This window comes from Oncorhynchus mykiss, chromosome 4 (genome assembly GCF_057628025.1).
Source record: "Oncorhynchus mykiss isolate SJ-2025 chromosome 4, ASM5762802v1, whole genome shotgun sequence".
Taxonomy (NCBI): domain Eukaryota; kingdom Metazoa; phylum Chordata; class Actinopteri; order Salmoniformes; family Salmonidae; genus Oncorhynchus; species Oncorhynchus mykiss.
The window spans coordinates 44,416,796-44,560,974 of NC_143025.1; the positions used below are offsets into that span (position 1 = coordinate 44,416,796).

The window sequence follows — 144,179 nt, forward strand, 5'->3', positions numbered from 1 at the left end:
AAATTCACTAAAAGGACGTTGGTGGCGACTTATGGTAGACAAATTAACATTCAATTCTCTGAAAACAGCTCTGGTGGACAGTCCTGCAGTCAGCATTCCAATTGCATGCTCACTCTAAACTTCATATCTGTGGCATTATGTTGTGTGACAAAATTGCACATTTTAGAGTTGCCTTTTATTGTCCGCAGCACAAGGTGCACTGGTGTAATGGTCATGCTGTTTAATCAGCTTCTTGATATGCCACACCTGTCAGGTGGATGGATTATCTTGACAAATGAGAAATACTTACTAACAGGAATGAAAACAAATTTGTGCACATCATTTGAGAGAAATAAGCTTTTTGTGCATATAGAACATTTCTGGGATCTTTTATTTCAGCTCATAAAACATGGAACCAACACTTTACATTTTTGTTTACATTTTTGTTCAGTAGTTACATGACGGAGAGCTTGCTATGTGGTATTGAAGAATTCTCCGATTTTACAAACATTTTTGGTGTACCATATTTTGGTGTACCAATAAACATTTTCATAGCTTATATCACTTTTACCTGAAAAAAAGGTAAACAATCATTGTTCAGCATAGTTTTGTAGAGGAATATGAATAAACAGCAAGAAAAATAATCCTTCTAAAAAGGGCCCAAAACACACATTGATATCTACCAGTTTGTACTTCCCAGTTAACCAGCAGCCAAAGGAAACATTTTTGTTTTTCCCATAAAATACACAAGAAGACTTTGTAAAACAGTCACACATTGGTATTTCCCCTGTCCCTCAAGTTGTTTCTCAGTAGACAAAGCAAAACATTGTCAATGTCAAGAAATGGCTTGTCATTTGCAATGATTCTGACAGGGAAGTGCGTTTGAATAATGCATTTAAATACATTGGAGTTGGCTCGTTCTCAAAAAGCAGCATTGATGGTCGAACATCATTTCAAATGTCTCATTCAACTTGAGTCACAATGTTGTGAAGTTTCAAATATTCAAATGTGACGAAGTGGTCAGAAAAAAAAGAAAGTTGGTTCTGGTGTTGCTTGTCACAAACATTGGCTAACCTTTGGCTTGAGTAGTATAACAAGCGTTCTTCTTGGCTAGTTATTGTCTTGTGTGACTTGACCACTTCCAATACATTCTCTTCCCTCTCTGATCCACCCTTGTTTTGACATTTCCACCCATTGTGCAACTAGAGGTGTACCACACGCAACACACAAAACCAATAACATTATCAGGTCCACCTCTACAACTCAGCACCTCTTCAGCCCCACGCCACCCCAAGGCACAGTCAGGGATCAGTCACTCAATCAGAACAGGTCAGAACAATACAATAGACCTCCACGGTCAACGTCATTGACGTCCATCTATCCGTCCCTCCTCACCCTCCCTCGCATCCCTCTTGTCCTTCCTCTGATGTAGTGCAGTGGCTCAGACTTAGACCAAATATAGACCCATCTGTCCCTGTGTACTGTGTTCCACCTCCTCAAATCTCAATCTTAAACCAGCCCAGACCAGTTCAAACCGACTCAAACCAGCTCCCTGCACCCGAGGAGACACGCCTAGCACTACCAGCCATGGTAGACAGTACACATCACTGGCTGTGCAAGCTTTGATTGGAGTCAATAACACACATCCATCCTTCTATGGGCTACTTATTCTTGGCTTGGCTTTCTGAAGTTGCTCCCCCGTTGGATGCATTGGCGGTTTCAGATCGTGGTTTAGATTTAGGAGCGGAGTCTGGCTCCCAGAGGAAGAACTCGTGCAGGAGGGTGTTGACGCTCTCGGGACACTCCATCATCACCATGTGACTGCCCTCATTGATTATCTTCAGGAAGGCCAGCAGCAAGATCTGAGAGGAGGTAGAGAGGTTAGATTAGGTTTAAAGAAAGGGTTAAAGTTGGCGTTTAAAAGGTTTCTCTCTCACCTCTGCCATGCGTTGATCCTCCTCCACGGGCACAAACTTGTCGTACATGCCGTGCACCAGTAGGATGGGCACAGTGATCTCTGCATGGTACACCTCGTCGCCCTCTGGCCAGTACTGGCCACTCATCATGGCACGCAGCACGAAGGAGGACACGTTGAAAGCATTGTTGTCTTTCAACAGCTGCTTCTCCTTTGCACCCTGATGGGCAAATCCAGCCCTGAGGGAGGCAGAGGAGAGAGTGAGTAGGATATAGGATATCATACTTGAACGTCATAGACGGAAAGATATTTGTACTGAAGTTTGTCTGTATGGGAGGGAAGACGCACACACTCTCCCGCTCTTACTTGAGAAAGCTCCAGGAGAGGCAGGGGGAGAGGCAGTGCAGGACGCAGGTGGGCAGGTTGAAAATGGAACAAAGGCTGGGCTCCAGGGCTGTGGGGCCTCCTCCGTTTATCATCACCACCTTGTGGACCTGGTCCGGGTACTCATGGGCCAGGAATGTACAGAATGACACACTGTACAAAGAGAGAGATGGAGAGAGTCTGGGAGAGCAAAAGGCAGAAAATACAATATGTAGTGTCTATAACTAACACACTTCTGTCTAACTCACCCATAAGAATGTCCGATGAGAATGTTCCTTTTCCGTGCATATCTCTTAAAGATGGCCCTCATGTCCTCGGCCAGGGCATAGAACGTGTATGCCGCCGCGATCTGGGGCGCCGAGCTCGCCCCGTGACCTACCAGATCTGGCACGATGACCTCATAGCCCAGACGGAAGAAGAAGTCCAGCTGACTGCCCCAGATGTCCAGCGAGCCGCCCACACCGTGCACAAAGAACAGTGCCACGTCCGCGTGTGTCCCCTTACACGATGTGATCTTCCTCTCGCTGTCGATCACCACTGTGCGCTTGGGCTTCCGCCGTCGCTTCCGGGGCTGCTGGGTCAGATCTGGAGCTGTTGCTGCTCCCCCTGCCCCAATCACTGACCCTGTCTTGTCCACTTTAGTGTCAGAATTGGGAGTTGGATTGGAAGGTGGGTCTGCGAGCTCTACCTCTACTGTACAGTTGGGTTCTGCTTCTCCGTTCGGAGCATGTAACCGCTCCTGTTTAACCGCATCCCCCAGGTTTTCTATCAGTAGCTGTCCGTTACGATACACTGTGATCTTCCTCTTGCAGTGGACGCTTCCCCCTGGCCCGCTGGGCTCTTCCTCCACCTCCCGTTCCGGAATGACATGTCGGACCCTCAGGACGCGACCTGGTTTGACCTCCACAAACTCGTAGCCGTCAGCGGGTTCTGAGGTTTCTATGGGAACCACAACGTTGGCCGACTTCCCCGTCAGGCAGCAGAGGAGGCCGTCCATTAAGGTGGTCAGCATGGCTGCCCCTGGATGTTCACACACATAGACATAAACATGAGTCAATTGTATATGAATAATGAAGGCAATAACAGTGTCTGACAATACATAGTACATAGCCGGCTGTTTCACTATACATATACAAATATAAAGAAACACGCACCCACTCACAGCATCCACACACAAACACATGCTGCCAGGATAATCCCTATTCTAAAGCCGTTAGGGGTAAGGTTAGACTATGTGAACAGAGTCCACTCTTAGAATCCCAGCACAACAGAATAATGAGCGCATAATATATCAGGAATGGGAGAGGAACTCCTTTGACACGTTGGTGACTCGTTGAAACCACCGAAACGTGACCATTTTCCTTCAGACGTGGCTGATAAATAGGCTCTTCTATCAAGCCTCTTTCCCTAGTGAGGCCTTAGAAGTATTAATAGAAAGGGGGGACCGTAATAGCCCATGGCTGAGATAAAGCCGGCTACAGTGTGCCCATGTGTGCCCCCTGTGTCTTCCAGTATTATTACACTTCATAGGACCCAAGGCCTGGGGTGAATATTGTTGAGGCTACAAAGCAAGAACATGTGTGTTTGTTTTGATAAGCAAAGTAAATGACAAACTTTGGATTTCATTGCTGATGCTGTTTTCCCAACTACTGTTTTTTAAAATTTAGAATACTTAAACAATGATTCTGTGATTTTCAGGCTGTTCCAATCTGATTATGAAAAATTGGGTATTTGGGAGTGGGACTGCTCTGAATGAAGCGAAGATGACATGCGTTCACAGATGTTGCCCACACAAACATAAATCGGGCTCAGGACAGCCCTTGTAAAGGGATTGGGGTGTGGCTCTTCTTTAAGATCCCATTTAATTCAAATAAACTATTCTGAGTGGGCAGCATCTTGGCTTTTAACATAGACTTGTTACACTGTTTTCACATATTGACAAACAGCTGACAAAATGTTCCCGACAAAAGAACAAAACAAAATCAGACAAAACCAGATTGTTACAACTACTGACATTTATTCACACTATGTCCTCTCGCTGTGTTCCTAATGTATTATTTCCTGAGCAGCAACTCTTAAGATAAATAACACTTATCAGACTGGCAATAGCAGAGAGAGTCAAGCTGGGTCTGTCTCCTGTGCTATTAGTCTTTGTGCTGCTCTCCTCTCCTTTCTTTCCTGGGAAAAGAGGGATGTACACCCCTTTCTTTCTCTCCCTCCAGACACACTGCAATACGCAATATGTTTGTCTATCTATCCTTTCTAAAAAATATATTTTAAAAATATGTGGTTCTCCATAAACAATTCTTTCAACTTTTGTGTTTGCAATAGAATAGAATAGAAAAGGCCGGATATGTCTTTTCTTTTGTGGTTTGATGTTGGAACCAGACGTTCTTTTTGTACAACTGCAGACTTTTCTACCTCAGCCCCCACTGCTCACTGTGGTTGGATGAGGATTATAGGAACAATGTAGCATATAACTCCACTCCTCTTGTTCTCTCCTTTTCCCCCTCTCTTTTGCTTACTTGCACTTCCTCATCCCACACAGTGTTCTGTGGTGCTGTGTGTTGTGTGATAAGCTGTAGGCCTTGATGTCTGACACATCAGGTTTGATCTATTGAAAAAACGTGTCCCTCGACTACTGTGGCGTGGCCCTCCATTTTCTCTCAGCGTCGATTCTGACAGGGGCATGGCCAGCATGTAAAGACCCTGTCCTGTGTTTTAAAGGTAAACCTCTTATAGGCTACCTAACTTACCATACACTTTACTGTTAATAACTAGTCCATTTCAGGTGTAATTTTAGGTAGAAAACTGATACACATTGCGTCCCCCTCCATAAACGACTGCCTTTAAACCACACCTACCCCTCCTTTTCATAGCAGTCTCCCTCAGTGCTCATATATATTATTCAATAACCAGGAGTATAGATGCTATATGTTTAAATTATTCATAATTCCAGTGATTCTTAAAAACAGACTCAGTGTCTCGTCACTACACACTGAATGACAAATCACTGAGTGGGACCTCTTCCCATAAACGCCACAAACTGCAACCGCGGGCTTATTTGTGGTGTAGCACACAACGGTTTTACATCTCTCATATGTGGTCTTATCTGAAATAATAATAAAGGATTCGAAGGTACTGCCACCCACTTTCTTGGCCAATAACGCTGTTATGATGTTATCGGCATAACACGGCACTGGCTACAAATAGCAGAAGTCCCACACACATTCTTCGCGTGCACACTCATTAAAATCCCCCCGCTGTCTACCCACTGAGGAACAAGAGTGTAACTTTTTGGCAACTACAAACAATTTCAGCAATTGGGTCAAAATCTCTGGTCCATGTGCAAATGTAGTCAATCCTTCAAAATTGGCCAGTAATATCTGCAAGGCTAGCAGTAGCAACACACCGCCTTCCTGCCAATGGCGTAGCTAAAACAGTGTTACATAAGCACAGATCAAAGGGTAGTCAACTCTGCGTAGGGATTGGCGCTTAGAAAAGAGCAGATAGCATCAGATGGATTAAAACACATTATGGCCTGTGCTGACGGTCTCGGGCCTGCTAAGGGTCAACAAACACTAACAATAATCCTCCTTCTTCTAGGTGTGACTACGGGCGTGCTTCTGTTCTGCACGATGCAAAGTGGCATCCTTAATATATCAAGGTCACAGTATTGTGTGATTGTATGCCGTTCTGTCCTTCAGCGGTCATTGCCTGTTCATGTTATGTATTATGTCATATTTTATGTTTTGTGTGGACCCCATACTAACAATGGCTCCAACTTCTGTGGATGAGTGTCAGGACAATTGATTTGTTGGCTCATGGTGAGAGTCATAACCATGAGATGTGCATAGGCTACATGAGATCAATAGATACTTTAAAAATGGTGTTGAAATCTGATGCTAAGCGGACTCTAAATTCATGTATACATACATGTTGTATATTCTGTACTAAATCAGAGGCGAGACCAGCCATGAGAAAAGTTTGAGGAGTTGATCAAAATCAGAGCCTATTTGGTACTAAAAACACAATAATTTCTAAATGCTGCTGAGAATGTGTTCAATATCCTCCAATGGACTGGTGTCAGCTGGAGGATCCAATCAATATCAGCTACTTTACAAGGCAACACATCACATGACCTATCACTGGGTGACATCTTCAAATCAATACACAGGATAGGTGCTTTGTCTTGAATACAAATAATCAAAACAATTGGTCACAAAACCAATCAAATAGGATATTGGTGTGACATTAAATACAAAAGACATCCTGAGGTAGTCGGGAACATTATTTTCATGACGATGTATTAATAATATATCATCCAAGCTTATTTTGAAACCCTCAACCACTACAATATAATCTCAGGAATATCATGCAATAAGAGGGCTGTCCAAAGGACAAATCCTATCTGGGCTCTCATGAATCACATGTCAATAATTAGGTCATATCACAACTGAAATGAATCTAATATCATTTATTGTTATTAGTTGGATACAACAATATATATATACATTGTTGGCTATCTAATAAATGAGGTAGTTTATTTGCTACTGTTCCGTTTACTATAGGTCCCCTTCCATAGAATGGAAAACCACAAAGCGTGCGCACTGCCTTTTACTTCTGAATGGATCACTGACGGAACATCTGAGGCAGCAAATATACAGCAAACACCAGAATGTTTTTCACCTTTTGTTCACCAATTTTCAAGATGCATTAGATCAGCCATACCACTTTCCACAGAAGTAATACCACATCCCCATTTTGGTATTTGATTTAGGCTAATTACATTCTGAGAATTTGTTATGCAATTGGTTTAGTGTATCTCCCTACTTTCCCGGTGCGTTCTCTTTTTGCCTTCTGTTGACACGAAATACAATTATAATCATACATCAGGCTTCATTCATATACATTCTCAACAACGAAGAATCATACCTTATTATTGTCGAAGTCCACAGGGGTAAAATTGTTAGATCATACGCGTCTTCCTCGGTATACTGCGTCTTGGAAGCAGGCGCGCTATAATCTGTTGCAGCCAATCCAATAATCTAATCTAATTGGAGTCAGCAGCACTGTTCTCAACCTCAACATTCTTACCCGTTAGTTTACCTGATAAGCTACTAAAAATGAAAACCAAGGTGCATTATCAATTCCATTGCATATTGGACGTGCCCGTGGGCGCATAGTGGATGCGCACGCCAGGTGTCTATCTACATGTGCAGGTTTTTAATCCATTGTAAAGCGCACCGTTCACTCTTTTTCCAACTGTTCCCTGGTCCTGTGACTGCCTCTCTGGAACCTGGTCTCAGAGCAAAACGTATTATATTTGACTAAAATCCGGGTCACTCCGTTTAGTATGAAATGTTACTTTACATTAGGTTACATTACATTGGCCCTAGCAATGTAATAGCAGTCGTAAAATATAAAATGAATTGTAGGATGTATAGTATCCTATATCTTGATCACATTTGACCTGTTTAGTATGATACATTACATTTGACTACTTCAATGTGATATGCTAAGTTTGACTGCTTTAGTATGATATGCTATGTTAGGTTAGGGTTAAGGTTAGGAGTTAGGTTAAAGGGTTAAATTTAAGAGTTAAGGTTAGGGAAAGGGTTAGCTAACATGCTAAGTAGTTGCATTGTAGCAAAACAGTAGTAAGTAGGCAAAAAGTCCATATGGCAAGAACAGCTCAAATAAGCAAAGAGAAACGACAGTCCATCATAACTTTAAGACATGAAGGTCAGTCAATCTGGAAAATTTCAAGTGCAGTAGCATAAACCATCAAACGCTCTGATGGAACAGGCTCTCATGAGGACTGCCACAGGAAAGGAAGACCCAGAGTTACCTCTGCTGCAGAGGACAAGTTCATTAGAGTTACCAGTTTCAGAAATGGCAGCCCAAATAAATGCTCCACAGAGTTCAAGTAACAGTCACATTTCAACATCAACTGTTCAGAGGAGACTGCGAGAATCAGGCCTTCATGGTAGAATTGCTGCAAAGAAACCACTACTAAAGGACACCAATAATAAGAAGACTTGCTTGGGCCAAGAAACACAAGCAATGGACATTAGGCCGGTGGAAATCTGCCCTGTGGTCTGATGAGTCCAAATTTGAGGTCTTTGGTTCCAACCGCCATGTCCTTGTGAGACGCAGAGTAGGTGAACGGATGATCTCTGCATGTGTGGTTCCCACCATGCAGCATAGAGGAGGTGTGATAGTGTGGGGGTGGGTGCTTTGCTGGTGACACCGTCTGGGATTTATTTAGAATTCAAGGCACACTTAACCAGCATGGCTACCACAGCATTCTGCAGCAATACATCATCATCCCATCTGGTTTGCGCTTAGTGAAACTATCATTTGTTTTTCAACAGCACAATGGCCCAACACACCTCCAGGCTGTGTAAGGGCTATTTGACCAAGAAGGAGAGTGATGGAGTGCTGCATCAGATGACCTGGCCTCCACAATCACCCGAATTCAACCCAATTGAGATGGATGGGGATGAGTTAGATCGCAGAGTGAAGGAAAAGCAGCCAACAAGTGCTCAGCATATGTGGGAACTCATTCAAGATAGTTGGAAAAGCATTCAAGGTGAAGCTGGTTGAGAGCATGCCAAGAGTGTGCAAAGCTGTCATCAAGGCAAAGGGTGGCTACTCTGAAGAATCTCAAATATAAAATATATTTTGATTTGTTTAAAACTTTTTTGGTTACTACATTATTCCATTTGTGCTATTTCATAGTGTTGATGTCTTCACTATTATTCTACAATATATAAAATAGTAAAAATAAAGAAAAATCATTGAATGAGTAGGTGTGTCTAAACTTTTTACTGGTACTGTACGTGTCAAGGTAAGTTCTGATACAAATTTCCTCTGACACAACATCAATGTACATCCAATTCAATGGAAGGAAACATTTAGCACACATACACGCAAGTGAGATCAACTTATTTTGTTTTATCTCTCCTTGGACATTTCCAAGGTGATTCAATAAACATTTCACTTGGTCCAAAAGGGACTGATATTCCGGTAATGGCTAAAACTGGTTTCAATACCATGGATCAATATCAGATTAGGCCATTTCCAGATCTATGTATAAATTGTCCAATCTCATATTGTTGTCAGAGGGGCTTGGGGTGATTATATTCCAACAAAGCCCATAGTTTTATGTAAATTGAAAGCTATCTTATGATAGGATTCTTTATCCCTTACCAGTATTTCAGATTGTCTCTTCAAGGCTGAGTGGTACAAAGAACATTTGTTCATGTCTAAGACTTCTTGTTCTATGATCTCCCAAGGAGTGGGAGTGAAATCGTTGTGAAAAGCCCATTTAAGAGGGTACCTTGCATTAAATGCCAAATAGTATTTACGAATATCAGGAAGGCCCAGGCCACCTCTATTTCTGTCCATTGATCATTTTGAGCAGCTGACTCAAGGGGGTTTCTCTCTACAGAAGAACTTCCTGAATAAAGTATTGAACCTCCAGATACCTCGTCTAAATATTCGGAAATAACTTTTACTTTTTTTTTTAGAAAGATAAGCTTGAACTGTGCTTGGTGTAGGCTAATTGTCTGAACAACAAAATACACATATCTAAGTTTAGCTTTCTTAATTATCCAGAAAATCTACTGTTATTTCTGGGTTGTTTATTGAAGTTAGCTGGCTAACTAGTATACCCCTCTGCTCTGTGAATTAATTAACCCAGCTGTCTCCATGGAGATGGCAGCCTACACATGATACATTGGAAACAGTGTTCACCTCCTAGCAGACACACTACTGATACAGGGGGAATGAAATCTATTCACGGGTAAACAGTTTCTGAAAAGTACAATTTCAGTAAAAGCTAAGTTGTTTCCATTTACACTTGAAAACAGTTGCAATTGTAACTGATAAAGCCAATGAATCCCATTGGTTTCCAAACAAGTCTAACAGGAAAATGCAAACTCCCCAAATCTTCCTCTTTATCCCTATCCTCCTCTAGCTGACAACCACTGCTGATATGGTTTCTATTAGTTTTGTTGCTAAGGAACAGTTACCAAGGGTCCAGGTGCCAGAGAGGTGAGACAAGGCAGACTTCCATACATCAGCGGTGATGGCCTATATTCACAGCTGTGTTTCACATAGGCTTACCACAAAAATAATCATACAGAGCAGCAACATAGGTCTCAAATAAAGTTGAGAAATTCGCTGAAATTATCTTGCGAAGATATTCTGTGATTGGCCTATATCAATTTAGTCATACAGCATCAATGCACTAGCGAGAAATAACTGGTAGGTAAAAGCAAAGTCTGCATTTATGTTATAGATCAATGAGAGGAGACTATCGAGATGCATCATTTCCATCCCTACCTGCCCATTTGTCAACCTATCCCTGGTTTTGGAGTGGGGTTAAAAATTATAGCCAGGAATGGAGAGCCCTCCTCTATGTGACCGGAGGTCACCCTCACAGGTTGTCACTCTCCTCTTCTCCCTCCTCCCCCAGACTGTAATCTCAGCCAACCACCCACAGTTAATATCATCCAAATTATAATCCTACCTGACTTCAAAAGGAATATGAAGAAATGTAGGATGGGACCTGCGGGACTTTTTGAAACATTCCAAATAAAAAAACTAAATTAGGCTTTTGAAAGATCTAAGGGCAGGACTGTTTGTAACAGCCCTTTCACAGACTCATTCACAACCAGACAACCAACCATTCCACTACAGGAGTATCCCCAGCATCCTTCAGGTTGGGAAAAGCTTCCAGGGTAACCCTTCATTTTACAGCCTGTTAGTAGGTAAATACATGGTAGCAAAAAAAAATATGTACCAACAATTTAGTCTTAGACATAGTTACTAGGAACCAAGCAAGTAAGTACTACATATTTAGTATAGGTAAGTAAGTACCAGTGAGCCTACCAGATTAGCTAAATGCCTTCTATGCTCGCTTCTAGGCAAGCAACACTGAACCATGCATGAGAGCGCCAGTGGTTCCAGATAACTGTGTGATGATGAGGCAGCCTATAAGGAGGAGGTCAGAGACCTGGCAGTGTGGTGGCTGGACAACAAACTATCCCTCAATGTCAGCAAGACAAAGGAGCTGATCGCGGACTACAGGAAACGGAAGGATGAGCACGCACCCATCCACATCGCGTTCCTCAAAAAGTTATACAGCTGCACCATTGAGAGCACTGGTTACATCACCGCTTGGTACGGCAACTGCAAGGCACCCGACAGCAAGGCGCTACAGAGGGTGGTGAATACGGCCCAGTCCATCACTGTGTTTGAAAGTAACTCCTATAATTTTTCTTACACAAGCTGTATGTGAAAGTAAATTCGGAGTGAGGTTGGGTTCATGCGCTTTTTTTTTTTTTTTTACCAATCTACCAATAGGTTCCCTTCTTAGTAAGGCATTGCAAAACCTCCCAGGTCTTTGTGGTTGAATCTGTGTTTTAAATTCACTGCTCGACTGAGGGACCTTACAGATAATTGTATGTGTGGGGTACAGCGATGAGATAGTCATTCAAAAATCATGATAAACACTATTATTGCACAAAGAGTGAGTCCTTGTAACTTATTATGTGTGACTTGTTAAGCAAATTTTACTCCTGCTTTTATTTAGGCTTGCCATAACAAAGGGGTTAAATACTTATTGACTCAAGACATTTCAGCTTTTCATTAATAATAATAATAATTTAAAAAAAGCTTTGACATTATGGGGTATTGTGTGTAGGCCAGTGACACAAAATCTTAATGTAATTCATTTTAAATTCAGGCTCTAGCACCAAAAAAATTGGATAAAGTCTAGAGGTGTGAAAACTTTCTGAATGCACTGTATGTACATACAGTTCCTTGCAAAAGTGTTTTTCCTATTTTGTTGCATTACAACCTGTAATTTAAATTGATATTTATTTGGATTCCATGTAATGGACATGCATAAAATATTCCAAATTGGTGAAGTGAAATGAAAAAAAAAAAGTTGTAAAACATTATATATATAAAAAAAAACATGCATATGTAGTATGATGGCCTCCTCTCTTCTGTCTCTTCCTGCCGTGCATATGTATGCACCCTCTTTGCTATGAAGCCCCTAAATAAGATCTGGTGCAACCAATTACCTTCAGAAGTCACATAATTAGCTAGATTGCACATAGGTGGACTTTATTTAAGTGTCACATGATCTCAGTATATATATATATATATATATATATTATAACTCATATATATCAGAAACTTTGAACATCCCATGGAGCAACATTAAATCCATTATTAAAAAATGGAAAGAATATGGCACCACAACAAACCTGCCAGGAGAGGTTTGCCCACGAAAACTTACGGACCAGGCAAGGAGGGCATTAATCAGAGAGGCAACAAAGAGACCAAAAATAACCTTGAAGGAGCTGCAAAGCTCCACAGCGGAGATTGGAGTATCTGTCCATAGGACCACTTTAAGCCGCACACTCCACAGAGCTGGGCTTTACAGAAGAGTGGCCAGAAAAAAAAGCCATTGCTTATAGAAAAAAATAAGCAAACACGTTTGATGTTCGCGGGAGAGTCCCCAAGCATATGTGGGAGAGTTTTGGTATAAAAATGTGGAAAAAGTCAAGGAGTGTGAATACTTTCTAAAGGCACTGTCAATCCGAACTGTCAGCCCCGTTTCGCTTAAAGATAACAAAAGATTAGATAATGTGTCCCACCCTTAGCCTTCTAAAGATGGCCTCCTCTCTTCTGTCTCTTCCTGCCGTTCTCCCCGACTTTCCTCTGTACTTGGAATACATGTCTATCATTTGTGTCTACCATTTGTGTCTCTGTTCCACTGCTCCTGCCATCTCTACCACTACTTCCCATATCAGTAGCTTAGACTCAGCCTTGCTCATTGGCACCTCCACATCCATCTCTCCGAATAGGCTAGTGGCAAGAACCCCAACATTTTGAGATAAGCCTACCGAAGTATAACAAAACAAAAACATGTTTTCCATATTTCTAATGTCTCCCATATATGAAATGGATGGTTGTATAAAAATATTTTACTGCAAAGTGGTTAAATTGATAAATATTGTGTTAAACCCCCTTAACTCCTGAGTGGCACAGCGGTCTAAGGCACTACATCTCAGTCCTAGAGGTGTCATTACAGACACCCTGATTCGAATCCAGGCTGTATCACATCCGGCCGTGATTGGGAGCCCCATAGGGCGGCGCACAATTGGTCCGGGTTTGGCCGGTGTAGGCCGTCATTGTAAATAAGAATTTGTTCTTAACTGACTTGCCTAGTTAAATAAAGGTTAAATCAAATAAATAACAAACAAACTGCAGAAAAATGACTGGCTGGATTGGGGAAGGGCCACAAACTCATGTAACCCAATATTTCAAGCTTTTTTGAATACAAGTAGTCAGGCGTCTACCCCACAAACACAAACAGAATTAGGATATATTATTATATTATGAGTTCCCCAAGATGGCGTAGCAGTAGGACGTGTGTATTTGTCTTTGTCTTATCCTGTGTAAATAGCCAGTCTTTTTTGTATATATCTTAATCTCACTTTCTATCTACAAACTAAATATACTTTCCTGCAACCCGCCTCACCCAATGCGGTACGGATCTGCTATTTTTATTCCTTATAACTGGAACTTCCATCATGAGCTCGCCAGCTAACTAGCTACTAGTCTTTGTTAGCCAAGGTCTTCACCTTTTTCTCTGTCAACAAGCCAGCCTTAACTCGGACAACACCTGCCAGTCTGCACAGCGCAAAATCAACCCAGAGCATATCGGACTGCTTCTCTCTACCATATCACCGGATTCCTGCCGATCTGGATCAATACACCAGATCATTGCAGCTAGCTAGCTGCAATGATTGACTACTGTTAGCTAACGCCTCTGTCCCAAAGCAAGCACCAGCTAGCCTTGATCTAGCCTCAAACTATATACCAGCTAATTCTAGGTACAATACCTAATTTGCCAATTGCCCTGGACCCTTTATTGTCAACACGGAACCCCACCGATCCATCACGACTGGACTGCCAACGTGATCGCCCGATGTGGTCTCAACAGGCTATTCTGTTACGATGTCGCCGAAGAACCCGCTACTAGCCCCAGACCGCTAGCTTTTCTGAACGCTGTGTCCCCTGCTCGCCTAGCGTAGTAGTGACTACCGAATGGCACCCTGACTCACCTATTGCTGCTCTTTTGACCCTATGATCACTCGGCTACACAACTGATGCCCCCTGGACTGTTTCAATAACACAGTACCTCATTTTGTTTACCTGTCAGCCCCAGTCTCGAACTCCGGTCCTGTTTGTACCTAACTGACTCGCTCTGCCCATTCATCGCCATTTACCCGATGTTGTCTTAGCTCTCCTGATCAACACCTGTGATTGCTTTTTGCCTCTCTCTAATGTCAATATGCCTTGTCTACTGCTGTCTTCAGCCCCTCAGTCCCGCTCAGTCCTCAGTCCCGCTCAAAATACCTTAGATAGCTCTTTTGTCCCACCCCACACACATGCGGAGACCTCACCTGGCTTAACTTGTCCCTACAGAGATGAAACCTCTCTCATCGTCACTCAACACCTAGGTTTACCTCCACTGTACTCCCATCCTACCATACCATTGTCTGTACATTATTGCCTGAATCTATTCTACCACGCCCAGAAATCTGCTCCTTTTATTCTCTGTCCCCAACACACTAGACGACCAGTTCTTATAGCCTTTAGCCGTACCCTTATCCTACTCCTCCTCTGTTCCTCTGGTGATGTAGAGGTTAACCCAGGCCCTGTAGCCCCCAACATTACACCTATTCCCCAGGCGCTATCATTTGTTGACTTCTGTAACCGTAAAAGCCTTAGTTTCATGCATGTTAACATCAGAACCCTCCTCCCTAAGTTGATTTTATTCACTGCTTTAGCACACTCCGCCAACTCTGATGTCCTAGCTGTGTCTGAATCCTGGATTAGGAAAAAATTCTGAAATTTACATCCCCAACTACAACATTTTCTGGCAAGATAGAACTGCCAAAGGGGGTGGAGTTGTAATCTGTTGCAGAGATAGCCTGCAGAGTTCTGTCATGCTATCCAGGTCTGTGCCCAAACAGTTTGAGCTTCTACTTTAAAAAAATAGAATAAGTCAAGAGGTATGAATACTCTGAAGGCACTGTAGTTCCTCACTGTCTCTGGCCCACACTCACATACAATGGCAAATCCCATCGAAGGAGAATGCTAAAGAGGTCTGTGACGCTCGCCGCTTTGTGCGATGCAGATCCGCAGGAGAGAGTGGGAAATGGAAAAGACGTTGTCTGTTCTTTTGAGTTTTGATGTAGAGTCTTTACCATAAGATTAAGGTAAGAAGTGTAAGTTATCCCGTGAGAGCGTTTGTTCCTAAAATACTAAAGTGTTTTAGGTGTCAAGTTTATGGGCATGTTGCAGCAGTATGTAGGAGGGAGAGTCCTAGATGCGTGAAGTGTGCAGGAGGGCATGAGACAAAAGAATGTGTAGTTTCAGTGGAGAAAGTTGTGTGTGTTAGTTGTGGGGTTGCCCATGGGGCTGGAGCTCAGAGGTGTCCGGTGAGAGAAAGGCAGGTTGAGGTTGCTAGGGTCAGATTAGTACAGAAAGTGTTGTATGCTGAAGCAGTGAAGAGAGTGGTAGAGGAAGATGGGTACAGGGTGAAGGACCCTGAGATAATTCCTGTGAGTAGGCAAAGACTAACAGAGTGATGGGAAAAATATTTGCATCAGTAATGTAGGTTTCTTGGCATTCATAGCTATGGTTGTCAATTGCACTGCAGAAATGGATCAAAAGTTACAGAAATAAAGGTTGTGGTGGCAGCAGCAGAAATACACTTGGGATTGCGAGGTTTTACTGCAGAACAGCTCAGGGGGTGTTGAGTGGTAGTGTTTTGTCCTCCCAGACTGTTGGGCTGGAGTAGGATTAGATAGGGTAAATAATGGAGTGGTGTTTTTTGTTTTTAGAGAGAGATGGCTAATAGTTGGCATGGTAATTTGTCTTTTTCCCAATTTTATAGTACTGTACCACAATTGAATGTCAGTAGGCCGTGAATGGCGTCACACCCCAGTACATTAGGGTGCGGTGTCTGCACCTTAAATTGAATGCGATCCGCAAACACAATCTCAAGATTTTCTCCAACTGCTAACATCAGTGGAATCTGAGGATGATTGCTGGGACGAGGGTTGATCGGAGCTCCGGTATCAATCGTTGATAAACAAACAATCAAACCTTTCTCTGCGTGGCGGCGGTTCAGCACGGCTGTGCTGTGACTGGGGCAGAGATGGTATGAGATAGTGATAGAGAAGAAAGTCAAACAAGTATGGAGCAAAGCGGTATAAGGGGGATTAGGAAAGAGAAAAGGAAAGCGGGAGAGTAAGGGAGTAGGGTTTTTAAGGGGAGCGAGAGGTTTAAGGAGGCAGAAAAAAATGTTTTAGGAAAGCAACAGTTTCCAACGCTAGAGGCAGAAAGCGCAGAGGAAGTGCGAGATAAGTTGCGAGGGGAGCATAAAGTGATTCTGAAGTTCAGGGAGGAAGGGAGAGTTGGGGCGATGAGTCTGATAAGGTTGACGGCTGTGATAAAATAGTTGATTGGGGAAGTTATCAATGCTAAAGAGATGGGAGCTTGTTGGTTCTGTAAGGACATGGCGCAGAGGGAAAAATCTCTCAGGGTGAAGCAAATAGGGAAGTGTAAGGTGGTGTCGAGCTGCTGGAATGTTCAAGCAGGGAAGCAGTGGATTAAAGGAGTGATAACAGGAGTGTCTGTCAGTTAGCATTAAAGAGGTTAGCAACAACTTGAGAGGTGTTCTAGTGAATGTTCAAAGATTGCAAGCACTAAAGGGGTGGAATTAGGGTCGACAGCCTGTCTATTCTGTTACACATCAAGGACAGGGTACTGCCAAATAAAGTAAATATAGGATATATGAGTTATTATGAGAGGGCGTATGTACCGAAGCCTTTAAGATGTTTTACTGCCAGAGATTTGTGCATGTGGCAGCAGTTTGTAAAGAGAAAAAGAGGTGCCAGGTGAGGAGTGGAGCATAAGTATGGGAAGTGTGGGGATGGTGTATAACCATAGTGTTGCAGCTGTGGGGGTGCTCCTAGTGTGGCATGTGGTGGGTGTGGGGCAATGAAGCAGGCAGTGGAGGTGCAACAAGTGAGAGTGGAGAGAAGGGTGTCCTATGCTGAGGCAGTGAGGGTGGTCCAGGAGAGATGGGTAGGAGCAGCTAGACAGAGTATTACAGGGCAGGTGGGCGGCGATATGGCATACATAGATAAAAGAAAGCTGGTGACGTTCATAGCAGGAGCTATCAATTGCACTGCTAAAGTAGAGTAGCTAAAGTAGAGTCTAAAACAGAGAGGATTCAGCTAATAGTGAACGCGGCTGGGAGGCGTCTGAGAATGACAGGGTTGACATGGGATTGCTTTGATCACGTGGACTGGGATATGTCCCGGATAGCCTCAGACAACAACATTGACGTAGACGCTGACTAGGTGAGCGTATTTATTAGAAAGCGGGTCAGTGATGTTGTACCCAATGTGACAATTAAAACCTTCCCTAACCAGAAACCGTGGTTTGTTGGCAGCATTCCCGCAAAACTGAAAGTGCGAACCACCGCTTTTAATTATGGCAAGGCGACTGGAATCATGACTGAATATAACCAGTGTAGCTATTCCCTCTGCAAGGCAATCAAACAAGCGAAGTGTCAATAGAGAGATAAAGTAGTCGCAATTCAACGGATCAAACACAAGACGTATATGTGGCAGGGTCTACAGTCAATCACAGATTTAAAAAAGAAAACCAGCCCCGTCGCGGACATCAACGTCTTGCTCCCAGACAAATTAAACAACTACTTTGCTTGCTTTGAGGAAAATACAGTGCCACTGACACGGCCCACTACTAAAGCCTGTGGGCTCTCCTTCACTGTGGCCAACGTGAGTAAAACATTTAAACGTATTAACCCTCCCAAGGCTGCCGGCCCAGACCGCATCCGAGCCGCGTCCTCAGCGCATGCGCAGACCAGCTAGCTGGTGTCTTTACAGACATATTCAATAAATCCCTATCCCAGTGTGCTATGCCCACATGCTTCAAGATGGCCACCATTGTTCCTGTTCCCAAGAAAGCTAAGGTAACTGAACTAAATGACTATCGCCCCGTAGCACTCACTTCTATCATCATGAAGTGATTTGAAAGACTAGTCAAGGATCATATCATCTCCACCCTACCTGTCGCCCTAGACCCACTGCAATTTGCTTACCGACCCAATCACCATCACACTGCACACTGTCCTAACCCATCTGGACAAGAGGAATACATACGTAAGAATGCTGTTCATGGACTACAGCATTTAACACCATACTACCCTCCAAACTCGTCACTAAGCTCAAGACACTGGGTCTCAATCCCGCCCTGTTCTACTTGGTCCTGGACTTTGACGGGCCCCAGGTGGTGAGGGTAGGAAACAACATCTCCACCCCGCTGATCCTCAACACTGGGGCCCCACAAGGATGCGTTCTCAGCCCTCTCCTATACTCCCTGTTCACCCATGACTGTGTGGCCATGCACATCTCCAACTCAATCATCAGGTTTGCAGACGTTTGATTACAAACAACGACGAGACGGCCTACAGGGAGGAGGTGAGAGCCCTCGGTGTGGTGTAAGGAAAATAACCTCTCACTCAACATCAACAAAACAAAGGAGATGATCGTGGACTTCAGGAAACAGCAGAGGGAGCATCCCCCCATCCACATCGACTGGACAGTAGTGGAGAAGGTGGAAAGTTTTAAGTTCCTAGGCGTACACATCACGGACAAACTGAAATGGTCCACCCACACAGAAAGCGTGGTGGTCAACGTCAGGAGGCTGAAGAAATGTGGCTTGTCACCTAAAACTCTCTTTTACAGATGCACAATCGAGAGCATCCTGTCAGGCTGTATCATCACCTGGTACGGAAACTGCACCGCACACAACTGCAATGCTCTCCAGAGGGTTATGCGGTCTGCATAACGCATCACCGGGGGCAAACTACCTGCACTCCAGGACACCTACAGCACCCGATGTCACAGGAAGGCCAAAAAGATAATCAAGGACAACAACCACCCGAGCCACTGCCTGTTCACCCCGCAATCATCCAGAAGGCAAGGTCAGTACAGGTGCATCAAAGCTGGGACGGAGAGACTGTCTCAAGGCCATCAGACTGTTAAATAGGCATCACTAGGAGAGTAGCTGCTGACAACATACAGACTCAAATCTCTGGCCACCTTAATAAATGTTATAAATATATTTAATAAAAGGTATCATTGTCACTTTAAATAACGTCAACATATCTTACATTACTCATCTCATATGTATATACTGTATTCTATACCATCTACTGCATCTTACCTATGCCGCACGGCCATCGCTCATCCATATATTTATATGTACATATTCTTATCTTTTCCTTTACATTTGTGTGTATAAGGTAGTCTTTGTGAATTTATTAGATTACTTGTTAGATATTAATGCACTATCTGAATTATAAGCAGAAGCATTTCGCTACACTCGCATCAACATCTGCTAACCATGTGTATGTCAAATCAAATCAAATGTATTTATATAGCCCTTCGTACATCAGCTGATATCTCAAAGTGCTGTACAGAAACCCAGCCTAAAACCCCAAACAGCAGTATGTGACAGGAAACATGTCTCAATCGGACTGTGGAGGGATATGTAGTAATTTCTAGGGACAGATATAGGGGGGGGGGGGGGCAAAGGTGGCAAAGTTATTGAACAGGAATGTGTGGTGGTGAAGGTGTGGTTGAGTCTTCAAGGAGGGTGCTAGTGGTAGTGAACTACTATAATCCTTGTCAGATATTGGACTGGGAAGTGCTGGAGACGGTGGAGGGCCAGAATTGAAATAAGGTGATGTGGTATGGGGATTTTAATGGATGGAAATGGCCAAGTGATGGAAAATCTGATAGTTATTAAAGATATGGTGTGCCTGAATGATGGCCGAGGGACCAGTATCTATGTAGCCAGAGGGAAAGAGTCTGCCTTGGACCTCACTCTGGTATCTAGTGCGATGGCAGGAATCTGTGAGTGGGAGGTATGGGAGGAGTCGACAGTAGGGAGTGATCATTACCTGTATACACAGTTGGCCAGAGGGAGGCGGAGGTGTCAGTGGATGGGGTAGGCAGGTGGGTGTTTGGAAGGACAAAGTGGGATCCGTTTCAGGAGCTGAGTGAGCAGGTGATTACTCAGGTGGATAAGAGAGGGGATGTGGACAGAATGAATAACTTGGTGAGAACAGCATTAGTGGGGGCAGCTACTGAAGCTATACCTAATAGTTCAGGGAGGAGGAGGAAAGCAGTCCCATAGTGGACAGAGAAGTGTGGGGCAATGATGAGGAGTAGGAACACGGCATTTAGAGCACAGAAAGGGACGCATAACTTCCAACATCTGATTCAGTATAAGCAAGCCCAGGCCCTGGTGAGGAGAACTATCAGTCAGGCAAAGGGGTCATGCTGGCGTCGGTTCTGTGGCACCATTGGAAGGGGATGATTAAGAGGATGAGTGGGGTCAGAAGGGAGTGGGGTTATCCAGTGTTGACACGTGGGAAGGATGTGGCAGTAACAGGTGAGGAAAAGGCAGAGATGATGGCCAAATCGTTTGTCCAAGTGCATAGCTCGGCAAATTTGTCAGGAGGGGCTGATTACTGGGGTAGTGATTACTGGGAGTGATTACTGGGGTAGCAGTAAATGTAAAGGTTGACCAACTGAAGGGGAAGATTCCCGGTGTTTGCGGGTGGCGTGAGTGGTGAAACAGAAGAATTATTGTCTGTTCTTTTGAATTTTGATGTTGAGTCTGGCCGACAAAGTGATGTTAGGATTTATACATTTATCATGTTCGAGCTATTATGCCGAATACATTTTATTGTTACAGGTGTCAAGCTTATCGGCATGTGGCAGCAGTGTGTAGGAGGGAGGTTGCTAGGTGTGAGAAGTGTGCAGAAGGGCATGAGACAAAGGAATGTGTGGCATTGGGGGAAGTAGTGGTATGTGTTCGTTGTAGGGGTGCCCATGGACCTGAGGATCAGAAATGTCCTGTAAGAGAGAGGCAGGTTTAGGTTTACAGGGTTAAAGTAGTGCAGCATATGCTGAGGCAGTGAAGAAAGTAGAGGAAGATGGGTCAAGAGGGAGGGATCCTGAGAGGAGTGGTGTTTGTAGTATATACTGTATGTACCAGCACAGAAGGATAGGCCAACAAGTGATATATGTTTCAGTAAGATTGGATTTATTGGTTATCAACTGTACTGCAGGGATGGAAGGTAAGTCACAGAAAATTGGGTTGTGGTGGCAGCTGCAGAGAAGTATTTGGGTGTGCGAGACTTGATATCAGAAGAGTTACAGGGTGTGTTAAGTGTTGGTATAGTTTTTTTAAAGCAAAGTATAAGGGAGTTATACTCCAATCTAGTAGGTGGCGGTAATGCAAACATTTATTGGATGCCAACCGCAGTTAAACCTAGTCGAAGAAGTGCCTCACTGTACTTGCGGTTTTTCATGATTACAGAAGATAAAGTTGGACGCAAGAATGTATACAACAGCGTGCTTCAAATAACAAGTGACTGTGGAGGATTTCATAAACATTGGCTAGTAGACTGGAGAGCAGGTAGCTATCTAACTAGCTAAAACAGCAGTCTAACGTTCGCTGGCTTGATAAAACAGTCCATTAACTTTACCTAGCTACCTGCCACATTATCTATCCAGCTGCAAGATATTGTGCAAAGCTCAGTCTGCGTTTCGTCTTGCGACACAAAAAGGGAACATCATGGACAAGGTAACTTACCGGCAAAACGTTTTGCGAAGAGAAAGCAGCTACCTAGCTGGCAGCTTAGCAAGATAACGTTAGCTAATGTCAGTTCAGTGATCTCATCATATGGCTGTTCATTTTTCAGTTATTTAATTGTATGATCTGAAGTAGCTTGCTCGCTTTCTGTCTTATTGGTAACGTTCATGTATTGCTATTAAATACTTAGTTAGCTAGCTTGTATCACATAACAATGAGACAGATATTTCACCAGATGTATAAATGTGAAGCATCCGGTTGGCGTTTCCACTCACTATCAAAAATGGTAGTGAGAGGAAGCCCAGTGTCCGGCAGTGGGAGAAGATGGAACGAGATGGATTTTGGCCGACATTCTGTTAATATACTAATCGATGAAACATTTGATCTCAATAGTTTTCTGTAACCAAAACAAAAGTATGTTGCAAACAGAGTGGGATTTTTTGTAGACTTTACCCTTTTACAAAGTTTTGTTTATTTATTTTAAATTTGCGTTAAGACGCAGAGGCGTTTCGAGTTATTGTACACGCGCATTTGAGTAGGCGTTCCCCAACGGAAATATGCAAATGTTGCAAGAACACGCCAATTGGATCTCGCTATCTCGTGCGTTTGGGTCTTCCCCCCCTTGCTTGTTCTGCCCACTATGGCTCATTTGTTCCCATTTGAAATGACAGACCACAGCCTATCTTGTTTTAGTTATACAAATCTTTGCTTGTATCTCACCTGCCAGCCAGCAAGCCAGATAGAATCCTCCACTTGTTTCGACCATATGACAGGGAACGCCCAGGGTGTCAGCCACATGGCACCAGCCCCGGTTTCGAGCAGAGGTGTACCCCACCCTCCCCATGGTGTCTTGGAGGTCACTTATTCCAGAACATACAGTCCTTTGCTTCTCTGTAGTTTGAACCAAATGCTGTCAAAGGGGCAGTAAAGCATCCTTCATATTGAACTAACTAGATGTCAACCTAAACTAGCCATGTACCCCAACTCCTCCACTGAGTTGAGCGCAGACTAGAGTTTTTTTTAAATTAACCTCTGATTCCTTCGAGTCACTCTGTGTCGATACTTAAATGTACCCATGTTTGTCCTCTGTTGCGTGCCTTTCGCTGTTTCTTTTTAATAAAACTTTAATTAAATACAACCACCTCAGCGCTAATGTTCATGTGCCAATTGAATTTCAATGTGGAGGAGGTACTTAGCTAACCTAAAACCAGACATGATCGATAAGGCAAGGGATGGTACAGAATCTTGCAGGGCAAGAGGCTTAGTCACCCATGAACTGCAGGACTAGGATGACGCTCTGCAAAATTGGCAACTTTTAGATGTAGTCTACACCTTTGCTTAGCTACACAACACAGACTGAATAATATTTTTCTACAGGCAGATTTCTTAAAGGGTCTCCCTGTTTACAACAAGAGGAATTTCAGCCTGTTCCATGCAGACCCTGTGTGCAAAGCATCGGTGAGCACTTACTCATCTATCAAAACATTTGTAATATGACAGATGAACATCATCAGTCTTGCTCCACCTGAAACGATTTTAAATCACTTTTTACAGAACCGAAGACCGTCCGTGTACCTCCCGACATGTGAGTACCCCTCAGAACAGAGTAAGTTCCTTCATCCTTACAGGAGAGCACATACTTCATCGATAGTCTTTATTTTCTTTGTCTTGGGAAACATGTACTGCTAGAAATGTAAAAATGTATTTTAAACTCAAGCCATTTCCCCTTCCAAAACAACTAAATTATTCCTCATAAATGGATTTATTTTACTTCCTAGTCATTGTCACGGAGAAAACAAATATCCTCCTTCGCTACCTTCACCAACAGTGGGACAAAAAGGTGAGTTGGCGGGGGCTTCCCATTCCTGAATGAATAGATACATTTATGAATAGCAAGGTGTCATGTAAGAGTAACAGATGTGACCTGTAACAGACCAGGAACTGCTTAAAGCATTGTCAGCAATGCTCACTCTGAAACTGGAACATCAACTTTGTAGAGGTTGTCAATCAGGTGAGTGAAAGCACTGATTGTCCTCCTCTGTTGAACAGAATGCAGCGAAGAAGAGGGAACAGGATCAAGGAGAGGGAGGGAGTCCAGCACCTCCACACAAAATTGCAAGGACAGATAGCCAAGAGATGAACGAGGACTCTTAGGAGTGTGTTTGTGCATCTGGAGGAAGCACATGTACAGGCACACAACAGACATGACTATAAAGACATACGAGACACTCACACTTTGACAAACAACCTGAGAAAATGTTCACCCTGGTTTGGGAAAATGAAAAAAAGTGGCTTTTTTTTTGTTGTTACCTTCAAAGAGTTTCCTGCCTTGTCTAGTGCCCTGTTTTCAGCTTCACTCCCTAGCCCTGACCACATGGGGCGCTGCAACATCTTTACACACAGTTTGCAGACCCAATACACTGAACTTCTGCCTGCCACAGCAGGGGAGGACCCAAGGATGTATATAAACTCTGGTTTGATGATGCAATGTATTGGCCGTTGATGCAATGTATTGGCCGTTGAGAGGCTTTGAAGCCACTGGTCGGCCATATTGGCACTCTCCAGTAGGAGCAGTCCGCCATAGGAATTAATGGAATTCAACAGTATTTCAATTAAATGTTTGAAGAACAAAATGACATGCATTTCATTTCACAGTAACCCTAGTACTCAAAAAATATAAACATTTAATGTTTAGCTCACATAATAATTTAAAAGTATGTATTAAAGTGTCTAATAGACTAAGTGTCAAAAACGAATGTGGCTTCCACAATCTTTTTTTTTTTACAATGGAGGATTACCAAGATGGCTGTGCTGAGGCTTCAATACAGTGCCCCCTGTCAGTCATCCAGGGTTTATACACATCATTGGGAAGAACCCTCCCCCTGGACTTAATGTTCAACGTGCATTATCTTCCATTCTGCTCTGGATTTGTTTGTGTTTGAAGTTTGCTGCTTTGTTTTACTGTCAATTTTAGTTCTGAGATGTTAACTAGGACAAGTCAGTTAAGAACAAATTCTAAATGTACAATGATGGCCAAACCCGGACGATGCTGGGACAATTGTGCGCCGCCCTATGGGACTCCCAATCACGACTGGATGGGATTCAGCCTGGATGACAAGTGACTCAACAGTATACTCGCTTAGTTTGAATTTTTGCTGCTTTCTGGCAAAGTATCCCTGTTAAACAAAAAGGATAATATGTCAAGCCAAATTGTTTTAGTCACAGGTGTTGACTACTCAGTTTGCTAGAATTGCTTTTCAATTTGTTTACAATGCAATCGATGGACCCATTAGGTATTTTAAACTCAAAAGTTATAGCACCGGTAGAACAAAGAATAGTAGCCTACATCAATGAGGGGAAGAGAGAAAGTTGTATTCAGTATGAAGACCTACAGTGCCTCCTGAAAGTACACACCCCTTGCACATTCTTCACATTTTTGCTGCCTTAGAATTAAATCTAAAAAGGAATGAAATGGGATTTTTTTTCTCCACCTTGTAGATTATTTTTCAACCAATCAAATGTAGTCCTGTGTTGTCTTTTTATATAGCAAAATTTGAAGACTGCAACTTGTATGTAAATATAATAGCCAGTGCCAGCTGTTAGATATTAAGGTCTTGGCTTGATATTTATCAAAATAAATGACTTTGAATCTGCCTTTTTGTAAAAATTAATACACGTAGCTACATGGATATTATACTAGATGCTGTTATGAAATGTTAAGAGAAGCACTGCTACCCAATGTTTGAAGAAGAAAAAACGTCAAACTTCCCGAGCTGGGGGGGGGGGGGGGGGGGGGTTGTGTGGAGAAGAGGATAAGGGACTTGCCATGGAATGCTAAAATAGGTGCAGTCGCCATCCTGCCTTGTTCCAGAGATTTAGTTGGTACTAGTACTGGTGTACATTCACAACATTGAAGATAAAATAGTCACGAAAAGAGATTACATGATTAATATCTGCTCTGGAGATCGACCGATTTATAGGCATGGCCGATTTCAAGTTTTCAGAACATTCGGTAATTGGCCTTTTTGGATGCCGATTATGGCCAATTACATTGCAATCCATGAGGAAACTGCGTGGCAGGCTGACCACCTGTTACGCGAGTGCAGCGCGTCAAAGGGACCTAGTTGTTAGCTAGCATTAAACTTATCTAATAAAAAACAATCTTCACATAATCACTAGTTAACTACACATGGTTGATGATATTACTAGTTTAACTAGCTTGTCCTGCGTTGCATATAATCAATATGGTGCCTGTTAATTTATCATTGAATCACAGCCTACTTCAACTTCGCCAAACGGGTAATGATTTAACAAAAGCACATTCATGAAAAAAAGCATCATTGCACTATCATTGCACAAATGTACCTAACCATGAACAGCAATGCCTTTCTTAAAATCAATACACAGCAGTATATATTTTTAAACCTGCATATTTAGTTAAGAAATTCATGTTAGCAGGCAATATTAACTAGGGAAATCCCTAGTTAATATTGTGTCACTTCTCTTGCGTTCAGTGCAAGCTGAGTCCGGGTATATGCAACAGTTTGGGCCGCAGCTCCATGCGAACTGTGAGCTAATTTGCCAGAACCTTGCATAGACATTGAAGGTTGTGCAATGTAACAGAAATATTTAGACTCAGGGTTGCCACCCATTCAATAAAATACAGACGGTTCCTTATTTCACTGAAAGAATAAACTTTTTTTCCCCTCAAAATTATAGTTTCCGGATTTGACCATATTAATGACCAAAGGCTCGTATTTCTGTGTTTATTATATTATAAGTCTATGATTTGATATTTGATAGAGCAGTCTGACTGAGTGGTGGAAGGCAGCAGCAGACTCATAAGTGTTCATTCAAACAGCACTTTACTGCGTTTGCCAGATGCTCTTAGCAATGCTTGATGCACAGCTCTGTTTATGACTTCAAGCCTATCAACTCCCGAGATTAGGCTGGCAATACTAAAGTGCCTATAAGAACATCCAATAGTCAAAGATATATGAAATACAAATGGTATAGAGAAATAGTCGACGCATCATAATTCCTATAACTACAACCTAAAATTGGTCGATTAATCGCTATCTGCTTTTTTTGGTCCTCCAATAATCAGTATAGGTGTTGAAAAATCATAATTGGTCAACCTCTAATCTGCTCTATATAATACATTTCTATACATTTTCTGTAACGTTGCACCCTTCAGAACAGGCCCCAGACCTATGTTAATATTTACACTGCTCAACAAAATTACTGCAAATGTATTTTCCAGATGCTGCAATCGAAGTGAGTTGACTTGTAAGTGATGTTCCTTCTGTAGGTCTATTTGCCATCCTCTGACTTTGAAGCATAAAGACATGTTATGCTTTTACTAGACTGTTCTCATTACACATGCTACGCCTTGCCCTGTTTTATTGTGTATAGATGGGTTGGCTGACAACATCATGAAAATTATGGGCGCACATCGATGTGGTCGGAAGGTGCACGTTATGCACGCAAAAATGAAAAGAAGCTGCCTTGTGGGGGATCGTAGGTGGCTTGTTTCAGTTCATATCTTGTTATTGAAGCCATGTCTTGTTTTGACTGATGTCATGTCTATGCCTATATGGCAAAAAAGTAGCTAGCTAGCGAACCAACAACTGTAAAGATGTATTTGAGAGACAAGTGCTCATTGTGCAAATGTATTTGTTTTCAATAAACATTTGGAGATTAAATATAGTTTACTTGTCAACAGTCTAAGCCAACCCCGTCTGTTTTGCCCCATAGATGCGTATGTGCCGAAACAACTAACCTATGTAGGTCAAGCGTGCACGCTGACTTCGGTCGCAAGCTGTAGATGTTTCCTCTGACACGTTGGTGCGGCTGGCTTCCGGGTTAAAAGCGAGCAAAAGTAGCAGTGCGGCTTGACAGGGTCATGCTTCGAGAATGCATGGCCCTCGACCTTCGCCTCTCTCTCGGCGTTGGGACAAAACTACCAATTGGATATCTTAAAAATTGTGGAGAAAAAGGAGTAAAATTACCCAAAAATTATAATACAAAAGTTGTTTCCGTTATGTAATTGAAACAATGTACATTTGTTTCATACTTTCATGTTTCAGGGAAGAAAGAAACAAACATTTCAGTTTACATTTGTTTTATTATCTATTTTCAAATCTTACAAAAAATATGACAAAATAAAATAAATAATCCCATTTCCCAGTATTATATTTTTCTTGAAAATAAAGATTTTTTTTGTACAGTGGTACATTGGAAGAGAACATGATGTCTTGTCAGTGAGGCTGTTGTGAATGTTTTTTAAAATTTAGTTAAGAGGTTTAAGGGAACGATTCTATATACTGGTAGCTGTACAGTACACCTGTACACCTCCACTCCACGGCATCAACAGCACTCCTCCCACAAGTCTCCAGAAAACGTACGTTTTGGTACTGAGAGGGACCTTTTCATTATAAAGTTGGAGGAAATACATTCCTAGCGTGCAAGGAATGTGTTTGCTGGCCTCCTAAATGCTCGCCAGCTAGCTAACCTGTTTGCAATTCCTTTAGCGTTGCTTGCTGGCTAGCTACAGAGGTTAGCTGGCTAGTTAGCTACTGCCATCAGTTGTTGTGTTGGTATCATATTTGGCCTATTCCACCATTTGTAGAATGCATACTGGCATTTGAATGTAGCGTGGGATAAGGGAATCCGGACACGGTAGACACATTTAAATATAGGTGTAGACACGACGCATTCGTAAATCCATGATACAGAACTCTGATCGGATATTAAACTGAACTGTCAAGTCAACTGTCAAGTCTAAACACGGCCTCAGTTCTCTTCTCGTAACCCTTGTAATATTTGTAACTAAGCAGTGCAACGATAGAACATCAAAAGGTCAACTCTTTCAGAGTACTTCCTTACAGTTTTAAAATACGTATAGTTGCATTGATACTGACATGAACCATTTCACTACTTCTAAAGTAGCTCTGTCTGATAAAAGGGTCAACGTGTTTAGTGAGGCCAAAGGACATGGACGGCCACTGACCCAAGGCAGGCTGCATCTCGATGGTCTTACTAACATGGACCGAGCTCCTTGTCTCCTTTCCCATCATCGGCACTTATCTGAAAATACCAGACAGGTAAAAGCAACATGTTAGTTGCCTGCTGGGAATTTGCTTTAGCTTGTCCATTTCTTTCAGATCAGGGAAATAGAGGAAGCCATTCAGAACTATGAAGATACAACCTGTATCAAAGGTGAAACAAACAAAGAAACCAACCTAGTCTGGTTCCAGAGCTGCGGCAGGCAGGTGTACCATGGATGACTGTTACTAACAATAGTCTATGACAGAAAACCTGATCAAACACTTCCAAATGTGTCCGACTAAGCAGCTGCAGTAAAAGAGAACAAAATTGAAATCATGTCTCATCCGTGGCCTAGTTATTTGGCATTATTCACAAATGTATGGTGACGGTGATAGTAACCAAATGGTTTCCTTGTTATTTGTACATAATTACTTAATGGCTGTAGAGTGAGGGGGAAATGTAATAAGGTCACAAACAACTGCTCTTTCTGTTTCCTTATTGCCTCGAAGTGCCTTTTCAGTTCAAATACATTCTCATGTAACTACTACTACCAGTACAAGTTCAGTCAGTCAGAGCTCAATACTCATTGTTTCCATCATATGCATGAAAATACTCAACCTGGTCTCAGAGCATTTCTTATCATTCTGTACGTAAATCAGAGAAACTCCACTTAGTATGATATCGTATGGTATGTATTAATTTGTGATGTCCATCACCAACTTATGTTACAAATTACAATTCATATTATATGTTACAAATTTGCAAAACGTCCAATATGTTACGAATTTGCTAAATGTATATGTTACAAATTCTAGCTAGGTGTCTAACATTAGTTAGGCTAGGGGTTAAGGTTAGGAGTTAGGTTAAAGGGTTAGGGTTTGCTAAAAGGATTAAGATTAGGGGAAGGGTTAGCCTAAAGGGTTAGGGGAAGGGTTAGCTAACATGCTAAGTAGTTGCAAAGTAGCTAAATAGTTGCTAATTAACTATAAATTGTCCATGATGAGATAAGTAACCATACTAAACAATATATCATACTAACTTGAGTGTCCCGAATGTACATGTACTATGTTATGTCTAGTCTATGAGATCAGGTTGAAATACCATATTGAGTTTCATTGCAGAAGCATGACACTATTTTGTAGCTTGTATAATTACAGCAAGGCAATCCATGCAAAATGAAAGTTGATGCATGTTTTTGCCAAAATTCATATTTGATAGGCATTTTAGGTAACCTCGTCTCATATTTAAAGCAGAGAGAGATGAAAAGGACAGTGTACCAGGGAAGCTTCCTTAGATTAGGTTTCCTATTTCAGAAGGGAGACAGGTGTGTCTGGTTCAGCCCAGATGGAGAGAGGAGAGATGAGATGTTAATACCCACACTGAGAAGCCAGGTCAGGTGGAGGAGATCGAAAAATGTGGGTGGTGGAACAAGAGATGCAGTTGGCTAAGGCATGGACCAGTAGAAGACTAGTGTATATGGCTGTGCCTCTATGTCCCTCCAATACGATATTATTGCAAAGATCCTAGCCAAAGAGGATGACGTGGAGGTGCAAAGATAGTTTACTGCATGTCTCTCTGCTTAATCTCTGCTGTGAAGTGCAGTGGTTCTTCTTTTCAATGAAGACTGGATGTACTATGAGTTTATAGGCACAGATCTAATGTCAGATTACCTTCCCCAAATCCAAAATTTAACAGTAGGGGTGGAGGACACACAACTGACTGCTGATCAGTATCCAAGGACAATGCCATTGTACTCTAAATTAGAGACGTATAAACCACCTTCTTGTTCTCTGGCACCATCCTCTGGCCACATTAGAGAAAATAAAGATGGTTGAATAATCCCTTTGGATTTGCTTATAAAAGGAATTTAGAAATCTGGGATCTCCAGAAATGTAACTATGTTCTCACATGCCAGTGTACTCAGAAAGGTACTGCTTTGGCAACATCCCAAATGACATATATCCCAAAAGACACAAGGTGAAATAAAATATGTCAGCTCTCGAATGATTGGGATCAGCAGCCATCCAGATGAAATAACAACAGCATCAGTATAAAATACTAGCGCTAAAAAAAGCAAGTGTTTGCATGTGTTAGGTTGTGTTATGAGCCAGGCTGGTATGGTCCTTCCTTACACCTGCAGAACAAGCTCTGCTGTCTCAGTGCAGTACTTTGGGGTTTAGTGCAAATGTTCTCTCTTTCTATCTCACTAGTCTAGTCAGATCTTTGTGTTGAAATGGAGTGCCATGATTAGTATACTGTCTATAATGTCTCTCTCTACCGGCTTGAATGGGGAGATATTAGAATGGCACACAGTAGACTACAGTAACCCAAACTCTTCATAGCACATACTGTATACTGTCTAGTCTACACACACATCCATGTCAACATCCTGTGGCATCTTCCTTCATCGGACTCTCAGTTTCCTGGGCAGGCATCAGTCAAAACAACTGTCATTCTCTCCCTCTCTTTCTTTTCCTCTCTCCCTAGAACACATATTGATACGAGACAGTATGTGTTGGTTGTCTCTTATCAAACGACTTTCATCTCGGCCTTTCACAACATCCACTCTCACTGTCAGACATACACTTCAGATATTCCTGTTGTTTTCTTGGGAGGTATATACTAAGCTCGGGTGGTTCTTTTTGCTTTGTAAATAAAGCTCATGGCACTTCATGTATGTCTTTAAATGGGAGATGAGGCTGATGAGAATGAACTTCACGTGTTTTGCAGTACTGCTCAAATTTTAAACACTGATTGATATTGCACGGCTAGCAAAGCCGATTCGTTTAAGTAGAAAAGCTGATAGGCCTTCATAGTTCAACATTTGTATGAGATCAGGCGACCATTTTGTGGATGCTACGAAAGGTCTCATTATGCCTTTGATAAATGTTTTTCCTTCTCTCCCCAAAACCAGGCTATTATGTTTCAGTGGCAAGATGGCCACCAAGATTTACATTTTCAGATGAGAATAAATCAAGATAAACTGCTCTCCCTTTTTCCCCCCCAAAAAGTTTTAGAAACACAGCTCATGCATGTCTATATGTATTGCAGACAAAAGTGAGGTATGTGTGTGTCTCTAAGTGCGCACGGGTTATGTTTTCATCACCATCACCATCAGCCCATTCCCCTCACAGCCTCTAGGCAGTGTCTACATACACAACCTCAGACAGCATGGAGAGGCTTGGCCTTTTCACCCCACTTATTTTTTCCTTGTAGTAGATATATCAAGTTAAGTTCTCACAGCAGTTTATTATCTCTTTCCAAAGAGAGACTAGACTTTACGGTCCGGGGAGTCTGTGTGGTGTTCGTTCTCCCCTACGTCCCCTCCAGGTGAACGGCTCTCGCCCGTCACCCCATTCAGGTCAGACTTGGTGGGCTGTTTGTCAGACACCTGGGACCCCTCTCCTGGTCGGGGTAACTGGGTCCCATTCACACAGGAGCCCCCCTCCGACTTGCCAAAGTTAAACAGTTTCCCCGGGTTGAATGACTTGCTTGGCGACTGAGACCACTCCTGGTTACCACTTGGGACGGTCGCAGACATTGTGGCATTCGTTGCCGTGGCTGCCGCTACTGCAGCAGCAGTCGCCGCCGCTTCCTTCTTATTCTCGGGCGACTTGAGGAACTTGAAGCTAAGGAACCCGGGGAGCTTGGGTTCGTTTCCAGTGGGAGACTGAGGGGAGCGCGCGCTGCTTGAGGAGAACTTGTTCTGTAAGGGGATGATTTGTTTGAGCTTCATCACGTTGTTGTTGGCCAAGAGGGAGCTGGGCCTCTTGGGCTTGTCCCCCCCTCCACCCCCCCCAGTGCGGGACTTCCCCCTATGGCTCTTGTCGTGGTGGTGGTCTCCCCCGGAAGAGTCCTTCCCCTCATCTCTCTCCCTTTCCCTGCGAGCCTGATACTCCGCCTGCCTCTGCCTCTCCTCCTCCTCTCTCTTCCTCCTCTGTAGCTGTTGATAGTGTTGCTGTGCTTGCCGCTCGTGCCTCTGTAGGGAGAGAATCAACCATTACAGCAACTCATACAATCAAAGTCTGACAATACTGTGCACACTCTGAACCGAGAAACTATCTATTCACTCTTCACCTCTACCAGGTACAGCCAGAAGAGGATGGTTTCTTTTCTGGGGAGTGTTCCTACCCAATGTGCCTCTGCTTGCTCTTTGAGCTCTAGGCCGGGTTACTGTATCACTTTGAGTTACTGGGTCACTTTGTGACGACTGGTGATATAAAAAATGGCTTTCTAAATCAATTTGATTGATTATTGATTGATTGACACAATGAACTCCTCATAACACCAATGTGATTCAGGCATGGACAATTTACCTTAAAGGCCTCCCTGCGTTGGTACTCCAGTTTTGCTATCTTCTCTCCTACCCAGCTGGGGATATCTGGGATCGCTACGTGAATGATGTACTTCAGCAGGATGGCAAAGTGCTGAGAGAGAGCGAGCAAGAGAGAACGTTATAACATTTAAAAAAAACAGGCTGGTCAGGCATTTTCAGTTAGCAGGCCCAAGCCAGAGAGCTCTTTACCTGTGAGCTGTTTACTGGCTGCAGTGCTGTGTTGTGTTTATTTAGCATGTTGAGACTGTCCTATCCTGTCCACCCCACTCCCTCCCCTTTATACCTCACCACCGGGAGTGTGACAGAGTGGTGGAGATGTCCAGAGATCATGTAACACTTGAGCTTTCTTACAGGTACGTACAGTCTCTGGCTAGGAGTAGGGTTCACATCACTCACCACCCACCTGCCCTGTCCACAACCACAGAAGTAGCCAGGAATGATCTGCCTCATTTCACACTTACACATTTTTACTGCTATGGGCACTTAGTTGAATAGCTGAAAGCTGCCTCAGAGAAGGATACATTTCATTGAGGTAGCTGTGGCTAGCTTCAAAATAGTATTGCCTGTTTCTAAGCTTTCATAGGGGCTTAAGACACACCTGCTGCTGACTAGTGAGCAAGACTAGCTCAACATGGTAGATACCGTTCTAACGAAAATCCCTTCTCTGGGATGTAAAACAACGTTGACATCTTTACTTACGAAATATTTAAATAAAGGAGGAAGCTCATATGAAATTGCAAATGACATGCCCAGCAGTCTCCAAACTATTTGTCATATTTATTATATTGACTTAATTTTAATCTCATCTGAAAGCCTGCTAGTATACTGCACACTGAGGACGGCTTGATGACAAAACGCATTGGTGCAGCTGCAGGTCATAATAAACGTTTGAAATGTGTCTTGGAAGATGCTACTATGACCACAGCTCACCGAGGTGACTTTTAAAGAGACAAGTCTATAAGGCCTGCTGGGCTGCTGTCAAATTGAGAGGTTGAGCTGCTCTGAGATCAGTTGACCAGCCATATATCCTCCCCTCAACTATTAGAAGACGTCAATCAAATCTGACTCTGGATCAGTGCTGAGTGTTAGTCTACCTCCTACAAAATCCCTATTTAAACCCTGCCAACACTGAAACAGAGTGAGACTCAAAAACCCAATCAGCCAACTGAGCTAAAGCCTAGGCATTAGCTGATGTCAGGTGTGTTACTGTAGTAGAGTCTGTACTTCGAGGATGACAATGGAGATGATGGCCATCTCAGGGCTGAGCCAGGGGAAGAGTCGCTGCAGCTGACCACACTGACCAATCAGGTAACAGTTGACTATGATGGCGATTAGACCCATGGCTTCCATTGCTGTCTGCAGAGAGAGAGAGAGAGAGACACACACACACACACAACAGACAGGCTTACTGTATTTACATGCAGTATAACACATGCTTTCAAAGCTTACACAGGGTAAATTCATGATTAGGTTTATACTAAAGGACAGGGCTCTGTTTATGAAATATTAGTGCTGGGCTGCAGCAAAAGCCCGTGAACACTGTGGCTTTCCATAACCAGTCCCCCGTTCCCACTGCCGGTCTTAGGACTGTCCTTTATTCCTACCTGTCACTGTCCCTTAGTCCAACCAGTCCTTGTCCTACTTGTCATTGTCCCTCAGTCTTACATGTGCCGTCCCTCAGTCCTACCTGTCGCTCAGTCCTACGTTCCACTGTCCGTCCCTCAGTCCTACCTGCCACTGTCCCTCAGTCATATATGTCACTGTCCCTTAGTCCTACTTGTCATTGTCCCTCAGTCCTACCATCCTGTCCCTCAGTCCTACCTGTCCCTCAGTCCTACCTGCCAGTGTCCCTCTGTCCTACCAATCCTGTCCCTCAATCCTACCTGTCACTCAGTCCTACCTGCCAGTGTCCCTCAGTCCTATCTGCCAGTGTCCCTCAGTCCTATCCGTCCTGTCCCTCAGTCCTACCTGCCAGTGTCCCTCAGTCCTACCTGCCAGTGTCCCTCAGTCCTACCTGCCAGTGTCCCTCAGTCCTACCTGCCAGTGTCCCTCAGTCCTACCTGCCAGTGTCCCTCAGTCCTACCTGCCAGTGTCCCTCAGTCCTACCTGCCAGTGTCCCTCAGTCCTACCTGTCCCTCAGTCCTACCTACCAGTGTCCCTCAGTCCGACCTGTACTTCAGTCCTACCTGCCACTGTCCCTTAGTATCATTTCTACTTTTGTTTGTAAGTTCTTTCAATTTGACATTATATTAAGTACTGAGCTTGAACAAACTGTTCTACCTGCCACTGTCCGATGCTCTCCACCCTCTGACCAAAGGGCCTCTGCAGGCCAGTACAGAGCTTTAAGGCGTCGCTGCGGATCTCTATGATGTTGTTAATGAGAGCACACATGGCCGCCAAGGGGAAGGCTGAGGAGAAGAGAACCACATAGCCAAACTGGACAAACATCTCCTGGTAGTCCTGGAAGGTGTCCTGGAAGGGACAAAATACACAACAGACACTGTCAGCACTGTGACATGGATAGATGATTATCACAGTGTTTAATATCTTTATTGTTTCAGTAAGGGCCAGAAGTTACAGAAATGTAGTTGTACGTGTATGGGAAGTTAACTAGTCATGGCTAACTTTGCCTCGCACAGTGACGTCAAAAGACCTAAAGTAATATCTTACTGATTCTCAGTTCAAGACACAGACACCATGTATTTACATTTCTTGGTGGTAATACATACTGTATCTGCACTGTAGGGTTGTTCCACGAAAAGAGTGCCTTTTGCGTCCCTTTGATATTTTAATACGAAATTGTGCACCAATATATTGAATTTTAAAAGCCAGTTATATTAGGGGCCTCCCAAGTAGCGCAGTGATTTAAGGCACTGCATTGCAGTGCTAGCTGTGCCACTAGAGATCCTGGTTCGAGTCCAGGCTCTGTCGCAGCCGGCCGCAACCGCGAGACCCATGGGGCGGTGCACAATTGGCCCAGGGTCATCCAGGTTAGGGGAGGGTTTGGCCGACAGGGATGTCCTTGTCCCATCGTGCTCTAGCGAGTCCTGTGGTGGGCCAAGGATGGCACGCTGACACGGTCGCCAGGTGTACAGTGATTCCTCCGACACATCGGTGTGGCTGGCTTCCAGGTTAAGCGGGCATTGTGTCAAGAAGCAGTGCGGCTTGGTTGGGTTGTGTTTTGTTTTCGGGGGGACTTAAATCACTGTTCTCGACTTTCGCCTCTCCCGAGTCCGTACGGGAGTTGCAGCGATGAGACAAGACTAACTACCAATTGGAAACCATGAAATTGGGGAGAAAAAAAGGGGTAAAATATGAAAAAAATATCAGCCAGTTATATTAAATTAAGTGCCTTTTAATATAGACCACATGGAGAATTCAATAAATCTTATTTTTATATGAATAAAGACTTGCTCAAGTGCTGACATACAGCATTTTGACACGCCCCCCTGTGCACCCTCTGACTTGTAGGAAGATTTTAACCCACTTAACCAACATTTCTCCAAGTTTTCACCAGTAGTAGCTAGGTTTCCATCCAATTGGTGATAGATTATAATGTGCATATTCTAAAATTTGCATTAAATAATATCCATTTTCCCACCAGATATGATTCAATCAAATATGTGTTTCTATCAAAAAAAGGCTTTGCGTGATGATGTAGTGCACTTAAAATACCCTTTGAAGTCAAATGGGTTTCCATTGCATTTTCAACTCTACTGATGGTTTTCTCATAAAAATGTTGCACTATATAGCATGTGCCCACTCTGGTATTGGCACTTGTGCTCTAGCCAACAGCTCTTAGATACAGTGCGGGTAGGAAAGCCTACATGATGAGATTATTATGGAGAGCATCATGTTGTGGGGGTGCTTTGCTGCAGGAGGGACTGGTGCACTTCACAAAATAGATGGCATCACGAGGGAGGAGAAATTATGTGGATATATTGAAGCAACATCTCAAGACATCAGTTACCAAGTTAAAGCTTGGTCGTAAATGGGTCTTCCAAATGCACAATGACCTCAAGCATACTTCCAAAGTTGTGGCAAAATGGCTTAAGGACAACAAAGTCAAGGTATTGGAGTGGCCATCACAAACTGACCTCAATTCTATAGAACATTTGTGGGCAGAACTGAAAAAGCGTGTGCGAGCAAGGAGGCCTACAATCCTGACTCACGTTACACCAGCTCTGTCAGAAGGCGTGGGCCATAATTCACCAGCAGGGAATTTTTACTAGGATTAAATGTCAGGAATTGTGAAGAACTTAGTTTAAATGTATTTGGCTAAGGTGTATGTAAACCTCCAACTTCAACTGTATCTATGTATGTGTGTTTGTGTGTGTGTTGTCCTACCTCATAAGTCTGCATGCAGCTCTCAATCTCAGCCTGTGCCAGAATCGTACTCTCTTGCTCCTCTGGGGGGTCGATCCACGACTCCCTCTTGGTCTCAGAGTCTAGTCTCTCCAAACTCCTCTGCATTCTGTGATGACGCACCCTCACCGTGCTCTCTGGCCCAGAAGGCAGTGGGGCAGCTGCCACATTTTCATTGGCCAAACCACCCGTGTCCTTCATCTCATTGACATCGGCATCATCATACGTCTCGAACACCAAGGCCGGGTCCATCCCCTTCTCCACCATGGTGGGGCTGCCATCCTCCAGGAAACTATCCTCTATTGTAGGGACGCAGCCCCCTCCAGACGACTTCCTGTCCACCTTTTCTATGAAGCTAACCTTCCTCAGCTTCAGGCCACAGTCTATCAACTCCTCGTTCTCTCCCTCACTGAACCTCCCGCTGTCTCCCTCCTCCCTCTCCCTTTCCTCCTCATCAGGCACCCCACATCCCCCGTTCAGACACTTCTTCTCCCTATAGAACAGCAGAAAGATTAGGCTTCCACTTACAATAGTGTTGATTAGACTAAAGTATGTAAATGTGAATAGGTCACACATCCTCAAACAATTCAAAACATAGGCTTGTCTATAGTCAAAGAAACATGCCCTAAAAAAAGCTCTAATTTAACTTATTCATGAATTAATATAAAAGCCGTTGTATCAGCATTACCTGCGGCCAGGCTGTCCCACCCCGGATCTGGTTCCCCTCAGGCCGTGGCTCGGTACGGCCTGGTCGGTGGGTGAAGCCTGGGCCTTTCCTGCGGCCAGCCGGCAGTACTTGAGCAGGGCTGAGAGGAGCAGGTCCCAGACGCCGTGCAGTGTGAGCTCGCCCAGCTTATGGCGCTCGTACAGGTAAGGCTGCAGCACCTCTTTCACGTTCTGGACAAACTGCCGGGTGATCAGAAGGGTGGCCAGCATCTGACAGGATCAAGGCTTAAAGGTCAGAGTTGTCATGATCGGTCACTGGGTTTGAATACCATGGGTGGAGTTTCCCATAAGTAGGCACCACACTAAACAAATAAGATGGTAAAAAATAGAATTCCTTTGCAGAAATACACTGCGTATACAAAACATTAAGAACACCAGTCCATGACATAGACTGACCAGGTGAATCCAGGTGAAAGCTATGATCTCTTATTGATGTCACTTGTAAATCCACTTCAATAAGTGTAGATGAAGGGGAGGAAACAATTTAGACATGGATTGTGTGTGTGCCATTCAGAGGGGGAATGGGCAAAATATTTAAGTGCCTTTCAATGGTAGTAGGTGCGAAGCGCACCGGTTTGTGTCAAGAACTGCACCGCTGCTGGGTTTTTCATGCTCAACAGTTTCCTGTGTGTATCAAGAATGGTCCACCACCCAAAGGACATCAAACCAACTTGAAACAACTGTGGGAAGCATGGGAGTTAACAAGGGCCAGCATCCCTGTGGAACGCTTTCAACACCTTGTGGAGTCCATGCCCTGACGAATTGAGACTGTCCTGAGGGCAAAACTCAATATTAGGAAGGTGTTCCTAATGTTTGGTATACTCAGTGTATAATATTCACTCGGTACTATATATGATGGACTGAAAACAATCCTCTATATAAACCGCAAGCAGTTCATGCCCATTCAAATACAGTAGATACACACACTACTCTGTATGCAGCCTAGTCAAATGTGCGACAGCAAAACCATGACATGTAAAACTACTACTGCAGGAATAACTACAGGGCATTGTGCTCAGGCCCAGAGGTAATACCCAGGACACAGACACAGTGTCCTTTCACTGCAAACCATGACCAAGTCAACGCACAAACCACAGATAGCACATTTACAGACAGCCCATAGTCAGTCCATCAGTTTACACAAAGGCCCATTCAGTGCTTATAATGTTCCTTAACACGAACAGAAAGTGCAGTATGAAAAGATATCCCAGACATTTTTGGCTTACAGAAATAAAACACAGGGAATATACAGGAAACACCCAAAGACAGTAATAACAGAGTGGCTGAAAGAAAGACAGACGGAAAAGAGTACAGAGTGATGTGCCAGGCACATGACTTTCACGACACAAACCTTATAGGTCAAATGTCCAAATCCACAGGTAGTCAGACGCTATAAAACCCATAACATAACACTGCTTAACAGACATGTCAAATGCCTCAAAATTTACATCATATACACAATTAACAGGTAGAACAAAAAACAACTGTGGGAAGCATTGGTTTTGTGTGTTATGTGTTTTGTAAATCAACATAGCATTAAGTTCTGGGTCCATACAGGTTAAGAGATCAAGAAATGCTAGAACGATGAGCTCCACCCTCTCTCTTCGCAAGTTACGGGCCAAATGTCCCTCCTCTTCTGAATTTCGAAAGATACTAACAACTGCGAAATCTTGATTTATCGAAAAACCCAAAACACTGGGACTACTGCTACTCTTATATTACGCATCCCATTCAGTCCCGACAGATTCTCTCGATTTAGACGCATAATCTTTCCACGAGAGATTCACCTAAACATATAAACGCTTTCTATGCAATGCCAACGATGCATAAAGATGCTCCAAACGACAAGCACAACAAACGTACAGACTACAACTCTAAACAAATAAGCGCGGGTGAAAGTAAAGTGCTTCGGAACGGCGTCCTGGCAAAACACGAGCCGATCACAGTAGTGGCCACATATAATCTGGCCTAATGTCAATCGCTATTACACTTTTTGGTGTTTTGTGTAACAGGTGTCTCTTTTCATTCACCACTGTTTGGAGGCTGGAAATACAGTGCCTTGCGAAAGTATTCGGCCCCCTTGAACTTTGTGACCTTTTGCCACATTTCAGGCTTCAAACATAAAGATATAAAACTGTATTTTTTTGTGAAGAATCAACAACAAGTGGGACACAATCATGAAGTGGAACGACATTTATTGGATATTTCAAACTTTTTTAACAAATCAAAAACTGAAAAATTGGGCGTGCAAAATGATTCAGCCCCCTTAAGTTAATACTTTGTAGCGCCACCTTTTGCTGCGATTACAGCTGTAACTCACTTGGGGTATGTCTCTATCAGTTTTGCACATCGAGAGACTGACATTTTTTCCCATTCCTCCTTGCAAATCAGCTCGAGCTCAGTGAGGTTGGATGAAGAGCATTTGTGAACAGCAGTTTTCAGTTCTTTCCACAGATTCTCGATTGGATTCAGGTCTGGACTTTGACTTGGCCATTCTAACACCTGGATATGTTTATTTTTGAACCATTCCATTGTAGATTTTGCTTTATGTTTTGGATCATTGTCTTGTTGGAAGACAAATCTCCGTCCCAGTCTCAGGTCTTTTGCAGACTCCATCAGGTTTTCTTCCAGAATCGTCCTGTATTTGGCTCCATCCATCTTCCCATCAATTTTAACCATCTTCCCTGTCCCTGCTGAAGAAAATCAGGCCCAAACCATGATGCTGCCACCACCATGTTTGACAGTGGGGATGGTGTGTTCAGCTGTGCTGCTTTTACGCCAAACATAACGTTTTGCATTGTTGCCAAAAAGTTCAATTTTGGTTTCATCTGACCAGAGCACCTTCTTCCACGTTTGGTGTGTCTCCCAGGTGGCTTGTGGCAAACTTTAAACGACACTTTTTATGGATATCTTTAAGAAATGGCTTTCTCCTTGCCACTCTTCCATAAAGGCCAGATTTGTGCAATATACGACTGATTGTTGTCCTATGGACAGAGTCTCCCACCTCAGCTGTAGATCTCTGCAGTTCATCCAGAGTGATCATGGGTCTCTTGGCTGCATCTCTGATCAGTCTTCTCCCTGTATGAGCTGAAAGTTTAGAGGGACGGCCAGGTCTTGGTAGATTTGCAGTGGTCTGATACTCCTTACATTTCAATATTATCGCTTGCACAGTGCTCCTTGGGATGTTTAAAGCTTGGGAAATCTTTTTGTATCCAAATCCGGCTTTAAACTTCTTCACAACAGTATCTCGGACCTACCTGGTGTGTTCCTTGTTCTTCATGATGCTCTCTGCGCTTTTAACGGACCTCTGAGACTATCACAGTGCAGGTGCATTTATACGGAGACTTGATTACACACAGGTGGATTGTATTTATCATCATTAGTCATTTAGGTCAACATTGGATCATTCAGAGATCCTCACTGAACTTCTGGAGAGAGTTTGCTGCACTGAAAGTAAAGGGGCTGAATGATTTTGCACGCCCAATTTTTCAGTTTTTGATTTGTTTGAAATATCCACTAAATGTCATTCCACTTCAGGATTGTGTCCCACTTGTTGTTGATTCTTCACAAAAAAATACAGTTTTATATCTTTATGTTTGAAGCCTGAAATGTGGCAAAAGGTCAAAGTTCAAGGGGGCCGAATACTTTCGCAAGGCACTGTATGTTGCGAGTGGATGAACAGCCTAGTAAAGGAGCCCTTTGAAGTGAGTGATTGACAATCATATGAAAACATCATAATGGGTTGCATTTATGCCACAATAAATACATTTTAAAAGTTAAAAGACAAATCTTCACAACTAGGCCCACAGAGATCATATTGAATTAAATAGGGATTCTATATGTAATTATATGATAAGGCCCATAAAAAATTTGGGGTGCTGGGCAGGTAATGTCGAGATGACTAACCCCTGACCCCATCTAAAAGAGGTCCTGATGACCCAGATGGTGAAGACCAGTAGCTGGATCTTGGGAAAGAGATATGGCAGCACATTGTCCTTCAGCTGCTTGAGAGGACTCTTGCCCAGTGAGAACACCAGTAACATCTAGGACCACACCACAAGACCAGCACCAAAGACCCACACCACACAGAGACAGATGGAGAAATAGGCAGAATGGAGAGAGAGCAACATGTGAAGAAGGTAGAGGGATTAAAGAAGGAAGACCAGGGAGGTGAAAATGGTTTGGGTAACTTTTGGAAGGAGAGGAAACATGGTGGGATTTCAGTGGCTTTTACCTCTTTCAGACGCTCCATGTCTCTGAGGTAGAATCCAATGTAGAAAAGACTGAGATAAGAATTTACAAACTGAAACTGCAAATAAAGAAACAAAACATGCGAGTTGAAAAACTTTAGAGAGAAAGTATAAGTGTGGATTCTGTATTTCAATCATTTGTCATGTGAAAAGTGAGTCCAATTTCCATGTAATAAGGAAGAAGATGACACCACTCACAAGAACCATTTTGATGATGAGATTTTTCTCATAGGCACTCTGGAGTCTGTAGTTTTCTGTGGGGGAAGAAATATAATGTCAGCATTCACAGAAATAATCATCATCACCTGGAACACTTAAACAACAATGTAACTCCAAGTCAATCACACTTCTATGAAATCAAACTGTCCACTTTGGAAGCAACACTGATTGACAAATTTCACATGCTGTTGTGCAAATGGAATAGACAACAGGTGGAAATTATAGGCAATTAGCAAGACACCCCCAATAAAGGAGTGGTTCTGCAGGTGGTGACCACAGACCACTTATCAGTTCCTATGCTTCCTGGCTGATGTTGTGGTCACTTTTGAATGCTGGCGGTGCTTTCACTCTAGTGGTAGCATGAGACAGAGTCTACAACCCACACAAGTGGCTCAGGTAATGCAGCTCATCCAGGATGGCAAATCAATGCGAGCTGGGGCAAGAAGGTTTGCTGTGTCTGTCAGCGTAGTGTCCAGAGCATGGAGGCGCTACCAGGAGACAGGCCAGTACATCAGGAGACGTGGAGGAGGCTGTAGGAGGGCAACAACCCAGCAGCAGGACCGCTACCTCCGCCTTTGTGCAAGGAGGAGCAGGAGGAGCACTGCCAGAGCCCTGCAAAATGACCTCCAGCAGGCCACAAATGTGCATGTGTCTGCTCAAACGGTCAGAAACAGACTCCACGAGGGTGGTATGAGGGCCCGACGTCTACATGTGGGGGTTGTGCTTACAGCCCAACACCGTGCAGGACGTTTGGCAAATTCGCCACTGGCGCCCTGTGCTCTTCACAGATGAAAGCAGGTTCACACTGAGCACATGTGACAGACGTGACAGAGTCTGGAGACGCCGTGGAGAACGTTCTGCTGCCTGCAACATCCTCCAGCATGACCGGTTTGGCGGTGGATCAGTCATGGTGTGGGGTGGCATTTCTTTGGGGGGCCGCACAGCCCTCTATGTGTTCGCCAGAGGTAGCATGACTGCTATTAGGTACCGAGATGAGATCCTCAGACCCCTTGTGAGACCATATGCTGGTGTGGTTGGCCCTGGGTTCCTCCTAATGCAAGACAATGCTAGACCTCATGTGGCTGGAGTGTTTCAGCAGTTCCTGCAAGAGGAAAGCATTGATGCTATGGACTGGCCCGCCCGTTCCCCAGACCTGAATCCAATTGAGCACATCTGGGACATCGTGTCTCGCTCCATCCACCAAGGCCACGTTGCACCACAGACTGTCCAGGAGTTGGCGGATGCTTTAGTCCAGGTCTGGGAGGAGATCCCTCAGGAGACCATCCGCCACCTCATCAGGAGTATGCCCAGGCGTTGTAGGGAGGTCATACAGGCACATGGAGGCCACACACACACTACTGAGCCTCATTTTGACTTGTTTTCAGGACATTACATCAGTTGGATCAGCCTGTAGTGTGGTTTTCCACTTTAATTTTGAGTGTGATTCCAAATCCAGACCTCTATGGGTTGATAAATTAGATTTCCATTGATAATTTTTGTGTGATTTTGTTGTCAGCACATTCAACTATGTAAAGAAAAAAGTATTTGATTAGAATATTTCATTCATTCAGATCTAGGATATGTTATTTTAGTGTTCCCTTTATTTTTTTGAGCAGTGTATATATCAACTCAGCAAAAAAATAATCATCCTCTCACTGTCAACTGCGTTTATTTTCAGCAAACTTAAAATGTGTAAATATTTGTATGAACATAAGATTCAACAACTGAGACAAACTGAACAAGTTCCACAGACATGTTACTAACAGAAGTGGAATAATGTGTCCATGATCAAAGGGGGGGGATTCAAAATCAAAAGTAACAGTCAGTATCTGGTGTAGCCACCAAATCAAATCAAATTTTATTTGTCACATACACATGGTTAGCAGATGTTAATGTGAGTGTAGCGAAATGCTTGTGCTTCTAGTTCCGACAATGCAGTAATAACCAACAAGTAATTTAACTAACAATTCCAAAACTACTGTCTTGTACACAGTGTGAGGGGATAAAGAATATGTACATAAGGATATATGAATGAGTGATGGTACAGAGCAGCATAGGCAGATACAGTAGATGGTATCGAGTACAGTATATACATATGAGATGAGTATGTAAACAAAGTGGCATAGTTAAAGTGGCTAGTGATACATGTATTACATAAGGATACAGTCGATGATATAGAGTACAGTATATACGTATGCATATGAGATGAATAATGTAGGGTAGGTAACATTATATAAGGTAGCATTGTTTAAAGTGGCTAGTGATATATTTACATCATTTCCCATCAATTCCCATTATTAAAGTGGCTGGAGTTGAGTCAGTGTCAGTGTGTTGGCAGCAGCCACTCAATGTTAGTGGTGGCTGTTTAACAGTCTGATAGCCTTGAGATAGAAGTTGTTTTTCAGTCTCTCGGTCCCAGCTTTGATGCACCTGTACTGACCTCGCCTTCGGGATGATAGCGGGGTGAACAGGCAGTGGCTCGGGGGGTTGATGTCCTTGATGATCTTTATGGCCTTCCTGTAACATCGGGTGGTGTAGGTGTCCTGGAGGGCAGGTAGTTTGCCCCCGGTGATGCGTTGTGCAGACCTCACTACCCTCTGGAGAGCCTTACGGTTGAGGGCGGAGCAGTTGCCGTACCAGGCGGTGATACAGCCCGCCAGGATGCTCTCGATTGTGCATCTGTAGAAGTTTGTGAGTGCTTTTGGTGACAAGCCGAATTTCTTCAGCCTCCTGAGGTTGAAGAGGCGCTGCTGCACCTTCTTCACAATGCTGTCTGTGTGAGTGGACCAATTCAGTTTGTCTGTGATGTGTATGCCGAGGAACTTAAAACTTGCTACCCTCTCCACTACTGTTCCATCGATGTGGATAGGGGGGTGTTCCCTCTGCTGTTTCCTGAAGTCCACAATCATCTCCTTAGTTTTGTTGACGTTGAGTGTGAGGTTATTTTCCTGACACCACACTCCGAGGGCCCTCACCTCCTCCCTGTAGGCCGTCTCGTCGTTGTTGGTAATCAAGCCTACCACTGTTGTGTCGTCCGCAAACTTGATGATTGAGTTGGAGGCGTGCGTGGCCACGCAGTCGTGGGTGAACAGGGAGTACAGGAGAGGGCTCAGAACGCACCCTTGTGGGGCCCCAGTGTTGAGGATCAGCGGGGAGGAGATGTTGTTGCCTACCCTCACCACCTGGGGGCGGCCCGTCAGGAAGTCCAGTACCCAGTTGCACAGGGCGGGGTCGAGACCCAGGGTCTCGAGCTTGATGACGAGCTTGGAGGGTACTATGGTGTTGAATGCCGAGCTGTAGTCAATGAACAGCATTCTCACATAGGTATTCCTCTTGTCCAGATGGGTTAGGGCAGTGTGCAGTGTGGTTGAGATTGCATCGTCTGTGGACCTATTTGGGCGGTAAGCAAATTGGAGTGGGTCTAGGGTGTCAGGTAGGGTGGTGGTGATATGGTCCTTGACTAGTCTCTCAAAGCACTTCATGATGACGGAAGTGAGTGCTACGGGGCGGTAGTCGTTTAGCTCAGTTACCTTAGCTTTCTTGGGAACAGGAACAATGGTGGCCCTCTTGAAGCATGTGGGAACAGCAGACTGGTATAGGGATTGATTGAATATGTGCGTAAACACACCGGCCAGCTGGTCTGCGCATGCTCTGAGGGCGTGGCTGGGGATGCCGTCTGGGCCTGCAGCCTTGCGAGGGTTAACACGTTTAAATGTCTTACTCACCTCGGCTGCAGTGAAGGAGAGACCGCAAGTTTTCATTGCAGGCCGTGCCAGTGGCACTGTATTGTCCTCAAAGCGGGCAAAAAAGTTATTTAGTCTGCCTGGGAGCAGGACATCCTGGCCAGCTGCGTTAAGTACTGGCAGAACACTGTCTTGCAGGAAATCCCGCACAGAACGAGCCGTATGGCTGGTGGCATTGTCATGCTGGAGGGTCATGTCAGGATGAGCTTGCAGGAAGGGTACCACATGAGGGAGGAGGTTGTCTTCCATGTAACGCACAGCGTTGAGATTCCCTGCAATGACAACAAGCTCAGTCCAATGATACTGTGACACACAGTGGAGGGTCCATCATGGTGATGGACCCTCCACCTCCAAATTGATCCCGCTCCAGAGTACAGACCTCGGTGTAATGCTCATTCCTTCGACGATAAACGTGAATCTGACGATTACCCCCGAAGAGACAAAACCGCGAATCGTCATTAAAGTGCACTTTTTGCCATTCCAGTCTGGTGCAGCGAAAGTTTGTGCCAATAGGCGATGTGGTTGCCGGTGATGTCTGGTGAGTACCCGCCTTACAACAGGCCTACAAGCCCTCAGTCCAGCCTCTCTCAGCCTATTGCGGACAGTCTGAGCACTGATGGAGGGATTGTGCATTCCTGGTGTAACTCGGGCAGTTGTTGTTGCCATCCTGTACATGTCCCGCAGGTGTGATGTTCGGATGTACCAATCCTGTGCAGGTGTTGTTACACGTGGTCTGCCACTGCGAGGACGATCAGCTGTCCGTCCTGTCTCCCTGTAGCGCTGTCTTAGGCGTCTCACAGTACGGACATTGCAATTTATTGCCCTGGCCACATCTGCAGTCCTCATGCCTCCTTGCAGCATACCTAACTAAGGCACTTTGACGCAGATGAGCAGGGACCCTGGGCTTCTTTCTTTTGGTGAGTCAGTAGAAAGGCCTCTAGTGTCCGAAGTTTTCATAACTGTGACCTTAATTGCCTACCGTATTAGTTGTTAGTGTCTTAACGACCATTCCACAGGTGCACGTTCATTCATTGTTTATGTTTCATTGAACAAGCATGGGAAACAGTGTTTAAACCCTTTACAATGAGGATCTGTGAAGTTATATCTATTTTTACGAATTATCTTTGAAAGACAGGGTCCTGAAAAACGCACTACCGGTCAAAAGTTTTAGAACTCCTACTCATTCACGGGTTTGTCTTTATTTTCACAATTTTCTACATTCTAGAATAATAGTGAAGACATCAAAACTAGGAAATAACACATATGGAATCATGTAGTAACCCAAAAAAGTGTCAAAATAAAAATATATTTGATATATTTCAGATTATTCAAAGTAGCCACCCTTTGCCTTGATGACAGCTTTGCACAGTCTTGGTGGCCTTCTCTCAACCAGCTTCACCTGTTATGCTTTTCCAACAGTCTTTAAGGAATTCCCAGGACTCCATCACTCTCCTTCTTGGTAAAATAACACAGCCATATGTGTTCATGTGTGTGTGTGTGTATTTGCCTACGTGTTCTCACCCATGTCGTTGAGCCAGCAGGCTATCTTCCGGTACACCTCGTCACAGGCGGTCACAGTGATGGCCAGCATGATCTTAGGGATGAACCTGGCCAAGCGAGGTACCTCCTTGATCCCCATCACAAACTCCTGTGAGACAACAACAGCTGCCTAATATTGTTGCAATCCTCGCTAATATGAGCCACGTTACAATTCCCACCAAGTGGGCTAACTCTATTGGCACAACGCAAGGGTGTTGACATTTCACGGCAGCGACCCGTCACAATCAATTCCACAGGTATATTTCCCTTCAAATCCTTTCTACGGTTGAAGGAATTTTTTTTGTAGGGTTGTTAAATTCCGTTAACTTTCTCAAAATTCCCAGGTTTTCCAGAAATCCCAGTTGGAAACTTTCCAGGAATGACGAAGGAATAAGCACAAAATCCACAATTCTCCAACCAGGTTTTCTGGAAAACCTGTGAATTTTGGGGAAGCTCCCTAGACACTAGGAAGGCTGTTATGTAGGTAGAGCAGCAGCAGCCAGAATGAGCAGTACTGACATACCTGCAGCTCGAAGCAGATGAGCATGGCCAGGAAGACAAAGCAGAGACAAAGGATACAGATGGGCAGGCTGACCAGCCACCTGAACATCCTCCTCCTCCACGGAGAGTAGTATAACTCCTCACAGCCTGTTATGGGACTGCACCGCTTTACGCCCTGCAGGGGGGAGGGGGCGAGAGAGGAGATGGAGGGAGAGAGGGGAGATGGAGGGGATGGGGCAAGAGGGAAAGGGTGAGAGAGAGGATAAAGGGTAGGAGGAGAAAGGTGGAGGGAAATTGAGATGGAAGAGAAAAGCAAGAAAGGGTAGAGCTGCCGCTTTCAAGTAGTGGGACTATTTAAAAAAATATATATATATATTTAACCTTTATTTAACTATGCAAGTCAGTTAAGAACAAATTCTCATTTATAATGACTGCCCACACCGGCCAAACCCGGACGACGCTGTGCGCCGCTCTATGGGATTCCCAACCACGGCCAGATGTGATGCAGCCTGGATTTGAATCCGACTGCTGAGCCAATCGGAAGCCCCTAAAGCTTATAACCCGGAAGCTTATAAGAAATCCTGCCCTACGACGAACCATCAAACAGGCAAAGCATCAATACAAGACTAAGATCAAATCGTACTACACCGGCTTCAACGCTCGTCGGATGGGGCAGGGCTTGCAAACTATTAAAAACTACAAATAGAAGCACAGCAGAGAGCTGCCCAGTGACACGAGCCTACCAGGCGAGCTAAATTACTTCTATGCTCGCTTCGAGTCAAGTAGCACTGAAACATGCATAAGAGCATCAGCTGTTCCGGACGACTGTGAGATCAGGCTCTTTGCAGCCGATGTGAGTAAGACCTTTAAACAGGTCAACATTTACAAGGATAACCAGAACGTGTACTCCACGCATGCGCTGACCAACTGGCAAGTGTCTTCACTGACATTTTCATCCTCTCCCTGTCTGAGTATGTAATACCAAGATGTTTCAAACAGACCACCATAGTCCCTGTGCCCAAGAACACTAAGGTAACCTGCCTAAATGACTACCAACACGTAGCACTCACGTCTGTAGCCATGAAGTGCTTTAAAAGGCTGGTCCTGGCTCACATCAACAACATTATCCCAAAAACCCTACACCCACTCCAATTTGCATACTGCCCTAACATATCCACAGATGATGCAATTTCTATCGCACTCCACACTGCCCTTTCCCACCTGGAGAAGAGGAACACCTATGCGAGAATGCTATTCATTGACTATAGCTCAGCGTTCAACAACATAGTGCCCTCAAAGCTCATCACTATGCTAAGGACCCTGGGACTAAACACCCCCCCTCTGCAACTGGATCCTGGACTTCCTGACGGGCCGGCACCAGGTTGCAAGGGTAGGTAACAACCCATCCGCCACGCTGATCCTCAATACGGAGGCCCCACAGGGGTGCATGCTCAGTACCCTCCTGTACTCCCTGTTCACTCATGACTGCACGGCCAGGCACGACTCCAACACCATCATTAAGTTTGCCGATGACACAACAGTGGTAGGCCTGATCACTGGCAACGACGAGACAGCCTATAGGGAGGGGGTCAGAGACCTCGCCGTGTGGTGCCAGGACAACAACCCCTCCCTCAACATGATCAAGACAAAGAAGATCATTGTTGACTTCAGGAAAAGGAGGACCAAGCACGCCTCCATCCTTATTGACGGGGCTGTAGTAGAGCAGGTTAAGAGCTTCAAGTTCCTTGGTGTCCACATCACCAGCAAACTAACATGGTCCAAACACACCAAGACAGTCATGAAGAGGGCACGACAAAACCTATTCCCCTTCAGGAGACTGAAAAGATTTGGCATGGGTCCTCAGATCCTCAAAAGGTTCTACTGCTGCACCATCGAGAGCATCCTGACTGGTTGCATCACTGCCTGGTATGGCAACTGCTCGGCCTCCAAACGCAAGGCACTACAAAGGGTAGTGCATACGGCCCAGTACATCACTGGGGCCAAGCTTCCTGCCATCCAGGACCTCTATACCAGGTGGTGTCAAAGGAAGGCCCAAAGGAAGACTGTTCTCTCTGCTACCGCACGGCAAGCGGTACCGGAGAGCCAAATCTAGGTCCAAAAGGCTTCTCAACAGCTTCTACCCCCAAGCCATAAGACTCCTGAACAACTAATCAAAGGCCTACCCAGACCCGTCTTTTACGCTGCTACCACTCTCTGTTATTGTCTATGATTCGTCACTTTAACTCTACCTACATGTACATATTACCTCAATTACCTTGACTAACCGGTGCCCCCGCACATTGACTCTATCCCGGTACCCCCTGTATATAGCCTCGCTATTGTTATTTGACTGCTGCCATTTAATTATTTGTTACTTTTATTTTCTATTTCTTACTTAACACTTAGTTTTCTTAAATCTTCTTAAAGCATTGTTGGTTAAGGGCTTATAAGTAAGCATTTCACTGTACGGTCTACACCTGTTGTATTCGGCACATGTGAAAAATAAAATGTTATTTGATTTGAAATGTTCTCATGTCCTCCTCACCATAAACTGTGTCCGTGGTTCCTCTAGGGACTCGTTAGGGGTATCCAGCGTACCCCACTTATAGGCTAGCTCCGCCCCCCTCCTCTTCCACCTCTCCAGGAACAGCGTGGCCCACACCACGTTGAACAGAGCAAACACTACACAGCAGATATCACGACTTGTCTGAGAGAACACACAGAGAATACACAGGTGAATCTTTAAATAGGAAACATGTAACCTCTATAACACCTGTGTAAAAACTAAAGGAGGACTGGAGGAAAATGAAAACGTCTTAGAAAGAAATGGGATCATCATATCTGAGGTTTCTTCGAAATACTTCCTACATTTTCAAGTGTCAACAGTTCGATATCTCACTCTGTGATTCCATTGAAAAGGCATCGTTAGAGAACGGCATAAGTCTGTTAGACAGCAGATGAGTGTATCACAATTAACATCTGTGTCCAGACAGTACACTTGAAAAGTAAGTGGTAAGTAAGCCTTGGACAAGTAAGGCTTGTCTGAGCCAGAACTGCCCATAGGGGCAGAATCTTATAGTGCCTTCAGAAGTTATTTATACCCCTAGACTACCATATTTTGTTGTGTTACAGCCTGAATTGAAAATGGATTATACACGCAATACCCCATAATGACAAAGTGAAAACCAGGGGTTGGAACCGGTTCAGGAAACAGAACAGAAAAACGTAAAATAACGCAATTTTCCAGTAACAGAAACGTAACCTGAAACTAAAGTAATCCATACTGTTCCGGGAACAGAACCGTTACTTTTAAAGCACGGGAACTGGTTAATAACATTGTTTTACGTTTCAGACATTTTTTTCTAGTCCCACAACAAAATACAACAAAGCACCTATACAAAGCCCTCACTCTGTCACTCAGAAACATATACCAGTGCGTCACGCCCTGATCTGTTTCACCTGTCCTTGTGATTGTCTCCACCCCCTCCAGGTGTCGCTGATTTTCCCCAGTGCATATATCCCTGTGTTTCTGGTCTCTCTGTGCCAGTTTGTCTTGTATGTTTCTAAGTCAACCAGCAGTTTTCCCGTTCTCCTGCTTTTTGCATTCTCCTTTTTCTAGTCCTCCCGGGTTTTGACCCTTGACTGTTTCTGGACTTTGTAACCGCCTGCCTGACCATTCTGCCTGCCTTGACCACTAGCCTATCTGCCACTCTGTACCTCCTGGACTCTGATCTGGTTTTGACCTTTTGCCTGTCCATGACCATTATCTTGCCTACTCCTTTGGATTAATAAACATGTTAAGACTCCAACCGTCTGCATCTGGGTCTTGCCTTGTGCCTTGATAAGTGTCTGCCTGCAAGCTGAAAATCTTTGCGTGTTTCTCTCTTTTTAAGGAGAGAGATGTTTAATTAGTAGAGAAGAATGGATAAACTTTTTCCATGCTAGGATACTATAGGTCTATTTATCACATTGGATTAATTAAGGCCTGTCTAACTAAAAGGTAAGACGTGTTTTTAATTATTGTGCTGCTCTGCACACACAAGCTAGCTAGCTCAAGCTTGTAAGCTAGCTAGCTCAAAGGACAATTTAAGGTTCCTCCATAGAAGCCACTCCTTCTAGGTATAATTCATATAATGCATGTCATAACAACATGCCCAGCGATTCAAGCCTCCTACTCAATCCTCTTTCACTCTCTCCCCACCCACAAAATTTAAGTTGCATATTGCAGCATAGGCTACACTTGTCTGTCCACCACGAATGTAAACAACTAGCTTGCCTGCGCTCTCCGCACGGATTGAAGTAATTTAATGAGCTAAATGTAAAAACCTGTTTGATTTCACAGGTTAAAAAAGGAACAGAAAGGAACAATATAAAATTGTACTTTTTTGGGGTCGAACCGGTTCAGGACTTTATTTTGCCTGTCGGAACAGTGGAACAAAACCCCCCAAAATAATGGTTCTGTTCAGATCGAAACAATTGAAAAATTATTTTTGTTCCAACCCCTGCTGAAAACGTATTATTTTTTGTGTGCACATTTATTGAAAAATAAATACAGCAATATCTAATTTACATACGGTATGTAGTCACACCTCAATACTTTGTAGAAGCACCTTTGGCAGTGATTACAGCTGTGAGTCTTTCTGGGTGAGTCTTGAAGAGTTTTCCACACCTGGATTGTACAACATTTGCCAATTATTATTTTCAAAATTATTGAAGCTCTGTCAAATTGTTTGTTGATCATTGCTAGACCACCATTTTCAGATTTTGTCGTAGATTTTCAAGTAGGTTTAAGTCAAAACTGTAACTTGGCCAATCCAGAACATTTACTGTCTTGTTGGTAAGCAATTTCAGTGTCGATTTGGCCTTTTTTTTTAGGTTATTTTCCTGCTGAAATGTGAATTATTCTCCCAGAGCCTGGTGGAAAGCAGAATGAACCAGGTTTTCCTCTAGGATTTTGCCTTAGCTTCATTCCATTTATTTTTTATACTAAAAACTCCCCCGTCCTTAATGATTACAACAATATCCATAACATGATACAACCACCACTATGCTTGAAAATATAGAGAATGGTATTCAGTAATGTGTTGTATCTGCCCCAAACATAACACTTTGTATTAAGGACAAAAATGTAATTGCTTTACAATTTTTTTTTGCATTATTACGTGAGTGCCTTGTTGCAAACAGGATGCATGTTTTGGATTATTTTTATTCTGTACAGGCTTCCTTCTTTTATTTCTGTCAATTAGGTTGGTATTGTGGAGTAACTACAATGTTGTTGATTCATCCTCAGTTTTCTCCCGTCACAGCCATTAAACTCTGTAACTATTTTAAAGTCACCATTGGCCTCGAGGTGAACGCCACTGGCCTCCTCTCCGGCAACTGAGTTAGGAAGGATGCCTGTATCCTTGTTGTCTCTGTATTGATACACCTTCCTAATTGCAATTAATAACTTTACCATGCTGAAAGGGATATTCAATGTCTTCTGTTTTTTGTATACCCATCTATTAATAAGTCCCCTTCTTTACAAGGCAATGGAAAATCGTATTGTGTAATTTTAAATCAGGCTGTAACACAACAAAATGTGGAAAAAAGTCAAGGGGTGTGGATACTTTCTGAAGGCAATGTATCTCCTGTTTCTGTAGTGAGGCAGCTTGATATACAAGTACACCCCGTGTACAGGATGCTAGAGGCACTTAAAGGCACTTGATAAGGCCCAGTGTGAACGTCACCTGATCAGACTCCGTCAGAATCCAGAGCACAAAGCCTATGACAGCTGGATACAGCATAGATGTGGTGTAGAACCCCAGCCAGGCAAAGTACATGGCTATCTTCACCCCAAAGTAATCATGAATATCATCTAGATACACCACAGAGGGACCGAGGGAGAGAGACAGTTAGCAATGAAACATTTATAATTCAATTCAACATACAATTCTGTGAGTGAAGAAACTTTTTCTGGTGAGTTTTCGCCTCGGTTGACCTTAGGTTTAAGGTCACATGAACCACATATACAGTTGAAGTCAGAAGTTTACATACACCTTAGCCAAATACATTTAAACTCAGTTTTTCACAATTCCTGACATTTAATCAAAGCAAAAAATCCCTGTCTTGGGTCAGTTAGGATCACCACTTTATTTTAAAATGAAATGTCAGAATAATAGTTGAACTAATTATTTATCAGCTTTTATTTCTTTCATCACATTCCCAGTGGGTCAGAAGTTTACATACACTCAATTAGTATTTGGTAGCACTGCCTTAAAATGGTAGCACTGCCTTAACTTGGGTCAAACATTTCAGGTAGCCTTCCACAAGCTTCCCACAATAAGTTGGGTGAATTTTACACCAGCTATGTCAGGAATGGGCTAACTGAGTAAAGTTTATAGGCCTCCTTGCTCGCACATGCTTTTTCAGTTCTGCCCACAAATTTTCTATAGGGTTGAGGTCAGGGCTTTGTGATGGCCACTCCAATACCTTGACTTTGTTGTCCTTAAGCCATTTTGCCACAACTTTGGAAGTATGCTTGGGGTCATTGCCCATTTGGAAGACCCATTTGTGACCAAGCTTTAACTTCCTGACTGATGTCTTGAATGTTGCTTCAATATATCCACATATTTGGTCCCTTCATGTGCATCCAATTTTCCTTTTCCCCCACAACATGATGCTGCTACCCCCGTGCTTCACGGTTGGGATGGTGTTCTTCGGCTTGCAAGCCTCACCCTTTAACCTCCAAACATAACGATGGTCATTATGGCCAAACAGTTCTATTTTTGTTTCATCAGACCAGAGGACGTTTCTCCAAAAAGTACAATCTTTGTCCCCATGTGCAGTTGCAAACTGTAGTCTGGCTTTTTTATGGCGGTTTTGGAGCAGTGGCTTCTTCCTTGCTGAGCGGCCTTTCAGGTTATGTTGATATATGACTCATTTTACTGTGGATATAGATACTTTAGTACCTGTTTCCTCCAGCATCTTCACAAGGTCCTTTGCTGTTGTTCTGGGATTGATTTGCACTTTTCGCACCAAAGTACGTTCATCTCTAGGGAACAGAACGCGTCTCGTTCCTGAGCAGTATGGCGGCTGCGTGGTCCCATGGTGTTAATAGTTGCATACTATTGTTTGTACAAATAAACGTGGTACCTTCAGGCGTTTGGAAATTGCTCCCAAGGATGAACCAGACCTGTGGAGGTCTACAATTATTTTTCTGAGGTCTTGGCTGATTTCTTTAGATTTTCCCATGATGTCAACCAAAGAGGCACTGAGATTGAAGGTAGGCCTTGAAATACATCCACAGGTACACCTCCAATTGACTAAAGCCATGACATAATTTTCTGGAATTTTCCAAGCTGTTTAAAGACACAGTCAACTTAGTGTATGTAAACTTCTGACCCACTGGAATTGTGATACAGTGAATTATAAGTGAAATAATCCGTCTGTAAACAATTGTTGGAAAAAATTACTTGTGTCATGCACAAAGTAGGTGTCCTAACCGACTTGCTGAGCTATAGTTTGTTAACAAAAAAATTGCGGAGTGGTTGAAAAACGAGTTTTAATGACTCCAACCTAAGTGTATGTAAACTTCCGACTTCAACTGTACATCATGAAAGATTCACCCAGCACAGCCTGACTGCACTAACAATTCACTTCCAGCAAACACTCGTCTACCAAGACGGAGGAAAAGTACACAAACAGTTCTGTGTGTGTGTGAGAGTGTTAACTGGGGAGAACGGGCTTGTGGTAATGGCTGGAGCAGAAAAAGTGGAATGGTACCAAATACATCAAACACATGGTTTCCATGTGTTTAATGCCATTCTATTCACTCCATTCCAGCCTTTTTTATGAGCCGTTCTCCCCTCAGCATCCTCCACTGGTACTGACCTAGTGGCTGTTTTTCACACACGGCCTGCACCCAGGACTTCATCAGCTGACTGAGGATCCTCTGCTCATGGAGCGGAAACACCTTCTGGATCACGCCCCGCACACTTAGCTCTGGGACTGGTGGAACACGCATACAAACATTAATTCTTATTTTCCACCACAGAGTACAAAGTGGTACACATAGAAGCATTCAGGAGCACGCACACACATGCACGCACACACACCTGTTTACAGTATACAGTATGGTATTGGGATTAACACAGTGCTGGGTATAAACAAGTTACACAACATTATTTACTTCACAGTGACTAACAAAGGCAAAACAAACAACAAATGCTGCTCACTGATTGGCTGTCCCTCCAGGAACTGTATGTTGTGAAGCACCTCTCCATTCTTGGCACGTAGATTGTCGAGCCAGTACTTGATGATGCTTTGCCTCTCCTGAGGAGAGATAGGGACCGACTGGTCAGACAGAATCAAATCTTCAGGTTCTCAGACAAGGTTATTTATCACGTGTGTGTGTGTGTGTGTGTGTGTGTGTGTGTGTGTGTGTGTGTGTGTTGACCTGTGATGTGAAGAAGCATAATTCACTCTCAATGTTCTCATAGATGTAGTCTTCTTCACAGGAGAAGCTGCGTGTTCCTCCCCCAAACTCTGGCTTCACTGTTTTTCTCAGACCCATCTCCTCTGCCCCACGCAACAGACTGAGAGACAGGGAGAGAGTTAGGGAAACACACACAGGCTTCCACGGGCCCACAAGGCTGGAGCAGAGTTGGGATGGAGAAACGCACACTCACAAACCAACAGAGTGGCACAGAGTGACAGACAAGCAAACAGACAGGTGTTAGGACACGCACACACACACACGCACATGCAATTAAAAACAAGAATATACACACAAAGATTGGAATACATGGTCTAATGTGAATAAGACCTGTCCTGACATGCCACACATCTGATAAGAATTCCATATGACACATCCCATGATAGATGCACATGGAGGGACCAAATAACACTGAACAGAGCAGCAAAGGAAAGCCGGAGTAAACTCTGAATGACAGCATTCTCGAATGACAACAGTATGTATTCTAGGTTCTACTTCGCCTCTCCTCCTCCATTCCTATCCTCCTCTCTCTAGAGGCTGACTCTATGCAGTTGTGCTCTGTTCTCTCTGCAGAATGATAAGCCCAACTCACACAGCTACACACACACACACACCTGAGTGAGGCCACACTCCTATTAGCTGCCATTTACCAGCACACATCTATCACACTGTTATGGCCCTCTCGGGTCATGAATGAAACTGCTTTACAATATAGTCCATAGTACTGAACTCAACAATGACTGAAACCGATCAACGATCTAAGAAGGATTATATCTATTTATAGGGTAACACAGACTGCATTTACTCAAATCCACAATTTCTTATCCAGATGAAGCCAGTATGTTTTAGAGAGGTATCCTGCTACTGCCAACACTCTTTACGAGGGGTCGTGACTGAACACGTCCAAGCAACCAAGCTTCTATTGGATTAAAAGTTTATAGCCTTATTTTCCTTTCAATTCAAGAAGTCATTACCTGCGTGTAGTGTCCCGTTGTCATTGGCGACTGCTAACCTGGGATAAATAACCCAGTCTAATACGGCTGAGAGGGCTAGCCTAGCCAGTTGTACTCTATGCAGCTTGCTCTGTGCTAATTTAGAAAATAATATTTCACCAGTAATGAAAAATTCTGCCATGCTTGCGGGAAAAAACAGCGAACTCAGACCTAGAGAAGAGTGAATGAATTGATGAATGTTGCCATCTGCTAGAAGATAAGTACGATAAGCAAGAATTTCAATAAGCATTTTTCTATGGCTGGCCATGCTTTCCACCTGGCTACCCCTAACCCGGCCAACAGCTCTGCACCCCCCGCAGCAACTTGCCCAAGCCCCCTCCCCGCTTCTTCTTCACCCAAATCCAGATAGCTGATGTTCTGAAAGAGCTGCAAAATCTGCATCCCTACAAATCAGCTGGGCTAGACAATTTGGACCCTCTCTTTCTAAAATTATCCACCGAAATTGTAGCAACCCCTATTACCAGCTTGTTCAACCTCTCTTTTGCATCGTCTGAGATCCCTAAAGATTGGAAAGTTGCCGCGGTCAGACACTCTACACCGAAACTGTTACAGGCCTATATCCATCCTGCCCTGCCTTTCTAAAGTCTTCGAAAGCCAAGTTGACAGATCACTGACCATTTCGAATCCCACCATACCTTCTCCACTATGCAATCTGGTTTCAGAACTGGTCATGGGTGCTCCTCAGCCACGCTCAAGGTCCTAAACGATATTATAATCGCCATAGATAAAAGACAGTACTGTGCAGCAGTCTTCATCGACCTGGCCAAGTCTTTCGACTCTGTCAATTGCCGCATTCTTATTGGCAGACTCAATAGACTTGGTTTCTCAAATGACTGACTCGCCTGGTTCACCAACTACTTCTCAGATAGAGTTCAGTGTGTCAAACCGGAGGGCCTGTTGTCTGCACCTCTGACAGTCTCTATGGGGTGCCACAGGGTTCTCGGGCCGACTCTTTTCTCTGTATTTATCAATGATATCGCTCTTGCTGCTGGTGATTCTCTGATCCACCTTTACTCAGAAGACGCCATTCTGTATACATCTGGCCCTTCCTTGGACACTGTTAACAAACCTCCAAACGAGCTTCAATGACATACAACAGTCCTTCCGTGGCCTCCAACTGCTCTTAAATGCTAGTAAAACTAAATGCATGCTCTTCAACCGATTGCTGCTCACACCTGCCCGCCCGCCTAGCATCACTACTCTGGACGGTTCTGACTTAGAATATGTGGACAACTACAAATACCTAGGTGTCTGGTTAGACTGTAAACTCTCCTTCCAGACTCACATTAAGCATCTCCAATCCAAAATTAAATCTAGAATCGGCTTCCTATTTCGCAAACAAAGCCTCCTTCACTCAGGTTGCCAAACATACCCTCGTAAAACTGACTATCCTACCGATCCTGGACTTCGGCGATGTCATACAAAATAGCCCCCAACACTCTACTCAGCAAATTGGATGTAGTCTATCACAGTGCCATCCGTTTTGTCACCGAAGATATACTACCCACCACTGCGACCTGTATGCTCTCGTTGGCTGGCCCTCGCAACATATTCGTCGCCAAACCCACTGGCTCCAGGTCATCTATAAGTCTTTGCTGGGTAAAGCCCTGCCTTATCTCAGCTCACTGGTCTCCATAACAACACCCACCCATAGCACGTGCTCCAGCAGGAATATTTCACTGGTCATCCCCAAAGCCAACACCTCCTTTGTCTGCCTTTCCTTCTAGTTCTCTGCTGCCAATGACTGGAACGAATTGCAAAAATCACTGAAGCTGGAGACTTATATCTCCCTCACTAACTTTAAGCCAGCTGTCAGAGCAGCTTACCGATCACTGTACCTGTACACAGCCCATAGGTAAATAGCACACCTAACTACCTCATCCCCATATCGTTATTTTTTTGTTGCTTTTTTGCACCCCAGTATCTCTACTTGCACATCAGCATCTGCACTCCAGTGTTAATGCTAAATTGTAATTATTTCACCACTATGGCCTATTTATGGCCTTACCTCCCTAACCTTACGACATTTGCACACACTGTACATAGATTTTTCTATTGTGTTTTTGACTGTACGTTGGTTTATCCCATGTGTAACTCTGTGTTGTTGGTTATGTCGCACTGCTTTGCTTCATCTTGGCCAGGTCGCAGTTGTAAATGAGAACTTGTTCTCAACTGGCCAACCTGGTTAAATAAAGGTGAAATAAATAAATAAGTGAACGTGTATAATTTTCTTTTAACCTTCTATCTCACGACTTTTAGCATTTCCATATCACTTTCATGGTTCAACACAAGTTTGAATCGTTTCAGCAGCAGTAAATGAGATTACATACATTAGCTTTTCTATCGCGTTAATTTAGGTCATCCAATACACCTGAGAATGAGCGTGCAAGTATGTGTGACTGTGTGTATGTGAGATTGTGTGCGCACACATGCTGGTACAGCCATCTGCCTTGAGTAACGCACACTGACACACTTACAGAAAGCTCTCTCTCTTTCTCTCTACTCCGTTCACTTGTTAAGAGGTGAAAGCCACCCTTAAAACTCTCGGGATAGGATAGTCAAGAGCCCTTGAAAACAGATCAGTCAGCACAGCAGTCAGTCAGCACAGCAGACATCCTCTAACACAGAGTGAACTGCATTGTGGGGTAGTGTGGCTAATGCTCGCTGTGCTCTTACTTTGGTTGTTGAGTATTTACCCAGAGTCATCTCTAAATCCCCTGGTATTTACCCAGAGAGGTAAGATACAGCATAATAGTATGATGTACAGTACAGTGTTTAGAAAGAGTTGAAGCTATTGTAGAATGTAAGTCCTTCCAACATTCTACAATGAAATTCCTGTAACTTTCCCCAAATTCCCTGGTTTTCCAGAAATCCTGGTTGGAACATTCCTGGAATAATGAGAAATGAAGGAGGTAATCTGGGAATCCTCCAACCAGGATTTCTGGAAACCCAGGGAATTTGGGGATAGTTACCAAAATTGTGCAATCCTAGGTCCAGATCTCTTAGCAGTGGTTTTAATACAGCAACGGGAGGCCACACTAGTATTGCTAATACACTAACTAACCTTCTGCTGTTGATGTAGGAAATGTTCTATTTGTGATCAGTCAAGACACTAATTCAAACAGGTTTACTAAAGCCTCGGTAACTACCCTCTATCCCCGGATCCATTTAGATGCTAACAATAATAATGACAATTAATTCATACTGCAGCACGCAATGTCATTGTCTATACTGTACATTAGCTGGCCATGCCCCCCACTCTTACTTCTCATAGGTTGCCGTGACGAAGAAGGCATGGACGCGGGTGCGTTTGTGATGTCGGATCTGGATGTTGAGTTCCGGAATGCCCAGACGCAGGTGGTTCAGTAGCCATAGCAACGTGTGGTCATCTGTCTGGTCTGTCACAGGAAAGAAATAGAATGGAGATGAAACACATACAGTACATCCATGTTTAAAAAAAATACAATTATTTGGTTACATCATCATCATAATAACGGTTTAAATGAAAATTCCAACCTTCAAGATATTTTTTACTATCAGTTTTACTGTGAAATTGTTCCACATAAACCAACACAGAAACACTGTTTTTAATTAAACTCAGAAGAGTAAATAACCCATATTAGTATCATTACTTTCACACTGGCCTGGAGCGATGAGTGCGTGTTGTCTAATGAGCATTATGTTCCAGTAATGACTGAGAAGAGTAGCACAGCATATCTATGTACTGGGATGGCTAATGTTTCTATTACATTATCACCATTCATAAAGTCAGGCCACAGAGACCAACATGAAAAATGACTTCTGCGTACTTCTGCTTTTCAAAGTCCTGGATGGCCATGCAAACATGTAAGTAAACAAAAAACAAAGAGACACCTGAGAAAGTCATGAGGATGTCACAGTTCTCAGTGGGCACGGTCTTCATCCAGGATTTATGAGACATTATGTACCGCCCAGCCTGCAGCAGCCGCTTCCCAAATAACTTATCTAGAGAGGAGAGAGAAAGAGACATAGAGAGAAAGAGAATCACAACGACAGTCACCTTCCAATACTGAAGCAGAATGACAGATTAGGACACTTCTTTTCAAACTGTCAGTCAGTGCTCCTCTCCTCCCACCCCCTCCCCTTTCCACACACATCCTTTTCCTCTACCACACACACACATCCTTTTGCTCTACCACACACACAATCTGCCAAACACACACACACAGTGCATTTGGAAAGGATTCAGACCCCTCAACTTTTTCAACTTTTGTTATATTAATGCCTTATTCTAAAATTGATTAAATATTTTTTCCCCTCATCACTCTACACACAATACCCCATATTGACAAAGTGAATACAGTTTTTTATGTTTTATGTTTTCAGAAAAACATTATTTACATAAGTATTCAGACCATTTCCCATGAGACTCGAAATTGAGCTCAGGTGCATTCTGTTTCCATTGATCATCCTTGAGATGTTTCTACAACTTGATTTTTAGTCCACCTGTGGTAAATTCAATTGTTTGGACATGATTTGGAAAGGCACACACCTGTCTATATAAGGTCCCACAGTTGACAGTGCATGTCAGAGCAAAAACCAAGCCATGAGGTCAAAGAAATTGTCTGTAGAACTCTGCAACATTGAATGACCAAGAACACAGTTGTCTCCATCATTCTTAAATGAAAGAAGTTTGGAACCACCAAGACTTTTCCTAGAGCTGGCCACACGGCCATACTGAGTAATTGGGGGAGAAGGGCCTTGGTCAGGGAAGTGAACAAGAACCAGATCTTCACTCTGACAGAGCAAAATAGTTTCTCTGTGGTGATGGAAGAACCTTGCAGAAGGACAACCATCTCTGCAGCACTCCACCAATCAGGCCTTTATGGTAGAGTGATCAAACGGAAGCCACTCCTCAGTAAAAGGCACATGACAGCCCACTTGGAGTTTGTCAAAATTCTCTGGTCTGATGAAACCAAGATAGGACTCTTTGGCCTGAATGCCAAGTGTCACGTATGGAGGAAACCTGGCACCATCCCTACGGTGAAGCATGGCGGTGGCAGCATCATGCTGTGGGGAAGTTTCCTACAGGACAACTACCCTAAGCACACAGCCAAGACAACACAGGAGTGGCTTCGGGACAAGTCTCTGAATGTCCTTGAGTGGCCCAGCCAGAGCCCGGACTTGAACCCGATCTAACATCTCTGGAGAGACCTGAAAATATTTGTGCAGCGACGTTCCCCATCCAACCTGACAGAGCTTGAGAGGATCTGCAGAGAAGAAGGGGAGAAACTCCCCAAATACAGGTGTGCCAAGCTTGTAGCGTCATACCAAAGAAGACTCAAGGCTGTAATCGCTGCCAAAGGTGCTTCAACAAAGTACTGAGTAAAGGGTCTGAATACGTATGCAAATGTGATATTCCGAGCTGACAAGGTAAAACTCTGTCATTCTGCCCCTGAGCTAGGCAGTTAACCCACTGTTCCCAGGGCACCGATGACATGGATGAAACTCAAGGCAGACCCCGCACCTCTCTGATTCAGAGGAGTTGGGTTAAAATGCGGAAGACACATTTCAGTTGAATGCATTCAGTTGTACAACTGAAAGTCAAGGGGTCTGAATACTTTCCGAACGCATTGTACACCCGTCCCCTCTCCATCTGCCAGAATTAAATGTCACCCTCCTTCCCTCTGCAACATAAGAGCGAGGGAGTCGGACTTAACCCCTACCTTTCTGGGAGACATTGTCAACACTCTTTCTCCTTCTACATTGTCAACACTGACTATCTCTCTCTATTACTGTGTATGTGTGTGCGTGTTCAAGCGTGCATGCATTTATTCCTACAAGTGTGTCTGCATGTGTGCGTGAGACCACACACACACACACACACACACACACACACATCTCCAGGCTGTGTAAGGGCTATTTGGTCAATAAGGAGAGTGATGGAGTGCTGCATCAGATGGCCTCCACAATCACCCGACCTCAACCCAATTGAGATGGTTTGGGATGAGTTGGAAGGCAGAGTGAAAGGAAAAGCAGCCAAAAAGTGCTCAGCATATGTGGGAACTCCTTCAAAACTGTTGGAAAAGCATTGCAGGTGAAGCCTATTCATAGAATTTTATTTTATTCAACCTTTATTTAACTAGGCAAGTCAGTTAAAAACAAATTATTATTTACAATGACGGCAACTGAACAGTACAGGCGTGAACAAAAGTTGAGAATGACACAAATATTAATATTCACAAAGTCTGCTGCCTCAGTTTGTATGATGGCAATTTGCATATACTCCAGAATGTTATGAAGAGTGATCAGATGAATTGCAAAGTCCCTCTTCGCCATGCAAATGAACTGAATCCCAACATTTCAGCCCTGCCACAAAAGGACCAGCTGACATAATGTCAGTGATTCTCTCATTAAACACAGGTGTGAGTGTTGACGAGGACAAGGCTGGAGATCACTCTGTCATGCTGATTGAGTTCAAATAACAGACTGGAAGCTTCAAAAGGAGGGTGGTGCTTAGAATCATTGTTCTTCCTCTGTCAACCATGGATACCTGCAAGGAAACACGTGCCGTCATCATTGCTTTGCACAAAAAGGGCTTCACAGGCAAGGATATTGCTGCCAGTAAGATTGCACCTAAATCAACCATTTATCGGATCATCAAGAACTTCAAGGAGAGCGGTTCAATTGTTGTGAAGAAGGCTTCAGGGAGCCCAAGAAAGTCCAGTAAGCGCCATGCCCGTCTCCTAAAGTTGATTCAGCGGCGGGATCGGGGCACCACCAGTACAGAGCTTGCTCAGGAATGGCAGCAGGCAGGTGTGAGTGCATCTGCACACACAGTGAGGCGAAGACTTTTGGAGGATGGCCTGGTGTCAAGAAGGGCAACAAAGAAGCCACTTCTCTCCAGGAAAAACATCAGGGACAGACTGATATTCTGCTAAAGGTACAGGGATTGGACTGCTAAGGACTGGGCTTAAGTCATTTTCTCTGATGAATCCCCTTTCCGATTGTTTGGGGCATCCGGAAATAAGCTTGTCCGGAGAAGACAAGGTGAGTGCTACCATCAGTCCTGTGTCATGGCAGTAAAGCATCCTGAGACCATTCATGTGTGGGGTTGCTTCTCAGCCAAGGGAGTGGGCTCACTCACAATTTTGCCTAAGAACACAGCCATGAATAAAGAATGGTACCAACACATCCTCTGACAGCAACTTCTCCCAACCATCCAGGAACAGTTTGGTGATGAACAATGCCTTTTCCAGCATGATGGAGCACCTTGCCATAAGGCAAAAGTGATAAATAAGTGGCTCGGGGAACAAAACATCGATATTTTAGGAAACTCCCCAGACCTTAATCCCATTGTGAATCTGTGGTCAATCCTCAAGAGGCGGGTGTACAAACAAAAACCAACTAATTCTGACAAACTCCAAGCATTGATTATGCAAGAATGGGCTGCCATCAGTCAGGATGTGGTCCAGAAGGTAATTGACAGCATGCCAGGGCGGGTTACAGAGGTCTTGAAAAAGAAGGGTCAACACTTCAAATATTGTCTCTTTGCATCAACTTAATTTAATTGCCAATAAAAGCCTTTGACACTTAACTTCTTAAAATCATATCATGAGTTGAACTATATACCACAGCCCTATAATCACCTGCCACATTAAAACACTGTTCTCTGACCAGTCCATGGTGACCTCTAGCCACATATCTGATTTATACCAGCACTAGTCAAACAGTCAACTAAGCTAATCACCAAGCCCTTGACCAGTTGAATTAGGTGGTCTAGAGTGTATATTTGGAATATGTATAAAATATGTTGAATAGCTAGGGGTCCCCAAGGACTGGTTTGAGAAATACACTGTTCAGCTCTGTGTGGTTCTGCTTCCTGGAACAGACTGAGGATGATAGAAGGGCAGAGTAGGACTACTTCCTGGAAAGAATGCCCAGGGGTTGTTCCAGAGAAATAAAAATAGCCCCCATACTGTCAAGATGTACATCGCAAGGTAAAATACGGTTTGGATTGTTATTCTGTAACACTAGATAACCTTCATGCCTGCATCACTTTGTTACATAGGCAGTCTGAACATGTAGAGTTGAATTTGGAGTTCTTACAGAGAGAGTTAAGGAATTTCATCCCACTGGGCACACTGGTTGAATCAACACTGTGCCCAGTGGGATTTTGTTTCAGGATGTTATTCTATTCCAAATAGTGATTTAACAAATGAAAACAATAGAAACAAAATGTAAAAATATTTTTATTTCAGTTTCATCTTAAGAGTTATTATTCACAGTCCCTAAATCCATCCTGTTCCCCATGCAGCTGCAGTTTGGCAGAAAAAGAACAGCCTGACAAGCATTCTAATGAGGCCTGTATTCACTGCTCTAGACAGACACACACACACACACACCGTCTGAAAGCCAACACCTCCACAATACCTCGATTTATGAACCAAATTGACAGGCAGACTGCTGTGCAGCTTACGTGTGTGTGGGTTTTAGTGTGTGTGTTCGTCTCTGTGTTTGAGTAATGCTCATAGAAAAACCCATTCACACTGGTGGTGTCTCCATTTTTATTTAACTAGACAAATCAGTTAAGAACAAATTCCTACCCCGGATGACGCTGGGCCAATTGTGCGCCGCCCTATGGGACCCCCAATCACAGTCGGTTGTGATACAGCCTAGAATCAAACCAGGGTCTGTAGTGACACCTCTAGCACTGAGATGCAGTGCCTTAGACCGCTGCGCCACTCGAGAGCCCCCATTTTCCCAGACATTGCCCATCAGGGCTTAAGTGGGGACATTTTGCCGGTCCCTACAAGGAAAATGGTTAGGCTTAGGGGATAGGTTTAGGGTTACAAGTAGAGTTAGGGTTAGGAGTAAGGGTTAAGGTTAGCTTTAGGGAAAATAGGATTTTGAATTGGAATCAATTGCTTGTTCCCGAACAAGGATAGCAAAACAAATGTGTGTGTGCTCTGCTCACTTGGCTCACCTGCAAGAGGAGGTCGTAATTTCCACCAAAATACCATGGAGAGACAAGCGCACCTGACACCATGCTGCTGAAGTGACGGGGGAAAATAGAGCCCCTATCAACAGACCCAAGGTCAGCAGTCACAGACAAACTCAAGCATTTTACTGGGAAATCACTGTTTTAAGAACAGGGCTTATCTAGCGACAGCGAGGCCAAGGCACCTGCTCTGTTATGTGTACTCAAGTATGGGCTCCAATGATCGATCACCATTCCGGTATTGTTGAATAATATTCCATACAGTACCAGTCAAAAGTTTGGACACACCTACTCATTCAAGGGTTATTTCTTTAGTTTTACTATTTTCTACATTGTATAATATTAACAGTGACGACATCAAAACTATGAAGTAACACATATGGAATCATGTAGAATCATGTAGTAACCAAAAAAGTGTTAAACAAATCAAAATATAATTTTAGATTTTAGATTCTTCAAAGTAGCCACCCTTTGCCTTGACAGCATTGCACACGCTTGGCATTCTCTCAACCAGCTTCACCTGGAATGCTTTTCCAACAGTCTTGAAGGAGTTCCCACATATGCTGAGCACTTGCTGGTTGTTTTTCCTTCACTCTGCAGTACAACTCATCCCAACCTATCTCAATTGGGTTGAGGGATTGTGGGGGCCAGGTCATATGACGCAGTACTCCATCACAAACTGGAGGTGTGTTTTGAGTCATTGTCCTTTTGAAAAACAAATGATAGTCCCACTAAGCGCAAACCAGATGGGATGGCGTATCGCTGCAGAGTGCAGTGGTAGCCATGCTGGTTAAGTGTGCCTTGAATTCTAAATAAATCACCGACAGTGTCACCCGAAATGCACACCCACATCATCACAACTCCATCCTCTGCAGTGCGAACCACACATGCGGAGACCATCCGTTCACTTACTCTGCATCTCAAAGACACGGCGGTTGGAACCCAAAATATACAATTTGGACTCCAGACCAAAGGACACATTTCCACCGTTCTAATGTCCATTGCTCGTGTTTCTTGGCCCAAGCAAGTCTCTTCTTATTGGTGTCCTTTACTAGTGGTTTCTTTGCAGCAATTCGACCATGAAGGCCTGATTCACCCAGTCTCCTCTGAACAGTTGATGTTGAAATGTGTCTGTTACTTGAAGCATTTATTTGGGCTGCAATCTGAGGTGCAGGTAACTCTGGGTCTTCCTTTCCTGTGGCGGTCCGCATGAGAGCCAGTTTCATCATAGCGATTGATGATTTTTGCGAATGCACTTGAAGAAACTTTAAAAGTTATTGACATTTTCCAGATTGACTGACTTTCATGTCTTAAAGTAATGATGGACTGTTATTTCTCTTTGCTTATTTGAGCTGTTCTTGCCATAATAAGGACTTGGTCTTTTACCAAATAGGGCTATCTTCTGTATACCACCCCTACCTTGTCACAACACAACTGTATGACTCAAAAGCATTAAGGAAATAAATTCAATAAATTCACTTTTAACAAGGCTCGTGAAGCTTGTTGAGAGAATGCTAAGAGTGTGCAAAGCTGGCCAAGAGTGTGCAAAGCTGGATAAGAGTGTGCAAAGCTGACATCAAGGCAAAGGGTGGCTACTTTGAATAAATCACACAAATAAAATACATCTTGATATGTTTAACACTTTTTTGTTTTCTATATGATTCCATATATGTTATTTCTTAGTTTTGATGTCCTCACTGTTACTCTACAATGTAGAAAAGAGTAACAATAATGAAAAACCCTGGAATGAGTAGGGGTGTCCAAACTTTTGACTGGTGCTGTATATATAATAATAATAATAATAATAATAATAATAATAATAATAATAATAAATTAGTTAGAAACAATATAATTATAGAAAAGCAAGGCATAGGACTAAATGGAATATAATGTATTATTGTAAGTCCTCTCGAGGAAAGAGCTTGATGTAGAATTCTTTTTGGGGGGGTGGTAATGCTGAAGGAAATGCAAACCAACATGTAAATTCACTAACCTCAACCTCCCCCCCACTGCTACAGTAAGTTCACTTCAAATAATGGTTACATAGACTACAGTAGTTTAAAAAGTCAAATGTTGAGGCCTCGGCCTACATGTAAACAAGTAGGATCGTTTACATGTTAGCTAAGCATCAGCCAAAGTAATTCAATTTCACTGAGGCTTTAAATACTATCACTCTCTGAGCACTACAGCTCAGGTTTCTGTAGTTTAGCTGTATTCACAGACACTTCAGAGTATATTAAGTGGTTGAGAGCATCATATTGAATCCTGGGTGTCGACTCAGGGGGTGGGTCAGCACATGTGAACAAGCTTTAGGGGTGCTTTCATGGGGTCTACATCCAGAGCGTGATGCGATGTGCCACGCCAACATGTCACATACTAAATTACTGCATACACAGGACAACACAGATGGGATGTCAACTTTGACTAAACAGACCTGGAACTTATCTCATATTCATACTGCAAAACAGACCTGAAACTGCTTAATACACATTTATAACAAAATTCTGACTACATACATGTGCGTTCATGAACCAGGAACAGTTCATAACATGTTTATTACACATTCATAACAGCATTCATAAACTACAAATAGGTTCTGCTGGGACCTTTTCCAAGTATATGTTATGTAGTGACCCCCCAAAAAATGTATTCTCTGTCAATCCATGGAATTTTAGACTACATATTAACAATAGAGTCTAAATATAGGATTCAGAACTCTCACACAGAAACACCTCTAGGGTGAGTTACATGCTGACCACAACACTCGCGTTACGTGTGTGAGTGTTGCAAAATACATTTACACATGCATGTTATTCAATTATTTAATCCAAACTGCTCACACATGTTTGCGTCGTTAGGCGCTAAAATAGGACTTTGTGCTATTTTTTACGTTTTAAGCGCTTCAAGTCCCACCTCTCCCATCTCCTCATTGGTTTTTAGGAGCATATATCCACGTGGGAGATTGAAAGCTGAACTGAGGTCCACACTCCAGTCCAGTTGGTGGTGGTAATGCACCTTAAAAAGTCCACAGAAGAAGAGATCATTAGAAACAAACTAAGTTTCCCCTTTTATTTGTGGATTAATTGTTGGAGTAGAGAACACACCTTTTTTTGTGTGACTCAAAGTGGGTCAAAATTCTACAAAGATCAAGGGAAAAAAGGACCTTGTGCATTTCAGGTAAAATAACAACCCAATGTTTATATCCCAGGCAAACTAGCTAGCTAAATGTCCATGAATGTTTCATGTTTTTCGAACTGTTCCCAAACTAAATAGTTCATTTTGATATTTAAACCTGCGTGTCCTGATCGTGTCTGGTGTGGATGGATAAAATCAACAAGCCTTTGATGACACGCGTGCCCAGTGTAGTCCGCATGTTAGAGTTCTTTCTTATCCCATATTCCCCCTAGCAACAGTGACTATTACCTCACAGGCAGACCAGGGGGAAGGGAGTGTGTGGAACTGCTTTGAGCGGCACCTGTTTCTCAAGGGGTGGTTTTAGAGGAATGACATATACCGAACCCCATTCTAAAACCCAAAACCTGCCCTAGCCCTTTAGGGACTACGCTGAAGATCTGAAAGAACTGGACAGCTGCCCATTGATTTGGGATTCAGCACTACCCTATGTACTAACATGATTCTGTATGACTAACAACCATGTCCACAGCCACAATAACAGTACAGTGTAATAGCAATGATCCCATTAAGAACATCTGCTCTGTTTCTGGGCCAAATTATCTAATCATGCTCATTTCTTCAATTAGAAGGTCTTCTGTTCCTATAATTCCTCTCTCGCCCTCTCTCCCCCCCTCTCCTTCTCGCTCGCCCGCCCCCTCTTTCTCTCGCCCCTCTCTTGCCCCCTCGCCCGCCCCCTCTCGCTACCCCTCCTCTTGCTACCCCTCTTGCCTGCCTCCTCTCTCCCGCCCCTCTCTCTCCCTCTCTCTCTCAAAATGTGGGGCTCTTAAGGTTTTAAAGCCTTTCACTAATTTGTGCTAGTTGAACATATTTTGTCAATAGAAAATGGGGATTCAAGAACATAACTGAGTGTGACTTTCAACACAGTATATTACACTGTATAAAGAAGAGTGGGCTAGATCAGACAGTGAAGTATAAGCAGTATAAGGCGGAGTCTGAACAGTAAAGTGCCAGAGCCACAATGCCTGCTATTCATCCAGGTAACAATCATCAAAGAGTGCCAGTGTGGAGCAGAGCCCCTTTCGCACAACTCCATACAGACTTCTTCCCAGATCCACAGCTTGCTGGTTATCTAACTGGCTGAATTGGCCATTGTGATGAAGGGGGATTAATAAGAGAGTGGCTCTGAATATAGTTAATGAATAGCAGCTTGTGTGTGTCCAACTCCAACGGACAGCCGTGTTCCATAGCTGTCACAGCAAAAGCCCCCAAACACAAGAGGAAGATCCTCTAATGACCACAGCAACAAAGGGATACAGGATTTAACAGATCAACAGTACAACCATGACGATGCAAGGCCGTTTGGGCATTGCAAGATGTAGCACAATTTTTTGTAACATGAAGTTGTGCACCTATAGACAAATCACTAGGGGGGATAATTGGTTGGGTGGGGTCTGAACTATTAAGTCTGATGTGATAACCCTAATTCAAGAGAGGGAATTTACAGAAGGAAAAAGTCATGAGATATAACCTACAGTTGAAAACATTTCCATGAAAAGGAGGTATAGGTTTTTGATGTGTTTCTCAAACAACAACAAAAACGTAAGGAAACCAAAGGGTACCAAAGGAGGTGAGCAGAACTAAACCAAGCACAAGCTGTCTTTCAGTAAGATGCTTAAAGAGAGAGGGCATTAGCGTTGGAGGCACTGACCCACTTCCGACTGACACCCCACTGGGCAAAAACTGGTTGAATCAACATTGTTTCCACATCATTTCAACCCCCAAAAATCTATGACGTTGAATCAACGTAGAAAACTGAATGGATTTGCAAAAAGTCGTCAACACAAGGGCATTTCATTTTATTTCACCCACCTTTTAATCTAAATCCAATGACATGGTGACATTTGTTGTTGATTTCAAATGTAAATTAAAACTAGATGTTGAACTGAGGTCTGTGTCCAGTGGGACTGTTAGCAATGACCAACTATTTCAGGAAATAAGGGATTTAAATCTATTTCCATTTTGAGGCAAAGACCTCAAAGACCTGTATTATCTGTATAAAGAATTGAAAAACTCAAGTCCATTTATATTTCTCTCTCTCCCGCTCTCTCTATTATTAGGTTACAGTGAGTAAAAAAAAACACAATTACAATGCACCCAGCTAGCACATTTAGTTCCTTGGAAGTTGTGTGAACGTACGTTTTTGGTTTCCCATTGGTTCTGGGAACGAAGCCATACGTTTCCTGACTGGTAAAACAGAACGTTATTTAAATGTTCTGAGAACGTTCATTTTTAGGTTGCAGGGAGGTTCTGAGAATGTTTTACTATGGTTCCCTGAAAGTTTTCCAGGGAGATTTTATTAACATTCTGTGAATGGAATTGATAGGTTTTTTAAAAAGTAATTAAAATAACATTCTGAAAATAAGATTTTTAATAACACTGCTAGCTTAGTTTGAATGAACTGCTTTGAACGCTAAGCACAGATGGGACACATGGAAATTAATTTGCATGAGCATTAATGATGCAAACATTGTTTTTATTATTGTGGCATCAGGGAGATTTGAACCTATCAACGAAATTAGTCCACTGAGCTGTTTTTTTTTTATTTCACACAAAGCTGATCATTTGTCTATTCAATCAGCCCCCCTTTCAAAAGGAAACAAGTACTGATTAAGATCAGCTGAGGCCAATTAGTAAGTGCGGCCACCACACCTGAACACACTTACCAAGATAGAAGACAGAGAGAGTTTGGTTGATGCTGCAAACGGAATGTATATGTTTTAAATTAATTCTTATAATGTTCTTTGGACGTCAATGTTTTGTTGTGTTTTTATAGTCCCGGTAGGTATTCACACAATAATAAGGAATTCTCCTCGAACACACCCACAAATTGGGCAAAAACCAACATTCTTTCCTATTGACCCCTACTGTAAAAGAGGCAACTTTGTTGTTTTTGGTTATACAAAGATAACAAAACATGTTGAGAAGCTGCTGTGTTGTTCAATGTACAGAAACTAATTTATATATTTTTTTTTAAACTGAAATATCACATTTACATAAGTATTCAGACCCTTTACTCTGTACTTTGTTGAAGCACTTTTGGCAGCTATTACAGCCTTGAGTCTTCTTGGGTATGACACTACAAGCTTGGCATACCTGTATTTGGGGAGTTTCTCCCATTCTTCTCTGCAGATCCTCTCAAGCTCAGTCAGGTTGGATGGGGAGAGTTTCTGCACAGCTGTTTTCACGTCTCTCCAGAGATGTTCATTTGAGTTCATGTCCGGGCTCTGGCTATGCCACTCAGAGACTTGTCCCGAAGCCACTCCTGCATTTTCTTGTCTGTGTGCTTAGGGTCATTGTCCTGTTGGAAGGTAAACTGTTGCCCCAGTCTGAGGTCCTGAGCACTCTGGAGCAGGTTTTCATTAAGGAACTGTACTTTGCACCGTTCATCTTTGTCTCGACTAGTTTCCCATTCCCTGCTGCTGAAAACCATCCCCACAGGATGATGCTGCCACCACCATGCTTCACTTTAGGGATGGTGCCAGGTTTCCTCCACATGTGACGCTTGGCATTCAGGCCAAAGAGTTGAATCTTGGTTTGATTAGACCAGAGAGAGCCTGCGAAAAGAGTTAGGCTATTCGTTTGAGAGAGTGGGAAACGTGGGGACGCTGTGTCCAAGTAGGCTACACGTAGCTATGTGTAAAGAAAACATTTAATCACAGGTAAGACATTTAACTTGTTTAGTACAGTCTGTTTGTAACTCAACTCACTACTTGTAGCTCTATAGTCCGTTTGTGTTGTTGATCTTGGCTAGCTGTTCAGGTCGGTAGCTATCTAGCACTCACTCACTCAAGTGGCTGCTAGAATCGTCATGAAAAGGGGTATGAGGGAAGCCCAGTGGTCACCAACCTTTTCTAAAAAGTCGAAATCAAATTAAGCCCGATCAAATTGATGTGGCTTAAGCATTGTTGTGGACTTAAAACATCACATTTTTGTATTTTCTCTATTACAAAAAAGTTTGATTTTGAAAGTGAAAATCCCCCAAAATCTATGTGAAAAAAACAGGAAAACATGATTTTCACACAGGGTGCCTTTCCTTCGCTGGGTGGGCCGTTTGGGAACTTTTTGGCAAAATTAGAGTATTCCCACCTCTCCAGGCACCAGTACACCACTGCATAGGGCCGATGGAAAGACAGCAATCACACAGCGCATGATGTTATAGGATATACATACAGTAATAAGCCAGTAGGTCCCAATCATAAGAATACAAAAACACAACAATTAAGCATTTCCCAATAAGAAGTTACATAATTACTTCATTGCAAAAACATGTCGCCAAAAACATGTAATTGGTGACCTAAAGTTTGAATGCAACAATGTTTCACACACATACGTTATTTTCAAAGAGATGGTTAACAGTTAGCGAGCTGCAATTAAAAAATAAATAAAAAACACAGTTCCACTCACCAGATGATGATCATTTGAAACTTAACTTTTTGTTGAAAGTTATTCTTGAAAAGGGAGAAGCTAACAAGTTAGCAACAACATCTTCTTTGATAACACCTGCTGGAGCCACTGAAAACTAGCCGACAACAAAAACGAGTTAACTAGACCATGGGAAAACTACTGCTAGCTTATTGCGCAGAGACCGGTTGGCCTTTGAGAAGGCAGACGTATCCATACGTTTTTGTAAAAACGGTCCCACCCATTAAGTCAAAATGTGATTGGTTGATGCTACAGTCACTACAAATTGTTGCCCTATTACAGTTGAATGGCAAATTACTTCTATCTTGCTTCTGATCCATCTAGCCAAAGGCTGACTAGGTTTATCTCCCCAGAGACTAGCAAAGAAAAATCCTGATTGGATCTTTTTTTCCTCTTCAGTGTCAACCCTTTCCTTTCCAACAAAACTGAAGAGATTAAATCAGAACATTGAAAATATTATTGTTATTATTTTATAAATACTTATCCCTTCTCTGAAGGCATAGAAGGCCCATTCTCCCACACTGTTATGAATGTCTTAAGAATTCATATGTTGTTCTGAAATACTGGACAATTTGACAAAAATTACAATCATGGACCCCTTGTCCCCCCTCCCGGTCTCGGTCTTGACTCCAAATCTATTTGTTCCTGTTTTGAAATCGGTCTTGCTTTAAGTGGTCTCGAACACAACACTGCTTCAGACACATGAAATGGTTCAAAATGGGAACACTTCGCCCGGCGTGCAGGGCAGCTGATCGACCGGTTGGTGACAAATGTCCTACAATATTATGTTTTTCTAAGTAGTGAGAATGCTCGTGAGTAGGCAATGTTGAAAAGTAATCTTTAGACATGTACTTTTTTTAAATGTAGTTTTGTAATTACTAAAACAAGCAGACAAGAAAATAGCATTTGAAAAATGTAAAGTTCTTGCTGTGAGCCAGGCAGGGTCGCGACGTTCTGTGTAATACCGACTGAGTCTATGGAAGGTTTTCTTTTTGTTCTGAAAACATTACTTTAAATACAACCATGAGGAAACGTGATGCTAATGTATTGACATTCCCACAGAAGAACATTGTTTCTTAACATTCTCTGAAAAATGTGAGAACATTACTTTAAATAGAACCATGAGGAAACCTGTAGGAAACGTTAAGCTGAAGTACTGAAATTCACACCTAAGAAAGATATGGTTCTCAGAACAATATGTGCTAGCTGGGCATTATTTGTGTCCCTTATTTCACCTCTCTCATTTCACATCTCATCAGTTTACTTATCATAAGGTCAATAAGGAATGACATAACTCTTATTACTACAATATTACATATTTACACCCTTTACTGCAATTTCATGTGTATAGCCCATGGCTCTAACAGTCAAATAACATGGTACATTTTACTTAATATGATGTAATGTAATACTATAGTAGACCAGCGATGAGATGACAGTCACTGCTAGACAGTCTTAATCCAGATTCGTAATAATTGTATTTCTGTCTAAAAGAGAGAACATTTCACTTTCCTGATGAATTAGTTAAAATTGCCAAACTGCTGCTGTGCTCTGCCTCTGAGCAACGCTCATCTCCATACTCTACAACCACACTGATAACAGAATATCTATTTATAGAAAGTCATTCTATATCTAATTTCCGCTTTTAACTCGCACACACTATCACACTTACTATAGTGACGCATAGTATCATAATACTGTATATCCAGCAACCCTAACCCTCATATCCGTGCTGAGACTGATGCCCTATACCGTAGTAATGATATCTATGTGACGTCTTTGAGGATGTGGATGTCAATAATAATGGCAGTGGGACACTACAGTCAGTAATTGGGCTGCTGATCTCGAGCTCTTATCACTGCTATTATAGGCCTAGGTTTTATCTGTAGAAAGGTCCTATTGTAGTGGTAGATACAGTACATGTTCATGGACGGTTCCCAGGCAGATCGATACCCCGAGGATGTAGAAATTACAGCCCTTAGATCCACTCGCAATCGGCGTTCCAATTCACCACAAAGTTGTTTGATGGGCTTGAGGTCAGGGCCCTGTGCAGGCCAGTCAAGTTCTTCCACACCAATCTCAACAAACAATTTTTGTACGGACCTCGCTTTGTGCACAGGGCATTGTCATGCTGAAACAGGAAAGGGCCTTCCCCAAACTGTTTCCACAAGTTGGAAGCACAGATGTGTACCATGACCAGTCTTTCAAAGCATTTCCTGGCTACAGATGTGAGTGCTATGGGCTATAGTTATTTAGTCAGGTTACCTTGGCGTTCTTGGGCACGGGGACTAGGGTGGTCTGCTTGAAATATGTGGGTATTACAGACTGGGTCAGGGAAAGGTTGAAAATGTCAGTGAAGACACTTGCTAGCTGATTAGCGCATGCTCTGAGTACGGGTCCTGATAATCCGTCTGGCCCTGCAGCCTTGTGAATGTTACCTGTTAAAAGGTCTTACTCACATCGGATACGGAGAGCGCAATCACACAGTCGTGCTCTCATGCATGGTTCAGTGTTGCTTGCCTTGAAGCGAGCATAGAAGGCATTTGGCTCATCTGGTAGGCTTGCGTTATCAGCAGCACGCGTCTGGATTTCCCTTTGTAATCCATGATATTTTGCAAGCCCTGCCACATCTGACGAGTGACAGGATTCAATCTAATAGTATGATTCGATTTTAGTCCTGTATTGACGCAATTCTGAGGACATCAACATAAGACAAAAACACTTAGATTTCTAAAGTGGAAATGTCGGGTGCAGAATCAGGGTATAGAGAAGGTTTTGCACTGCATTTTCCTGACAGCCTATTTGTGAGAGGTTCTCATGCAACACTGCACAAAAGCAGGCGACCCTCTTGTTTTAGTTTTGCTGAGGGGTCAAAAGTGGCACAAGAACCACAGCGAGGAGTTTGGTTAGCAACTGTGTTTTAATCACGTTGCCGATGCACCGAAAGATAACTAATATAAAACGTATTCAGAACTGAATCTGTCATCTATTTTTGGAATAACCAATTAGGAAAAGAGGAGAGACAGTGATGAACTGGTGCTGAAATACTAATGCCTGAAAATGGACCAGAAAGTGTTCCTCTCCCCTGTAGGCTAACTAAAAAGCTCTTCGGTAGAGGGTAGAGTAGAGGGTAGAGAGGAGCTGATCTGGTGATATTTCCCATGTCATGACTGAGGCTAAAAACAGCCTTCCTCTGCATGGCTCCATCGCCATTGTACTTCTACTGGCCTTGCTTAGCAACAACTACAAAAATCCCCCCCTGCTCAGGGAGGATAAAGGAGAGGGATTCTCAGTTTCCATGAGAATTGCAATATCTATTTACACACACCAAAGTACAGCAGTATTGACTCTGCAGGCAGCGATCATAGGGTGACATGTTCAAGAAAGACATTCAAAAGCCTCTCTGTATTGGCAAGGTGGATGTTTATAGATGAAATGCAAACATTTCTCATGTCTAGAATAGACCTAACTTTTAGGAACAGAGTCCACATGCATCCACAAGCCAGTCAAAACCATAACCACAGGCTCTTGAGTAAGAGGCAGGCTGACTAGATTTCACCCTCAGACAGACAAGATAAATGTATGACCAGTTCCACTCTTGCATTTTTCATCTCTGGAAGAACGATAGAAACACAAGACAGCAACTTGAGACAGAGAACGGACTGGAGGGCCCCACCAGGTTGCTCACAACTACTCTCATCATCCCTAAATATGTCCCGTAGAATGCACAGCAACTGCTATCTTAAATCTACCCGGTCTTTGGGTCGTTCCATGAAATTAATGCCCTTTGCTTCCCTTTGATACTTGTAAGTAGAAATTGTAAACCAATATTGAATTTTAAAAGCCTGTTATATTCAATGAAGTGCCCTTTAATGTAGACCTAAATGTTAACCTAAGTATACCTCATAATATCTATAGCTACTTCATCATGGATTTAACCCAAGTACAAGCTATACACACTATGCAGGCTAGTTTGTAGGCTCTTTTTACCCTGACAACATTGGATCACTTCTCATAAGACATTGTAACCAGGTTGTGCAATGGACTGGCTGTTAAAATATCAAAAACATCACTGTGCTTTTCCTATAAAGCAGAAGTCTATGGTGCTATGAGAGGAGAAGTCTGTAAATAGGTAGTTATCAATAAAACGTCACAATAAGGCACAGAGTGTGGGATTTGCCTGCTGGGGGGCTAGGAGACCCTCAACTGGCAACTGCACATCGGTTTCAAGGGATTGTTAAATAAATATGAACTATTGGGTTGTAATATCACCTCGAAGAGCGTAGTCGGAACAACAAAATGTCAGATTATTCCAAATGTAGCTCTATCAGAGTTATACAGCAAGTACAGTGGGGCAAAGTATTTAGTCAGCCACATATTTTGCAAGTTCTCCCACTTAAAAAGATGAGAGAGCCTATAATTTTCATCATAGGTACACTTCAACTATGACAGACAAAATGAGAAAAGAAATCCAGAAAATCACATTGTAGGATTTTAATGAATTTATTTGCAAATTATGGTGGAAAATAAGTATTTGGTCAATAACAAAAGTTGATCTCAATACTTTGTTATATACCCTTTGTTGGCAATGACAGAGGTGAAGACTTACAGAAAATGTTTGACAAGGTTTTCACACACTGCTGGTATTTTGGCCCATTCTTCCATGCAGAGCTCCTCTAGAGCAGTGATGTTTTGGGGCTGTTGCTGGGCAACACAGACTTTCAACTCCCTCCAAAGATTTTCTATGGGGTTGAGATCTGGACACTGGCTAGGCCACTCCAGGACCTTGAAATTCTTCTAACGAAGCCACTCCTTCGTTGCCCAGGCGGTATGTTTGGGATCATTGTCATGCTGAAAGACCCAGCCACGTTTCATCTTCAATGCCCTTGCTGATGGAAGGAGGTTTTCACTCAAAATCTCACGATACATGGCCCCATTCATTCTTTCCTTTACACGGATCAGTCGTCCTGGTCCCTTTGCAGAAAAACAGCCCCAAAGCATGATGTTACCACCCCCATGCTTCACAGTGGGTATGGGGTTCTTTGGATGCAACTCAGCATTCTTTGTCCTCCAAACACAACGAGTTGAGTTTTTACCAAAAAGTTATATTTTGGTTTCATCTGACCATATGACATTCTCCCAATCTTCTTCTGCATCATCCAAATGCTCTCTAGCAAACTTCAGACGGGCCTGGACATGTACTGGCTTAAGCAGGGGGACACGTCTGGCACTGCAGGATTTGAGTCCCTGGCGGCGTAGTGTGTTACTGATGGTAGGCTTTGTTACTTTGGTCCCTAACCCGGGCGACGCTAGGCCAATTGTGCGTCGCCCCACGGACCTCCCGGTCGCGGCCGGTTACGACAGAGCCTGAGCGCGAACCCAGGAACTCTGATGGCACAGCCCTTAACCACTGCGCCACCCGGGAGGCCCTTGGTGTCTTTTATACTGATAACAAGTTCAAACAGGTTCCATTAATACAGGTAACGAGTGGAGGACAGAGGAGCCTCTTAAAGAAGAAGTTACAGGTCTGTGAGAGCATAAAAAAAAAATATTTAAAAAAAAACTGATGATGGTGTAGTTCTCGCCATGCTCTTCAAGCGGTGATATTAAAACCAAATAGTTAGCTATAACATTTATTTAACAATCCCTTGAAAACAGCACATAGTTGTCAATGGTTTTCTGAGAAGCTGGGGGGGGTCTTCTTGCTCCCCAGTAGCCAAATTGAATACTCTACACCGTATTGTGACGTTAGAATAAAATAGGATCAGATAGAATGTCTACTGCAATGTCTACAGTAAAAAGTATAGGTTCTTGCTTCTACAAATGTGGTGGTGAGTTTGATGCTTTTGCATAAATTGTCTTGCCTTTCAGTGCTGTCACAGAGGGTTGGTGTGCACTATTAGAAAAAAAGTGTTCTTCGGCTGTCCCCAATAGGAGACATTTTTGATTCCAGGCAGAAACCGTTTTTAGTTCCAGATAGAACCCTCTGTGGAAAGGGTTCTACCTGGAACCAAAAAGGGTTCTTCAAAGGGTTCTCCTATAGTCCTAAATTCAGGAAATAAGTTAGCTCTGGTTCGTTCAGCCATCCCTATGGTAAAAACAAAGGGGGAAAGAATAGGGTTTTGGAATAAATGAAATTAAGGTCTGAGGTTAACACAGGCTTAGGAGATCTTATACGTTTGGTTCTATGAGATAATAGCAGTCAGTTAACATGACTATGACTTATGAAGCCTGTATGTCATTTGTTTTTTATTATTATATAATATTCACAAAAAGGGACGTAAGCAGATGAAGATTAATCCTACAAAAACATTTTCCTCATAGGCTTTGTCCAACGAACCACGGCGGTGTTGGTGCCTACAAAAAGAAGCTATTGCTATTTCTCTCTAAGGAGGCAGCCAAAGAACCCTTTTGGGTTCTAGATAGCACCTTTCTTTCTAAGAGTGTATTTAAACCAACTTGTGTGACATTGGACCTGTCTAAATCTGCTTAAAGCAGAGCGGAGGACTCCTTGCTGAGGGGTAAAAAGAGAGAAACAGAGAAAGTGGAATCCCTGTCAGTGCCAAGGGTGTGTGGATGATGTGTGCTGAGACAGTGTGCATATCCCTGCTTAGAGGGATAGTTCGGGATTTCGGCAATCTACTTCCCCAGAGTCAGATAAACTTGTTGATACCATTGTTTTGTATCTGCATGCAGTTTGAACGAAGTTCCAAACTATCGTTAGTGCAACGACTGGAAGTCTATGAGTCTATAACACGAGTTAGCACTGACTTGTGAAACTACCTCTAGCTTCCTTTATACTGGACACAGACATAAAAACGTTATCCACGATTGACAAAATACCGATCTATTCCTTTTACAACATTTTACTTGTGCCTTATTGCACAAGGAGAATCGCCTTTATTAATGCTGAGTTCTGAATAAAGAAACTTAAATAAGTTTACACAAACGAAAATGGACCCCCCATCCTATCTCACCAAAATCACAGAATAGATCGAGTGCCACTTTCTGAGGTTGTTTGAGTCGGCAGAGTGAAAACGCTTCTCGTGATCTGATCGTTTTAGACAGGAGGGGAGTTTCTCAATATGCAAACTCCCGTGCTCCACACTCTCATGCTCAGAGTTTGTTCTCCAAGAGTGTTCGAGTTTAGTCTTAACTTGGGGACTCGTATCGCTCAAATCAGTGCTTCACTTGATCTATAGAGAGAAATGCAGTAAAACCAATGGGAATTAGAAAATATACTTGTTATAAATACAGTTCAAGTACATGTTTAGAGGAGTAACCCTCTTCACAACCAATACCTATTAAATCAGGTTAGGGAAACTCCACAGAAAATTTTGCTTGTCTTTGACTTTAAGAATGGATGTCCCTTCCAAACAACAAAAACAAAAACACTGATGTTCTGGTTGAATGAATATCCACCATAAAACCCATGCCCTGATTTCACTACTGTAACCATCTGTATCTTATCAGCACCACCACTCTGCACTGGAGTGGTCAATACTTTCTGAAACTACGGAGACGCCCCAAATGGCAGCCTATTCCCCTGGTCAAAAGTAGTGGACCACATAGGGAACAGGGTACCATTTGGGACTCATCCTAAGATGACTATGTTATATGATGGACATGTAATTAATGTGGAGGACGAGGGAGGGGACTGAGAGGGTGAGGTCACAAAGGACGGTGTCTTAATGGATCAAAGCTACTTTAGGCTAACTGAAAAAGGATTAGGAAGACTTGCTTAAAACATGGAGAAGAAACATCCAATCCTCCCGCCCGGCTAAAACAGAGAGCAGGGCTGAGAGGGAATCAGGCATCAGGACTCAACATGCTGTGTGGCGGCGTGGCGCTGACAGACACTGACACGTGTGAAAGCAGTTATGTGATATGTTAATCATGATGAAAGTCTGCACTGACTCCCCAGCTCTTCTCCCCCATGAACCAACTGGGAAATACAGCCCATAATATATACTACACAAAGTGTACAAAACATTAGGAACACCTTCCTAATATTGACTGGCACCATCATTTGCCCTCAGAACACTCAATTCGTCGGGGAATGGACTCTACAAGGTATCAAGCATTCCATAGGGACGCTGTCCCATGTTGACTCCAATGATTCCCAGAGTTGTGTCAAGTTGGCTGGATGTCCTTTGGGTGGTGGACAATTCTTGATACACACGGGAAACTGTTGTGTGTACTGCCATGACCTGTTCAAAGAACTTACATGTTGTCTTGCCCATTTACCCTATGAATGGCACACATACACAACCCATGTCTCTGTCTCAATTGTCTCAAGGCTTAACAATATTTCTTTAACTTGTCTCCCACTCTTCATCTACACTGATTGAAGTGGATTTAAAATGGCCGGGCGGCCAGCTCTAGGAAGAGTTGGTGCTTCCAAACTTCTTCCATTTAAGAATGATGGAGGCCAATGTGTTCTTGGGGACCTTCAATGCTGCAGAAATATTTTGTTACCCTTCCCCATAGTCCTGTCTCAGAGCTCTACGGACAATTCCTTCGAGCTTGGTTTTTGCTTTGACATGCACTGTCAACTGTGGGACCTGAATTTACCACAGGTGGACTCCGATCAAGTTCTAAAAACATCAAGTATGATCCATGGAAACAGGATGCAAGTGAGCTCAATTTCGAGTCTCATAGCAAAGGGTGTGAATACTTATGTAAATAAGGTATTTCTGTTTTTATATTTTATTTCTAAAAACCTGTTTTCGCTTGGTCATTATGGGGTATTGTGTGTAGATTGATGAGGAAAATAAATAATTTCATAAATTCTAGAATAAGGCTATAACGTATCAAAATCTGGAAAAAGGGAAGGGGTCTGAACACTTTCCGAATGCACTGTACAAAGTAAAAGTGCTATACATCAAATTCCTTGTATTAAGCAAACCAGACGGCACGATTTTCTTTATTTTTTTGTATTCCTATTTTCCACCATAATTTGCAAATAAATTGAATAAAAATCCTACAATGTGGTTTTCTGGATTTTTTTTTCTCATTTTGAAGAAGCTGCTAGCGCTGCCTGTTGCCTCCCGTCAGTTCAGCTTGTGCTGCTCTCAGCTGATCCCAACGATCGCAGAGAAACACGCTGATCTACGGACGGATTTCTGACAACAGTCACTCTTAACCTCTATGCGATCGGTATTCACCTCTGAAGGTAAATAATGTCCTTACATTCAGTAATCTAGCTGATTTGTCATCATGAGGGTCCCAGAGATAAAATGTAGCATCATCTTGTTTGATAAAATCCAATTTTATATTAAAATGTAGTAACTGGGTTCTACAGTTTGAACCCCTGCTGTGTAATAATTTAGCTAGCTATTCTGCATATTTCATAGAGTCATAGAGTGCAGTGATATCAAAAATTAGGAACTAAGTTTAAAAAAAATTTAATAGCGGATGATCGGGAATCCTAACATTTTAGGATGAGTCCCACGTCCTACAAGACAGATCGGATGAGGGAAGTGCATCACGTTGGAGTGATGCCATCTGACGTAAGACAATGGGCCTATATAGCGTTTGTAAAATCATCAACATCTGTTTCAATTCAACCCAGAATTTAACTAAAAATAGACAATAAAATAAGCCTAGGGTTTCAAGCTCTGGTTGATTTCAAATGTAATGATATATACTGATATTGAATTGTGTTCGGATGTCAACGCATCCAAATATCAATACTGCTTGGATAGTTCCATCTGTGACACTGACTTAGTCTGGCTTTAATTCCAGTTTGTCTACAGATGAATAATTGATATGTTGGATTCAATTCTCCATCTCAACCCAAAATCAAGGTAAAGAATAGGAATAATTCAAACTTCATTTAAAGTGCATTTAAAAGTTTGATTTAGACCCTATTCTTTAACTTTTTGGGGGGTTGAGAAGGAGACATGAATCCAACATATCAATTATCAATTTGTAGACAAACAAAGTCAGTGGCACAGATGGAACCAACTATCCAAACAGAAGACAAATCTCCTTCAAATGTTGATATTTGGTTGCGTTGACAACCAAACACAATTCAATATAATTTTGAAATACAATAAATAGCCTATTAACTTAGACATATTAAACAAACTATATGTTGGATTCATGTCTCCAACTCAACCACAAATACAAGTTAAAGAAGGGGATTAAGACAGTGGCTCAGATGGAACAATCAACAAGCAGTAGATACATCGCCTTTAAATGTTGATATTTGGTTGCGTTGTCAACCAAACACAATTCAATATTACTTTTTTAATACTAAAGTTAAGGCTAACATTCCACATTAAAATGGCCACATTGAGGTTACTGTAACTATAAATGTCTTCTTATGTAATTACATAAAGTGTGCATGTTCAAGATTGCATGCATAGGTTATAGCAGGTCTGTGGAGATCTTCACCATTGCTGCAATAATCTGCGCAAAATCTTGAACGGCATTGATGACTTGCACTTATATTTTTATGTATTTTCAACTGCAATCCAGGCCACTTGGTTCTGCTATTAACACACTGATAACACAATAAAATGTTGTATAAATAAACAATCAGGGACAGCTGTCTATCGTTGTCTCTGATTGGAAACCATACTTAGGTAGCTTTTGCCCACATGGGTTTTGTGGGTTGTTGTTTTCTGTATGGTTTAGTTTCCTTACAGAACTGTTCGTTTTCCTCTTTGTTCGAGTGTTCTGAGTTAATAAAATATCATGAACATGTGCCACGCTGAGCTTTGGTCCAGTCATTTACAGGAAGAGGATCATTACACTAACTAAACCAAAAATCAGATATTGTTTTTCCATTGGAATTTGTTGATGCTTTTAGATGGTTGCAAGCATAGTGATAACACATTGGAAATTCAACAAATTATTTTTGCATGGGTAAATAAATATTGTAATCTCATTGCTCAACATCAACCAAATATTACCCAATTATCCACATTGAAATTTAGTTTTAGTTTTAGTTTGAACAGGCTATATAGCCTAAGTTTTCGTGGTAAACGGTTAAAACCAGACCATTTGAAAACTCAAAATACAGCAGCCCTAATCCATAAAATGCTGCCCATTGGGCACAGAAATCAGTTCAACGTCTAGTTTTTAATTTAATTTTGGTTGAGTTGTCAACAAAACATCCCACCATGCCATTGGATGGATTTAGGTTAAAAGTTGGGTGAAAAAAATAAATGCCATTATGTTGATGACTTTTTACAAATCCAATCAGTTTTCCACATTGATTCAAAGTCCCCACGTTTATATTTTGGGGGTTGAATTCACGTGGAAATAACGTTGATTCAACCAGTTTTTGCACAGTGGATGGTAATTCCAGGTTGTTGCTGGATATTACAGGCTAAACCTCCCACATGTCAAACCTACAACACACACATATGGAGTGAGTGTTAGCAGGCTAGCCTAGAGACAGCGACGATGATACTGTAAATGTAAGGACAAATACACCCTTCTACAAACAATATATGATGTGGGCTGTTTCTATGGTGGCCATGTGCCTGAAAAGACGAAAGGACGGTGCGGCGCCGGTCCTATAATGCTCGTCTCGTTTCCCGTCGCATCTACCCGTCCCGTCGCCGCAATTCTAACTACATTATATTTCCGCCCACAAGCCAAACTGACCCTTTGAAATACGGGCTCACCCAGTACACCGGAGGACGTTTGCTGCGAGGAGGCAGAACTTGGATCTGTCTTTTCTCCCTCGCGTTGCGATCGGTGTCTGTGCCAAAAGCCCTCGGTGCGGTCTCTGCTGTCGGAGGAGCTGATACTGACAGCTGCAGCTGCTGCTCCCGTCGCCCCGGTCTCAGGCATGCTCTTTCAGTGGGGTGTAACGGACGATACTCTCCGGGAAAAGGGAGAATGAAATCGCATCTCAGGCAGGCAAAGCATGGACCGCGACAGACCGGTGGGTCAGAGAGACAGAGGTTAAATTAACGTGAAGTGATGGTTGTTGTGCTCTTGCCTCATCCTGGTTTGCAGCAGATGGATAGCGCTCGGTTGATTCTTAAGTATCGAGGAGGGACAAAGAGAAAAGGGGAGACGTCGGCTACAGCCAGCCACCACACACAGACACATGCACTGGAAATAAAATATCGTTATTTTCCTCCTTGCCCTCCAAGAGAGCATTTCAATAAATACACCTTTCTCTGACCTCTGCAAACAGCCAGAGAGCAAATTGTTTTTTATAGAACGACTACCCGATGCAGAAGCGCCACCCCCCATCTGATATCAGTCAAAATACTAAACGATTTACTTTCCAATCCCACTGGTCACGCTGTCATTTCAACGTAGATAATTGGGTACTATTTGGTTGAGACGTTGATCAATGATATTACAACCTATAGTCACCCACTCAAAAATACAAAAGTTAGTAAAATGTCCAATGTATTATCATGATGCTTTCAACCATCTACTAGTAAAACCACAACCAAATTCCAAGGGAAAAACAATGTCAGATTGTTGGTTAAATTGGCACCCAAATGTCTGTCACTGTTCTTTCAACCATTTAAAGGGACATCAAAGTTAAAATGGGAATACAATGATCTATATTGTGTTTATGTATACAGCAGATTAGTGTGATATCACTGCTTCATCTAATAGCACAACCAAATGATGCTGGATTGCAGTTGAGATGCATTACCAGTAGTACTACTGTTCAATACTTTGTGCAGATTATTACAGCAATTGTGAAGATCACCACTGACCTGTGATGACCTATGGGTTCTATCTTGAACATGTATGCTTTACATGATTGCGTAAGAAGAAATGTATTGTTACAGTAACCTCAAAATGTGGCTGTGGATGTGTTACTCCATTTTCAGGTTGAATGTTACTTTAGTTTATAGCCTTAACATTAGGATATTTACTATATTACAAAAGTAAGGCTTAAAAAACAAGATATATATTTTATCAATAATGTCTGTTAATACCGAAAAGGCTTTGACCATCTTGAATGGCCTTTTCTATTTCAAATTTGGAAGCTTTCAACTTTCCAGCTGGAATAATAAATGTAATAAAACATATTATATAAATGTTTCTTAAATAAAAAATATACACAAATAATACATTATCTGATGAAATTGCTTTAGAAAGTGGCACATGACATGGTTGTCCTCTCTCCCTCCAGTTTTCACTGGCAATTGAACCGCTTGCAGAAAGAATTTGACAATAACCAAATGTAACAGGTGCCAGTATTGGTATGCATGAATATAAACTAATCTTATTTGCAGATGATCTCCTGATATACCTGACCAATATTGAAAACTCAATGCCCCACTTGTTAAAAATATTTTCAAAATACTCTAAAATCTCAGGATATACAATGAACGTGAAAAAAAACCATGAAATAATGGCAATCGGAAAAATAAAAAGAATAGCTCATGATCTACAGCAATCCTTTAAGTGGAACACAAAAAATATCAAATACTTAGGGCGCTAAATGATAAACAAATGTATAAAGATACATTTATCCCATTAACCAACAATATGAAAACAGATTTATTTCTTCCATTTTATCTTCCCATAAATCTTACAGGTAGGTAGAATAAGCCTCTTCAGAATGGTAATACCAATTACCCCACCGAAGACATCCTTTAAAAAAGTATACAGTGGGGCAAAAAAGTATTTAGTCAACCACCAATTGCGCAAGTTCTCCCACTTAAAAAGATGAGAGGCCTGTAATTTTCATTATTAGGTACACTTCAACTATGACAGACAAAATGAGAAAAGAATAATCCAGAAAATCACATTGTAGGATTTTTAATGAATTTAATTGAGCTCACGTGCATCCTGTTTCCATTGCAACTTGATTGGAGTCCACCTGTGGTAAATTTAATTGATTGTACATGATTTGGAAATGCAAACATCTGTCTATATAAGGTCCCACAGTTGACAGTGCATGTCAGAGCCAAAACCCAGCCATGAGGTAAAAGGAATTGGCCGTAAAGCGCCAAGACAGGATTGTGTTGAGGCACACATCTGGGGAAGGGTACCAAAAAAGCTCCTCTCCTCAGCTGTGAAATGGCATAATAAAGCTCACAGCTTGTCCTGTCTGGGAGGATTACCTACATTATGATTGATTTATGTCTTCATGGATATGGGGTAGCAGGTAGCCTAGTGGTTAGAGCGTTGGGCCAGTAACTGAGTGGTTACAAGATCGAATCCCCAAGCTGACAAGGTACAAATCTGTCGTTCTGCTCCTGAACAAGGCCGTTAACCCAATGTTCCTAGGCTGTCATTTAATGCCTTAAAGCATATTTCTTGGTCTTCATACATTTTCCATGTAAACACTGTAATAAATGCCATTCTCTTTCGCAAAGCCAAATGTTCTCTAGTTTCTAAAAGCATAAAGGTGAATTGAGACCTAATTTATTTACTTTGTCAAACCATGTCAACATGTGGAGCACACTGTGCAACTCAGTTTCAATATACTCATCCTGTACTTGTCAATAGACTATATTGGTATAGTCGTAATATTGATGTTAGCCGAATCTTTGACATATTTTTAAGCTAACAATTATTTCAGGTACCATCCCTAAGATCTGGAAGGTGGCCGGCCCATATACTCACCCTTCACAAAGGTGGTAACCCGTGTGACCTAAATCATTTTCGCCCCATTTCCAAACTCTCTTGCCTAGCAAAAATTGTAGAATTCTATAATCCCTCAATTCCTACCAAACAAAAATATAAACGCAACATGTAAAGTGTTGGTACCATGTTTCATGTGCTGAAATAAAATATCCCAGAAATGTTCCAAATGCACAAAACCCCTATTTCTCTCAAATGTTGTGTACAACTTTATTACCATCATTGTTAGTGAGCATTTCCAGTCGGCAAGATAATCCATCAAACTAACAGGTGTGGGATACCAAGAAGCAGATTAAACAGCATGATCACAGCCCGGGCAGGGTCGAAGATTAGTTTTGGCCAGTATTCGTTGATGTTTCACATATGCTTTATAGTGCAGCTCAGGGTACCAATCGCTCCAGGATCCGGATCATACAGAGATACACTATATATACAAAAGTATGTGGACACCCCTTCAAATTAATGGATTTGGTATTTCAGCCACACCAGTTGCTGGCAAGTGAATAAAATCGAGCACACAGCCATGCAATTTTCTTAGACAAACATTGGCAGTAGAATGGCCTTACTGAAGAGCTCAGTGACTTTCAACGTGGCACCGTCATAGGATGCTACCTTTCCAACAAGTCAGTTTGTCAAATTTCTGCCCTTCTAGAGCTGCCCCAGTCAACTCTAAGTGCTGTTATTGTGAAGTGGAAATGTCTAGGAGCAACAACGGCTCAGCCATGAAGTGGTAGACAACACAAGCTCACAGAATGGGACCACCGATTGCTGAAGCGCGTAGCATGTAAAAAATGTTTGTCCTCGGTTACAACACTCACTACTGAGTTGCAAACTGCCTTTAGAAGCAATATCAGCACAACAACTGTTCATCGTGAGCTTCATGAAATGGGTTTCCATGGCGAGCAGCGGCACACAGGCCTAAGATCACCATGCGCAATGCCAAGCGTCGGCTGGAGTGGTGTAAAAATCACTGCCATTGGACTCTAAAGCAGTGGAAACGTGTTCTCTGGAGTGATGAATCACGCTTCACCATCTGCCAGTTGACGGATGAATCTGGGTTTGGCAGATGCCAGGAGAACACTACATGCCCAAATGCATAGTGCCAACTGTAAAGTTTGGTGGATGAGGAATAATGGCCTGAGGCTGTTCTTTGTCTGGGCTAGGCCCCTTAGTTCCAGTGAAGGACAATTTTAACGCTACAGCATACAATGAAATTGTAGACGATTCTGTGCTTCTAACTTTGTGGCAACAGTTTGGGGAAGGCCCTTACCTGTTTCGGCATGACAATTCCCCCATGAACAAAGTGAGGTCCATACAGAAATGTTTATCAAGTTTGGTGTGGAAGAATTTGACTGGCCTGCACAGAGCCCTGACCTCAACCCAATCAAACACCGTTGGGATGAATTGGAATGCTGACTGCGAGCCAGACCTAATCACCCAACATCAGTGCCTGCCCTCACAAATGCTCTTGTGGCTGTATAGAAGCAAGTCCCCGCAGGCTTCTAGTGGAAACCTTCCCAGAAGAGTGGAGGCTGTTAATGCAGCAAAGGGAGGACCAACACCATATTAATGCGCATGATTTTGGAATGAGATGTTCAACAAATAGGTGTCTACATACCTTTGGTCATGTAGTGTATGTGAAACTGCCCAGAATACATTTCATAGTTAAAAATAATCTACTTAATGTTAACTGGCTAACAAAAGTTTAATGACCAAAAGGAAATAACGAATATTGATTGTGTTGCAACTATGTGTTAACTAGCTTAATTCGCTAAATTAACTAAAATACAAAATAATGTGTTCAAACAAGGGCAAAGGGGCGACATGGACTGTCTGTGAAACTAAGACCTTCTGGAGATCTGGGGAGATGAGAGTATCAAGGTAGAACTGGCAAACACCCACAAAAATATGGTGGTGCATGGGTACATTTGCGAACATATGGGGGAAAAAGGCTACTCAAGGAATGCAGAGCAGTGTTGGACATAAAAAAAAATTAAACAACTAATTTCAGTTAGGGATGCACTCAGGAAGCTTTTGGCGGATGAAAAAGACAAGTGTCAATATTGTGACATGATTGACGCCATCATTGGCTCACGCCCAACAAGAAAGACAATCGGAACTGTGCATACATTGTCATAGATGAGTCCTATGCCTACTGCTGCAAATCAAAGTCCAAACCAGACACTGAACAGTTCATCATCTGAAATTAACGATTCCTTCCCTAGTGGTAAGTTGACAGTAGGGTATGCATAGCAATTGTACACTGTAGGTTAACGTGAGCTAGCTAGCAAAATAATTCTAACAACATTAGACCAAGTAACATTAATCTACGATTAGTCCACTGGTGATGTACACGTCCATTGCTTACAATAGGTAGACTATGTGAAGCAATGATACATTGTAGCAATTATACACTGTAACAATGGCAATGGTACACTACTGTAAGTTACCGGTAGCTAGCTAGTAAAATAATAACAGTAGGCCATGTAATGTATGGTTTGCCTGTGAGTAGTCCCATTGATGATGCAAGTACGTTGCTTACAATACATAGACCTTTTATCTAACCTACTAGCCAGCTCAGTCACATTTCAACTTATTTTGGTTACAGTAATCAATACTGCAAATGTATTCAAGCCTTGAATATTTGTTTTTCAGGTGAACCTGCTTGTGCTTCAAGGGACATTATCCAGCAAGTGGGGACCTGTACCACCAGTGACAAAGAGGAAAAGGAAGACACCTGACACACACAGCACCACGGCAGCAATTGCGGACACAGAATAAACAATTTGAGGAGTGTGTGAAGTTGGAGATTGATCGCCTCTTGAGAGAGAATGAGCAGGTAGATAAAATGGTGGCATGGACAGCAAATGAGGAGAAGAACAGCGAAAGGCAGGTTCAGCAAATGGATGAACTCCTCAACGAGAATAAGAGCTTTGTTACTGTGTTTCAGCAGCTGTTGTAAAGGACGTCACGCTGCTTGCTTACCGAGTGCCACTTCCTCTGCCTTGCTAGCACAATTGACTGCTCTCCGGAAGCTTCTTAACAGTCAGCGCCACGCGAAAAGCTAGCTATTCGTTGGTGCAAGTGGAGAGACTTCAGGCTGAGGAGTAAGTTTCACACATCCGCATGTGCTACAGTACATTCATCCCTGAAAATGACTCAATAGCGACCCCAGCATTGTAGATCCGACTTACTCGGCACCCCTGTAAAGGATGTCATACTGCTTGCTTAGCGAGTAGCACTTCCTCCCGATTCGACCCATACCTGGCGCAAATGCGGAACCTCTGCCTTGCTAGCATACGTGACCGCCCTCCTGAAGCGTCTTACCAGTCGGCACGATGCGAAAAGCTAGCGATTCGCTTGCGCAAGTGGGGACACTTCAGGCTGAGGAGTAAGTATCACACATCCCCATGTGCTACATTGGCAAACACATTTGAATGTGTGGCAGAAGCCCTTGTCCCACCTCATGAAAGCTGTCCCCCAACAACACAAAGCAGGCCCAAAACACAACGTGGTATCCCCCCACTCCATTTGGAACTTCAGTGTACACAGCCTCAGATGTGACTCACCTACAATGCCTTCAAAAAGTATTCATAACCCTTGACTTATTCCACATTTCATTGTGTTACAGCACAAATTCAAAATTGATCAAATATAGATTTTTTCCCCCCCATCTATACACAATACCCCATAATGACATGAAAACATGTTTTCAGACATTTTGCAAATGTATTGAAAATAAAATACAGAAATAACTCATTTACATAAGTATTCACACCCCTGAGTCAAAACTTTGTAGAAGAACCTTTGGCAGTGATTACAGCTGAGAGTCTTTCTGGGTAAGTCTCGAAGAACATTCCGCACTTGGATTGTGTAACATTTGTCCGTTATTCTTTATAAAATTCTTCAAGATTTTGTCAAATTGGTTGTTGATCATTTGCTAGACAACCATTTTCAGTTCAAGTAGATTTAAGTCAAAAGTGTAACTCAGACACCCAGGAACTTTCACTGTATTCTTGGTAAGCAACTCCAATGTATATTTAATGATTTCAAGCATACCCATAACATGATGCAGCCACCACTATGCTTGAAAATACGGAGAGTGTTACTCACTAATGTGTTGTATTAGATTTGCGCCAAACATAACAATTTGTTTTCAGGATAAAAATACATTTATTTGCCACAAAAAAAAGAACATGCGGTATTGTGTTTTTAAATTCAGGTTGTAACACAACAAAATGTGGAAAAATTCAAAGGGTGTAAATACTTTCTCAAGGCACCGTATTCATAATTGAGAACGAGCCATCAACATCCACCACAACCACATATCGTCATCTGTAGCCATCCGTTGCAAAAATGTTGTCTGATTTAATCAAATACATATCATTGTCACGGCCGTTGTCGGGGTGGAAATGACAGGACCAAGGTGCAGCGTGGTGAGCGTACCTTTTCCCTTATTTATATAAATGTCACCAACAAAACAAGAAACAAAGAAGCGACCGTGAAGCTTACTAGGGCTATAGTGCCATTAACAAAGTCAACTACCCACAAAATACAAAGGGAAAAAGGCTGCCTAAGTATGATTCCCGATCAGAGTCAATGATATACAGCTGTCCCTGATTGAGAACCATACCCGGCCAAAACATAGAAACAGAAAACATAGAAATAAGGAAACTAGAATGCCCACCCTAGTCACACCCTGGCCTACCCAAAATAGAGAATAAAAGCCTCTCTATGGCCAGGGCGTGACAGTACCCCCCCCCCCCTTACGGCAGCGGCTCTGGTGCATGACGTAGACCCCCCTCTGCCTCTGGCTCCCCCCACTTTGGTGGCGCCTCTGGTACGGGGACCCTCATCACCGACCCCGGACTGGGGACCCTCGCTGCCGGCCCCGGACTGGGGACCCTCGCTGCCGGCCCCGGACTGGGGACCCTCGCTGCCGGCCCCGGACTGGGGACCCTCGCTGCCGGCCCCGGACTGGGGACCCTCGCTGCTGGCTCCGGACTGGGGACCGTCCCTGGTGGCCCCGGACTGAACCATGGAGCAGGCACAGGACTCACCAGGCTGGGGAGACCTACTGGAGGCCTGGTCCTTGGAGGAGGCACAGGATGAACCGGGCTGTGGGGGAGCACTGGAGATCTGGTGCGTATCCTTGGCACCACTCTTCCGGGCTGAATGCCCACTCTAACCCGGCACCTCCAGAGCGCAGGCACAGGTCGAACCGGGCTGTGGGGGAGCACTGGGGAGCACTTAAACCTTGCACCGCTCCTCTTGGCTGAATGCCCACTTTAGCCCGGCACATGCGGAGCGCAGGCATAGGACAAACCGGGATGTCACAGCGCACCGGAGACACAGTGCGCAGAGCCGGCGCAGGACTCACCGGGCTGTGGAGGCGCACTGGAGGTCTGGAGCATAGAGCTGGCACAAGACGTGCAGGGCTGGGGAGGCGCACAGGAGGCCTGGTGCGTGGGGCTGGCCCAGTCTTCCCCAGACGCACCTCAGGACTAGTATGGAGAGCTGACTCAGGTGACATCAAACTGAGGACACGCTCCTTAGGGCGAATGTCGTAACTTATGCACCAACACAACAGCTCTCTAACTCTCTCCTCCAATCTGCCCATCAACTCCTTAACTGCCTCTGCTTCATTCCCTTCCCTCAAAGTTCACCTTCTTCTCCCCGACTGGCTCTGGTTCCAACCTTGGCTCCGCCAACCGTCCCGTGTGCCCCCCCAGATTTTTTGGGGGGGCGCTGCCTCTTCTGGCCACGCTGCTTGGTCCTTTGGTGGTGGGTAGTTCTGTCATGTTTGTCGTAAGGATCGGACCAAGGCGCAGCGTGGTATGCGTACATTCTCTTTTAATGAATGAACACCGAACAAACCATAAATAAATAAATAAATAAATAAATAAAGGGGGGAGGGGGGGGGGAGAGATTGGCGGAGTCAGGGGTTAGACCTGAGCCAACCTCCCGTGCTTACCGTGGGGAGCGTGTGACTGGTCAGGCACCGTGTTATGCAGCAAACACCTCCATCTTCCCTTCAGTTGACCAAAAGCCCTCTACAGTAATGTGAGAAGGACTGAGCCTCATTAAAGTTGGTCTGCACAGGTGTGATTCCTCCTCTCTCTGAGTAGGGCTTCATCATCCACCAAAGAAGTTGGTAGGCAGAGTCTTCTAATACATTTGGCGCATTCACTCCATGAAAGGTCTCAGTCCATCTTTGGAGTAGTCTGCCCTCGTGACTCTTGGTAAATAGTACTGAATTGACCAGCACATGGGCATCATGAAATTAAATTTGTGATCTATAACCCCTTGTAGGATCACAGAGTATAACCTCTTTCTATTATAATAGTCCCGCTTGTCTTGTGGTGCTAAGTGGGGTATATGAGTGCCATCGATTACTCCACAGCATTGAGGGAATCTTGGTTGACGGTCATGGAATCCGTTTACTATGTCTCTGAACTCAGCCTCCGTTGGTTCTCTTGATGTAAACGTTTAACATTTTCTCCCGGATGAGACCGGCAGTTTGATTAGTGACTGTACATGCAGTTGACAAACCTACACCAAACAATTACGAGATGGTTTCAATCAATCAAATGTGTTTATGAAGCCCTTTTTACATCAGCCGATGTCACAAAGTGCTATACAGAAACCCAGCCTAAAACTATCAGGCAATGCAGATGTAGAAGCACGGTGACTAGGAGAATCTCCCTAGAAAGGCAGGAACCTAGGAAGAAACATAGAGAGGAACCAGGCTCTGAGGGGTGGCCAGTCCTCTTCTGGCTGTGCTGGGTGGAGATTATAACAGTACATGGCCAAGATGTTCATAGATGACCAGCATGGTCAAATAATAATAATCACAGTGGTTGTAGAGGGTGCAAAAGGTCAGCACCTCAGGAGTAAATGTCAGTTGGCTTTTCATAGCCGATCATTCAGAGTTAAAGACAGCAGGTGCGGTAGAGAGAGAGAGTCGACACTCTATATTAGTGGCAAGTCTCCACAGATAAATGGCAACCTGCTGCTCCACAGACAGTGCTTTCCTGCAATGACACTGTTGCTGGACAAGAGAAGGACGAAGAATATCACATAGATTGAGGAATGTTGTCTTCCTCATCCTAAAGTTTGCCTTCCGCTCTCTCTCTCTGTCAGTCCAGCCTTCAAATGCAGTCAGCCACCACTGTGCCTCCCTTGGAACAGCCCATATACTCACGGTAAAAGAGAAATACATGGCTTAGGCCTATTACTTCAAATTGTAAACATGAATGGTAAGCTACAATATAACAATTATAGCCAAAATAATATGTATAACAGATAGCAATGATAGATCTGATAGTGCATGCATTTCAATATCACTTATTTGAAAACAGAATATAAAACATTTTAAATTAAATGATATATGCATGCCATCATGTCCTTTTGGCTAGTGTTCTGATCTGATATTAGATGGCTGGTGCCATCTAACGGACAAAATTGTAACTGCACTTGTGGGTCATGGCTAGAAGGAATCCAGCTTTTGCCAGAATTGACTTTTCGTAGCAGGTTTTGGAGAATTTACGCTGCAGGTTATGAGAATTAGGTTAAGTTTAGGAAAAGGGTTAGGTTTAGCTCAAATGTATATTAAAAAAAATGGACAAAAGCTGAATCCAATCTAGAATGACACAATTTTCGTGACTGTTATTATAGGCTATAGACAACAAGTTGCTCAGAAAAAACAAGGCATCTTTTTACTCACCATGTTGCATGCTTTTGGATGAGAACAGTATGCTGAGAAACATTACATTTCATGAACTCTTGATATATCATTAAAAACGGTTGGCCTTGGCGTTGTTGTGTGAGCCTCCTGTGTCGGTTTACGTGGATAGTTTTCCATTATCCTGCTGCTTTTACATAGTTCAATAAATTGCATAATGGTCTTGATATTTCGGCAATACTGTTTAACTTGGTTCAAGGAAATCATAAGAGAAAGTAAAAAATGTAGTAATGTCACGACTTCCGCCGAAGTCGGCCCCTCTCCTTGTTTGGGCGGCATTTGGTGGTCGAAGTCACCAGCTTTCTAGCCATCGCCGCTCCATTCTTCATTATCCATTGGTTTTGTGTTGTTCCATTCACACCTGGTTTGCATTCCCCAATCACACTACATGTATTTATTCCTCTGTTCCCCCTCATGTCTTTGTGTGTAATTATTTTGTGTGTTACGTGTTGTTCGCACTAGGCTAAGCGTTTGTTCTTTTCCGTGTGTTTTCACTAAGCTTATTTGTATTGCTATTCATTATTGTTGTGTGACATTTGTGCGCGATACACTCTTTGCCTTGCTGGCTGATAGAGGTTTTGACGCAGCTGCGTTCATCTGTATATCTCTACTGCTGAAATAGTGAGTGTGCGCCTGCCTGTTCACAATTCTCTGCTCTCCTGCACCTGACTTCATCACAAGTACGCACATGCCTGACAAGTAAATTGGTCTCCATTTTTAAGTTAGCTGGGTTTTAATACAGACAGTCCCAGAATTCCAAAAACGCACTCTGATACACTTTAAAAACAAATAATTTTGAAAGCCAAACTTATTCTGTAGAATTCTTGCAAACGCTCCAGAGAACCACATCAGGGTACCGAATTTCATATGTGAAAACGCCCTAAATGTACACCAGTCAGGTTTCAGACCAGTTCATACTTCTTTTGTTTTAAATTGTGTTCTTAATTGTTTTCGATAAGAAATACTGTGCAGACCTTTTTATTGACCGGTCTAAAGCCTTTGACACTGTGGATCACTAATTACTTATTCAGAGGCTTTCATCAATTGGCCTGGACCAGGCTGAGTGTTGCTGGTTTGAAAACAATTTATTAAAAGGACAGAACGCAGTGTGTATTTACTGATGGTGTTAAATCAGTTTTTTTGGACATACCAAAGGGTGTCCCACAAGGATGGATTCTTGGTTCGGTTCTTTTCACTATTTACATGAACAATATTGGTTTATCTGTAATAAACATTAACTTTCACCTGTATGCAGATAACACTGTGGTGTATGCTATTGCCCCCACAGCTGACGAGGCTTTGTCGGAGCTTCAATCTGCATTTATTACCATGCAGAAAACCTTAGTTGAACTGGAATTGGTGCTTAATGCAGGAAAAACAACATTTTTGTCATTTTACAAATCATGTAAAAATGTATCCGATTTATGCATACATACTTTGAATGGTGCCCTCATTGATCATTATAAATATCTGGGAATCAGATTTATGAAAAGCTACCTTTCAAAAAGCATTTTGATGAGTTAATTTCTTAATTAAGAATTAAAATAGGCTTCTTCTACAGGAACATGTCCTGTTTTCTGTTAAATGGCAGAAAACAATTCATTCAGACAACATTCTTTCATTGAATATGGCGATATCGTCTATATGAATGCAGTTGCCACTGTACTGAAACCAATTTGACAGTTTATCATAGCGCATTGTGCTTTATTACGGGTGATAGGTTGTGCCACTGACTTAGTCTGCCTTTAATCCCAGTTTGGCTACAAATTAATAATTTATATTCATGGCTCTTTATTTAAAGTGCATTTAAAGTTTGATTTAGTCCTATTCTTTAACTTAGATTTTTGTTTGAGATGGAGGTGTGAATCCAACATATCAATAATTAATGTGTATTCAAACTATAATTAAAGTCAAACTAAAATCAGTGGCACAAGATGGAACTATCCAAGGAGAAGATACATCCTTCCAATGTTGATATTTGGTTGCGTTGACAACCAAACAATTTAATATTACTTATGAAATACAATAAATGTAGCATATTAACTTGTCCACAAGTAACAAATGATGTTGGATTCACATCCAACTCAACCAAAAATACAAGTTAAAACAGAGGCAGAGCCTACCCACTGGGCACACCACCTCATTTCAACATGGATAATTGGGTCATTTTTAGCTGAGACATTGATCAGTGAGATTACAACCTATATTCACCTACTCAAAATGACAGCCAAAAGAGTTGAATTTCTAATGTGTTGTCATGTCACTATGCTTACAACCATACAAATGCACAACCAAAATCCAACGTAAAAACAATGTCTGGTTTTTTTCACCCAAATGTCTATCACAACGCTTTCAACCATTTAACTTCTTATGGCTGCAGGGGCAGTATTGAGTAGCTTGGATGAAAGGTGCCCAGAGGTGCCCAGAGTAAACGGCCTGCTCCTCAGTCTCAGTTGTTAATATATGCATATTATTATTGGATAGAAAACACTCTGAAGTTTATAAAACTGTTTGAATGATGTCTGTGAGTATAACAGAACTCATATGGCAGGCAAACACCTGAGAAGAAATCCAAACAGGAAGTGGGAAATCTGAGGTTGGTCGATTTTCAACCCAGCCCCTATTGAATACACAGTGGGATATTGGTTATGTTGCACTTCTTAACGATTCCACTAGATGTCAACCGTTTGTTTGAGGATTCTACTGTGAAGTGGGACCGAATGAGAAGGGAATGAGTAAGGTCTGCCATGAGCTGACCATGCACATTCACATGAGGGAGCTCTGTTCCATCGCACTTCTGAAGACAATGGAACTCTCCGGTTGGAACATTGACGTTTTATGTTAAAAAAACATCCTAAAGATTGATTCCATACACCGTTTGACACGTTTCTACGGACAGGAACGGAACTTTGACATTGTCTGCAACTAGGGAATGCGCTTTATGACTTTGGATTTATTTACCAAACGTGCTAACAAAAGTAGCTCTTTGGACATAAATGGACATTATCGAACTAAAGCAAACATTTAATGTGGAACTGAGATTCCTGGGAGTGCATTCTGATGAAGATCAAAGGTAAATTAATATTTATAATGCTATTTATGACTTCAGTTGACTACCCAATATGGCAGATCTCTTTTTGGCTGCTTTGTCTGAAAGCTGTACTCAGATTATTGCATGGTTTGCTTTTTCTGTAAAGTTTTTGAAATCTGACACAGCGGTTGCATTAAGGAGAAGTGTATCTATATTTCCATGTCTAACAATTGTATTTTCATCGACATTTATAATGAGTATTTCTGTAAAATGATGTGGCTCTCTCCAATATCACCGGATGTTTTTGGAACTAGTGAATGTAACGCGCCAATGTATACTGAGTTTGTTTTATATAAATATGCACTTTATTGAACAAAACATATGTATTGTGTAACATGAAGTCCTAGGAGTGTCATCTGATGAAGATCAAAGGTTAGTGATTCATTTTATCTGTATGTGCTTTTTGTCACTCCTCTCTTTGGCTGGAAAAAAATTGCAGAATTTCTGTGACTTGCTGGTGACCTAACAGAATCGTTTGTGGTGCTTTCGCTGTAAAGCCTATTTGAAATCGGACACTTTGGTGGGATTAACAAGATTGCCTTTAAAATGGTATGAGATACATGTATGTTTGAGGAATTTCTGTTATTTGAATTTGTCGCTCTGCACTGTCACTGGCTGTTGTCATATCAATCCCGTTAAGAAGTTTTAAAAGCACAACAAAGTTCAAACACACACACACACAAAAGTTGACACGCCTACTCATTCCAGGGTTTTTCTTTACTATTTTCTACATTGAAGAATAACATCAAAACTATGAAATAACATATGGAATCATGTAGTAGCAAAAAAGTGTTGAACAAATCAAAATATATTTTATATTTGAGATTCTTCAAAGTAGCCACCCTTTGCCTTGATGGCAGCTTTGCACACGCTTGGCATTCTCTCAATCAGCTTCATGAGGTAGTCAACTGGAATGTTTTTCAATTAACAGGTCTGCCTTAAGTTAATTCACAGAATTTCTTTCCTTCTTAATGCATTATAGCAAGAACAGTTCAAATGAGCAAAGAGAAACGACAGTCCAGCTGTCTTAAGACATGAAGGTCAGTCAATTCAGGAACATTTCAAGAACTTTGTTTCTTGAAAGTTTCTTCAAGTTGTGGCTGTTTCGCGTGATGTATTGTTGTCGCTACCTTCTTGCCCTTTGTGCTGATATATATATATATATATATATATATATATACACATATATACACACACATACACAGTGCCTTGCGAAAGTATTCGGCTCCCTTGAACTTTGCGACCTTTTGCCACATTTCAGGCCTCAAACATAAAGATATAAAACCTTATTTTTGTGAAGAATCAACAACAAGTGGGACACAATCATGAAGTGGAACGACATTTATTGGATATTTCAAACGTTTTTAACAAATCAAAAATTGGGCGTGCAAAATTATTCAGCCCCCTTAAGTTAATACTTTGTAGCGCCACCTTTTGCTGCGATTACAGCTGTAAGTCGCTTGGGGTATGTCTCTATCAGTTTTGCACATCGAGAGACTGACATTTTTTCCCATTCCTCCTTGCAAAACAGCTTGAGCTCAGTGAGGTTGGATGGAGAGCATTTGTGAACAGCAGTTTTCAGTTCTTTCCACAGATTCTCGATTGGATTCAGGTCTGGACTTTGACTTGGCCATTCTAACACCTGGATATGTTTATTTTTGAACCATTCCATTGTAGATTTTGCTTTATGTTTTGGATCATTGTCTTGTTGGAAGACAAATCTCCGTCCCAGTCTCAGGTCTTTTGCAGACTCCATCAGGTTCATTCATTCTTCCAGAATGGTCCTGTATTTGGCTCCATCCATCTTCCCATCAATTTTAACCATCTTCCCTGTCCCTGCTGAAGAAAAGCAGGCCCAAACCATGATGCTGCCACCACCATGTTTGACAGTGGGGATGGTGTGTTCAGCTGTGTTGCTTTTACGCCAAACATAATGTTTTGCATTGTTGCCAAAAAGTTCAATTTTGGTTTCATCTGACCAGAGCACCTTCTTCCACATGTTTGGTGTGTCTCCCAGGTGGCTTGTGGCAAACTTTAAATTATGGATATCTTTAATAAAATGGCTTTCTTCTTGCCTCTCTTCCATAAAGGCCAGATTTGTGCAATATACGACTGATTGTTGTCCTATGGACAGAGTCTCCCACCTCAGCTGTAGATCTCTGCAGCTCATCCAGAGTGATCATGGGCCTCTTGGCTGCATCTCTGATCAGTCTTCTCCTTGTATGAGCTGAAAGTTTAGAGGGACGGCCAGGTCTTGGTAGATTTGCAGTGGTCTGATACTCCTTCCATTTCAATATTATCGCTTGCACAGTGCTCCTTGGGATGTTTAAAGCTTGGGAAATCTTTTTGTATCCAAATCCGGCTTTAAACTTCTTCACAACAGTATCTCGGACCTGCCTGGTGTGTTCCTTGTTCTTCATGATGCTCTCTGCGCTTTTAACGGACCTCTGAGACTATCACAGTGCAGGTGCATTTATACAGAGACTTGATTACACACAGGTGGATTGTATTTATCATCATTAGTCATTTAGGTCAACATTGGATAATTCAGAGATCCTCACTGAACTTCTGGAGAGAGTTTGCTGCACTGAAAGTAAAGGGGCTGAATAATTTTGCACGCCCAATTTTTCAGTTTTTGATTTGTTAAAAAAGTTTGAAATATCCAATAAATGTCGTTCCACTTCATGATTGTGTCCCACTTGTTGTTGATTCTTCACAAAAAAAATACAGTTTTATATCTTTATGTTTGAAGCCTGAAATGCCTCCAATGCTCCTTTTGGACACATCACTGCACTCTATACTCCTCTGTAAACTGATCATCTCTGTATACCTGTCGCAAGATCCACTGGTTGATGCTTATTTATAAAACCTTCTTAGTCCTCATTCCCGCCTATCTGAGATATTATATATTTTTTTAACCATTATTTAACAAGGCAAGTCAGTTAAGAATAAATTCTTATTTACAATGACAGCCTACCAGAAGGCAAAAGGCCTCCTGCGGGGACGGGGGCTGGGATTAAATTATTTTTTTTGTTGATATAAATATAGGACAAATCACGACAAGAGAGACACCACAACACTACATAAGAGATAAGAGAGACCTAAGACAACAGCATAGCATGGCAGTAACACATGAAAACACAGCATGGTAGCAACACAACATGACAACATGGTAGTAACACAACATGGCAGCAGCACAAAGCACAGTACAAACATTATTGGGCACAGACAACAGCACAAAGGTCAAGAAGATAAAGAAAACAATACATCACGTGAAACAGCCACACCTGTCAGTAAGAGTGTCCATGATTGAGTCTTTTAATGTAGAGATGGAGATAAAACAGTCCTGAAAGATTGGTGGAATCTGTGTGGGTAGCTGGACAGGTAGGATGACTGACAGTGAAGGTGAACAGGTGGTCACGTGTCAGGTGACAGAGGAATGGATGAGACTGAGGCAGGAATTCCTTTAACCATAAAGTGGTATATTTACTGAGTAGTCTGTGTTGCATCACAAAGGAAACAAATAACATGTATCCAATCAAATTCATAATCAAAGATCAAATCATATAATTCATTATTAACATAATTTAGGGAGTTCAACAGTCCAGTTCATTAAGTCAATAGTAATCATCCGTGAGTCATTTAGGCTCGTAACTATTTATCATAAATCATGAAAGAATACAAACACTGAATGGTTATTCAATCTAAAATCCCCATTATCAAAGTCGATCAGTTAGCAAACAATGACGTTTCTCATTTCACTCTTTCAATTGTCTTCATGTGTACATATAATTAATTTCAATACATATGAACCATATCGATTGCATAATTGGCCTATGAGGATCCGTAAGGGCCGTGATCATTGACAATTCACATTACACAATATGTTTGAAGCGTGCGCTCCAAGCCGCGCTCCGCGGTAATAACTATAAACAATAACCGATGGCCCATCTCCGGATCGCAACAGATACCTTTCATCTGAACTAACAGAGTCGGTGGACTTACGTGGATTCATGGACGCACAGAACTTCTGGATAAGATGGAGTTAAGGCAGAGAAAGCAGCTAGATCAGGCGATGGCAATTTCCTCCTTTTATGGAGTTGACATCAGTCGGACATTTCCACCTGACCTAATTAAAGCACCCCTGGCCCAGCTGAGTAAATGGCAATGAATTAAAGGATTATTCCACCAACTCCATGGGCCTTTTCTACAGGTCCTGTTTGAGTGGTTTTTGCAGTTCGTTCCAGTCGCTAGCTGCAGTGAACTGAAAAGTGGAGCTACACAGGGATGTGTGCACATTGGGGACCTTTAACAGAATGTGACTGGCAGAACGGGTGTTGTATGTGGAGGAGGGCGGCTGCAGTAGGTATCTCAGATAGGCGGGAATGAGGACTAAGAAGGTTTTATAAATAAGCATCAACCAGTGGATCTTGCGACAGGTATACAGAGATGATCAGTTTACAGAGGAGTATAGAGTGCAGTGATGTGTCCAAAAGGAGCATTGGAGGCAAATCTGACGACCGAATGGTAAAGAACATGGGTAGGATGGTCATCTGAATCAGGGTTAGTTTGGTAGCTGTGGTAAAAGAGGAATGATTACAATAGAAGAAACCAAGTCTAGATTTAACCTTAGCCTGCAGCTTTGATATGTGTTGAGAGAAGGACAGTGTACCGTCTAGCCATACTTCCAAGTACTTTTATGAGTTGACTACCTCAAACTCTAAACCCTCAGATGGTATTAATCTCACCGGTGGGGAGAGGGGCATTCTTTTTAGCAAACCACATGACCTATGTTTTGGAGGTATTCAGAACAAGGTTAAGGGCAGAGAAGGCTTATTGGACACTAAGAAAGCTTTGTTGTAGAGTGTTTAACACAAAATCCGGGGATGGGCTAGGTGAGTATAAGACTATATCATCTGCATATAAATGGATGAGAGTTGTTGTTAATGTAAATTGAGAAGAACGTGGGGCCTAGGATCGAACCTTGGGGTACTCCCTTAGTGACAGGCAGTGGCTGAGACAGCAGATGTTCTGACTTTATACACTGCACTCTGAGGTAGTTAGTAAACCAGGCCAAAGACCCCTCAGATACACCAATACTCCTTAGCCGGCCCACAAGAATGGAATGGCCTACCGTATCAAAAGCTTTGGCCAAGTCAATAATAGCAGCACAACATTGCTTAGAATCAAGGGCAATGGTGACATCATTGAGGACCTTTAAGGTTGCAGTGACACATCCATAACCTGTGCAGAAACCAGATTGCATACCCGAGAGAATACTATAGACATTCCAACACTTTTATACAACAGATTGCGTTGTCACTGCTTCAATGAATAGCAGAACTAGATGACCTGGATTGCAGTTTAGATTACATAAAAAAAACATGGTGCAAGTGCTCAATGCCATTTGAGATTTTAAGCAAATTATTACAGCATCTTGAACATGCACACTTTATATGATTACTTAAGATATTTATTGTTACAGTAACCTTAAATGTGGCCATGGATGTGTTGTATTACTCATTTTAACGTTGAATGTTTAATTCGTTTGTAGGAACCTTCGCATTAGGCTATTTACTGTATTACAAAAGCAATATTGAATTGTGTTTGGTTGACAATGCAACCACATCAACATTTAAAGGAAATGTATCTACCACTTACATAGTTCCATCTGAGCCACTGGCTTAATCACATTCTTTAAAAACAGAAACATCGGGATTCCCCTGAAGACTACAGACCCAAATTGCAACAATAAAATAATAAAAGCTCATAAGAAACAAAGTGGCAAAAGTCTTAGACTTGATACAGTATGTCACGCTGGTATAAATGAGTCGGGAGACAGATGCAGGAATGCGTAATAGGGGTATTTATTAAGCCCAAATTACATCGTGCTGTGTGAAGGCACAGGGACGAAGACCAACCAAACACTATACAAAACCACAGGGTTGAAACCCAAACAGAAGAGCGAGGAGTATCTCGAAAATCGACAAGGGACGATACCCATAATAGACAATATATAAAACACGCAGCATATCAGCTGCACCAACGCATAGGTACTCACACGACCAACGGACATGGGAACAATAATCAACAAGACCATGGTGAACAAAGGGCACATATATACAAATACAATCAGTGGGTATAGGGGCCAGGTGTGCGCAATGAAAGTTCCGGAGGGATCCGTGACATGATACATATTATTCAAACCTGTTTTGTTTTTTTAAATAGACATTTACAGACAAATACATTAACATGTTTCAGTATAATACAATACGCAAAAAAAAGCAAGATCTAGATTTATCAATAGTAGACGCCGAAAAAGCTTTCGACCATCTTCAATGGCCTTTTCTATTCAAAACTTTGGAAGCCTTCAACTTACCAGCTGAAATAATAAATTTCATAAAAATATTACGGTATATAAATATACCAACGCAAAAATATAAAATAATGCATTTATTGATGAAATTCCTTTAGAAAGCTGCATTAGTGTTGTTAAACATGATATAAAGTATAAGTGTTGGTAAACATGAATATAAACTAAGCTTATTTGCCGATGATCTCATGATTTATCTGACCAATATTGAAAACTTAATACTCCTCTTGCAAAACATATTGAAGTGGACCACAAAAAAAGATACTTAGGATGGTTTACCCATTACAGTCTAGGCCCCATCTAAGATGGGGGAGGGGGTTCTACTAAGTGGTATGGAATTGTTTTAAGAAGGTCATACCAAGCTATTTGATTTTGAATTTTAAAACCCCTTAACTTCAGACGAGTCCCAAGCTGCCTGTGGGGGTCATAGAGCAAAATGGAGAACGCCATAGTGCTCGTGAGTCTCATCTTTCCATAGATGGATGTGGAAGTGCAACATCGGCGGATGCGGTGGATTGAGACCAGTGGTGATTTTAGCATGTAAATCTTGGTGGGGCAAACTCAGTTTTTTTTTTTAGACACATGCCAGCAAAGCCACTACACAACGCAACATTAAACAATACATGAATTGTACTATAACGGTGCCAAACGGTGCCCATAAACTGTTAGTGTAACGATGTGCACTGAGAGTCGGGAAGCAAGTTCAGGGAGTGAGTGTTTTAATAAAATAAACGGAACAAGAACTTCGAACAATGCACAGACATGAAACAGAAAAAATGACGCCTGGGGAAGGAACTAAAAGGAGTGACATATATAGGGCAGGTAATCAAGGAAGTGATGGTCCAGGTGAGTCTGACGACTCGACTCGCAGGTGCGCGTGACAATGGTGACAGGTGTGCGCCATAACGAGCAGCCTGGTGACCTAGAGGCCGGAGAGGGCGCACAAATGACAGTTAGGGCCTACATAAATCTGTCCAAACAGCAGGATTAGCCCCTTTTTTTCAATTTTCGACCTAAAATGACATACCCAAATCTAACTGCCTGTAGCTCAGGCCCTGATGCAAGGATATGCATATTCTTGGTATCATTTGAAAGGAAACACTTTGAAGTTTATGGAAATGTGAAATTAATGTTGTAGAATATAACACAATAGATCTGGTAAAAGATAAAACCAACCGTTCTTTTGTATTTAAAAAAAAAAAAACGCCATAATGTATTACTCCAGCCCAGGTGCAATTTAGATTTTGGCCACAAGATGGCAGCAGTGCATGTGCAAAATTTGAGACTGATCCAATGAACCATTAGATTTCTGTTCAACATTTTGTAGCAAGACTGCACAAATGTGCCTAATTTGTTTATTAATAACTTTATTTTTAAAATTGTGCACTATCCTCAAACAATAGCATGGTTTTATTTCACTGTAATAGCTACTGTAAATTGAACAGTGCAGTTAGTAAGCTTAAATTGTTGTTGATCTGTCATCGTCTATGTCCTGGGAAATGTTCTTGCTACTTACAACCTCATGCTAATCGCATTAGCCTACGTTAGCTCAACCATCCCGTGGAAGGGACACCAATCCTGAAAAACATAGCTGATATGGCTGACTTGCTTAAACAAATGTGGTTTCTCCTGACAATTGAGATGTGCAAACTATGGCATAAGGGAACGATGCGCAGATAAGAGGCAATAAATAATAATAATAAGAGTAGTAATTCCGATTAAGACATTAATGAGCGTGCTAAGACAGACGTAGTCAATATAACTATTTGTTCAGCACTTTTGAAATGTGCAGCGACAGAATTCAGAACATGGGCCATTTTTACTGTATTCTCCATGTACACCAAGATAGAACCGTAGGATAAATAAAGGTTAAGCAGACAATGAAAGCGCTTACAAGATTTGATGAGGACATTTCTCTAAAACAGGCTATAGGCTACATGTGCATCACCAAGTCAGAACAGTAGGCTAAGTTATGAGAGGGAAAGGGACCAAATTAGTATTACTTTCTTAGCTACAGTATACATATCTCCCTGGCATATTACATGATTTATACAGCAGCATACAAAACTTTTTTGGACTCACCCTGTTGCGCTGTTCTCACTTGAACAGGAAGGTGGCACGGTGGTCCTTCTCGTGGGGACATTTTGTCAAACTTCGTCCTCAAAGTATGGCATTCCCTTTATTTATGGTGCTTTCAAGACAACTGGGAACTCAGAAAAAAAACAAGGTTGAATCATGTCAGTGATCTTCAGGTCGGAGCTCTAGAAAGAGGCCCGAGTTCCCGACTTCGAATTCCGAGTTGGATGACCATTCAAAACGTATTTTCTTAGTCGGAGTTCATTTTTTTTGTTGAGTTCCCAGTTGTTTAAACTCACTGAAGTTTGAGATTTCCCAGTTCTGAGTTTCCAGTTGTTTTGAACGTGGCAGAAGTCACGCTGAAGTCAACCTTTTCTGGCCCATAGTGTTGAGTGTGAATGTTTATCATTTTAAGCTTGGAAAAGATACCCTTAGACACAGACTTGTACCACACATCCTCTCCACCAAATAGCAGGCAGGGTAAGCAAAATCGGGATTGCTTTGCAATGCTTGCAGTTAGCCACTGATTCCTTTCAAACCACTCATTATTGAATTTGCGATTTCCAACTTGTTGTGTAATGTTCATGTCCAAAGGCCGATGAGAACCGACATGTTTTATCTATAATTTCTCTTCATATTACAAGGATTGAAAAGGATTTGCCAGTAGATTGTCGACGTGATTCATGATGAGGGGCGGCAGGGTAGCCTAGTGGTTAGAGCGTTGGACTAGTGACCAGATTGCAAGTTCTAACCCCCGAGCTGACAAGTTACAAATCTGTCGTTCTGCCCCTGAACAGGCACCCACAGTTCCTAGGCCGTCATTGAAAATAAGAATTCATTCTTAACTGACTTGCCTAGTTAAATAAAGGTAAAATAAAAAAATAAAATGACTGCTTGTCTAGCTTGCTAGCTAAGAATTTGAAAGTACGATGTTGTCATGATCAGTCCAATCAAAGCTACGGTAGATATAATGTGATTTGAGGTCATTTTATCTGTGGCCAATGACCTTGAGCCTTCTTGGATAGTCATTTCTATGTAAATTTATGGCAGCACCCAATGGGGCTTGAACTTTCAAGCTCTCCCTGTAGATTTTGCGGTAAGGTAGTGTCACCATGAGAGCCAATCACGGTGCTACTAGAGAAGATTACCAACCCCTATTTTCCGCTGGCTACCAATACACCACAAAAAGTACTGCTGGGCTGAAACACTTGCATTTTGGAACTGCCTTACTCAAGAAAGCAAAAAAGAGACCATATATATTATTATATTGTTTGCAAACTGAAATGTGACACGTATTAATGCCATAATAACAGGCTCTGCCCCACCTGCCCTGAATGACGGGTCGCTACTGATTGAGACGCATCCAATGCAAATAACCAGTATCTCTAGCTTAAACTGACAGATTTTTATTGGGATTTTCTATTATGCTAATTGATGTTTGTGAGGGTGCGGACATCAACTCTAATGGTTAAGTGACAACAAACAACAAAATCTTACAGGTAGAATAAACCTCCTCAAAATGGCATAGCTCCCAAAGTTTTTACATTTATTCTTGGTAATACCAATTACCCCACCCAAGATATTCTTTAAAAAAGTATACCCGGCCATAACAGACATTTTATGGGAAAATAAAACTTATAAAATAAAAAGGGAAGTTTTAGATCTCCCTAAGTCTGAGGGTGGTTTTAACCTCCCAGACTTGGGAATTGTATCAACTTGCCACCAAAGGCTTTTACGTAAGACATATTGTTAAATGCACTAAAGAGGAGCAATGGGTACACATTGAAGATACGCATTCTCACACCCAGAATCATTTCATGTGTCTATTTTCAAAGGACAAAGCTAAGCAGATTAACAACTTCATAGTTACAAACATAACAATATGGAAGAAAATGAAACAGATTATTCAAGAATCAATATCTTTCAAAAAGCACCACCCTATGGAACGATCCTTGGATAGCTTTTCAGAAGGCACCGATTAACTGGTCCATATGGAAAACTAAGGCATCGAAACCGTAAATGACTTACATGGAACCCAAACCGGCTGTGCCCGTGCGCCATCGTGCATAAATGTATTTTGTCCCCCCACACCAAACACTATCACAGCACCCAGGTTAAAATATCAAAACAAACTCTGAACCAATTACATTAATTTGGGGACAGGTTGAAAAGGATTAAACATGTATGGCAATTTAGCTAGCTTGTACTTGATAGCTAATTTGTCCTATTTAGCTAGCTTGCTGTTGCTAGCTATTTTGTCCTGGGATATAAATATTGAGTTGTTATTTTACCTGAAATGCACAAGGTCTTCTACTCCGACAATTAATTCACACATAAAACGGTCAACCGAATAATTTCTAGTCATCTCTCCTCCTTCTAGGCTTTTTCTTCTCTTGACTTTATATTGCGATTAGCAACTTCCATAAATTAGATGCATTACCGCCACTGACCTTGTACGTCTTTCAGTCGCCCACGTGGGTATAACCAATGAGGAGATGGTACGTGGGTACCTGCTTCTATAAACCAATGAGGAGATGGGAGAGGCAGGACTTGCAGCGCAATCTGCGTCACAAATAGAGCTGACTTCTATTTTAGCCTTTGGCAACGTAGACGCTCGTTGGTGCGCGCAAGCAGTGTGGGTGCAATAATTGAATAATATAGATTTCTAAATGTATTTTTGCAATGCTCGCACACAGTGTAGTCATTGAGCAGTGTAGTCAGCCTGTTAGTAATAGGAAGTACATTTATTTCCATGACAGAATTAAAACACTATTTTGGACTGACCAATGTAGATATTTTAAAATACATGCAACTTACAAGTTTCATATCATGAAATGTAGATTTAAAATCTTTTGGACATTAGAGCAATCTTGAAGGAACCTTGCAGACAGTCTATCCAACTGACAACCTCTTAGGAAAAAAATGTAAACTATTGGAACCAAGACTTAAAAATAACTGATATTGGCACAAGATGGAGGGACTGTTGGAACATAAACTAAATTACAGGGAACGAAAACTTAAGCTCAATCCAGTATATACTAATGTATAGAATTGATTATACAAGAGCCAAAATGCACAAATTCTACAGAACGACAACAGAGTCATGTCTTAAGCACTGGGATGCTATGAAGTCCAAAAATTATGAGCGGGTTTGGAAAGTTGACTGTTAGAAGTATTACAATGTAAATTTCCTTTTAATCCGTCTGTCTGCATATTTCAAGACGTCATGTGTTGGAGCAGTGAAATCTCTGATGGGTTGGACGATACTCTTCTCGTGATTGTTTCCCAATCCTCTATCATTAAGACAATGGAAAAATCATATGCTTCATTATCTGAATTTTGAAAGAGTGTGGGAGACTCAAAGGAACAAAATGGTGCAATTTGAGGACATGTGGCAGAGAGTAGTGCAGGCACTGGAGATATGGGTGAGAACAGGTGGGTCTGGGCAGGAGGGATGTTGTCTTTTGTACTGTTAGATTCTATATATATATATATATATATATATAGATAGAGATAGAGATAGAGATAGAGATAGAGAGAGGGGCAGACCAGGGGGTTGAGACACGGACAGAGTAGGATTAGCTCAGTTTCAAAGGTGTTTATAAAAATAATAGTCCAAAAGAATAGGTCTCCCCCAAGAGACCCTCTCCGGGATACCGCCTTCTAGGCATGGGGTCTTGCTATATCCTGTGGGGATCAAAAACTGAACTCCCTTCTTGTTACCATCCCCAACTATACGGAACTCATTTCCTCCCCCCAGTCTCTTCCCTGTGTGCTGCCCTTCTGGCAGCTTTATGGGACTTGGTGAGCAATTAGCCATTGATTACTCACAAATCCCCAATCAGCCCCAATTAGTCCTGGCAGGAGAGCCAATCAAGACCTGGCACCTCCAGCAGATGGAGCCATCGCCTCATGATGTATATGCCGTCTGTCACCAGGCCTCAACGAGTCTCCCCCTGGTGGCTGACCTGCTGTACGCCACTATATATATATATATATATATATATATATATATATATATATATATATATATATATATATATATATATATATATATATATATATATATATATATATAAAAATAATGGGACTTGGTGAGCAATTAGCCCTTGATTACTCACCAATCCCCAATCATATATATATATATATATAAAACGTCCAGCTAGCAATGCTGGGAAGAAAAGCCTGCTCAACACACTCTAAGAATAATACACACCGTCAACACACTTAGAATAACACACACACACACACACACACACACACAGAGAGAGAGAAAGACAAAGTATTACCCTCAATTTCCCATTGACATCAATGTATGAGTACACTTAGTCATGCACATACACTTAATTCTAGAGAATACACACCTAAAACAATCTGCAAATGTCACACACGAATGACAATGACTCACAGAGAAAGACTCTGCACACTCACGATACTGCTTAAGTCCGATGTCCCTTGAGAGAAAATAACTGCCTAATGACATTTATGCAACCATGTGTGTTTTGGAGGCTGCACCACAGGGCTTCCTATCCGAATAATAGATGTATTCATCAGACTCCAGATAAAGTCCTGTTATTGTTTCCTATTGAGCTTTGTCTTTCCCAGGGCCTGACTCATGCCCTTTGCTCTGACACCGATTAATGACTGAGCCTGGCTGTTAGTCTTTTGGCTGGGAAGCTGGGAGGTAGGGATGCTACCATATAGTACTTTACACTATGTACGTATAGTTTAGCCGGACTAAAGCTGAATTAAGCCGTGTGAGTCTGGATGAAAATATCCCATGGCAGGAGACGGTTGATGTGTTTGTCGATTATCTAATTCCACAAGCTTCCCACAATAAGTTGGGTGAAGTTTGGCCAATTCCTCATGACAGAACTGGTGTAACTGAGTCAGGTTTGTAGGCCTCCTTGCTCACACACTTTTTCAGTTCTGCCCACATATTTTCTATAGGATTGAGGTCAGGGCTTTGTGATGGCCACTCCAATACCTTGACTTTGTTGTCCCTAAGCCATTTTGCCACAACTTTGGAAGTATGCTTGGGGTCATTGTCCATTTGGAAGACCCGTTTGCGACCAAGCTTTAACTTCCTGACTTCTTCACCTTCACAAGGTCCTTTGCTGTTGTTCTGGGTTTTTTGCACTTTTCGCAACGAAGTACGTTCATCTCTAGGAGACAGAACGCGTGTCCTTCCTCAGCGATGGCAACAACAACTGCCCGAGTTATACCAGAAATGCACAAACCCTCCATCAGTGCTCAGACTGTCCGCAATAGGCTGAGAGAGGCTGAACTGAGGGATTGTAGGCCTGTTGTAAGGCAAGTCCTCACCAGACATCACTGGCAACAACGTTGCCTATGGGCATCAACCCACCGTTGCTGGACCAGGCAGGACTGGCAAAAAGTGCTCTTCACTGATGAGTTCTCTCACCAGGGTTGATGTTTGGATTCGCGTTTATCGTCGAAGGAATGAGCGTTACACCGAGGCTTGTACTCAGTAGCGGGATCGATTTGGAGGTGGAGGGTCCATCATGGTCTGGGGCGGTATTTCACAGCATCATAGGACTGAGCTTGTTATCATTTCAGACAATCTCAACGCTGTGTGTTACATGGAAGACATACACCTCCCTCCTTGTGGTACCCTTCCTGCAGCCTCCTCCTGACATGACCCTCCAGTATGATAATGCCACCAGCCATATTGCTCATTCTGTGCGTGATTTCCTGCAAGACAGGAATGTTTTGCCATAGCCAGCGAAGAGGCCAGACCTCAATCCCATTGAGCACGTCTGGGACCTGTTGGATCTGGGACCTGTTGGAGGGTGAGGGCTAGGGCCGTTCCGCCCCAGAAATGCCTGGGAACTTGCAGGTGCCTTGGTGGAAGAGTGGGGTAACATCTCACAGCAAGAACTGGTGCAATCCATGAGGAGGAGATACAATGCAATACTTAATGCCCATCTTGGCCACACCAGATACTGACTGTTACTCTTTGTTCAGGGACACATTATTCAATTTCTGTTAATCTGTGGAACTTGTTTAGTTTTTGTCTGTTGTTGAATCTTATGTTCATACAAATATTTACACATGTTAATTTTGCTGAAATTAAACGCAGTTGCCAGTGAGAGGACGTTTCTTTTTTTTATATACAGTACCAGTCAAAAGTTTGGACACACCTACTTATTCAAGGGCTTGAAGAGGACCCAGAGTGCCCCATGGTGGCGGCATGGTATGTGCAGGCATAAGAGACAACTAACAGAATTACATTTTATCGATGGCAATTTGAATGCACAGAGATACCGTGACGAGATCCTGAGTTCCACTGTCGTGCCATTCATCCGCCGCCATAATGCACGGCCCCATGTCGCAAGGATCTGTACACAGTTCCTGGAAGCTGAAAATGTCCCAGTTCTTCCATTGCCTGCATACTAAACAACCAGTCACTCATTGAGCATGTTTGAGAAGCTCTGGATCGACGTGTACGACAGCGTGTTCTAGTTCCCACCAATGTCCAGCAACTTCGCACAGCCAAGAGGAGTAGGACAACATTCCACAGGCCACAATCAACAGCCTGATCAACTCTTATGTGAAGGAAATGTGTCGCGCTGCACAAGTTAAACGGTCACACCAAATACTGACTGGTTTTCAAATCCACGCTCCTACTTTTGTTTTTTAAAGGTATCTGTGATCAACAGATGCATATCTGTATTCCCAGTTGTGAAATCCATAGATTAGGGCCTATTGAATATATTTCAATTGACTGATTTCCTTAAATGAAATGTAACTCAGTAAAATCTTTGAAATTGTTGCTTGCTGCTGTTATATTTTTGTTTAGTGTACTATTACAATGTAGCACTGTAACCTACGTTAGTGATATATTTACATTCATTCCATGTTGACACCCTTTCATCTATGACTGTGCTTTGGGTGTTAGTGTGTTACTGTGTGCTGCTATGTAAACGGATGACACATTTTCCATGTTTGATTGACAGCGAGGAGTGTGAGACCTACAGTGAGTTACTGTCACTGTACAAGGGCAGAAAACAGCAGGTCATACCACACTGGAGACACATAGCAGGTGGCTAAAACACACACACACACACATCACACACACGCCTCAACTGCTGTTTATGGAAAAGTTACAAACACACACGCTCACAGCAGTTCATTCCTCTTCCCAAGTCTGGTCATGGAGAGACAGCAGCCATGAGTCTGAGAACTGAGGAGCTGTCAACCTCCTCCTGAACACCAGGAGACGCTGTGGAGACAAACACACATCCAGACAAGGTTACATCACTATGATCCTGTGTGTCTGCCTACCTGTCTTTGCATATGGCAGGGGTGTAATCATTAGTAGGAACGTTTTGCTACTAAAACAAGAGTTTCTATTGGAAGGTCCCTCTGTTTCGTTCTGTTTGCTTCTTTTTAAGAAACATTTTGCAACAGAAACGGCGTCATGAATACAGCCATAGGGGCCTCATTTATCAACAGAGCTTAAATGTTTCACTAAATTCAGGAGTACTTGGAGATTCTAGGATTTGCATGCACAACAAATTATTGGCATTTATCAAGCTGTCGTACGCAACATATGCACATGTTTTCTTTGCAGTGGCGATTTTAGTATGTAAGTCTTGGTGGGGCAAACTCCCCCAAAAAATGTTAGATGCATGCCAGCAAAGCCCGTACACAACACAACACTAAACAATAAATTATTTGCACTATAACGGTGACAAACGGTGCCCACAAACTGTTAGGGCCTACATAAAGCCATCCCAACAGCAGAGCTTTCTTTTCAGCACCATGGAGTGGATCCTTCCCACCGCTGCACCTGGCTATCTACCACTGCTACACCTGCCTATCAGTGGAGTCTTGTCTGGCAGCGAAACAGTTCATTCTGCCTCATTTACTGCATTTTTTAAAAACGTAGCTGATATGGCTGACTTGCTTAAAACCTCTTGATACTAGCCATCCCGGATCCGGGATCATAAATACAGCCTCAAGCCCATTACCATAACGCAACGTTAACTATTCATGAAAATCGCAAATGAAATGAAATAAATATGCTAGCTCTCAAGCTTAGCCTTTTGTTAACAACACTGTCATCTCAGATTTTCAAAATATGCTTTTCAACCATAGCAAAACAAGCATTTGTGTAAGAGTATTGATAGCTAGCGTAGCATTTAGCATAGCATTCAGCGGGCAACATTTTCACAAAAACACGAAAAGCATTCAAATAAAATCATTTACCTTTGAAGAACTTCGGATGTTTTCAATGAGGAGACGCTCAGTTAGATAGCAAATGTTCAGTTTTTCCAAAAAGATTATTTGTGTAGGAGAAATCGCTCCGTTTTGTTCATCGCATTTGGCTACAAAAAAAAAACGAAAATTCAGTCATCAAAACGCAAACTTTTTTCCAAATTAACTCCATAATATCGACTGAAACATGGCAAACGTTGTTTAGAATCAATCCTCAAGGTGTTTTTCACATATCTCTTCGATGATATATCATTTGTGGAAGTCTGTTTTCTCCTCTGAATCCACATGGAAGAATACTTGCACCTGGAGATTACACACCAATTTCGACGCAGGACACCAGGCGGACACCTGGTAAATGTGGTCTCTTATGGTCAATCTTCCAATGATATGCCTACAAATACGTCACAATGCTGCAAACACCTTGGGGAAACGACAGAAAGTGTAGGCTCATTCCTTGCGCATTCACAGCCATATAAGGAGACAATGGAAAACAGTGCCTCAAAAATTTTGCTCACTTCCTGTTTGAAGTTACATCTTGGTTTCGCCTGTAGCATCAGTTCTGTGGCACTCACAGATAATATCTTTGCAGTTTTGGAAACGTCAGAGTGTTTTCTTTCCAAAGCTGTCAATTATATGCATAGTCAAGCATCTTTTCGTGACAAAATATCTTGTTTAAAACGGGAACGTTTTTCATCCAAAAATGAAATACTGCCCCTAGAGTTTCAACATGTGGTTTCTACTGACAATTGAGATGTTCAAACTATTGCATAAGGGAACGATGAGCAGATAAGAGGCAATCTGTAATTTCGATTGAGCAAGCAAGCTAAGACGGACGTAGTCAATATAACTATTTGTTCAGCACTTTTGAAGAGGTTATAGGCTACATGTGCACTACCAAGTCAGAACAGTAGGCTACGTTATGAGGGGAAAAGGGACCAAATTATTAGGGTGAAGCCCTTGACAGCTTACAACACAACATACACTTAGTATTACTTTCTTAGCTACAGTATATGTATCTTCCTGGCATATTACATCATTTATGCAGCAGCATACAAGCCACACACTTTTGTGGCACTGCATTTCAGTCCTGCCACAAAAGGACCAGCTGACATCATGTCAGTGATTCTCTCGTTAACACAGGTGCGAGTGTTGACGAAGCTTCCAGTCTGTTATTCGAACTCAATCAGCATGACAGAGTGATCTCCAGCCTCGTCAACACTCGCACCTGTGTTAACGAGAGAATCACTGACATGATGTCAGCTGGTCCTTTTGTGGCAGGGATGAAATGCAGTGAAAATGTTTTTTGGGGATTCAGTTAATTTGCATGGTAAAGAGGGACTTTGCAATTCATCTGATCACTCTTCATAACATTCTGGAGTATATGCAAATTGCCATCATACTAACTGAGGCAGCAGACTTTGAAAATTAATATTTGTGTCATTCTCTAAACTTTTGGCCACAACTGTATTCTACAGTCAAGTCTGCAAAAACACTACAGTGAATAATATAGTATACTACAGTCATGGCCGCAAACACCACAGTAAATACTAGTCATGTCCGCAAATACACTACAGTATGCTACATTCATGTCCGCAAAAACATTACATTGAATTACTAGAGTCATGTCTGCAAAACCACTACAGTGAATACAACAGTAAAGTCTACAAAAACGCTACAATGATTACTATAGTATATACAGTGCTTTGGGAAAGTATTTAGACCCCTTCCCTTTTTCTACATTTTGGCACGTTACAGCCTTTTTCTGAAATGGATTAAATAAACAAAAATTGCCTCATCAATCTACACACAATACCCCATAATGACAAAGTGAAAACAGTTTTTATTTTTTGTATGTATAAAAAATAAAAAAAGATAAATACTTATTTACGTAAGTATTCAGACCCTTTGCTATGAGACTCGAAATTGAGCTCAGGTGCAACCTTTTTCCATTGATCATCCTTGAGACGTTTCTACAACTTCATTGGAGTCCACCTGTGGTACATTCAATTGACTGGACATAATTTGGAAAGGCACACACCTGTCTATATAAGGTCCCACAGTTGACAGTTAATGTCAGAGCAAAAATCAAGCCATGAGGTTGTAGGAATTATCTATAGAGCTCCGAGACAGGATTGTGTCATGGCACAGATCTGGGCAAGGGTATCAAAAAAAGGTCCCCAAGAACATAGTAGCCTCCATCATTCTTAATTGGAAGAAGTTTGTAACCACCAAGACTCTTCTTAGAGCTGGCTGCCCAAACTGAGCAATTGGGGGAGAAGGGCCTTGGTCAGGGAGGTGACCAAGAACCCAATGGTCACTCTGACAGAGCTCCAGAGTTCCTCTGTGGAGATGGGAGAACCTTCCAGAATGACAACTATCTCTGGAGCACTCTACCAATCAGGCCATTATGGTAGAGTGACCAGACTGAAGCCACTCCTCAGTAAAAGGCACATGACAGCCCACTTGTAGTTTGCAACAGTATTCTTGTCTGATGAAACCAAGATTTAACTCTTTGGCCTAAATGCCAAGCTTCACGCCTGGAGGAAACCTGGCACCATCCCTACGGTGAAGTATGCTGGTGGAGGCATCATGCCGTTGCAATGTTTTTCAGTGGCAAGGACTGGGAGACCAGTCAGGATCGACGAAAATATGAACAGAGCAACTTACAGAGAGATCCTTGATGAAAACCTGCTCCAGAGCGCTCAGGACCTCAGACTGGGGCGAAGGTTCAACTTCCAACAGGACAACAACCCTAAGCACACAGCCAAGACAACGCAGGAATGGCTTTGGCACAAATCTATGAATGTCCTTGAGTGGCCCAGCCAGAGCCCGGACTTGAACCCGATCAAACATCTCTGGAGAGACTTGAAAATAGCAATGCAGCAGCGCTCCCCATCCAACCTGACACAGCTTGAGAGGATCTTGGGCTTGTAGTGTCATACCCAAAAATAATTGAGTGTAATCGCTGCCAAATGTGTGAGTAAAGGGTCTGAATTGTTACGTAATATTTGCGATATGTATATATATATATTTTTTTTACATTTGCAAAAAGTTCTAAACCTGTTTTTGCTTTGCCATTATGGGGTGGTGTGTGTAGATTGATGAGGGATTATTCTTTTTTTTAAAATACATTTTAGAATAAGGCTGTAACGTAACAAAATGTAGATAAAGTCAAGGGGTCTGAATACTTTCTGAATGCATTGTACATATAGTAATACTACAGTTTTAGTACACTATAGTATTTTTTTTTCACATGGGTGGCTTGCCCGTTTGTCTTTTTTTAATTTCACAATCTTTCTCTTTTCCCCTCTTCCTTTCTTTCATTCTCTCTTTTTCCTTTTTGCTCTCTTCCTCCATCTTCAAACTCTCTGTCATTCCATTCTCTCACTCCTCCTTCTTCCCCCCCCCTCTCCCGTCTCTCTCTCTCTCCCTCCCTCGCCCTAATCCTCTCTACCCTTCTGCCCTGTCCTAGGCGACCGGCCGGCTGCAGCTGTGATCAGTGGTCAGGAGGTTAAGGCAAGGGTTTAGTGTCACACCCACCAGGTCACAGCACTGCCTGGCTGTTGTAAAAGCCTCTGACTGGAGGGTTCATTGGGGCCAGACTAGAAGGTAAGCAGTCAATCACACACACACTGTCAATCACACACACACTAATGCACACACAGAGTGCAATGACACTAGGGTTACCTCATTTACTTTTTGCATCCGTTTCTAATTTGAATAAGGTGTATGAAGAGATCACAGGCTGTGCCCCACTCCTTTCTTCCTCAGAGGCATGAGCTCACCCCTATTATCCCACTTTCTCTCTCTCACTTGCACCCATTCTATTCTTCCTTTCAGCTATTCTTCCCCTCTCCCCTGTAAGGCTACTTGTGTCACACAACACTACACTGACTAGTGTTGTGATGACACCACTCCACAGATTGACAGGGTAGAGCCCTATAGAGGGGTAAGAGAGGGACACTTTTCTCTTTTCTCTTAAAAAGCAGATCTGACCCATTAAAACAACACATCACATCTGCTATGTGCTCTCACCCACTCATGTAATGACTCCCAGCAATACAGGTTACCAACGGCTAAATGATCCCATCATCACTGAGCCCAGAAAGATATGGGGACCCAGGCATCTCCACACACAACACATGATGGCCACCGTCATGATAGTCACAAATGGGTCTCACAAGATACACAGGGCAGGCTACAACAGCAAGTTGCTTTGTGGGGTTTAGGTCTACAACCTACATTATATTTCCTGTTCAGTCTTTTAAGCAAGTGCATCTCAAATGGTACCCTATTCCCTATATAGTGCACTACTTTCGACCAGAACCCTATGGCTCTAAGCAGTGCACTATATAGGGAATAGGGTGCCATTTGAGACCCAGCCTAAGCCCTGATCATGTCAGGTCCCAGATAAGGCCAGTGTGGCAAGGTCCCAGATGGTCCCAGATATGGTATCAGATAAGGCCAGTGCCTCTCTGTAAAGCGAGGATTATGGGACTCTGGTATGGCGAGGTGAAGGCCACGGAGGGGCGTAGTTTCTGGCTGCTGGGCTGCTCTGTATGGCTGATAATCCCGTTAGTCTAACTCTGAGATGTCTTAATTAGACCCGTTAGGACCTCAGTCTGCCTGTCCTCAACCAACCACTCCTCTGTCTCGCCATCCACTCCATCCACCCACAGTAACTAATGAACAACAAACTGGAAATGGAGATTTAACAGGAGATTGGAGATGGATACCGTGGTCAAAATTGTTGTCTGACTCAGTGTTATGGGTTATGGTAATGCTTAGTCTTAACATGGAAAGCTCATTGTGTAATATTAGAAGATGATGATTCAATGTTATTTCAACAGGAATGTCTGTATATAGCATTGTCTTCTGTTACAATGCTGTTTAATGTGTTCAAAAAATGTTATATAAATCTACAATTGTATGGTTAAATGTAAAACACTTTGATTTGCGATTTCTTGAACAAAATATAATTGAAAACATACAAGTAATGATCAACTTCTAATTAACTATGTATTTAGTACTACAGTATTACTCACATGAGGGTTTGGTTTGACTAGATATAAATCTATCCCCCCTAGTTCTGAGCAATGCAACAGACCAGACAACACCTTAGCAAAAATATAATGTCATTACACTGCAGTTAGCATTGACTCACGAAACTACCTCTAACTTCCTTCATACTTGACACAGAGGCATAAAAATGGTATCCACAAGTTCATCTGATTCTGGGAAAGTGGATAAACAATCCAGAAGTATCCCTTTAACCCCTAAGCCTAACCCCTAACCCTAGTTCTAACCCTAAACCTCCTAAGTTTAAAAAAAACCTTTGTCCTCGTGGGGAGGTGGACATTTCCTTGTTTTGCTATCCTTGTGGGGACTTTTGGGGATTTCAGGTCCTCACAAGGATAGAAGAACAAGACCACACACACACCCACCTACCCTCTCGTCCAACATTCCATTATTGACAACCTACAGAGAGACACTCGTTTAAATGACAAATGCACCAAATGTGTAGTTTCCCACCAACCTACAGCAGGTCTTGGGGAGGAGAGAATGGGGTGAATATTGATTGGACTCAAAGCGTTGTGTGTTATGTCTTGCCCCCCAGCAGATGTTTTTCTGAGGCAGGATCCACTGGCCTGTTTATTTTATGCTGCGCCGTCATTCAACTAAGGTCAAAAGGCACCGCAGCGCTGAGAGAGTGATAATGAATAAAGAGAGGGAGAGAATGAGTGAGGAGAAAGATCATGAAAGGAGAGAAAGACAGATATTGGAAAGGAGAGAATGAGAAAAGGAGATAATGAGAGCAGGATGGAAATAGAGAATGATATAATTACTGAATTTAGAGAGGGGCGAAACGGAGAGATAGAGAGCGAGAGAAAGAGAATGAGTTGTGGGCCAAAAGGTTAGTGACACGAATGGGTCGAGCGGTGCTGGGAGTCATGCACTGCTGTTCACCCAGCCAGAGAGTCAGTCACAAACAGGGTTCAACTTTAAACCCACTGGCCAAATTCCTTCACACTATCAACACATTCACTAGCATGGTCAAAATACCAGACCTGCATCAAATACAGAACTGCTTGATTAAGACGTTTGTTCTTTTGGATACCAATATTCACCCCATCTGTCTATTTCAGGCATAGCCTGCTTTAAGGTGTGTGTGTGTGTGTGTGTGTGTGTGTGTGTGTTTGACATATAGGGATCAGGTCAACATAGTGGAGGGTGATAGGCTTAGGGACAGTTACTGCATGCTGTATCTGTGCGCCCCTCTTCTCCACTCTTTATTGGGCTTCTGGCTGTGTTGAGAATATACAGACCCTGCGTCAGCAGACTCCATGCAGAGCAGCTGCATTCCTGATCTACAGTTCAAAGAGCAAGGGACTCACAGACACAGACGCACACATGAGCGCACAAGCACTTGAACACATGCACACGCGAGTGCATACACACACGCAGAGTCACACACATTAGTGCATGAACACATGCACAAAAAGGCACACATTCTCTTGCAAAAAGACAACAGAGGTAAGTACACACTCACTCCTCTTACAAACAGCCACCCCAAAGCTCCTGGGAATCTAGAGAAACAAGCAGTGTACATATATTTTCTATTCCCCATGATCTCAAAAGATTAAAACATACACCAACAAAAAGCACACACTCGTGGCCTTAATTGAAAGGGCATTAATTCAGTTTAACACAGCTTAGGTTTGCCGCTGATAACCTCCTATAAAAAACAAAAGAGCTATCCGTAGCACAGGGACGTTAGCTGTGACTTGTGTGGGTTATATGGGTTAAAGTCACTTCATGCTACACCTCAATGTACATTATATGCCAAAGTGACTCTTCCTTTAAAGATGAGGCAAATTATAACTGTTTTCCTCTTATCAAAATTAAAATGAAATCAAGTTGTATTTGCATACAGACCCCTTTTCCAAAGAAATCATGCAAGACCAGATTGTCGTTCAAGCCATTGACTAGTAAAACAGTACATACTCTATATTGTTGGACCATAGAATGCTGGTCCAAATATATATGTAACATGAAGGCTGTCAGGTTGTTCTGTAATATGAAGGCTGTGATGTTATCTGACTCCTTGGGTGCAGGGTCCTTGTTCTCCTCTCTTCTTCAGGAGACCTTCACCTGACAATGCAAACCTTTTTTAACCATACAGTTGCTAGCGTTGGAAGAAATGGGAAGTGAACTAACTAAATGAGCGCGCGAGAGAGAGAGAGCTAGGTATTACTATGGTCCGAGCAACAGCTAGGTATTACTATTGTCCGAGCAACAGCTAGGTATTACTATTGTCCGAGCAACAGCTAGGTATTACTATTGTCCGAGCAACAGCTAGGTATTACTATTGTCCGAGCAACAGCTAGGTATTACTATTGTCCGAGCAACAGCTAGGTATTACTATTGTCCGAGCAACAGCTAGGTATTACTATTGTCCGAGCAACAGCTAGGTATTACTATTGTCCGAGCAACAGCTAGGTATTACTATTGTCCTAGCAACAGCTAGGTATTACTATTGTCCGAGCAACAGCTAGGTATTACTATTGTCCGAGCAACAGCTAGGTATTACTATTGTCCGAGCAACAGCTAGGTATTACTATTGTCCGAGCAACAGCTAGGTATTACTATTGTCCGAGCAACAGCTAGGTATTACTATTGTCTGAGCAACAGCTAGGTATTACTATTGTCTGTGACCGTGTTTTTCCTCTGCTGGTTTGCCTAATTTATTCAAGCCGGGGCCAGAGGAAAAAGGGGACAAAACAATTTTTAAAAATGCAATTGTACATTGTGTGTCACAGCTTTCTTCCTGGGAAGGAGAGGCTGACCAAAACACAGCGTGGTTATAGTTCATGGTTCTTTAATAAGAGACACAAAACATGAACACAACTACAAAACATGAAAACTGAAAATAGTCCCGTGTGGCACTGACACAGGAAACAATCACCCACAAAATACCCAAAGAATATGGCTGCCTAAATATGGCTCCCAATCAGAGACAACGATAAACAGCTGCCTCTGATTGAGAACCAATCCAGGCAACCATAGACTTACCTAGACACCTAAAAGAACACAACCCCATAAATCTACAAAAACCCCTAGACCAGACAAAACACATAAATCACCCATGTCACACCCTGGCCTAACCAAAATAATAAAGAAAACAAAGATAACTAAGGCCAGGGCGTGACACTGTGACTGTGCATACGGGAATGCAAAGAAGCTTAGGCCTGAAGCCATTACTGCTGGATGGACAAGCACTGACAAAACAAGGGAGGGAGAGAAACAGAAACAGAGGGACAAGGGGAGGCTTGCTAAGGGGAGCTCCCATTCTGTCTAAGCTCCCATTCTGTCTCAGGGCTAATAGAGAGAGTGGAAGTCTCTATTTCCACAGATCCCTGGGAGCAGGAGAGGAGCAAGAAGCAGACACTGTTTCACAACAAGCAACAGAGCACGGAAGAGAGCAAGAGAGGGGACGTCACTGCACTTTGAACTTGTACAGACTAGCAGGACCAGAGGGAGCTGTGTGTGACTTTATCATGATCTATTTAAAATCTTTGTTGTAAATAGTGAGCCTTTAGATTCAGTGTGGTTGTTCCCTGGCTTGTCTGTCATCTCTGACTATTGGCTGTCTGTCTGGGGGGATAGAATAGTGCTGCCAAGCTAATGAAACAAAAAAAGTGCTATTTATAAATGTTTTTGTAACTCAACCTTCTATGGGGTTGAATGACAACATTTAATTTCCAAGATTTTCTGAATATCTGCTTGTGGTACATACGTATAAGAAATTCTTGACACCAATTTGAGCTCCTTCTTGCCAAGCTATAATGGTGCTGCTGCCTGTAAGATTGATTGATAACACTTTCTACACACAGCCCAGAACTGGTCCGACTAGTTTGTAAGTAGGGTAAAGTAAGTCGGGCAGTTTGAAGGAGAGCAGTCCTTTTCTTTCTGGTCTTCTCCTTCGCTCCTCCCTGCTTGTCCAGGGAGAAAGTAGCGTGGTGTAAGGAGAGGAGAGAAAAATTAAGAAGGGGGGTCCTATTTTACCCCTCATAGACCCTCCTCCTAGTGTGGCGGAAGTGACAGAGACAGAGAAAGAGCGAGCGAGAGCATGAGCCTATAAGTGTAATTTATTGTTTCCTGTGAAAGGGCAGGCTGCACCCTTTTCTCCCTCCTGAAATCTGAACTGCTTGTTGTGTCAGAACTTTCAGGAGGAGCCATTGTCTAGGGGTCATAGGAAAAACAGAGGAGTGAAGGAGAAGAACAAGAGAGTGAGAGGTCGGAGAACAGCACCGCGGTAGAAAAATAGAGGAGTGAAAGGGATCTCCGGGTCATTTGACAGAGACAGAAGGGGAAAGAGGTCAAGAGAAGGAGTCTGGAACATGTGCAGTTTCAGTTGTTTTGACTTTTCATAACGCTGTCAGTTTTGCTTGGAAGCTGACTAAAAACCAATACCTCTTTGTGTGTGTCAGCCGTGTCACTCGGATATGGCCATGGTGATCAGGGGATGGGGCAACCCTAATGGAGAGACCAACGGACTGGGGGGGGGGGAGGCTTACTTGCGTGGGGATGAGGAGGAGGGCTCACCTCAGGCCGGGAGTGATGCGGAGGAGGGAGACGAGGACAAGGCATGCGTGGTGAACTGTGTGGTGTGTGGGGACAAGTCCAGCGGGAAACACTACGGGGTGTTCACCTGCGAGGGCTGCAAGAGCTTCTTCAAGAGGAGCATCAGAAGGAACCTCAACTACTCCTGCAGGTCGGTGAAGCCGCTCCGTAAAATATCAAGAAAATACGTTAATGTGAAAAACAACAATTTCAAAAAGGCAGTCTAAGAAACACACAATTTAATGTCAAAGGTTACTGTGTTAATAGGCTACTGTAATGGATCCCTAAAAGTCCTATTCTTGGTGGTCATACAGTATATGTACAGCATGCTTACAGACCCTGTAACTTGTTAGATAATATTTCCCTTGGGGAGTCCTCTTTGTGTTAGGTTGTGTTACAGCTTTATCTCAAGTTAAAAAATAAAAATAAAAAGATTTTCAGGTATACACATGGCGAACAGACTTATTTTGTATCAGAACCAAACAAATGTGCATTTCCCACTCCCACCTACTGTACAGTTAGTAAAATCTCTTTAGTACTACCATATCAGTACTACCATATCACACTTCTGAGGAATGTGAGCCTTTGTTTATCGTTATCTAAGGGCCACATTCAATCAAAACTGTTCATCCATTACTGCACAGTGTACATAGTAGTTACAGTGCTCTCAATCTGTTTCTTAAGTTGTGAATCATACAGGACAGGAAGATATATTTCAAAGCTTTACAGACCTATACAGAGAAGCATTTGTATTCTGCAGTCCACAAAACCATTTATTCATGTTCCAGCCTATGACTCCTTTCACACAGCCAGAGCAGCCACTCTAAGACTATTAATTCAGGAGAGAGAAAGAGAGATCAGGACAATACATTCTGTCTAATGTTCTGTTGTGCAGGTCGAATCGAGAATGCCAGATAGACCAGCATCACCGCAACCAGTGCCAATACTGCCGGCTGAAGAAATGCTTAAGTGTTGGCATGCGCAAAGAAGGTAACTATCCTATCTTATCTGTTGCACAACATCTCTGCCACTAGGACGATGCCTAACGCAGAGGCAGAGATACTGCCAATCCAATGTTCCATATACCATAACGGACAGCAGCACAAGTTTGTTCTACAAAAACATGCCCCTGCCATAATAAACAGAGCTGACATTTCACAATTCTGTCAGTTGGCCAAATTATTTACATATTTACGCTGTAAACTACAGCAAGCTCGATTTTAAAAGGTGTTTAGGGGTGAGGAAAAGAGTTTCAAATATCGGTTTGTCAGGTAGCTTAGCGGTTAGAGCATTATAGCATTGGGCTAGCAACCGAAAGGTGAAAAATATGTCAATGTGCCCTTGAGCAAGGCACAGGGTTGCTGTTGATAATGGCAGATCCTGGCCCAACTCACTGAGGGTGAGTGGGGTCATGGTCATTTCCAATTCATACATGTGTATAATACACACTTGTGTGAAATAGGACAAATATAAGCACCCACCTAATTATTATTTTGAATTTAAACATGTTTCATTCATGTAGCTATAGTATTTGTAAATCCAGTTGAACTCTATCCTTATTTTCCCTCTCTCTGACCCCTACTCTAAGTACCCCTGCTACGTAGTACGTATCATTCTGCCCGTTGTGTCAGAGGCATTTCCCAGGCAGTACATAGGTTGGATAACCCAGGCAGCCAGCCAGCCACTCCTAGGTGTCATATTTATTCTGCATTGAGCTGGCAACAGCCCAGAGCTATATTCAGCAAGGATAGTCATGCAGGGATCTGACCCAATGACAGCACTGACGCAGCCTGGCCACAGTGTTTCCTCATGACCTGGAAACGCTTGGATCACCTTCGCCGGGTAACAGGTCACTGTTCACCAGGGATAGTAGTGGTCTACTTTACTTCCAGACTGTTTGTAGTCAATAATACTTCAATGACAAGTCAGACACAGCTAACCACAGCCTAGCCTTGGTAGTTTGACAGACCCTGTATTGAACTAGTTTAGCAAGACTACAAGTTGAGTATAGCAATAACAGACTATCCAGGCTAGCAGTGAAATGGAATGACATTGTCTGAAACTTGGAATAATTCACAGCAACGGAGGTTGAAAGAAACCAATGTCCAACTAACTAGTTGTTAGACAGTGTAAGCATAGCACTGGTACCTGACAGTTTCTGCTATCAACAATGTAACATTGTTGCCTTGCCAATACATGGACCAGTTGGTCCCCCCTTTGTTTGCATTAACAGCCTCTACTCTTCTGTGAAGGCTTTCCACTAGATGTTGGAACATTGCTGCGGAGACTTGCTTCCATTCAGCAACAAAAGCATTAGTGAGGTTGTGCACTGATGTTGGCCGATTAGAAGTTAGGTGTTGGATGGGGTTGAGGCCAGGGCTCTGTGCAGGCCAGTCAAGTTCTTCCACACCGATCTCAGCAAACCATTTCTGTATGGGACTTCCCCAAAATGTTGCCACATAGTTGGAAGCACAGAATTGTCTAGAATGTCATTGTATGCTGTAGCATTAAGATTTTCCTTCACTGGAACTAAGGGGCCTTACCCAAACCGTGAAAAACAGCCCCAGACCATTATTCCTTCTCCACCAAACTTTACAGTTGGTACTATGCATTAGGGCTGGTAGCTTTCTCCTGGCATCCGCCAAATCCAGATTTGTCCATTGGACTGCCAGATGGTGAAGCTGGACATGGTGATTCAGATGGTGATTCATCACTCCAGAGAACGCGTTTCCACTGCTCCAGAGTCCAATGGCGGCAAGCTTACACCACTTCATCCGACGCTTGGCATTGCACATGGTGATCTTAGGCTTGTGTGCGGCTGCTCGGCCATGGGAACTAATTTCATGAAGCTCGCGACAAACAGTTTTCTTGTGCTGATGTTGCTTCCAGAGGCAGTTTGGAACCCGGTAGTGAGTGTTGCAACAGAAGACAGACAATTTTTACACGCTACATGCTTCAGCTATCCCGTTCTGTGAGCTTGTGTGTCCTACCACTTTGCGGCTGAGCCGTTTGTTGCTCCTAGACATTTCCACTTCACAATAACAGCACTTACAGTTGACCGGGGCAGCTCTAGCAGGGCAGAAATTTGACGAATTGACTTGTTGGAAAGGTGTCATCCAATGACGGTGCCACGTTGAAAGTCACTGAGCTCTTCAGTACAGGCCATTCTACTGACAATGTTTGTCTATGGAGATTGTATGACCGTGTGCTCTATTTTATACACCTGTCAGCAAACGAGTGTGGCTGAAAAAGCCGAATCCACTACTTTGAAGGGGTGTCCGCATACTTTTGTATATATAGTGTATACGTAACATTGTATTGTATATTGTATATGTATTTCTGCATTGTGAACAGCTTGCAGTAAATGTAAACATTCATCATGAAATCTAACTCGTTATTTCTGAAACACAAGTAATAAAAGCAGCATCAAATACAGTATATTGCACAAGTTGCTTATCTTCATTGTGTTATTATTTCTGCATTGCAAAAAGTCCATGCGTTTCATGTATGAAATACTGCCAGCCAGAGTATACACATACTGTTCACTCCATGCAAATATTAACACACAAACAAAACTTTTGAGAAAATGGACATAGTTCAACCAGTTTGAAAATGCATTGCATATCATGCGAACGCTAGCTCCAGTATTCAAAACTCCCGACTCTAATTGGTGTCTATTATATATATTACTGTGGAGATGGGCAGTTGGCTCACTTTTTTGAACATGCAAATTGGGCCTCTAGGCAGTTATCACTCAAATATATGTTTAATAAAGATATCCGGACTCTGGATGTAAGGTTTCATTATTTTACGTGATGTACAAACAATGTCATTGTATATAAAGCATTATGAACTGGGTCGTTCAAGCCCTGAATGCTGATTGGCTGACAGCCGTGGTATATCAGACCTTATACTAAGTGTATGACAAAACATTTATTTTTACTGCTCTAATTATGTTGGTAACCAGTTTATAATAGCAATAAGGCACCTCTGGGGATTGTGATATATGGCCAATATACCACTGCTAAAATGTGTGGTTTGCAGCACTTAATTAACGCCCAATGTTACATATATGCAAAGTTACTTTTTCGAGTGTTCTATACTTTGCCGAAATGGAATATTGTTCTTAGAAAGTTCACTCAAGCATCTCTGGACATCTAATGAGCATTTTGCATGCATTGAATTTCAGAAACTCACCTTTTACGAGACCGTTTCGGGGGAGCAGAACTGCCGTGTTGACAAGATGCAGAGGCGTGCCATTTAGAGTGACGATTTCCGGTTTGGTAATTACAATGATCGGCCACCAGATAGTGTCAAAAGTATCTATTAGGATTTCATCTAGAAGAGACTGGTGTTATTTGATGTTTTGATTGCGTACAGACACGTTACCAGGTGTTTAAATACACTGTTACGTGTATGTAACATTTGGCGTTAAAGGGCTAGAGTCAGCATACTTTTCCATCAACAAACACCTGTTATGTTCAATGGTGAACGTTAGCTTGCCAGCGTGTTTTGCATTAGCCTCTACAACCTCTACAAAGCCCTTTCTCTCCCCCTCTTCCCCTCTCCGCCCTCTCTCTCTTCCCTCCAGCAGTCCAGCGTGGACGTATCCCTCCATCCCACCCAGGCATCAGTCCCACTTCTCTGGTCGGCGGAGGTGGCGGTACCAGGCCAGTAGGGGGCGAATTCTTCAACGGCCAGCCCATGTCAGAGCTCACCTCCCAGCTGCTCCACGCCGAGCCCTACCCCAGCATCCGCTACGGATCCCAGTACGGCCAGCAGCAGATGCATGGTGCTGGAGGAGGCTCCGTCATGGGCATCGACAACATCTGCGAGCTGGCGGCACGCCTCCTCTTCAGCACCATCGAGTGGGCCAGGAACATCCCTTTCTTCCCTGAGCTGCCTGTCACTGATCAGGTGGCTCTGTTGAGGCTGAGCTGGAGCGAGCTGTTCACCCTGAATGCAGCCCAGTCCGCCCTGCCGCTACACATGGCTCCTTTGCTGGCCGCGGCCGGCTTCCACTCACAGCCCATGTCGGCGGAGAGGGTGGTGTCCTTCATGGACCAGGTGAGGTTGTTCCAGGACCAGGTGGACAAGCTGACCCGGCTCCAAGTGGACTCAGTAGAGTACAGCTGCCTCAAGGCCATCACCCTCTTCTCTCCAGGTCAGTGTACTGGTCGGTCATCACTCTCTGGTCCAAACCAAAACCCTTACACTTGAGAAATACAACACCTAGTCCTAACAGGCTGCTACTCTGCTGGTTTTAATGTTCATAGTGAGTCACTCTGGCCGGGTTCTTTTGGCTCCGTTTTCAAAATGTCCCCCAACTTACTAGAAATACTGATATACTGCAGTGCCTCACTATACACAATCCCTAGGAATACTATTGCTGAATTGATTCCTAGCAAGAATTATAACTCTTGCTTGCGCTCAGATTAGAAAGCGAGAATATGAGAGAAAGTCGGATATAGGCCCAGGCTCATAGCTTTAGAATGAGTGTTCCGTTAACTCCCAGAAAACCCATTATTAGTATTCAAATCTAGACAACATTAGTCATGCTGATGTAAAGTTCAGTCTGTAGGTCCACATTTCTCATATGAACAGCTTTTTAAAGTGTTACATCTCTGTCCATATGATAAATATTGACCTACACCTCTGCAGAAGCACAACTGACCTTTCAATCAGCATGTCTCATTGATCTCAAGTTGTTTGAGAAGTCATATTCTCTTCCATTACTGTTGCTCCTGCCTGTGTTCTGCACTATAGTGCTGACCATTTCTGCACTTCTGATTGACCTTAAGTCCATGCTTAAGTCTGTCTGTGTGTCCTGGTTTGTCCTCTTTAGATGCGTGTGGTTTGACAGACCCCGTCCATGTGGAGTCTCTGCAGGAGAAGGCCCAGGTGGCTCTGACGGAGTACGAGAGGATGCAGTACCCGGGTCAGCCACAGCGCTTCGGACGTCTTCTCCTCCGCCTGCCTGCTCTCAGGGCCGTGCCCGCTAATCTCATCTCCCAGCTGTTCTTCATGCGCTTGGTGGGCAAGATGCCCATCGAGACCCTCATCAGGGACATGCAGCTGTCTGGGAGCTCCATCAGCTGGCCATATGTCCCTGGGCAGTGAGGAACAGAAGCCTAGGACACACAGGATCCTGGAAGAGGATCCTGGCTGGAACCTAGAGCAAGATGGAGAGGGATTATTAGCCAGTGATGTCATAATTCTTAAACGTGCAATATGCAGAAATCGCTCTGCCATTTCCTGGTTGCTAAAATTCTAATAGTTTGCCTAATTTCAGTTTATGTGACAAAGAAAGCAGCGTAGAGAATCATTGTATCATCTTAACCAGTATGAAAAATATTTTCAATAACATTGTTTTTTTCTTCAGCTGTTTGAAGCTGGTATACAAAACCGAAAGTAAAAGACGCAAAAACTAAACTTAAGAATTGGAAGCATAGAAATATAACATAAATCGAATGCTTCTTAGACTTGCTTTCAATGAGAATGACAGATCTATAACTAACATTTCCATGTGAATCTGGTCACCCAAAAAGTTACATATTGCAGTTTAAGGTCTAATAAAGCCATTTTTATCTCAATATCAAATCATATTTGGGCAACAATTAAGTACCTTACTGTGATTGTTTTCAATTAAAATAGTTTAAAAATCTAAATAAAATCTTCTTAGCCAATAGCCAATTCTCAAGAAAGAATTTGCTAGGACTGTCTGGGAGTGGTCTGAGTGGGGAGGGAAAAACTGAAAACAAGCTGTTATTGGCAGAGAGGATTGGAACTCTTTCTTATTGGTCTATTGACTAATTTACCACCGGGTGTTGACACCAGGCAGGGTAGCCTAGTGGTTAGAGCGTTGGACTAGTAACCGGAAGGTTGCAAGTTCAAACCCCCGAGCTGTCGTTCTGCCCCTGAACAGGCAGTTAACCCACTGTTCCTAGGCCGTCATTGAAAGTAAGAATTTGTTCTTAACTGACTTGCCTAGTTAAATAAAGGTTAAAAAAATATCAACCATCCCAACAAAACAGGCTGAAATTTCAGCCAATCTTTTAAAACAGCTCTTACACTAAAAGGGCATTATCATAATTTTTTACAATTTCACAGTATTACTCCAACCTCATAGTATGGAAATATATATAAAACACAGGAAAATCACATTTTTGACCACACTGGGCATTAAAGGACGTAGTAGACGAGTACTGTATTGCTACTCACTCAGAGAGAGCCACATGGAAATACCAATGATTGGAACTGGAATGAAACCATTGGAACAATTTAGGTGTTCCGTGTGTATTCCAAGGAAATCATACATTTGACTTGGTGTATACTTCTTGATCTGTATTATGACCTCATTTTAGTCCTTCTCTACCTCATTCTGGCCCCAGAACAGGGCTCTGAAACGCAAACTGTAACTGAAGCCCGTGTGCCACTACTACCTCCATCCCCATGACCCCCAACGTGACTCTGTCTGACCCCAGGCTCTGTGTGACTCTCTGGCTGCTGTGTTAGGTCCCCTGGGTCTCAAATGGGACCCTCTGTCCCATAGCTACAGTGTATAAGGGCTCTGGACAAAAGTAGTGCACTGTATTGGGAATAGGGTGCCATTTGAGATTCAGCCGTAAGGGTTTGTGATGCCACAGCCATGGCACATACTTTCCTTGTATGCTGTTGTCTCCTGAGCCCTCTATTTATGTACATCTTTGGGTATTGATTTACATGAATGTTGAGCTTATACAGTGCCTTGCGAAAGTATTCGGCCCCCTTGAACTTTGCGACCTTTTGCCACATTTCAGGCTTCAAACATAAAGATATAAAACTGTATTTTTTTGTGAAGAATCAACAACAAGTGGGACACAATCATGAAGTGGAACGACATTTATTGGATATTTCAAACGTTTTTAACAAATCAAAAACTGAAAAATTGGGCGTGCAAAATTATTCAGCCCCCTTAAGTTAATACTTTGTAGCGCCACCTTTTGCTGCGATTACAGCTGTAAGTCGCTTGGGGTATGTCTCTATCAGTTTTGCACATTGAGAGACTGAAATTTTTTCCCATTCCTCCTTGCAAAACAGCTCGAGCTCAGTGAGGTTGGATGGAGAGCATTTGTGAACAGCAGTTTTCAGTTATTTCCACAGATTCTCGATTGGATTCAGGTCTGGACTTTGACTTGGCCATTCTAACACCTGGATATGTTTATTTTTGAACCATTCCATTGTAGATTTTGCTTTATGTTTTGGATCATTGTCTTGTTGGAAGACAAATCTCCGTCCCAGTCTCAGGTCTTTTGCAGACTCCATCAGGTTTTCTTCCAGAATGGTCCTGTATTTGGCTCCATCCATCTTCCCATCAATTTTAACCATCTTCCCTGTCCCTGCTGAAGAAAAGCAGGCCCAAACCATGATGCTGCCACCACCATGTTTGACAGTGGGGATGGTGTGTTCAGCTGTGTTGCTTTTACGCCAAACATAACGTTTTGCATTGTTGCCAAAAAGTTCAATTTTGGTTTCATCTTCACCTTCTTCCACATGTTTGGTGTGTCTCCCAGGTGGCTTGTGGCAAACTTTAAACAACACTTTTTATGGATATCTTTAAGAAATTGCTTTCTTCTTGCCACTCTTCCATAAAGGCCAGATTTGTGCAATATACGACTGATTGTTGTCCTATGGACAGAGTCTCCCACCTCAGCTGTAGATCTCTGCAGTTCATCCAGAGTGATCATGGGCCTCTTGGCTGCATCTCTGATCAGTCTTCTCCTTGTATGAGCTGAAAGTTTAGAGGGACGGCCAGGTCTTGGTAGATTTGCAGTGGTCTGATACTCCTTCCATTTCAATATTATCGCTTGCACAGTGCTCCTTGGGATGTTTAAAGCTTGGGAAATATTTTTGTATCCAAATCCGGCTTTAAACTTCTTCACAACAGTATCTCGGACCTGCCTGGTGTGTTCCTTGTTCTTCATGATGCTCTCTGCGCTTTTAACGGACCTCTGAGACTATCACAGTGCAGGTGCATTTATACGGAGACTTGATTACACACAGGTGGATTGTATTTATCATCATTAGTCATTTAGGTCAACATTGGATCATTCAGAGATCCTCACTGAACTTCTGGAGAGAGTTTGCTGCACTGAAAGTAAAGGGGCTGAATAATTTTGCATGCCCAATTTTTCAGTTTTTGATTTGTTAAAAAAGTTTGAAATATCCAATAAATGTCGTTCCACTTCATGATTGTGTCCCACTTGTTGTTGATTCTTCACAAAAAAATATAGTTTTATATCTTTATGTTTGAAGCCTGAAATGTGGCAAAAGGTCGCAAAGTTCAAGGGGGCCGAATACTTTCGCAAGGCACTGTAGTTGGGAATGTAATGATACATTATGCATATGTGGTAATGTAAATCTTTGAATGTTATGCAAATGAAGGACTCTGGACATCTCCATAGTATATTTAGCGATAGCATGTATTGTAGCATTTATGCTATGGTGCCGAAGACTGGCAGAAGCTGGCAGAGGTGAATGTCCACTACCGTTCAAAAGTTTGGGGCCACTTAGAAATGTCCTTGTTTTTGAAAGAAAAGCAACATTTTTGTCCATTAAAATAACATCAGATTGATCAGAAATACAGTGTAGACATTGTTAATGTTGTAAATGACTTTTGTAGCTGGAAACGGCTGATTTTTACTACATAGAGGCACATTATCAGCAACCATCACTCCTGTGTCCCAAACACGTAGTGTTACCTAATCCAAGTTCATCATTTTAAAAGGCTAATTGATCATTAGAAAACCCTTTTGCAATTATGTCAGCACAGCTGAACACTGCTGTTCTGATTAAGAAGCAATAAAACTGGCCTTTTTGGGGGGTGCAATTTCAGAATGTGGGGGGTCCCCGCGTCCCCAGTGAAAGTTGTGCCCCTGGTGGAAACATCGTTGGTTCAACCAGGGTGTGCCAAGTGGGATGGCTGTGTTAATAGTTGCATAACTTTTGCTATTGTTTTAACATTGAGAGCACTGGGTTGTAACATTGCTCTCAGTAGCATTTTAATATATTTGAGTTTCTAAATGGAAGTTGGAGACCTGTTTTTGTGTTTGAATAGCCAGATGACTTGAGTTGTTGCATACATGTCTGAAATAACAACAGAACATTAGCATTACCTGTGTCTTCAATAATAAAGGTTATATGAAGCCCATTAGTTTTATTGGACCTGGAATTCAAAGCAGGATCCAATTTTTATCAATTTTGCTCCTTATATGCATTAAAACCTCTAAGGGATTGGTATCCCTATACCGTTTGTTGCTAACTTGCACTAATGTGACTAGAATGACGTTGTAAGAAACAGCCAACTTTCCAGGACATAGACATACATGTCTTATGTCTTATGTGCAAAAAGCTTAAAGCTTACATTCGTGTTAATCTAACCGCACTGTCCAATTTACAGTAGCTATTACAGTGAAAAAAATACCATGCTAATGGTTTGAGGAGAGTGCACAACAACAACAAAAACATTTATAATGGCAACTGGTTTGATACATTTACCTCTGAGGTAAATCATGTACTCACCTTCAGTAATCTTGCTCTGATTGGTCATCCTGAGGGTCCCAGAGATAAAATGTAGCATAGTTTTGTTTGATAAAATACATTTTTATATTCACATGTAGGAACTGGGTTCTACAGTTTAACCCCTTCTCTTTCTGGACAATTGTTTTAGCCTCTGCTTGAGACCTGACACTGGGAGAAAAAAAATCACCTTTATGCAGAACAAGAAGCACAAGGTCAAATCTACACTGGTGTGGCTCACCAATATGAAGGTGAATGCCCCCAAGTGCCCTAGACTCAGTTCTGATTAAATCCTCATGTAAATATATGAAGATTCAACAATACCCAACCAACTTTACAGAGCATGAGCCAAGAAGAATGTACAGTATACATGATTTCTCAGGTCTACAAAGTTGGCTGAGACTTTCTTTCTTTTTTTGTTTCACAATGGCTGTCAAAGGTACTTCCACCAAGTATTGATACAGGGGGATGGATTTCAGTTTATTTCTCTATCTTTAATAAATGTGTATGATATAAATGATGATTGAATGCATTTAAAAAAAAAAATATATATATATATATATATATATGTATCTAACCTATAGAAAGAAGTATGAGACACCATACCCAGTCACAAGGATGGCTAACTTGAAATTCCTTCTGTCATTACAGATTTAGGTAAAATGGCTTTAAGTTAATTCGCATCTCAATTATGGAACAATCTTCAGAATACCCTACAGTTGCATGCATTAGTGCCTTTCGGGCAAATCAGAATGTTGGTTAAGGACCTCTGAACTGAGGAATGTGGTTGTTTTTTATTTTGCTCAGGTGCATCCTGTTTCCATTGATCATCCTTGAGATGTTTCTAAAAACTTGATTGGTCCACCTGTGGTAAATTCAATTGATTGGACATGATTTGGAAAGGCACACAACTGTCTACATAAAGTCCCACAGTTGACAGTGCATGTCAGAGAAAAAAACCAAGCCATGAGGTCGAAGGAATTGTCCGTATGGCTCCGAGACAGGATTGTGTTGAGGCACAGATCTGTGGAAGGGTACAAAAACATTTCTCCAACATTGAAAGTCCCCAAGAACAGAATGGCCTCCATCATTCTTAAATCGAAGAAGTTTGGAACCACCAAGACCCCTCCTAGAGCTTGTCGCTCGGCCAAACTGAGCAATCGCGGGAAAAGGGCCTTAGTGACCAAGAACTCGATGGTCACTCTGACAGAGCTCTAGAGTTCCTCTGTGGAGATGAGAGAACCTTCCAGAAGGACTACCATCTCTGCAGAACTCCACCAAACAGGCCATTATGGTAGAGCGGACAGACGGAAGCCACTCTTCAGTAAAAGGCACATGACAGCCCGCTTGGAGTTTGCCAAATGGCACCTAAAGGACTCCCAGACCATGAGTAACAAGATTCTCTGGTCTGATGAAACCAAGATTCAACTCTTTGGTCTGAATGCCAAGCATCACATTTGGAAGAACCCTGGCACCATCCCTACGGTGAAGCATGGTGGTGGAAACATTATGCTGTGGGGATGTTTTTCAGCATCAGGGACTGTGAGACTAGTCACTATCGAGGCAAAGATGAAAGGAGGAAAGTACAGAGAGATCCTTGATGAAAACCTGCTCCAGAGCGCTCAGGGCCACAGACTGGAGTGAAGGTTCACCAAAAGAACAACGACCCTAAGCACACAGCCAAGACAACGCAGCAGTGGTTTCGGGACATGTTTCTGAATGTACTTGGGTATCCCAGCCAGAGCCCGGACTTGAACCTGATCGAACATCTGTTAAGAGACCTGAAAATAGTTGTGCAGCAACACTCCCCCTCCAACCTGACAGAGGTTGAGAGGATCTGCAGAGAATAATTGGAGAAACTCCCCAAATACAGGTGTGCCAAGCTTGTAGTGTCATGCACAAGAAGACTTGAGGCTGTAATCGCTGCCAAAGGTGCTTCAACAAAGTACTGAGTAAAGGGTCCGAATACTTATCTCAATGTAAAACATTTCTAAAAAACAGTTTTCGCTTTGTCATTATGGGGTATTGTGTGTAGATTGATGAGGGAAAAAAACATTTAATACATTTTAGAATGTTGTAACTTAACAAAATGTGGAAAAAGTCAAGGGGTCTGAATACTTTCTGAAGGCACTGGATGTACTATTTATTGATTGCATTTCGTATTTGATGTGTGTCTTTTTGTATTCTGCAGGGCTCATTTGTAAAAGATACCTGGGTCTCAATATGACTCCCATATAAACTTTTTAACGATGTTGTGTTAATGCGGGAGTTTTTTTTCTCTCCATAAATGAACGGAATGCAATGCTTTGACCTACATGTCATCAAAGAGGACCAGCCTACTTTCTGATAGAGAATGCAGTGATGAGTGCTAAAGTGGTCGTCTGTGATAATGATGTACTATGGTAAACTGCATGTAAAGGATTTAAATATAGATGGCATCGTCATAGTCTAGGATCAGTAGAACGTTGACTGAATTATCTGCTGTAGTGACTTTACTTTCGTTAATCTGAGGACTGTTATTTAACGAATTAACAAACTGTTTAATTGTTACCCGATTAAATGAATCATGTAACAATTAACTCATTAGGATTTGTGGCACCACAAGAGCGGTTGTTTAAAGAGTTACCATCTCTCGGATGAAACTCTAAAGGTATTTACCTATAACATCCATAAAACAGTCAGCATATTAATCATAACCTCTTATCATATCATCATTCTGAACAGTCGTAACCTCATGCATCTGAAAAAAACAACAGCCTTACTCATGATTCAGTGCTACACAAATTGATTTAACTATTTATTTACTAGCTAACTGAGAAAACAGGATAACATACACACAAAATACATGAGAAAACGGTTCCTAGCGGACTGTTTAAAAATACGGCGGCTTGATACACAGAAAATGAAGAGGGGTGGGGGAGAGAGAGAAAGTAAAAAGGACACTTATCGTTGATACATTTTAGAACTATTCTCACATTAATCATATACTTTGCACAAGAACCGCCGCCCGTTTGAAGAAAGAAATCATGAATGTACTTACGTGTGAGTGCCATTCGCCATTTATCTAGCCCTCCTTCGGAAGAGTATTGGTTTGGTGTTTCAGAGGCACGCTTGTAAGGCTTTTATTGTCTAAAAAGGGGTCCTCCCTTTCCCGTCTTCTTACGGTTGTTCACTCTGGACGATGCTCCTAGGCTTCTTCAGGCTAGGGTCTATTTTTCTCCACTTCCTGTCTGACTGACGTGCCTAAAGTAAACTGCCTGTTACTCAGGCCCAGAAGCCAGGATATGCATTTAATTGGTACCAATGGTCTTTAAAATACTTTAAAGTTTGCAGAAATGTAAAAAATAATGTATGAGACTATAACACAATAGATATGGTAGGAGAAAATCCCCACAAAATAGTTTTGAGGCCATGCTCTTACAATGGAAACTATAGGGACATATCCAAATCCAGCTCCCAGATTGCAATTCCCATGGCTTCGACTAGATGTCAACAGTCTTTGTTCAAGGTTTCAGGCTTGTTTCTTCCCAAACAAGGAAGAATTTTTAGTTTTGTACGAAGAGGACACGCACCTGCTAATATCGTTTTCCTATTGAACATACTTCTTTCCGTATGAAATATTATAGTTTAATTACATTTTAGGGTAGCTGAGGATTGAATAGAAACATATTTTGACTTGTTTTAACAAAGTTTAGCTGTCACTTTTTAAATTCCTTTCTCTGCATGTTGAACGAGTGGATTACTCAAATCGATGGCGCCAACTAAATAGACTTTTTGGGATATAAAGAAGGATTTTATCTCACAAAATGACACTACATGTTATAGCTGGGACCCTTTGGATTGCAAATCAGAGGAAGATTTTCAAAAAGTAAGTGAATATTTAATCGCTATTTGTGATTTTATGAAGCCTGTGCCTGTCGAAAAATATGTTGACGTGGGGCGCCATCCTCAAACAATCGCATGGCATGCTTTCGCTGTAAAGCCTATTGTAAATAGGATAATGCAGTTAGATTAACAATAATTTAAGCTTTTAACCAATATAAGACACTTGTATGTACCTACAGTGCCTTGTGAAAGTATTCGGCCCCCTTGAACTTTGCGAACTTTTGCCACATTTCAGGCTTCAAACATAAAGATATAAAACTGTATTTTTTTGTGAAGAATCAACAACAAGTGGGACACAATCATGAAGCGGAACGACATTTATTGGATATTTCAAACTTTTTTAACAAATCAAAAACTGAAAAATTGGGCGTGCAAAATTGTTCAGCCCCCTTAAGTTAATACTTTGTAGCGCCACCTTTTGCTGCGATTACAGCTGTAAGTCGCTTGGGGTATGTCTCTATCAGTTTTGCACATCGAGAGACTGAATTTTTTTCCCATTCCTCCTTGCAAAACAGCTCGAGCTCAGTGAGGTTGGATGGAGAGCATTTGAGAACAGCAGTTTTCAGTTCTTTCCACAGATTCTCGATTGGATTCAGGTCTGGACTTTGACTTGGCCATTCTAACACCTGGATATGTTTATTTTTGAACCATTCCATTGTAGATTTTGCTTTATGTTTTGGATCATTGTCTTGTTGGAAGACAAATCTCCGTCCCCGTCTCAGGTCTTTTGCAGACTCCATCAGGTTTTCTTCCAGAATGGTCCTGTATTTGGCTCCATCCATCTTCCCATCAATTTTAACCATCTTCCCTGTCCCTGCTGAAGAAAAGCAGGCCCAAACCATGATGCTGCCACCACCATGTTTGACAGTGGGAATGGTGTGTTAAGGGTGATGAGCTGTGTTGCTTTTACGCCAAAACATAACGTTTTGCATTGTTGCCAAAAAGTTCAATTTTGGTTTCATCTGACCAGAGCACCTTCTTCCACATGTTTGGTGTGTCTCCTAGGTGGCTTGTGGCAAACTTTAAACAACACTTTTTATGGATATCTTTAAGAAATGGCTTTCTTCTTGCCACTCTTCCATAAAGGCCAGATTTGTGCAATATACGACTGATTGTTGTCCTATGGACAGAGTCTCCCACCTCAGCTGTAGATCTCTGCAGTTCATCCAGAGTGATCATGGGCCTCTTGGCTGCATCTCTGATCAGTCTTCTCCTTGTATGAGCTGAAAGTTTAGAGGGACGGCCAGGTCTTGGTAGATTTGCAGTGGTCTGATACTCCTTCCATTTCAATATTATCGCTTGCACAGTGCTCCTTGGGATGTTTAAAGCTTGGGAAATATTTTTGTATCCAAATCCGGCTTTAAAATTCTTCACAACAGTATCTCGGACCTGCCTGGTGTGTTCCTTGTTCTTCATGATGCTCTCTGCGCTTTTAACGGACCTCTGAGACTATCACAGTGCAGGTGCATTTATACGGAGACTTGATTACACACAGGTGGATTGTATTTATCATCATTAGTCATTTAGGTCAACATTGGATCATTCAGAGATCCTCACTGAACTTCTGGAGAGAGTTTGCTGCACTGAAAGTAAAGGGGCTGAATAATTTTTGCACGCCCAATTTTTCAGTTTTTGATTTGTTAAAAAAGTTTGAAATATCCAATAAATGTCGTTCCACTTCATGATTGTGTCCCACTTGTTGTTGATTCTTCACAAAAAAATACAGTTTTATATCTTTATGTTTGAAGCCTGAAATGTGGCAAAAGGTCGCAAAGGTCAAGGTGGCCGAATACTTTCGCAAGGCACTGTAAATGTTTAATATGCATAATTTTTATGATTATTTACTTGAATTGTGGGCCCTCCAATTTCAGTTGTCGAAGTTGTCGACAGGTGTCCCACTGGCCTAGCCCGAAGAAGTTTTAATGGTTAGCCAGCCGTGTCAACGGTTGCCATCGGTGATGATAGTAGGAGTATACAGTGATTTGAGACTCGTAGTAGGATGGTCTCACTTAGATTCACCTTTCTCAATACCTGACTTAAGACCGCTAATCAACTGTATCAGTGATTGTCTGGGAGATGAGCTTCTCGCCTACACCTCGTGTTGATACTCAGGGTTCAGGATTCAGACCACTTCACACGCACAGCTTCAACCTGTCCAATGTTCTGGTCTCCTATGCTACTTCTTAAACAGTCCTTTTATGCACTCTGGTTGAAAGGACAGTTCCATCAGGCTGACATGCTCTCTGACCTCACTCGGGGCGTGGCTACTTACTGTGCAAAGGATAAGATTGCAAGTTCTCTTATGACTCCTAAAATCACATTCCTCTCTTAGCAAAAATAATTTCATCATTTTTAATATTATATGCACAATGTTCTCGTGACTTTACTTTCATTCATCTGATGACTGTTATTTATTTAATCCACTAACTATGCTTAATTTTTACCCAATTAAATTAATCATGTAACAATTAACTCATTAGGATTTGAGGCACAACGAAAGAAGTTGTTTAGAGAGTTACCATCTCCCAAATTAAACTCTACAAGGTCTTGACCTATTTCATCATAAACAGTCATCTTATTAATCATTACCTCTTATAAAAATAATCATTTTGACTAGTCATAACCTTTTTGGATCTGCAAAAACCCCAGCCTTGCTCATTATGCAGTACTACACAAATTTGTTAAATTATTTATTTACCAGCTGACTAAATACTAACACACACACACACACACACACACACACACACACACACACACACTTACATGAGACAAAGGTCCCTAGTGGACTGACAATTTTGCTGCTTACACTCAACCAATGAAGAGAGGGATAGAGAAAAAGGGACACTTATTCTGGACACATTCTATAACTATTCTCCCATTAATCATATACTTTTCACACGAACCCGCCGCATGTTTGTAGTAAGAACTCATGAATGTATTTATGTATGAAATGCCTTCGTTCGTTGTTTATCTCTGTCGGAACCAAGAATTCTTGGAAAAGGTTTTGGTGAGGTCTCCTGTGGGTGTACGGCTCTGATTGTCCACAAGAGGTCACAATGTCCTTCTTCTTAGTTGTCTGGTCTCTATGGGTGTTCATTCACCCAGC

The 144,179-nt window shown here is 42.5% G+C and overlaps 4 protein-coding genes across 9 annotated transcripts; 2 read left to right on the top strand and 2 right to left on the bottom strand.

The window, feature by feature from the left end:
* Positions 1-351: 351 nt before the first annotated feature.
* Positions 352-22,367, bottom strand: LOC110521839 (protein ABHD8). 2 transcript variants are annotated; one of them, XM_021599752.3, is made up of 5 exons: positions 22,079-22,367; positions 2,527-3,298; positions 2,261-2,431; positions 1,917-2,133; positions 352-1,841 (listed from the first exon to the last, which is right to left on the bottom strand). In XM_021599752.3, the coding sequence occupies exons 2-5, from the start codon at positions 3,288-3,290 to the stop codon at positions 1,641-1,643; spliced, it is 1,353 nt and encodes a 450-aa protein (XP_021455427.2). In that variant the 5' UTR covers positions 3,291-3,298; positions 22,079-22,367; the 3' UTR covers positions 352-1,640. The 2 variants fall into 2 exon arrangements, with proteins under 2 accessions (XP_021455427.2, XP_021455426.2); XM_021599751.3 differs by lacking the exon at positions 22,079-22,367 and adding an exon at positions 7,214-7,579.
* On the top strand, positions 21,718-25,731 carry LOC110521840 (DET1- and DDB1-associated protein 1). The gene is made up of 5 exons (XM_021599753.3): positions 21,718-22,069; positions 23,456-23,536; positions 23,633-23,684; positions 23,857-23,918; positions 24,128-25,731. The coding sequence occupies exons 1-5, from the start codon at positions 22,061-22,063 to the stop codon at positions 24,230-24,232; spliced, it is 309 nt and encodes a 102-aa protein (XP_021455428.1). The 5' UTR covers positions 21,718-22,060; the 3' UTR covers positions 24,233-25,731.
* Positions 25,732-28,185: 2,454 nt separating this feature from the next.
* LOC110521841 (anoctamin-8) lies at positions 28,186-87,117 on the bottom strand. 2 transcript variants are annotated; one of them, XM_021599755.3, is made up of 18 exons: positions 86,536-87,117; positions 62,170-62,280; positions 61,562-61,694; positions 57,245-57,383; positions 57,024-57,120; positions 56,680-56,796; positions 54,537-54,664; positions 51,353-51,514; positions 48,830-48,982; positions 48,289-48,415; positions 43,004-43,059; positions 42,790-42,864; positions 38,518-38,765; positions 37,812-38,322; positions 35,745-35,936; positions 34,689-34,820; positions 33,445-33,555; positions 28,186-33,107 (listed from the first exon to the last, which is right to left on the bottom strand). In XM_021599755.3, the coding sequence occupies exons 1-18, from the start codon at positions 86,702-86,704 to the stop codon at positions 32,400-32,402; spliced, it is 3,369 nt and encodes a 1,122-aa protein (XP_021455430.3). In that variant the 5' UTR covers positions 86,705-87,117; the 3' UTR covers positions 28,186-32,399. The 2 variants fall into 2 exon arrangements, with proteins under 2 accessions (XP_021455430.3, XP_090088247.1); XM_090232121.1 differs by having other exon boundaries at positions 86,516-86,662.
* A 38,255-nt stretch (positions 87,118-125,372) lies between these two features.
* On the top strand, positions 125,373-137,706 carry LOC110521842 (nuclear receptor subfamily 2 group F member 6). 4 transcript variants are annotated; one of them, XM_090232124.1, is made up of 5 exons: positions 125,932-126,782; positions 127,527-127,621; positions 130,821-130,914; positions 131,226-131,795; positions 132,477-136,813. In XM_090232124.1, exons 4-5 carry the CDS (start codon positions 131,336-131,338, stop codon positions 132,749-132,751), a joined length of 735 nt encoding a protein of 244 aa, XP_090088250.1. In that variant the 5' UTR covers positions 125,932-126,782; positions 127,527-127,621; positions 130,821-130,914; positions 131,226-131,335; the 3' UTR covers positions 132,752-136,813. The 4 variants fall into 4 exon arrangements, with proteins under 4 accessions (XP_021455431.3, XP_021455432.3, XP_090088250.1 ...); XM_090232123.1 differs by having other exon boundaries at positions 126,219-126,782; positions 131,223-131,795; positions 132,477-137,706; XM_021599756.3 differs by lacking the exon at positions 130,821-130,914 and having other exon boundaries at positions 125,373-126,782; positions 131,223-131,795.
* Positions 137,707-144,179: the final 6,473 nt, after the last annotated feature.

Coding starts and splice junctions, on each gene's coding strand:
- LOC110521839 (XM_021599752.3), bottom strand. CDS start 3,290: ATGCTGACCACCTTAATGGACGGCCTCCTCTGCTGCCTGACGGGGAAG. Junction 2,432..2,526: donor CTCATCGGACATTCTTATGG/GTGAGTTAGACA, acceptor CTCTTTGTACAG/TGTGTCATTCTGTACATTCC. Junction 2,134..2,260: donor CTCTCCTGGAGCTTTCTCAA/GTAAGAGCGGGA, acceptor TGCCTCCCTCAG/GGCTGGATTTGCCCATCAGG.
- LOC110521840 (XM_021599753.3), top strand. Junction 23,537..23,632: donor ACCCTGTGTGCAAAGCATCG/GTGAGCACTTAC, acceptor CACTTTTTACAG/AACCGAAGACCGTCCGTGTA. Junction 23,919..24,127: donor ACCAACAGTGGGACAAAAAG/GTGAGTTGGCGG, acceptor TCTGTTGAACAG/AATGCAGCGAAGAAGAGGGA.
- LOC110521841 (XM_021599755.3), bottom strand. CDS start 86,704: ATGCCTGAGACCGGGGCGACGGGAGCAGCAGCTGCAGCTGTCAGTATC. Junction 51,515..54,536: donor TTCTGACGGAGTCTGATCAG/GTGACGTTCACA, acceptor GTGTTCTCTCAG/ACAAGTCGTGATATCTGCTG. Junction 38,766..42,789: donor ACATGGAGCGTCTGAAAGAG/GTAAAAGCCACT, acceptor TGATCCTGTCAG/ATGCTGGCCACCCTTCTGAT.
- LOC110521842 (XM_021599756.3), top strand. CDS start 126,514: ATGGCCATGGTGATCAGGGGATGGGGCAACCCTAATGGAGAGACCAAC. Junction 126,783..127,526: donor AACCTCAACTACTCCTGCAG/GTCGGTGAAGCC, acceptor TCTGTTGTGCAG/GTCGAATCGAGAATGCCAGA. Junction 131,796..132,476: donor CATCACCCTCTTCTCTCCAG/GTCAGTGTACTG, acceptor TGTCCTCTTTAG/ATGCGTGTGGTTTGACAGAC.